The following is a 130,226-nucleotide window of genomic DNA, read 5'->3' as shown; positions in this document are numbered from 1 at the left end:
ATTCAGAAATCAGATCATTTGCATATACAGATCCATAGTTTACTTAGAAACAAGAAAGTGTCTAAGCAGTACAGCTTCCTTGACAGGAATAGGGACTTGAGGAAAGTACTCAAACATTCTCCTCCTCCCTAACCCACAAGTTTGAGCGGGAAGAAGTCTAGGAATCTCTGCTGGGGTTTATACACCAGCTAGACAAGACAGAAAGAGGCATAACAGAAAGGGTAACATTTCAGACACTACAAGGTCATTTCGGTGAGCTTCAAAGAAATACGCAGATTACACATCTGCATTCTCAGGCAGTTAGGAAGAGAAACGAAAGTGATGCACATAGCATTTGCAATATGAAATCAAACCACAGTATTGACCACTAGCATCCCCTAGAACAATGGCATGGATGGAGGGATACAGACATACATGACAGATTGATATAAGCTGTTGAGCTGGAGAAGGCAGAAGTGAGCAGGAAGATGGAAGATATACCATCCTTTACATAACTGTGGGGGGGAGGGTTAAGAACTCCCAATATGGTGTAGAAGATAGGAGATATGACTTCTTTGAGATCTAATCAGATCTTTTCACAAAAGAGTAATTTTCTAAAGAGGAATAGAAATGGCTACTGGATTTCAGAGAGAAATTCAGCAAAAAGGAATTAAGAGAATTCCACTTAACAACCCTAGTAGTAATGCCAGTTGCAGATTCTCCAGACTGTATCATCCCCAGGGCTCATTTTGAGGGGGAACATGCAGGAACGCAGTTCTGGTAGTTCTCCAAAAAGGTCACATGTCAGGTGGCCATGCCCACCTGACTCTTAGCCATTTTGGGCCCGTTTCGGCCTGGATTGGGGCCAAAACAGCCCAGATCAGGCCTCTGACGGGTGGTGGATCACTCTCCTGCTCAGCAGTGGCCCAATCCTGACCATTTTGGGCTCCTTTTCACCCCCTTTCAGCCCCTTTTTGCCATTTTGGGCCCAATTTCTGCCCTGAATGGCCAGGATTGGGTCCAAAATAGCCAAGATAGGTGATGTCAAATCAGTTATGCTAATGACACACCTCTGGTGATGTCAAGGGGTGAGGCATATGCAAATGAGTTGTGTTAATGAGTTATGCTAATGAGTTCCTGCAGCTCTTTTTCTACAAAATACATAAAAATTCCCTTTCTTATAATGTTGCTTTATATTTTCTGCATATGGTCAGACTCAATACAGGACGGAATTCAAATTCTCAGTCTCAACTTTTCGATTCTTTCCTACTTCAATGTGATGTTAGTGTTCTCTATTCTCTATGGCAATGAAAAAAGTTCTTCTTTCAAACTTGCATTTCATTGTAAGATCACATTTCTGCTTTTCTGCAACTTTGAGCATACATTTTTCTGTTGTGGATGTACATTTCATGTATCTGATTAAGTGAACTCTGACTCGTGGGAATAAATTTTCTTAGTTGTTAAAGTGCCAGCAGACTTCTGTTTAAGGTACCCTTTTGGAATGTATTGATGGAACTACATGATATTTTTGGAAAGCGCCATACCGATTTACATTTATTTCCATCAGGGATATCTATGGTGTAGCTCAACAGTCATTTTCCAGTACATCCCATCCCTCAGAGATTTTCCTTAGTTATACAAAAATAATTGGGCCCCAAAAGACAGAATGCCCATAAAGTGATATACAGATTTTATAACTTGGGAAGTTCCAGTTTTGAACTTTCTGACCTTAGTAGGTCTCTATTCAAACTTTTTTCTCCTAGTATAGAATTTTTTTTAAAAAAATTACATTCTCACTCTTGCTGTATCTGAATTATATGGGCATGGATGAAGAGAGATTTTAAAGGCTTGCCTCTCTGATGAAACCCTCCACGCCAAATATATTTAGTGATTTCCTTTATATCTAGCTCCCCCCCCCCCAAAAAAGTGGGGATCCATAGTGACTTATAACATTCTCTCCTTTTCCATTTTATCCTCACAAGAACCCTGTGAGGTAGATTAGATTTAGTGTGTGACTGGTCATCCAGCAAGCTTCCATGGCAGAGTGAGGATACAAACCTCATTCTCCCAGATCCTAGTACAGAACTCTAACCTCTACACCACACTTGCTTTGAGCTGCTTTTTACTCCATTCTGCTTTTACAGCCAATAGAACGAAAGAGGGTGGATTACGCATCCATCCTCTGAGAAATTAGAACAAAATTCAAAACTGACCAAAACATTTTTTTTAAAAATCCAGAAACATAGATATTTGTGGGTCGTGTGTACACTTTTCCCCTCATGCATGACAATTGTCAGAGGCCTAGCCAGCCATGTTATCTGGTCACAGTGAAAATGAACAGGAACCCCACGGGTTCTTTAGCATGAATGCACTTTTATTCCAGCATAAGCTTTAACTGACATCTTATGAAATGCAGAAAGAACACTTTGGGATCAATTCTAAGCAGGTCTGTTCACAACTAAGACACATGTTATTCAGTGAGGCTTATACTCAGGAATATATCTAGATCTCAGAAGCTAAGCAGGGTTGGCCTTAGTTAGTAATTGGATGGGAGACCTCCAACGAAGACCAGGGTTGCAGAGGCAGGCAATGGCAAACCACCTCTGGTAGTCTGTTGCCATGAAAACCCCACCAGGGGTGGCCACAAGTCAGCTATGACTTGAGGGCACTCTCCACCACCTCCATTGGATAGAGGTACATGAAGAAATGCAAAAGATATTAAAATTTAAGTTTCCGGTGGATCCAAAAAATAAGCTATTAAGTAACTTACAAAGCAATATTATTGGCAGCTAGAGTAATATTCGCAGCAAAATGGAAGGCAATGAAATGCCCAGACCTGAAAGAATGGAAGAATAAACTAAAGGAATATGCCACAATGGCAAAATCAACATCTTTTATACATAGCAGAGCGACTTCAGAATTACAAAACGGTGTTTTTTTTTCAATTATATAACTGAAAATCAAGAACAAAATTAAATTAACACAGAAAGAAAGAGTTAGATAATACATGCTTATAATAAAAATTTAATAAAAATGGCATTCGATATGAAGATAGATGGAAAAGATAAACAAATTTAAATAGAAGTGAAATATTAAAAGTAAATTAAATTCCATATAAATGTATGATATTGAAAACAAATGATTATAGTTTATATTTTAGGTTTGTATGCTTATAAATTGCCCTGACCTAGATAGCCCAGGTGAGCCTGATCTCATCAGATCTCAGAAGCTAAGCAGGGTCAGCCTTGGTCAGTAATTGGATGGGAGACCTCCAACAAAGACCAGGGTAGTCTGTTAGTCTCTTGCCATGAAAACCCCACCCTTGCTATAAGTCAACTCTGACTTGAGGGCACTACACACACACATATTTGTAAATTAATATAAAACATATATAAAAACTGGGAATGAAAAAGAAAAGATTAAAGATGACTATGACAGTTTATTAAATTATCAAACATTTCCTTCAGTACATCCAATAAGCACCTACCCTGAGGCTTTAGCAATATGCATGTTGAAATGCAATCTTTAAACATATTTTTGTAAAAGGACCAAGGACGAATCAATTAAACTTCTTTAATTGGTTGGCGGTCCTAATGGCAGCTCACAGTATTCCATTACCATCCAAATTGTAAGAATCTATGTAGTTTGATTAATGACCTGTTCTTCTCTGTGAAGGCAGTAGAGTCTCCACCTCACTGAAATTGGTCTGCTCTGACACTCACACCAGTGGGCTTAACATGCTGATATCAAATGTGTTCACACTTCTGTTCCCCTTTGCCTTCATTCTCGTGACATATGGGTGCATTGGTCTGGCTGTCCTGCGCATTCGCTCAGCCCAAGGCCGAGGAAAAGCTTTATCAACCTGTGGCTCTCATTTGACCGTGGTGGGCATTTTTTATGGCACTGCCTTGGCCGCATACCTGAAGCCTCAGGCCAAGACTTTCACAGATAGGGACAAAATAGTGGCTGTTTTTTATGCAGTCGTCACTCCCATGCTCAACCCCCTGATCTACAGCCTGAGAAACAGGGATGTGAAGGGAGCCTTATGGAGATTGATGGGAGTGTTGACATAATGAGCCAAGAAGCATGTGTGCATCTTGCTGTTTAGGTCTGTCTCTCATAACTGATGTAATAGATCTATTTGACAGGTCCTTGGATGATGCAAGAGCGAAGAAACAGCTTAGTCACCTCACTTGACGTGCTGGGATTGGACACGGGGGGGTGCTATAGATGTATATAAGCCAGCTGTGTCTGGTGTAAGTGTGGAGCTTGTTCTAGTAAGTGCTTGGCAAAGCACTTTGACACTGAGAACAAAGTCTTGTAAATAAGTCACTGTAAAATAAACTGTACATACACTTTTACTACTATAAGTGTGTGGAAGCCTTATTTATAGCTCAGCTACAGTTCGAACCACGCTGTGCCAACAGGGTTATGGGCCCAGAACCGCGTGGTGGGCATTGAAAGTTCGAGGAACTGTGAGCGGTGAAGTCCTGAAAGGCTTGGAGCTGAAGGCTGTGGACAGTGAAGTCCAGGAGTGACTGTCCTGCACTGGTGAGGAAAAACAGCAGCTGGCAAGCTGTCCTCACAGGGAAGCAGTGCAGAGGAGGAGGAGGAGGAGAAGGAAAACATTTTCCCGGGGCCAGTCCAGATACCAGAGATGGCTCAAATCCAAACAGCCCTGCCGGTGGAGAAACTCACGAATGAGAACTACCAGGTATGGTCCATCTGAATGAAGCATTACCTTAAGAGGGAAGGTCTGTGGGTCTGTGTTGATAACCCTCCAGACGACCCCACGCCGGCAGAGGAAGTGAGAGATGAAAGAGCACTGGCTGTAATTGTGTTAAGCATAGCCAACAGCCAGCTAAACTATGTAGCTAACGAAAACACAGCTCAGGCAGCTTGGAGGGCACTCAAGGCCGTGCACCTGCGTGAGTCAGCAGGAGTCTTGATAGCCTTAACGAAAGCCCTGTACCGAAGGGTTCAGAAGCCTGGAGAACCAGTGCAAGACCACATAGCCGCATTGACGCAGAGCTTCAGGGACCTGGAGCTGAGAGGAAAGACATTCTCAGAGCCGGTCCGCGTATATATCTTGCTCTCCAGTCTAGCACCTGAGTATGAAATTCTCCTGACAACATTGGAAATGGTGCAAGCAGACGAGTTAACATGGAGCTATGTCGTAGCTAAACTGCTGGTTTATGAAAGGAGGCAAAAAGACAAGCTGTTATCTGAGTCTGGGCATGCAGCCAAGTCTGGGCATGCAGCCAAGTCTGGGAACGCAGCCAAGTCTACAGCGTGTTCTGAAGGGACCGACAGCAAACTACAGAGAGACAACAGGCAAGCAGTTCCGATGTCTCCAGTTTTGCTGGCAACCAGAAAGTGCTGGACCTGCGGATGCACATCCCATGTTCGTAGAGAGTGCCCACATCGAAGGAAAGGAAGGAGGCCGGAGTCCAAAAACAGCTGAGGTGATTCCAGGAGCAGAGAAGCAAGGCTGGTGGTGTCTGCTGCCACTGGAAGCAGTTGGCTGGTCGATTCGGGAGCTTCGAGAATAATTTGCCGGGAGGAGTCCGTGCTGGAGGACGTCCACGAGTCAACACTGCCTCACGTCAGGCTAGCTGACAGGAGGTGTGCAAAGGTGACTTGCCAGGGCAAATTAACTTTTCCTTCCTTAGGACACACCTTCAGGGTGATTCCAGGAGCAGAGAAGCAAGGCTGGTGGTGTCTGCTGCCACTGGAAGCAGTTAGCTGGTCAATTCAGGTACCTTATGTGCACCCTCGGTAGAAAGCAACCTGTTAAGTGTGTGTGCTCTAACCAGAGTAGGGTTTAACGTATCTTTTTCCCAGAGTGGGTGCACGATCTCAAGAGGGAAAGCCTCTGATGCAAGGTGAATTGCGTAATGATGTCTATTCCATTGAGGATGTGAAAGTAAGGGCACAGGTTGTGTCCAACAGGTGTGACCATGAAGGGTGTGTTCATATTTTACACCGCAGGCTTGGTCATATTGGGTATGAAGCACTAAGGAAAACATTGGCTCTGCTACCAGGGGAAAGTGTAAAACCATGTAAGCATTTTCTAGACTGCCAGGTCTGCAAACAGGTAAAGAGTCATGCTTATCCTGTGGCTAAGTTCAGTAGCCGTGTGTCAAATAAGCCCTTGGAGCTGGTCCACATGGATCTGATAGGGCCATACCCTCAAAGCCATTCAGGGAAATGATATGCTTTAATTATCTGTGATGATAAGAGTAGTTATCTGTGGGCGTATGTGCTGACACACAAGTCAGAAACGTTTCAAGCAGTGAAGTACTGGCACAAAAGAGCTGAGTTGCAGCTGGGTGAAAAGCTTTGTGCCATTCAAACAGACATGGGTGGAGAGTTCCAGACAAATGAATTCTCCAAATGGTTGAATAAAAAGGGAATTGTTCATAGAATGGCAAACCCAGGGGTTCCAAGTGAAAATGGCGTGGCAGAATGCAGTGGTGGTAAAATCCAAACAATAATGAAAGCCATGCTGACAGATGCAGACTTGCCGGTATCTTATTGGGCTGAGGCATTGGGAGCAGCCTGTTATGTCAGCAACAGGGTTTGGAGTAGGGCAATAAATGATATTCCCTACAGAGTGTTGTATAAAAAGGACCCAAAGCTCGGGTATCTCAGAGTGTTTGGGGTTAAGGCATGGGTGAATGTGCCTCTGAAACAGAGAAGAAAGGGATCTGCCAGGGCAATTCAACGTGTGTTTGTAGGATATCAAACTGGCATGAAATCCTACAGGTTTGTCACAGTAGACAGAAAGGTTTGTTTTAGCAGATCTGCAAGCTTTAACGAGCACAATGGCTGGGAAAGACTCCATGGTAAGGAGGAGAAATCACAGGTGTTTCTGCTGTTAACAGAGCACAAAGAAGCTCAGAGTGGCAAAAGTCAGCCACAGAATGTGATTCATGAGCAGGAGATTAAAAGGGAAGAGAAATCTCCTACACAGTCTCAGAGTCCTGGTATGAAACTTCCAAGAGTGTCACAACGCTCCACAAAAGGAGTGCCTCCTGTGAGATATGGCTTTGAGCCAGATCTGCCGCAAATAAATTTTGTCTGGGTGCCAGAACCGGCTGACTATCAAAAAGATTTGCGGCTAGATGGGTCTGAGAGAGAGGCTTGGCTCGCTGCTATGCGACAGGAATATGAGTCCCTCGTAGGTTACCAAGTGTTCTCTCTGTCTGAAATGCCAGAAGGGAAAAGCCCAGTGGGCTCCAAGTGGTTGTATAAAGTGAAATATAACCCTGACGGAGGTTTTAAGCGCAAGGCTCGCCTTGTGGCAAAGGGATACTCTCAAATACAGGGGCAGGATTATGATTTAGTGTTTTCACCAACTATGAGGGGGGAAACCTTCAGAGCTGCTCTGTGCAAAGCGAGTGCAGAGGGCTTAGCTGTTTATCACTTTGATGAAGAAACTGCCTTTCTGAATGCAAACTTGGAAGAAGAAGTGTACATGGAACAAATTCCAGGTTTTGTATCTGAACAAACAGGTTGTGTATTAAAACTGCACAAGTCCATCTATGGGTTGAAACAGGCAGCACGGTGCTGGAATTTGTGCTTATCAAAGGCACTAGCTAGCCTTGGATTTAGACAAGCAGAAGCTGATCCATGTTTATACACAAAGAAGAGTGGTAAGAAGCAATGTTACCTAATTTGCTATGTGGATGACCTCTGTTTTCTATGTAAGTCAACCGAGGAATTGGATGAATTCCGACAAGCAATAACTGGTGTGTTTAAAACAAGGTTTTTGGGACCTATATCCAACTACTTAGGTATGCAAATCACCAGAAACAGCTCAGGGTGTTTTGAACTGAGTCAAAGCAATAAAATAAAACAGTTGCTGAAGCAGTATGGAATGTCAGAGGCAAAAGAAGTGCAAACTCCCATGACTGCTGGGTGTCTTAAGGAGCCAAGGAATACTCCTTTAGAAAAAACAAACAAACTACCAATCATTAGTTGGGTCACTGCTACATTTGTCCTGCTGGAGCCACCCTGATCTAGGTTATGTGGTGCAGTGGCTGTGTAGGCAGTGTGCAGATCCCTGTGACAGGGACTGGCAAGCAGCAAAAAGGGTGCTGCATTATTTGAAGGGAACTTCTGAACACAGGCTTGTATTAAACACTTCAAAAAGTACTGAAGTGGTAGCCTTTAGTGATGCATCAGGGGGTAATGATGGAGGAAGGTCTACTTCTGGGTATCTTATACAAGTTCTGGGAGCACTAGTATGTTGGAAATCACAAAGACAAACTAGCTCGTGTGAGGCGGAATTTGCCTCATTAAGTGATTGTATTCTGCAACCGGAATGGGTAATAAAGTTATTGGGGGATCTGAATATCCAATGTCCATTGCCAGTGAAAATAAAGTGTGACAGTTCTGCTGCAGAGCAATTGGCGCAACACCAAACAATACGTGCCAGAAGTAAACATATTATAATCCGTTACCAAAATGTATGTGATGCCATTCACAGAGGTATAGTATGTTTGAGTCATTGTAGGTCAAATGAAAATTGTGCAGATCTGTTGACAAAGGGACAAAACCAGGAAATGTTGGCTAAATGCAAAGAAATGCTGGGTATCATGCCTCTTGTCTCAAGGAGGAGTGTTGACATAATGAGCCAAGAAGCATGTGTGCATCTTGCTGTTTAGGTCTGTCTGTCATAACTGATGTAATAGATCTATTTGACAGGTCCTTGGATGATGCAAGAGCGAAGAAACAGCCTTAGTCACCTCACCTGATGTGCTGGGATTGGACACTGGGGGGTGCTATAGATGTATATAAGACAGCTGTGTCTGGTGTAAGTGTGGAGCTTGTTCCAGTAAGTGCTTGGCAAAGCACTTTGACACTGAGAACAAAGTCTTGTATATAAGTCACTGTAAAATAAACTGTACATACATTTTTACTACTATAAGTGTGTGGAAGCCTTACTTATAGCTCAGCTACAGTTCAAACCACGCTGTGCCAACAGGGAGGAAAGTAGAGAAATAAATTACTTCCTGACTCAGCGTCCATATTGATATCCTCTCAGCAAGACTGTGTATAGCTGTGTTTCCAGGGCTTTCTGGCACCTCTTGAAAATGGCCACATGGCCGATGGCCGATGGCCTCACCCCCTGATCTCCAGAGGAGAGTTTAGATTACCCTCCATGCCAGCATGTGGAGGGCAATCTAAACTCCCTCTGTCTGGAGATCAGGGGTCGGGGTCACTGGCCATGTGACCATTTTCACCAAGGGCACTTTAAACTTTAAAAAACTCCCCCCTTGTTCCTGATGACCCAAAGTGACGTCATTGTGCGGTCCTGGGAGCATGCGCACACTTTGCACATGCCAGGAGTTGCCCCCTCTGCTGGCAACCCACTGAGTTCCACCACCTCTTTTCCCAGAAAAAAAAGCCCTGTGTGTTTCTCTGATTCAGTTTGCAGTCTATATTTTTCTCCCTGTTGCACATGCAGAGCTTTTCCTGGCAATGAAGTTATATGTAGTATATAATGCATGCCCCCATGTAAATCAGAGCTCCTGCAATGGGATTGTGGACCATAAAGCTATAAAAAATGTAGTTGCATCTTGGCTTTCATTTCAGTTTTAAGTCGTGAAAAGTTATGCCTCGAGGCCGATGTGCAAGCCTCAGAAGACAAAGAGGTGCTCAAAAAAGACTGACAGAGGCTGGGGTGGGACTTCAGTGCCTATGCACCACATGACTACCTTATCATACTAGTTCTTTGCACATCTTTGCTGACAGCAACGTTTCAAACTCTGCAGTCAGTGAACAAAAATAAAGGGAGTGAACCTACTTGCATGGCATAAGGGAATGAAGATGATAACTTAAGGAGCAAATAGAAAAGAGCAAGTGTCCAGTAGCACCTATAAGACTAACAAAATTTGTGCTAGGGTATGAGCTTTCGCAAACCACAGCTCACTTCTTCAGATGGATATAAAAATAGAAAAGAGTGCAGTAGCACTTTGAAGACTAACCAACTTTACTGTAGCATAAGCTTTCGAGAACCACAGCTCTCTTCGTCAGATGCATGGAGGATAAGAAGAAACTGGCCATATATATATAGGTGGTAAGGGGAGAAGGGAGTAGATGCAAATCAGTTACTTCTTATAATGAGATCAGTTTGCTTCTGTTAATGAAATCAGTTAATTCTGATAATGAGATAACCATTCATAGTCTCTATTCAATCCAAGTGGATATGTCATCCACATACTCTGCTCATTTCAGTCAACAAACCTCTCCTTCTACAGGTGTGCCCTTTGAACAAACCTTTGAGTTTGGTCTACCATAGAGCTTACCTCACAGCCAGTTCCTTGCGTCAGCCTTGAGCTTACTTCTTGTGCTCCACTGGGATCTGCCATGATGTAACCAGACATTCATAAACCACTAGAGAATAGAGCTAATTTAGAAGTCAATTCTGGTTGTAGATAGCTGGAAGAGACATCGGGATATAGTGGAGTATACCACTTAGAGTCCTGCTGTGTTCATCTCTTGAAAGGATCCATTTTGATATTCCTGTTTAGGATTCTAGATGTGACTTTTTTATTTTATATTTTTCAAGGAACCAGGTTTTCTATCACCTGTTATATTTCCCTCCATGGGCAGATTTTGCTGAGAGATGATTTAATCTAATAATCTCTCAAACTGAGAGGAATAAAGTGCCCCCCCCCCAGTATTTACACTGTATATCTCCAAAAAAGACAGAAATCTAGATCTTCCACTGGGAGTATGATCTGGTTTTTGGCTTTAGAAACATCCACATTTGGTTCAGGAAAGTATTTTAACAGGTCTGTCAATTCAAAAATCCCCTGCCTTAAATCCCTGTGATTTCTGTCAGTAGATTACCACAGAGATGAAACAAAATCTTTGGATTAACTAGATGGCTTGTCTACAGCCTTAAAAAGAGACAATAATTCTGCTCAAAGGTGAGTTGACGTTTTTTAAATATGCATTTGATTACTGACCTTGGATTCCTTGTTGGCATTGTATCCATTCCCATGAAGTTAATTTTCCATTTGACATCCCCCCCCCCAATCACATACTTCACTGAATTGATTTACTCCCATTTGTGTTGGGGGGTGCAAAATTCTGTAGATCAAGGGCTGGAGTAGACATTGTGGCTGAAGAACCGTCAACAGATCCCCCATTTATTCTTTTAGATTTAAAAACAACCTGAGGAAAGAGAGGGTCATTCCCCCTTCCGTTGTCCAAATGCAAATCACACACACACACACTCCTCGCTTCCAGCAGCTATTTGTCACAGAGGGAACCACATGGACAGCTGTGTGTTTTTGCCAGTACACCCAATAACAGGTGAATTACAACAGCAATGTGGCACAGCGGAAAGGGTGCATTGTAGCCGTCCTGATCTCACACATACATGATTGCAGCTTTCGAAAACTGTGACTTGGACCCAGCAGTGTGCAAGTAGAAATGTGCAACTAGTACAGTTCTCCAGTTGAGACACCTGGTATGTTATACAATATATATTATACATATTATTACTTTATATATACTATAGTGCCCAGAACCTGGATGCATGTGACTTTTCAAAAAGGGAAATTAGGTGGAAGATGATTGTAATTTCCAGGGCCACACAAGTGTATTTTTCTCATCTGTGCGTTGCCACCAAATTTTGTATCTAGGTGCATGTGTTTTATAAGCCAAGGTTTTTATTAAAAGCCCAACCTGCACTGCAGCCCTCCTTATCTCACACATCACAGATATGAAGTGATTTGCTGTAACAGTTTAAATCCAAATACTTGAGATTAACTGGGCAGCGGATCAGATGGTCTTCTTCTCTCAGTTACACACCTTCTCATCCTTAAAAATAAAATAAAGATAATGGAATTATCATCTTCTTGGCATGACACACCTCACACCTGCCGTGAGGGAGAAATGGAGGAATATTCAAATCTTCAAGAAATACCAAGATATTGTTTAAAAATCCAACTTCCCCATCCTTTGAAAAGTGGGGAAATGTTTTCTTATCACCATTAGAAGGAAGGCATAACATGATTTCCTCAGACCAGTAGGCTCCTCACGGCCCTAACCAAATCTTTTGCCCACCAATGGACAGGAAAACATGTTTCTCTTTGACTTGTGGACACAAAGTAAGAAGTAGGGATGTATTCCTTTTGTGTCATGTGTGTCTGTTTATTTTATTACTCAGTTACAGAAAAATGCACATAACCATGTATGAATAAAACTGTGAGGAGAAGGGGAAAGGCAAACACAAATAAAGGGAAGGCTGTTTCCACACATCCTAAAAAGAGCAACCCACTCACTGGATGCTGGTGGCTTTTTCATGGGATTTCTGACATTTCTGTTTCCAAAGCAGATGCAGTCAGTTTTCACAGCACCGCAAAAATGGAAGTGAAACTGCTTGCATCTGCTTTGGAAATGGAGACGTCAGAAATCCTGTGAAAAAGCCACCAGCATTCGGTGAGTGGGGTGCTCTGTTTAGGAAGTGTGGGAACAGCGAACGAACGAATGAACGAAAGAAAGAAATATGGTTGTTGTGGGTTTTCCGGGCTGTATTGCCGTGGTCTTGGCATTGTAGTTCCTGACGTTTCGCCAGCAGCTGTGGCTGGCATCTTCAGAGGTGTAGCACCAAAAGACAGAGATCTCTCAGTGTCACAGTGTGGAAAAGATGTAGGTTATTTGTATCTACTCAGGAGGGGTGGGGTTGAGCTGAGTCATCCTGTAAGAGTTTCCCAGGGTGTGGAATGCTAATGGCGGGAGGCTTCACTGTATCCTGAGGGGGTTCTTTTGCATATGGATTGGTACTTGATGTGCTAATCTTCTCTGCAGGGCTATTGTCGGGTGTAGAGTGTTTTGTTAGCCTGGTGTTTTTCAGAACTGGCAACCATGCTTGGTTCATTCTTAAGGTTTCTTCTTTCCTGTTGAAGTTTTGCTTATGCTTGTGAATTTCAATGGCTTCCCTGTGCAGTCTGACAAAGTAGTTGGAAGTGTTGTCCAGTATTTTGGTGTCCTGGAATAAGATACTGTGCCCTGTTTGAGTTAGGCTATGTTCAGCCACTGCTGATTTTTCAGGTTGTCCAAGTCTGCAGTGTCTTTCATGTTCTTTTATTCTTGTCTGGATGCTACGCTTTGTGGTCCCGATGTAAACTTGTCCACAGCTGCAGGGTATACGGTATACTCCTGCAGAGGTTAGGGGGTCTCTACTGTCTTTTGCTGATCGTAGCATCTGTTGTATTTTTCGGGTGGGTCTGAATACTGCTTGAAGGTTATGCTTTTTCATAAGCTTTCCCATCTGATCAGTAATTCCTTTGATATATGGCAAAAACACTTTTCCTGTGGGAGACTGTTTTTCTTTGGTTGTTTGATTCATCCTGGGTTTGATTGCTCTTCGGATTTCATTTCTGGAGTAGCCATTTGCCTGAAGTGCGTGGTTTAGATGATTAATTTCCTCATTGAGAAAGTGCGGCTCACATATCCGTCTTGCACGATCCACTAAGGTTTTCATTATGCCTCTTTTCTGTCGGGGATGGTGATTGGAGTTTTTGTGTAGGTACCGATCAGTGTGAGTTGGTTTCCTGTAGACCTTGTGACCTAACTGAAAGTTTGCTTTGCGGATGACCCAGGTATCCAGGAATGGGAGTTTTCCCTCGATTTCTTTCTCCATGGTGAATTGTATGTTCAGGTGGATGTTGTTGAGATGATTCAAAAACCCCATCAATTCTTCCTCCCCATGGCTCCAAATGATAAATGTATCATCCACAAACCGGAACCATACACTAGGTTTGTGGGGTGCTGATTCTAGAGCTGTTTTTTCAAAATGTTCCATGTAGAAGTTTGCTATAACTGGGCTGAGTGGACTCCCCATGGCCACCCCATCCATCTGTTCATAGAATTCGTTGTCCCATTGGAAGTAACTGGTTGTCAGGCAATGGTGGAATAAGGCTGTTACATCCTCTGGGAAAATCTGATTAATAAGTGCAATAGTGTCTTTTACTGGAAAGAAAGAAAGAAAGTTTACAATTATTATTATATATTTTGTTGCACAGTTTTAACAAGGATTTTTTTTGCATTTTTACAGCATAACCATGAAGTATATATTAAATCATATCTTTAAGTTCCGTATCCCATCTAGATGTTAAAGCCAATAGGCTGTTTGACCAGAAAAAGATAGCAATATAACTAAAAAGTTATTGTTGTTCAGTATTCATTACAAACAAGCAACATTTAATTGCAGCAGCTCTATATCTGCACACATCTAATGTTACATTAAATTCCAGGTCTGCTAACAGAGTCATTAAATGATAGTTAAAAGATCCGTAAGTTGCTACTATTAAGTGGAAGACGAAAAGTTGTTGAGTGTTAGCTGGCAAAAGATATAAGTGGAATGTATTCTGCTTTGGTTGCAAATATTAAATGTAAAAATCAATCTTAGTTTCAAGATAGCCAACTTTTTAAGATCTGCTTGCCCCCTCATCTTTAAGAACAGTTTTTAGACGATAAAACTCTTCCTGCCACTGAGATGATTTGATACATGAGTTAGTTTCAGACAAGGCCCAGAGACACCCAGGTTCAAATCCTCAGTTTGGCTTCCCTGACAGAGTTGTTGCGAGAGGAAAATGTCCCACAAATCTACTTCCTTCGCCTTTTGGTTAAATTTCACTGATCTTATGTGCTCTTTGATGGCACTATCCCAATCAGATTTCAGAAGTACAGAGAACATCCCAAAGATATCCGAGAAGTAGAAAAGATTGTTCTCTATTTCTTTCACCAGGAAGAAAATGGCAAAAGTCGATAGGGGGGATAGCAATGCCACCATGGTGACCGAGTTCATCTTGCTTGGGATTTCCGATTACCCTCAGGCCCAGATGGTAATGTTTGTGGTTTTCCTCATCTTCTACCTTGCCACGATATTTGGTAACAGCCTTCTCATTGTCCTGATCATACGGAGCCCTCTTCTGCATACGCCTATGTATTTCTTTCTCTGCAATCTCTCCTTCTTGGACATCTTCTACACCACCAGCAGCATTCCGCAAACACTGGTCAACTGTTTCTTCCGCCGACCCACCATATCATATATCCGCTGCATAACTGAGATGTACGTCAGCCTCTTTCTTGGCATTGCAGAGTGTTTCTTGCTGGCTGTCATGGCGTACGACCGCTTTGCTGCTGTGTGCAACCCCTTGCATTACACCACCATCATGAGCTGGAAGCTTTGTACCCAGCTGGCAGTTACGTCTTGGGCCAGTGCCTTCGTGATGACTCTGATCCCCAGGCTGTTGCAACCCACTCAGTTTTGTGGACACAACGTCATCAACCACTTCACGTGTGAGCTACGGGTCTTCCTCAATCTGGCCTGCTCAGACATACGCATGGCGGAGACCGTTATCATGATCAACAGCGTTTTGGTCCTCGCTCTACCCTTTGGTTTCATCTTGGTGACCTACGGGCGCATTGGCCAGGCTGTGCTGCGCATTCGCTCAGCCGAGGGACGAGGCAAGGCCTTTTCAACCTGTGGGTCTCATCTGGTGGTAGTCAGCATCTTCTATGGCTCAGCCATCTCCATGTATTTGCGGCCACATGACAAAGCCTTCTCTAACCGTGACAAAATCGTCTCCCTGTTCTATGGAGCAGTGACACCCATGCTCAACCCCTTGATTTACAGCCTTAGAAATAAAGATGTGAAAGGAGCCTTTTGGAGGCTGCTTGGGAAGAAAATGTCTGAATGAATTGTTTGCCCTCCATCTGTCCATCCATCCCCTCCACACTAAAACCTTTTCCTTCCTTCCTTCCTTCCTTCCTTCCTTCCTTCCTTCCTTCCTTCCTTCCTTTTCCTCTTTCCTTCTGTCAATCCAGTTTTCAGCCTTGATTCTTCAAACCTTTCTTATTTTGTCCATTCTTATTCCTTCCAAATGACATGAAATGGGAACCATCCCAGAAATCTGTAACAGATTTGCAAAAACAGTTATAAACTTACCGTTATAAACTTTTTAGTTGTTTTTTCACTTTTGAAGAAGTGTTCCAAGAGCCTTAAATTTCTTGAGTAAGAACAAGAGCAGGGTCTCCTGCAGGTGCCACCCTGCACATGCACGAAATCAACAGCAGTGTGTACACAGGCTTTCTCTGTGGTTGCCCCCTACCCTGTGGAGCAGCCTACCTGAGGAGGTCAGGAGTGCCCCTACTCTCCTAGCTTTCCGTAATTGATGCAAAACCGAATTTTTCAAAAAAGCTTTTGTGTTGTAGGGAGGGGGTCTCAGATGCTTCACTAAGAGCCAAGCTACAAGTGACGAATTACACTTGCCTGGCAAGTGAACAGACTCATGCGTATTCCTCCCTGTATGTGTAATTCGTCAACTTGTAGCTTGGCTCTAAGTTATGGACCATACCACTATGTTGCCTTATGTACTATCTGTTGTGGGGATAAAAAAGGAAACAGTGTGGTGTAGTATTTCAGATGTCGAATTAGTTTGATTTCCATTTCTGCTAGAGAAGCTTCACTTCTGTCACACACTCTCAACCTGAACAACCTCACATGATTGCTGTAAAGATAAAATGGAAGAGAAGAGATTGTGTCAGGCTATGGATGACCAGGGCTCATTTCGAGGGGGAACGTGCCGGAACACAGTTCCGGCAGTTCCCCAAAGTGGTCACATGACAGGTGGCCTTGCCCACCTGACAGCCATTTTGGGCCTGTTTCAGGCCTGGATTTGGGCCGAAATGGCCCAGCTCGGACCTCTGTTGGGTGGTGGATCACTCTCCCACTCTGGAGCAGCCTGATCCTGAGCATTTTGGGCCCCTTTTTGGCCATTTCCAGCCCCTTTTTGCCATTTTGTGCCTAATTTTGCCATTTTGTGCCTAACAGAGCCAGTTTGGTGTAGTGGTTAAGAGCACGGGACTCTAATCTGGAGAGCCGGGTTTGATTCCCCACTCCTCCACAAAGCCAGCTGGGTGACCTTGGGCGAGTCACAGTTCTCTTGAGCTCTCTTAGCCCCACCCACCTCACAGGGTGATTGTTGTGGGGTAATAATAACACTTTGTAAACCGCTCTGAGTGGGCATTAAGTTGTCCTGAAGGGCGGTATATAAATCGAATGTTATTATTATTATTATTATTAATTTCAGCCCTAAATGGCCAGGATTGGGTCCAAAACGGCCAGGATAGGTGATGTCAGGGGGTATGGCATATGCAAATCAGTTATTCTAATGACACTGCCAGTGCTGTCAAGGGGTGTGGCATATGCTAATGAGTTATGCTAATGAATTCCTCCAGCTCTTTTTCTATGAAATGACCCCTGTGGATGACAGGATACAGCAGACAGATCTCTGGACAATTGCATCAAGACACAGGTTCCTGGTTAAATGGCTGTTTATTCAGAAATCAGATCATTTGCATATACAGATCCATAGTTTACTAAGAAACAAGAAAGTTTCTAAGCAGTAAAGCTTCCTTGACAGGAATAGGGACTTGAGGAAAGTACTCAAACATTCTCCTCCTCCCTAACCCACAAGTTTGAGCGGGAAGAAGTCTAGGAATCTCTGCTGGGGTTTATACACCAGCTAGACAAGACAGAAAGAGGCATAACAGAAAGGGTAACATTTCAGACACTACAAGGTCATTTCGGTGAGCTTCAAAGAAATACGCAGATTACACAGCTGCATTTTCAGGCAGTTAGGAAGAGAAACGAAAGTGATGCACATAGCATTTGCAATATGAAATCAAACCACAATATTGACCACTAGCATCCCCTGGAACAATGACATGGATGGAGGGATACAGACATACATGACAGATTGATATAAGCTGTTGAGCTGGAGAAGGCAGAAGTGAGCAGCAAGATGGAAGATATACCATCCTTTACATAACTGCGGGGGGGGGGGGTTAAGAACTCCCAATATGGTGTAGAAGATAGAAGATATGACTTCTTTGAGATCTAATGAGATCTTTCTCTTCACAAAAGAGTAATTTTCTAAAGAGGAATAGAAATGGCTACTGGATTTCAGAGAGAAATTCAGCAAAAAGGAATTAAGAGAATTCCAGTTAACAACCCTAGTGGTAATGCTAGTCGCAGATTCTCCAGATTGTATCATCCCCAGGGCTCATTTTGAGGGGGAACACGCAGGAACGCAGTTCTGGTAGTTCTCCAAAAAGGTCACATGTCAGGTGGCCACGCCCACCTGACTCTCAGCCATTTTGGGCCCGTTTCGGCCTAGATTGGGGCCAAAACAGCCCAGATCAGGCCTCTGACGGGTGGTGGATCACTTTCCTGCTCAGCAGTGGCCCAATCCTGACCATTTTGGGCTCCTTTTCACCCCTTTTCAGCCCCTTTTTGCCATTTTGGGCCCCATTTCTGCCCTGAATGGAGAGGATTGGGTCCAAAACAGCCAGGATAGGTGATGTCAAATCAGTTATGCTAATGACACACCTCTGGTGATGTCAAGGGGTATGGCATATGCAAATGAGTTGTGTTAATGAGTTATGCTAATGAGTTCCTGCAGCGCTTTTTCTACAAAATATATAAAAATTCTCTTTCTTATAATGTTGCTTTATATTTTCTGCATATGGTCAAACAGACTCAATACAGGACAGAATTCAAATTCTCAGTCTCAACTTTTCGATTCTTTCCTACTTCAATGTGATGTTAGTGTTCTCTATTCTCTATGGCAATGAAAAAAGTTCTTTCAAACTTGCATCTCATTGTAACATCACATTTCTACTTTTCTGCAACTTTGAGCATACATTTTTCTGTTGTGGATGTACATTTCAATTATCTGATGAAGTGAGCTCTGACTCGTGGGAATAAATTTTCTTAGTTGTTAAAGTGCCAGCAGACTTCTGTTTAATTTTTATAGAACAGACTACACAGGTGCCCTTTTGGAATGTATTGATGGAACTACATGATCTCTTTTGAAAATGCCATACCTCTTTACATTTATTTCCATCAGGGATATCTATGGTGTAGCTCAATAGTCATTTTCCAGTACATCCCATCCCTCAGAGATTTTCCTTAGTTATACAAAAATAATTGGGCCCCAAAAGACAGAATGCCCATAAAGTGATATACAGATTTTATAACTTGGGAAGTTCCAGTTTTGAACTTTCTGACCTTAGTAGGTCTCTATTCAAACTTTTTTCTCCTAGTATAGAATTTTTTTTAAAAAATTACATTCTCACTCTTGTTGTATCTGAATTATATGGGCATGGATGAAGAGAGATTTTAAAGGCTTGCCTCTCTGATGAAACCCTCCACACCAAATATATTTAGTGATTTCCTTTATATCTAGCTCCCCCCCCCCCAAAAGTGGGGATCCATAGTGACTTACAACATTATCTCCTTTTCAATTTTATCCTCACAAGAACCCTGTGAGGTAGGTTAGACAGAGGGCCAAGCTACACATGACGAATGACACTTGAACAGCAAGTGTATTTCTCCCTGTTCACTTGCCCTCCACTCAATCCACTTGCCGTTCAAGTGTCATTCGTCATGTGTAGCTTGGCCCTGAGTGTGTGACGGATCATCCAGCAAGCTTCCATGGCAGAGTGAGGATACAAACCTCACTCTCCCAGATCCTAGTCCAGAACTCTAACCACTATGCCACACTTGCTTTGAGCTGCTTTTTACTCCATTCTGCTTTTACAAGCAATAGAACGAAAGAGGGTGGATTACGCATCCATCTTCTGAGAAATTAGAACAAAATTCAAAACTGACCAAAACAATTTTTTTAAAAAATCCAGAAACATAGATATTTGAGAGTCGTGTGTACACTTTTTCCCTCATGAATGACAATTGTCAGAGGCCTAGCCAGCCATGTTATTTGAACACAATGAAAATGAACAGGAACCCCATGGGTTCTTTAGCATGAATGCACTTTTATTCCAGCATAAGCTTTAATTGACAGTTTATTATGAAATTCGGAAAGAACACTTTGGGATCGATTCTAAGCAGGTCTGCTCAGAACTAAAACCCATGGTATTCAGTGAGGCTTTGGGCCAAGCTACACATGACGAATGACACTTGAACAGCAAGTGTATTTCTCCCTGTTCACTTGCCCTCCACTAAATCCACTTGCCGTTCAAGTGTCATTCATCATGTGCAGCTTGGCCCTTATACTCAGGAATATATCTAGATCTCCGAAGCTAAGCAGGGTTGGCCTTAGTTAGTAATTGGATGGGAGACCTCCAAAGAAGACCAGGGTTGCAGAGGCAGGCAATGGCAAACCACCTCTGGTAGTCTGTTGCCATGAAAACCCCACCAGGGGTGGCCATAAGTCAGCTATGACTTGAGGGCACTCTCCACCACCTCCATTGGATAGAGGTACATGAAGAAATGCAAAAGATATTAAAATTTAAGTTTCTGGTGGATCCAAAAAATATGCTATTAAGTATCTTACAAAGCAATATTATTGGCAGCTAGAGTAATATTCGCAGCAAAATGGAAGGCAATGAAATGCCCAGACCTGAAAGAATGGAAGAATAAACTAAAGGAATATGCCACAATGGCAAAATCAACATCTTTTATACATAGCAGAGCGACTTCAGAATTACAAAATGGTGTTTTTTTTTCAATTATATAGCTGAAAATCAAGAACAAAATTAAATTAACACAGAAGGAAAGAGTTAGATAATACATGCTTATAATAAAAATGTTATTTAATAAAAATGGCATTCGATATGAAGATAGATGGAAAAGATAAAGATATTTAAATAGAAGTGAAATATTAAAAGTAAATTAAGTTTCATATAAATGTATGATATTGAAAACAAATGATTATAGTTTATTTTTTAGGTTCATATGTTTGTAAATTGCCCTGACCTAGATAGCCCAGGTGAGCCTGATCTCATCAGATCTCAGAAGCTAAGCAGGGTTGGCCTTGGTCAGTAATTGGATGGGAGACCTCCAGCAAAGACCAGGGTTGCAGAGGCAGGCAATGGCAAACCACCGCTCTTAGTCTCTTGCCATGAAAACTCCACCCTTGCTATAAGTCAGCTCTGACTTGAGGGCACTACACACACACACATTTGTAAATTAATATAAAATATATATATAAACTGGGAATGAAAAAGAAAAGATTAAACGTGACTGTGAGAGTTTATTAAATTATCAAACATTTCCTTCAGTACATCCAATAAGTGCCTACCCTGAGGCTTGAGCAATATGCATGTTGAAATGCAATCTTTAAACATGTTTTTTTTAAAGGACCAAGGACGAATCAATTAAATTTCTTTAATTGGTTGGCGGTCCTAATGGCAGCTCACAGTATTCCATTACCATCCAAATTGTAAGAATCTATATAGTTTGATTAATGAACTGTTCTTCTCTGTGAAGGCAGTAGAATCTCCATCTCACTTTCCAGTGGGACATGCCATGATAAACCTAATTGCTCATAAGCTCTGAAGGGATTTAGAAAGAAAGTTTATCAAAAGGCATTGATATAAACACAGTCCCTATGTATGTAAGGTTACGTCAAGCCTCAACCGACTTGCGGCAACCCCATAAGGTTTTCAAGGCAAGACAAACAGAGGTGGTTTACCATCGCCTGCCTCTACATAGCAACTCCAGACTTCTTTAGTGTTCTCCCATCCAAGTAGTAACCAGGGCTGACACTGCTTAACTTCCAAGATCTGATAGGATGGGGCTACTCTGGACCAACCAGGTCAGGGTAAAGAGAGAAATGGGAGTTTCTAATGGGAACTGCTGGAAGAAACTTCTTTGAAAATAGGCCTGACAAAAAGCATCAGTTCCCATTTGATTATTTCCAGCTTTCAAACGTTCATTTGCTTGAGCTTGTTGTGAGGAGCCTGATAGTATTTTTGACAGGATCAAAATAAGATTTGATGTATTTTACTCCTTTCTAAGTCAAATGTGCTCTGACATCAAAGACGGTGAATGCAGGGAGCTACTCACTCCCTACATGTTTTCCAGGTAAGTGTTTTCATAACAGTGCAAAGGTCTTGAGAATGGAAATACAATTTGAACTTGAAGGTTATAAAAGACATGGGCATAAATCAGTTTGATTTTTAATTATCGTACATCCAATCGTGATAGATAATCAACAAAATTAGCTTTGCTTCAGAGTAAACGGCAGGGAAATCTCAATCCAATAATCATTTTCTGAGGTAAATTTTGAACTTCTTATTGTTTCAGAGCCAGTTACTGGAATTTTACATTTTTGATTAAAAGAGTCAGTAAAGCCTAGACGTTTGTGGGGGATCTGTTCCCTGGATCCACACAAATGGCAAAATCTGTATATTTATGCAATAGAAAAGAACAAGAGTCCAGTAGCAGCTCTAAGACTAACAAAATTTGTGGTAGGGTAGGAGCTGCGTATCCAGGGAGGCATTGGTTTACTACCTCCTATTCCTGAAATAACTAGATTTCCCACAAAATATAACAAAGTAGGGATTGTGCAGTAGGAATAAAAATGGAGTACAGACCGCATCATGTGATCAGTCCTCACACTGCAAATAAATAAAACAGATGAGTCACAAATCCACAAATGGTGAGATTCTACTGAGGGCCAAGCTACAAGTGACGAATGACACTTGAAGGGCAAGTGGATTGAGTGGAGGGCAAGTGAACAGGGAGAAATACACTTGCCGTTCAAGTGTCATTCGTCACTTGTAGCTTGGCCCTCAGTCTCAAATTTTGAAAACCATCTTTTCACTTGAAGAATATTGAAAAATTCCAGGAAGTATTTCTCTGTGGTTTGCTACTTCTCTAGAGTGAGGGTGGATAGCATCTTCAGATTGTGGGAGCTAATGTATAGTTTGCTACTCAAGGTAACCTCTGTGCTGTGTGAATATTACAAGTCTGAATATGAAGGGATTCATAGTTACCTCACACATGTGTTGAGGCTGGACTGCCCAGTCATTAATTTGGAAGCAACAGAGGTGTAGGGTTTCCAATGTTACAGATGAGAGACTATGGGCCAAGCTACACATGATGAATGACACTTGAATGGCAAGTGGATTGAGTGGAGGGCAAGTGAACAGGGAGAAATACACTTGCTGTTCAAGTGTCATTTGTTATGTGTAGCTTGGCCCAGAGATGTCACAGGGCCAAGCTACAAGTGACAAATGACACTTGAATGGCAAGTGTATTTCTCCCTGTTCACCTGCTCTCCACTCAATCCACTTGCCAGGCAAGTGTCTTTCGTCATGTGTAGCTTGGCCCTCAGATTTCTTTACTTCAAGCGAAGTTTTGGACCAAAGGTTTATTACACATTGATAAAAGTCCATCAGGCCAGTACAAGCCAAATTTGGCCCAACTGGCCTGTTCTAAACTGTTCTTTAATATGTCACATACCTGTCAATGAGTAAAAAAATAATAATGGTGTAACCTTCTAGAAGGTCTAGCGTTCTAACCAGAACTAAATTAAATGGAAATGTGGAGTTCTCTGAAGTTATATTATTAAATTTCGTATTTGACTATGAAAATTAAATCAGCACATAAGAAATGTCTCGTTTTGAAAATGCATGAAATAATGCAGTGTTTCACTCTGGTGAGAACATTGGTTGACCTTTGATTCTTGAGAAGAACTCAGAGTCTTTCAAGGTTTTCTACGTTTTCAAAAGATGTCATTGAAATAATCTTGTCTGGCGTCCTGCCTCCCATGAGTAGAGGAAAGTTTAGCTTGTACTAGCCCTGTGGAATTTTATTCAAAGTGTGATAATACTGGTTCCATTCCAAAGGCTTTCCTGAAATAACATGTTTGAATTGTCCAGGAAACATGTAGGGACCATAGCTCAAAGGCAGAACCAATGATTTTACTTAAATGGCTCCAGTCCAGGTTCATGGCGTACCATTTGCCAAAGATATACCATCCTGGATGACCTGTTAGGGGTCTCAGCCAACAACCTCTCACTTAAGGAGTGGATGTACAAGTCAGGTGCAGTGATGGATCGGCTATCAATATTAAAATCTAAGGCAGCTCCTTGGTATAAACTAATCAAATTTGACCATTTAAGATCTCCCTACCTAGCCAGTATTTCTCATTACAACCTCAGAGTGTCTTTCACTGCTCTGCGCTGCCAGATGATGCGGACAGCTCTTTTGGCAGGGCGTTATTCTCACACCCCTATGGAACATCGCACCTGCATTTGTGGATTACCTACAGTGGAGAACCTTTCCCACTACCTACTTCATTGTCCATTATATAGTGCACCCAGAGCTAAATTCTTGGCCAGAATCTTATCAGTCACAAACACGTATTCTGAAATTGAGAAGATTGTGTTTTTGTTATCTGACACTGATGATCATGTGTCCTATAAAGTGTCTCAGTTTGCACTTGCAGCCAAAAAGATAAGATCTAAGGCGGTACTGAATGAGGCTGTTTCGTGATTCCTGGGATAGTTTGGCATACTGTACTGTTTGAATTAATTTTAAATGACCTTTACAAACTGTGATAATGGATTTAACTGTTTATTAGTCGATGTTTGGTAAATTGTGACGACCTATGGCTATAGACAACAAACTCTTTGGAGGTTCACGGCACATCCAGTTCTTTATTGGAGAGCAGCAGCCCTCTTCAGAAGTATAGTTTTGGTGTTCCAACTGTACACAACGGGAGCATGCATCACTTGAAACCTTCCTGATACACACAGTCACAATTGTGTGCAAATAGGGCAATGTATGTACTTTCCAGCTTCGATTTATATGACTGGAAAGATGGACTTTTGAGGGAACAGGTTCTACACATTCCAAAGCAATAGGCTCATGGAAAAATACACCGGTTGCCCTATTCATGAAAAATGGAGACCACACATATTGAGGGGGTGCACTCCCGCTGCATATGGTTAGAGCACCAAAACTGAATGTCTGAAAGAGCTAAGTTTTTAGGCTTAATTTCCAATTGAGCAAAATGGGACCTGCCTCTGAGCAGACCTGCTCGATTATCTTTATAATGAAGCAATCAAGGCCACACTTTGAGGTGGATGAGAGACCCAGCTCAAAGCTTTGCTTTTGAAGTATGCCTTAACATCCAGAGGGGACTCCCATAGGTCCATTAAATTGAGAAAATAAAACATCTTAACTGGACCACTGGTTCTTGATGCAGTAGAAAAGAGCAAGGGTCTAGTAGCACCTATAAGACTAATAAAATTTGTGGTAGGATATGAGCTTTTGTAAGTCACAGCTCCAGATGGGTAGCCACGTTAGTCTGTCTGAAGCAGCAGAAAAGAACGAGAGTCCAGTAGCACCTATAAGACTAACAAAATGTGTGGTAGGGTATGAGCTTTCAGTGAAGATGTGAGCAGTGAAGAAGTGAGCTGTGACTCACAAAAGCTCATACCCTACCACAAATTTTGTTAGTCTTACAGGTGCTCTTTTCTACTGCCACAGACAGACTAACACAGCTACTTGTCTTGGGGCCAAGCTACAAGTGACAAATGACACTTGAACGGAAAGTGTATTTCTCCCTGTTCACTTGCCCTCCACTCAATCCACTTGCCAGGCAAGTGTCTTTCGTCATGTGTAGCTTGGCCCTCGGTTCTTGACAGGAAGACAGAGTGATGCTTAGCCCATACAGAGACCCTTCCTTCTTAAGAATTGCATGCTGGTCCCTTGAGTTATAATGAAGGTGAACGTTAATCCATTTATTCCTGATCTACTCCCTGCCACTCCGTAAAAACATCTTAGACTATCTGCAGCCCCTCTTTCCTTTATTCCTCATAGAGAATCACTCAAGATGCCCGTGACCGATGAAAATCAGACCGTGGTAACACAATTCATTTTGGTTGGACTTTCAGATCATCCACAAGCTCAGCTCGTTCTCTTCTGGCTGCTTCTGGGCGTCTACTTCCTCACTCTGCTTGGCAACGGTCTTATGATCATGGTCATTATTGCTGATTCCCATCTCCACACGCCGATGTATTTCTTCCTCAGCAACCTCTCCTTGATAGATATTTTCTACACCACTAGCAGCATACCTCAAATCCTAGCCAACTCTTTCACTTACAGGGCTTCTATTCCTGTCCCGAACTGTCTAACTCAGATGTACAGTGGTCTCTTTTTTGGGATGACCGAGTGTCTCCTTCTAGCGGTCATGGCGTATGACCGATTCGCTGCCGTGTGCCACCCGCTTCATTATACCTTGATCATGAGCAATAGGCTGTGCACCTGCTTGGTGGCCGCGTCTTGGATTATTGCTTTTCTGTTGACAGTGATCCCGATCTATTTCATGCCAGTCAGCTTTTGTGGTCCGAACCTCATCAATCATTTTTCATGTGAAGCTCAGGCTGTCTATACCCTGGCCTGTTCCAACGTCCGCATCAATGAGATCTTCACAATCGCACGAGCAATTCCCATTTTAGTGGTTCCCTTCGTCTTCATCATGGCGACGTACATTCGCATTGGCCTGGCTGTGTTGAGGATCCGATCAGCCGAGGCTCAAAGCAAAGCATTCTCCACTTGTGGCTCTCATCTGATTGTGGTCGGCATATTCTATGGCTCAGCCATGTCTGCGTACCTTCGGCCCCACGGCAAATCCTCCTCTGATCAGGACAAGTTGATTTCTCTGTTGTATGGGACACTGACTCCAATGCTCAACCCTATAATCTACAGCCTGAGAAACAAGGACGTAAAGGGAGCTATATACAGAGTAATCAAGAAGAAACTGCCAGAATGAGATTATTATTCTATGGGGAGGGGTGTGTATGTAGAACTTACACACTATGAAAATCTTTGCTCATATTGTCTTTGTTCAATTGTGGTTTTTCTTTACCTACTGTCTAAATAAACTTTCACTGTTTCTTTGAAACAACATTCACATATTATCTTGTTTCTTTAATTTTTTTTTAAAAGTTTATGTATTTGTGCAAAGCAAAAAAGAAGAAAGAAAGAGAAACACAAAACAAAATGGTGGTAAAATGTATACATACTATTCTAGCACTGAGTTTCAGTGCCCGTGGCTACCCATCTTGATCTTACACTATGGAACACATGACTTACATGACTTTACAACATGACCTAGAATTGTGCTGTTGGTCTGGCAATTAGGACAGACCAACTGGTACAAAGCTTTCTCCCTCTACCATACCCTCTTGCTTGCGGTCAGCATTCCATATGGCTTGTTGATGATCCTGAAGTGTTGGGCACAAAACAAATGTCCCTTTAGCTCTGAGGCAAGATTGTGTTTGTTGGACATCGTGACTCATGGCAGCCACAGGCATAGATGGTTTGAAAGGGGGATTAGACTAATGGAGGATAGGTCTATTGCTGGCTACTAGCCATGGTGACTAAAGGGTTCTTCCACATTGAGTATACCAGTGCCAGAAGGCAACATCAGGGGAAGGCCTCAGACTCTATTCCCTGTTGTTGGCCCTCTCTAGCAACCGGTTGGCCACTGTGTGAGCAAGAAGCTGAACTAGATGGACTGATCCAACAGGGCTCTTCTTATGTACTTATGATAAGCTAGCAGCAAAACAAAGTGAAGAAAGCCTTGTGCAGACTTGCTGGGAAGAAAAAGATGCTTGGTGGCCTTGAATCAGGCACAGTGTTAAATGTTATGTGGTTTACACCCAGGGTTCTGTCAAACCAGATGAGCACTGGGAGTTCAAGTTGAAACATAATGCCCAGGCACATACATCCAATACTAATGACTAGAGATGGGCACAAACTGGGAAAAAACGAACCATGTGGTTCATGGTTGATCAAATTTCATGAACCAGGAACTTTCACAAACCTGCCCCTGGTTCGCGAACTGGTTCATTTGGTTCATGAAAATGTCACATCCAGGTCAGAAAATCATCACTTCTGGGCCAGCAGAAGGTCCCTTCCGGGTCAGCAGAAGGTCCGAAGGAAGTCCATCCCCTGTTGTCTAAGAAACTGATTGATTGGCACCAGGCTGTCTGCAGTGATGAACCAAAAAATGAACCAAATGAATGAGCCTAAAGTTCGTGGCAGTTCATCAGAAATGGGATCTGACAAACCACTGGTTCGCAAACCATGAACCGGCCTGGTTCATGCTTAATTTTGGTTCGTATTTCGGTTCGTGCCCATCTCTACTAATGACCCTGGAGTGCTGCTGTTTACCCCGAAAGGGCAACTAATGTATTAGCCCATCACTACACAGCTAGCCCATCAATACATGCATGTTTCCCCAACAGGACAGATAGCAGCTTCCCGGGGCCATTTCCGATCAGGAAATCAGCACAAGGGAAAGGCTTAAATGCTCCTCTCCTTGCATGGTAAAGCCCCAATCCAAGTTGGGTTCCTGCAAAATCAGAAGCTACCTTAGGGCCAAGCTACACATGACGAATGACACTTGAACGGCAAGTGGATTGAGTGGAGGGCAAGTGAACAGGGAGAAATACACTTGCCGTTCAAGTGTCATTCGTCATGTGTAGCTTGGCCCTTAGACTCTTTACTGAGCTTTATATTTTTCTGTGCTTTCACAGCATTGCCAAATATGCTGCTTATGTAATACTTGGTGCAGCCATCAGAAACAGGTGGTAAAGCTTTTCCGAGATTGCAGTACTTTAGGTTGCTGGCACGGGGTTTGCCTTTGAATGCTCCTCCATGAAAAAAAAATAGTCCTGTACAAAGTAAAATTTCCGTTAAGGTAGATTAGGTTTTTTTCTTTTATGGGAGTGTTCAGACAACCAAACACATACCACACAGGTGCACGGCGCATGCAGGCCAAAGCAATAACAGCCCAAGAAATGTGTTTTTGTTTTTCTTATTTTTTTCTTATTTTATTTTATTTAATTCTCCCACTTGCCCCCTGCTGCTCATACTACCCTTCTAGTATGTCATTTCCTCACCAGCTACACTCCCCATGCTCCAGTGAAACAAACAAGGTGAAAGTGCTTGAGAATAAACAAGTGTATGGGAGGGAGGGAGGAATCATAGAATCATGGAAGGAAGGAAGGAAGGAAGGAAGGAAGGAAGGAAGGAAGGAAGGAAGGAAGGAAGGAAGGAAGGAAGGAAGGAAGGAAGGAAGGAAGGAAGGAAGGCAACTGGCATTTGGTGAAACAGACATTTTTCCTGATCTCTTTAGTTTCAAAATAAAGCAAAGAAAGGAGAAACAGACAGAAACAGACACACAACCACTTGTAAACGGTATGTGTAAAAGTAGTGTTACAAACTAGCTTGGAGAAAAATGGCCTGCCTGTTTAATAGAGGCTTGCTGGGGTCTTTTTTACCAGGTGATGCTATTTACTTCCATGTAGTAAAAAGCATCAACGGCCCATTTCCACATGTTAAACTTCTATGGATCCAGGGTCTCTTTGGGAGGGAGTAATTCTGAACACTTTGAAAGAGGCTGTTGTGACACCCCTCCTGGAGAAGGCATCCGTGGAACCCAGTGACCTCAACAACTACCACCCCATGGCCAATGTTCCATTCTTGGGAAGCTGCTCAAGCGGGAGGTGGCTAAACAGCTTCAGGTGGTCTTGGAGGAGATGGACTATATAGATTCATTTCAACATGGATTCAGGAATGGCTTTGGGATGGAAATGGCTTTCGTCTCCCTGGCCTTCACTCTTAGAGTGATGCAGGAGTGCATCCATGTTGATTCTGGGCCCCTCATTGGCTTCCAATATCATTAACCATGGCACGGATGACCAGAGGGTGGTTGAGTTGAGAATAGGGTACCGTGCTTTGGTGGCTCTGCTCTTACTTGACCAATCAATTCCAGAAGGTGGTGCTGGGAGGACAGCTCCTTCGCCCCATAGCATTTACGCTATGGCTGCTATAGGCTTCCATCTTATCCTCTATGGTATTTAACATCTATATGGAACCATTGGGAAGGGACATCCGGTGATTTGGAGTGAGGTGTCACCAGTATGTGGATGGCACCCAACTCTAATGCTCCTTATCAGCTAAGCCTGGTGGGTCTATAGAAGTCCTGAATAGGTGCCTGGAAAGGTCATGGGATTGATGCAGGCCAACAAACTGAAGTTCAGTCCAAACAAGGAAATGAGGAAAATCTTTCTCATTGACATCCATGGCACGGATGACCAGAGGGTGGTTGAGTTGAGAATAGGGCACCATGCTTTGCTGGCTCTGCTCTTACTTGACCAACCAATTCCAGAAGGTGGTGCTGGGAGGACAGCTCCTGGGCCCCATAGCAAATTACACTATGGCTGCTACAGGCTTCCATCTTATTCTCTATGGTATTTAACATCGATATGGAACCATTGGGAAAGGACATCCAGGGATTTGGAGTGAGGTGTCACCAGTATGTGGATGGCACCCAACTCTAATTCTCCTTATCAGCTGAGCCCAGTGGGTCTATAGAAGTCCTGAATAGGTGCCTAGAAAGGTCATGGGATGGATGCAGGCCAACAAACGGAAGTTCAGTCCAAACCAGGAAATGAGGAACATCTTTCTGGTGGCAAGGTAGTATCAGTGGAGGTCCATCCAGGCTAACTTTTCCCTCTTCTTCCTGCAGCTATTTAGCCTGGGGATGGGGCCAGAGGTGCAGGCTAAAGGCCTTTCAGCTCTTAGCTTGTGAGAGTCCAGCTCAGATTTTGTTTGTTTGTCTGTTTATGTAACTTGGATCCCCCCCTTTTTTATGCCACTTTGTACGCCTCCAGACAGAAAAGTGGCTTTAAAATGCTTCAATAAATCAATAATGTTGTATTGTGCTCTGTGTGTTGTCTCTCTGTTGCCACCATTTTCCTATCAGGTTCATCTATTCCCTGGAGCTCTAAAGAGATCTGATGGGACATTGCCAAACAGTCACAATTCCCCAAACTACAGCATTTCTTTAAACAGACCTGAATCACTCAGAAGCAACTAATTGGTTTTGGTTACCAGGAATTGAGATGGCTTATTCCAAAATCGCTTCAAGATGAGTTCTTCTCTTGACAACTTCTCCTCAAACTCAATCCTGTGGAGGGGCTGTTATTCACCCCTCCCTCATTTTTTGTAATACCTTGAGTACGCTCTTCTTTTTAGAAGCTGTTTTAAAGTACGTAGCTGAAAAAACTTAACATTCAAGATTCTCAACCTGAAGTGAGAATTTCCCAATGGTTGAAATCCTTCTACTTCCTCCAACCCAGGTGAGTGTTTACTCCTAACACATGGAAAGTGAAGGAGATTTTTAAGGAATCTATTTTCAAAAGTTCATGCCCTGTTTGCTTCTCATGGTGCTGTCTTATACTGAATCAGATCGTTGATCTATCAAGTTCAGTACTTTCTGCTTCGACTGGTAGCAATAGTTCTCAAGGCCTTGAGTACTCCAAGACCGACTACTTGGTCCTTTTAACAGGAGATGCCAGGAACTGAACCTGGGATCTTGTGTGTGCTAAGGAGAGGTTATACCACTAAGAGACAAGCTACAAGTGACACCTGACACAGGTTGGACACTTGTCAGCTTCCCTCAAGTTTTGATGGGAAATGTAGGCATCCTGGTCTTGCAGCTTGGCTCTCCAACTTCTGTCCGATGGACTTTTCAACTGTCACTTGTCCAACATTCCGCCAAGCTGCCTACATTTCCCATCAAAACTTGAGGGAAGCTGACAAGTGTCCAATCTGTGCCTTTTGCCACTTGTAGTTCCGCTCTTACTCAGTAATCTTGGGTGAGTCACTGTCATGCAGCTTAAGCTACCTCACGAGGTTGTTGTGAGGAAAAATAAGGAAGGGAACATCATACACACAGCTCTGAACTCTGAAGGCTGAAATAAAAATGTACCTGACGGATAGTTTTGGAGTGCAATCCATGCTAATTTGATGGCTTTGTAGAGTGTAACTCTGCCTAGGATGGCACTGAGAGAGTGCCATCCTAAACAGTTACTCTTCTAAGCTCATTGACTTCGATGAACTTAGAGAAATGTAAGCCTTTACAATTCAATGCAATGTCAGTCCAGTATAATCCCAGTAGAATCACGCTGGAGTGTGGTAATTCTGTTTAGTTTTGTGCACAGTAAGTGTTGTAAATGGTGCTGCTGAGCAATATAAAATTAAAATTGAGAGCAATCAATAAGCCAAGTTCTGGAACTCTTTCAAAATCAAGACTTTAGCTAAAGGGAATGCGTTAGATTTCCTAGCAGATGTGAGGAGATAGCTGTGTCTGCAGTATGTCATTTGTCTTTTTTTTCCCCATTCCCATTTGGTGTTTGTGTGTGTGTGTGTGCTTTCGTTCCAAGAAATTGCAGAAAGGAGATGAATTAACTCTTCTTCCCCAGAGCCTTGACCTAAATTTGGGCCTTCTGCATTGGGGGGCGGGGGGGGGGGTCCTGCTAAAAAGGAGGTCTGATCAAGGATTTCCCACTTCACATATAATTCGGTCCTGTTGCATTTGTGACAACTGACCCATTCCATCACACCAGCTCTTTTGCATAGACACAGAATGACTCTGACAAAGCCCTGCTCACGTCTGCAATGATTTTGTTTAACTAGTGGCCCTAGGGTTCCCAGTTCCAGGTTGGGAAATTCCTGGAGATTTGGGGGCATGGAGCCTGGAGAGGATGGGATTTGGGGAGGGAAGGTACTTCAGAGAGCGATAATGCCTTACTGTCTACTGTCCAGAGTAGCCATTTTCTCCAGGGGAACTGATCTCTGTTGCCTGGAGGTCAGTTGTAATTCCAGGAGAATGCCAGCTACCACCTGGAGTTTGGCAACCATAAATGGCTCCTAGTGATCCTAATGATTCTCGCGTTTCTAGCTAGAGTCACTCGGATACAGATACAATGCATCAGAACTAAGATAACAGAATGCAGTGTGAGAATGATATACTGTCTTTATTTCTGAAGAATGCTGAAAATAATATTGTGTTGATAGAATCATAGTGTTGATAGACTCACATAAGAAGGATGGAGACAAAAATTATTTCAATGAGGTATACAGGTCCTTCATACAATGTCTGACACTCCAGTGTACATAAAAGTTTCTGATGTATATGTGAGCTTCCCGTATACACTCATGCAATGCTATCAGGCGTGTGAGTGCCATCAGGTTGCAACCAACTTAGGGTGACCCTATCAAGAAGTCTTCAAGGCAAGTCAGGAGGTTTGCCGTTGCCCTCCCCTGCAGACCAACCCCAATCTTTCTTGGCAGTCTCCCATTCGCATACTTCCCAGAGCTTGCTTAGCTTTCAAGATGTGATGAGATCAGGCTATCCCACAGTGCCTCCCCACCCCAGGCAATAGTATTTCAAGACTTAGCAACATCACCTATAGTAGCATCTTGGGCTTGTGCACTTGCTCATTTTTCAATACATGCTATTCTACTCTTCTGCTCTCTCCAACCAGGACAATTGCTACACAAAATAATATATAAACACAGATCAGACATTTAAAATCACAATATGCAGAAGCCGGGTGGGGACGGGACTTTTTAATTTTCCAGGACATGCTGATTTACAGCTTTCCTAGGGAGAATCTGATGCAAAAGTGCTGAATTAAGATTCATCAAGACGATCGATGCTCTCTCCCCAGGCTTGAACAAGAATTTGGGCTTTGTCACTCCAGGAAGAAGGTGCTAATAGCTCAGCCAGTTTGAAACAAGAGAGAAGAAAAATCAATTCATTCAGGGCAGCGGAGAACCGTTGGAGATGGGGAGAGTAGAATTAACATGAAGTCAGAGGAAATCAAGGCAGGTATAGGATAAAACATGACCAGTAGACCCAATTAACATCTGTAAATAGCACCCATCCTGTACAGATGTGAGTTTGTCCCACTCGTCTTCTTTCACCCTGTACTCTCTTTGACCTATTCTGATTTGATGTTAATCCTACTGTGCCCGTATTCAATAATTAGGAGTGGTCCACACCCACTCTGAATGGATTGATGTCTTATTTGTTCACACTGGCCTTCCAGTTTGGTGTCGTGGTTAAGAGCAGCAGGACTCTAATCTGGAGAACCAGGTTTGTTTCCCCACTTTTCCACTTGAAGCCAGCTGGGTGACATTGGGTCAGTCACAGCTCTCTCAGAGCTCTCTCAGCCCCACCCACCTCACAGAATGATTATTGTGGGGATAATAATAACATACTTTGTAAACCGTTCTGAGAGTGGGTGCTACGTTGTCCTTAAGGGCCATACATAAATCAAATGTTGTTGCTGTTGTTATCTTCCTACTTCCAGGAAGGATAACTGTCTTCTTTTCGAATTTGCACAAGATGCATTATAACTATTAATTAAAATAGCATAAGGAAAGGCTTCATGAATCTTTGATAATCAATTGCGTAAATACTCTGCTGTTTTTCAATGATAGACTCATATAGAAAGGATGGAATCAAACAGAATTTGTATTAGTTTCTTGTCCGTCAGATCCAGAGGAGTTAGCTGTGTTTGTCTGAAGAAGCAAAACAGAAAAGAGTCCAGTAGCACCTTTAAGACTAGCCAGCTTTACTGTAGCATAAGCTTTCGAGAACCACAGTTCTCTTCATCAGATGCATGACAAAGAGAACTTTGATGCATCTGACGAAGAGAACTGTGATTCTCAAAAGCTTAATAAAGTTGATTAGTCTTAAAGGTTCAACTAGACTCTTTTTTATTTTGTCAATCAGAATTTCGATTTAATTTTCTTTTTCACCTTCCATATCATATATTCCAGGTATTTGTGCAACTAAGAAAAACTTGACTATTTCTTTAATAACATTTGCAAACCTAAACAAGGAAGAGAATCTAGCATGTTCAGGCCTTTTCTTTTACAGCTTTATTCTTCTTGTAACTTCCAGGGTAATCCTAAACAGAATTACTCCATTTTAAGCCCATTGAAATCATTGGGCTTCGAATGTTTAGGATTGCACTGAGTCATACAATGCGGATTTGGACTTTTTGGGTAATAAAGTTAAGATATTGAAAGACGTCCCATTTCTAGTTCGGAAAAGACGTTTTAAGTATAAAAAGTTCGCAGCTCTTCTGAGAGAACGTGGAATAAAGTACAAATGGTTATTTCCGGAAGGAATCTGGTTCAGTCACAAAGATCAAGCTTTCAAGTTATTATCAGAAGATCAACTAAGGGATTTTGAGGATAAAAATCCGGAATTTCAGTGCACCAAGCAAGACGAAAAGGAGAAGTCTGAGGTGGGGGGGAGGAAATGAGCACTGCGGCTGCAGCTGCCCAGAGAGAATTGCGTCCGGGACCCAGGAGGGGAAGAAAAATTTAATTTGAATTTAAATTGTAATTTGCATTTAGTAAGGTCAACCACTCCATCAATATAACATAAAGCTTTAACTTTTGAATAATGGCAGTATGAAGGGAAAACATTTTGTGTAGCATAGCTGTTGCATGTTGTAGTTGTTGTGGTTTTTTTCCTTCCTTCCCTTGTTCCCTTTCTTCCCTTTGTATTGTTAGTTAATGTAGTAAAAAAAAAAAGGATTGCACTGAGTCACGGCACAAGCTAAGCTTATTATTGTTAAGCAGTGAGATCTCCTTTGGTTTTCAACAATCCTTTTTTTCTCCCTTCCAGTCATTCAAACAGTCTCCTCGCACAACTCCTTGCCCTACAGAGAAGATGTCAAGCAGATGATGAATAACAACAGCGAGACGGTGGTGACGGAGTTCATTTTGCTTGGTCTCGCAGACCATCCTGTGGCTCAGGCCGTCTTCTTCTGGATCCTTCTGGTAATCTACCTCATCAACCTGCTGGGGAACGGTCTGATGGTTGTGTTGATCATTACTGACTCCCACCTGCATACCCCCATGTACTTTTTCCTGAGCAACCTCTCCTTCCTAGATATTTGCTACACCAGCAGCAGCGTCCCCCAGGCCTTGGTTACCTGCACCACGGACAGAACTACCATTTCCTTCATGGGCTGCATGGCCCAGATACACATTACATTGTATCTAGGCACCACAGAGTGTCTCCTCCTGGCCGTCATGGCCTATGACCGCTTTGTGGCCATATGCAGCCCTTTACACTACACGTTGATCATGAGCTGGCGAATTTGTGTCCAACTAGCCATTGGAACATGGGGTACTGGCCTTATCCTGACCCTCATCCCCACTGTAACCGGTCCTAAACGGTTCTGCGGCTCTAATGTGGTCAACCACTTCACTTGTGAGGCCCAGACAGTTGCCAAGCTGATCTGTGGTGACACACACTTAAACGATATTGTTTCTTTTATCTGCACCGTACCGTCCCTCATTGTGCCTTTTGTTTTTATCTTGGTGACGTATTTGCGAATCGGCCTGGCAGTTTGGAGGATCCGTTCTAAACAGGGATGGAGGAAGGCTCTCTCTACCTGTGGCTCTCACCTAGCTGTCGTTGGCATCTTCTATGGTTCGGCCATGGCCATGTACCTGCAACCCAAATCCAAATATGCCTCCGACAGGGACAAGATGGTCTCCATTTTCTACGGAGCTGTGACTCCCATGCTCAACCCTCTGATATATAGCCTGAGGAACAAAGATGTGAAAGGGGCATTGCAGAAACTCATTGGGGGAAAGATATCCAGATATTAAATGGACTTCTTCATCTTCTGTCTCCATCTCTCTACCCCTCTTCATTTGTTTCTCATTGTTCTTAATAGTGAACACTACTAAAGTGCTGACTGGTGCAATCTCTCTTTTATTTTGTTTTTGCCTGAGTTCTGGGGCAGCAGGATATTTTTTTTCCACAATTTTTATTGAGTGGGTCAACATACAAATACATGAATACGTTCCAATCTCTTCATTCCCCCAAATGATTAGTATATTTCCCTACACCCTCTCCCTCCCCTTTCTTATATCGACTTCCAACAGCGCTAGAACCAATCTATTTCTTATCATTTATTCTATCTTTACATCTATTCCCTATCATCCAGGTAAAGTTTCTACATACCTATCTTTTTTAGCAATTATCAAAAATCAATAAATATCTTCTTACATCACATTTATTTTCTATATATTCTTTAAGTTTTTGCCAATCTTCTGAAAATTCTTTTAAATCCTGCTCTCTCAGTTTTCTTGTTATTTTGTCCATCTCTGCCATATATAACAATTTTTGTATCCATTCTTCCGTTTCTGGTATCTTCTCTTGCTTCCAGTATTGTGCATACAGCATTCTTGCAGCCACTGCCATATAAAATAGCAATGTCCTATCTCTTGCATTAATCTTTTCTATATTTAATCCTAACAACAACAGGTCCGGACTTTTAATCAAATTAACTTTCAAAATTAGCAACTTTTTTTCATATATCTTAGCCCCAAAAAGTTTAGCTTTCTCACATGTCCACCACATATGATAAAAGGAACCTTCATGTTGTTTACATTTCCAACATTTGTTTGACATATCTTTACTCAAAATAGCTAATTTTTTCGGGATCAAGTACCATCTATATAACTTTATAACAATTTTCCTTTAGATTGACACATGTTGATATTTTCAGTGTTTTTTTCCACATATACTCCCAAGCCTCTATGGTAATTTCTCTGTTCATATTTATTGCCCATTTCACCATCTGAGTCTTAACTATTTCATCTTCTGTATACCATTTCAATAACAGTTTATACAGTTTAGATATCATTTTCTCTCCATCTCCAAGTCCTCTAATTCTGAATTTTTATTCCTAAACCCCACCTTTCTTTTATCAACTTCAAATAAGTCATTAATTTGTCTATATTGTAGCCAACTGTATTTAAACGGCAAGTCTTCTTTTGGGGCAGCGGGATGTTTGTTGTTGTTGCTATTTCTTGTTGTCGTTCTCAGTATAGTCTGGAGGCTAACATGTTAGACTAGGTCTTGGGGAAACCCACATTCAAGTAAACAATCTGTGGGAAGTCAGACCCCCTCCCCACACTGAAAGGGCAGTTTATGGATATGGAATATCATGAACTCCCTGCCATAAGTCCAAGCTACTGCCTGGCCCAAGGGAGAGCAGGCCTGGAGACCGGAAAGTTGTCAGGACATGAGTCATAGGGGAAACAACTGCTCATTGGATATTCCCTTTAAAAATAATAATAATAATAACATTCGATTTATATACCGCCCTTCAGGATAACTTAACACCCACTCAGAGTGGTTTATCCCCACAATAATAATCACCCTGTGAGGTGAGTGGGGCTGAGACACCTCTGAGAGAGCTGTGACTGACCCAAGGTCACCTAGCTGGCTTCAAGTGGAAGAGTGAGGAATCAAACCCGGTTTGTCTTGTCATTTGTCTTGTCTTGTCATTCCCGGTTTGTCTTGTCATTCTCCAGATTAGAGTCTTGCGCTCTTAACCACTACACCAAACAGTCAACGCCATGTGTAGTTTGAGCTTAAAAACAAAGAATAACTTTATTAGGAAAGCTTAAGACAATTACAAAGTGAGAGAAATACTGACTAAGCTAACAGACTACATGTTCACAGGGCCAAGCTACACATGACGAATGACACTTGAACGGCAAGTGCATTTCTCCCTGTTCACTTGCCCTCCTCTCAATCCACTTGCCGTTCAAGTGTCATTCGTCATGTGTAGCTTGGCCCTCAGTTGATAGGCAGAGAGAGAACTGCTGTTTTCAAATAGAAAAGAATATTCAGGAATATGCAAAAGACTAACATTTAAAACAGCCAATGAGCAGGTCAAATGCTCCCTCATTATATTAATTCAACTGGCTTAACTCCACAAGAACTGGACTGTTGTCAACTTGCAACCTCCAGCACTGACTGACAATCCTCCACGCCCCGGAGAGCAGCAGAGATAATGAGGCTTCCTGCGAAAACTCCCTGCCTAATCCCGTCAATGCCTTCCTTCACCTCCTGTCCCCCACTCACCTAATCAAGGCTATTCAGCACACTTCAGAGCTTCCCCATCCAGTACCTACCAGATCATCAAGCAATATTTTCACCTATAGACCATTCCAGATAATCATATCAAACCTCTTCCAATGTATTGTTCTATCTCCAGACAAGCCATTAAGCTATTGTTTGGGGGTGCAAGGTGCCAGTTTTGCCCCAGGGTACATTCTGCCCTATAACTGAGCCTCCCAGCCATGTGCTCAGGGTATGTGTCCCAGGATCCATCCTGCACCCCCAAACTTGTTTGGGCTTCTTCTCTCGATGAAATGCTGGTCATTTTGCTGCTTCCTCTGCGGACCTCCTCCTCTTCAAGACTGGTAATTATTACCCTTTCCCTAAAACGACTTTCCCATATCCTCACTCTGTGTATACTCTGTGTATACTCTATTTGTGGTTTTCTGTATACTTGCCTTTTATTTCTCTGTTAATAAAAAACCCTTTCCTGTTGAATATCTGCCTGTTTATTTGGGAGTTCTCTTAAGGAATAATCCTGGTATGCGAGATTCCTAGTTACCCCTTGCTTGTCTCCTTTAATGCTAATTCCCCCAACTAATTCAGGAGACCTCTTATTTGGGTAACAAATTGACCATAACAATTACTGGCTTACTTTGGGCCAGTCAGCCTCTCTCAGCCTCACCTACCTCACAAGGCTGTTGTGAGGATAAAATGGAAGCACAGAGGATTATGTCTGCCACTGTGAGTTCCTTAGAGAAAGACCAGGATTTTTTTAAAAAATGTGATGTGACAGATTATTAGACTGGCTGTGTTTATCGGCATCAGTTTTTCTATCTTTATCTGCAAATCTTTGATAAATATGAAATGCTTTAAACCTCTGCGGAACATACAAGGAGCTGCCATGTGGAACTGCTTGTTCCTCCAGGCTGTGGATCTCCAAGATTTTGGACACAGCTTGCACTGGCCCCAGTCCTGTGGTCTTTTAACTGGTGATGGCAGGGACTAAATTTAGGACTTTCTATTAGGAAAACATGTCTTCCTCAACTGAGATAGAGGTAAATGCTCCTGAGCGCTCCGGAGGTTGGATGTGTGGCCTGGTTATGCTTGCCAACTCCAGGCTGGAAAATTCCTGAAGATTTGGGGGCAGGGCCTGGGTAGGGCAGAGTTTGGGAAAGGCATGTGACACCAAAGAGTCCACCCATCCTTGAGGGAAACAGATCTCTGTATTCTATAGATCAGTTATAATTCCATGAGAACTCAAGGCCCCCATTGTAGGCTGGGCTGACAGGCAGAAGGCAGCAGCAACCAGTGGCAAGCAATCTCCTGTTCTGTTTGTTCTGCTGCATGCTGACTATTGCCGATTGGCAGGAAGTCATATATTTAAGGTGCTAAAAGTGCTCAGTGGGAATAATTCCATCATATAAATTGTTCCATCATACAAATTGTCATATAACAAATATCAGTGATGGTATGAAATCACAGATTTCCTTTAGACATCAACGGTGGTATACGTCACAAAATTTCTACAAGCAGTACATGTATACAATACGTAAGGTGCTTGGAAGCCCTAATAGTCCAATATAAAGCCAGAATTTCCACAAGAATGTAGTGTCCATGTTATAGAAGTCTTCTCTTCAGTAATGTACGCTGCCCGGGGTTCGCCGGCATGCAAAAATTCCAGTCCCGTTTCGCCCCAAAGGCTTCTACATAGGCAAGATATAGGCCAAGTAACAGACAATCTCATTCCACCATTGCAATTCCTTCCAGTCAATCTAGTTTATTTATTTGTGCAAAGCAAAAAAGAAAAAAGAAAGAGAAACACAAAACAAAACGTTGGTAAAATGTATACATACTATTCTAGCACTGAGTTTCAGTGCCCGTAGGCTACCCATCTTGATCTTACATTAAGGAACGCATGACTTACATGACTTTACAACATGACCTAGAATTGTGCTGTTAGTCTGGCAATTAGGATGGACCAACTGGCACGAAGATTTCTCCCTCTACCATACCCTCTTGCTTGTGGTCAGCATTCCCATATGGCTTGTTGATGATCCTGAAGTTTTGGACACAAAACAAATGTCCCTTTAGCTCTGAGGCAAGATCGTGTTTATTGGACATCATGACTCATGGCAGCCACAGGCATAGATGGTTTTAAAGGGGGATTAGACTAATGGAGGATAGGTCTATTACTGGCTAACTTTTCCCCTCTTCTTCCTGCAGCTATTTAGCCTGGGGATGGGGGCAGAGGTGCAGACTAAAGGTCTTTCAGCTCTTAACTTGTGAGAGCCCAGTTCAGATTTTGTTTGTTTGTCTGTTTATGTAAACTTGGAAAAGTGGCTTTAAAATGCTTCAATAAATCAATACCGTTGTATTGTGCTCTGTGCGTTGTCTCTCTGTTGCCACCATTTTCCTATCAGGTTCATCTACTCCCTGGAGCTCTAAAGAGATCTGATGGGACATTGCCAAACAGTCACAATTCCCCAAACTACAGCATTTCTTTAAACAGACCTGAATCACTCGGAAGCAATGAATTGGTTTTGGTTACCAGGAATTGAGATCGCTTATTCCAAAATCGCTTCGAGATGAGTTCTTCTCTTGACAGCTTCTCCTCAAACTCAATCTTGTGGACGGGCTGTTATTCACCCCTCCCTCGTTTTTTTTAATACCTTGAGTAAGCTCTTCTTTTCAGAAGCTGTTCTAAAGTACGTAGCTGAAAAAACTTGACATTCAAGATTCTCAGCCTGAAGTGAGAATTTCCCAGTGGTTGAAATCCTTCAACTTCCTCCAACCCAGGTGAGTGTTTACTCCTAACACATGGAAAGTGAAGGAGATTTTTGAGGAATCTATTTTCAAAAGTTCACACCCTGTTTGCTTCCCATGGTGCTGTCTTATATTGAATCAGACCGTTGATCTATCAAGGTCAGTACTTTCTACTTAGACTAGTAGCAATGGTTCTCAAAGGCCCTGAGTACTCCAAGACCAACTACTTGGTTCTTTTAACAGGAGATGCCAGGAATTGAACCTGGGATCTTGTGTGTGCTAAGCAGAGGTTCTGTCACTGAGAGCCAAGCTACACGTGACGCCTGACACAGGTTGGACACTTGTCAGCTTCCCTCAAGTTTTGATGGGAAATGTAGGCGTCTTGGCCTTGGCTCTCTGGCGGCTGTCCAATGGACTTTTCAACTGTCACTTGTCCAACATTCCGCCAAGCTGCCTACATCTCATATAATTTGGTCCTGTTACATTTGCAACAAATGAGCCATTCCGTTATAGCAGCTCTTTTTTGTAGACATAGAATTACTCTGGCAAAGACCTGCTCAGGTATGCAATGATTTTGTTTAACTAATGGCTCCTAGAGAAATCTTTGCACTTCTAGCTAGAATCCGTTATTCATGGTTTCACTCAGGGCCAAGCTAGACTGACAGGTTTTTAAAGTGTTTCCCAGACCCAACTAGAGTTCCCTGTAGCTACACAGCAGCTTTGGGGAGTAGCTGTTAAAAATAAAGGAGACCCAAAATGGCCTCAGAATGCCTCTGTGGGGGGAGGGGCTCCTCCTTCCCCCCTCAAGCTGTCCCCCCTGTCTAAATAGCAGAAGAGGGAGTCCCCTCCCTGTTTTTTCTGCTCCACATATAGTATTCTGTGCTATTGTAACACAATGAAATAGCATGAGAGGGGAGGGAGGCATACTAAGACCATTTGGGCTCTCTTTTATTTTTTAACAGCCATTTCCTTTTTAACTGCTGTATGGCTGCAGAAACCTGAGTTGGGTCTGGTGAACCCAAACCCAACTCTTAAAAAACCTGCATGTCTAGCTTGGCCCTCAGAGCCAAGCTACAAGGGACAAATGACACTTGCCTGGCAAGTGAACAGACTCACGTGTATTCCTCCCTGTTCACTTGCGCTCCACTTGTGCTCCACTTGATCACGTAGTGATCATGTAGTGGTCAAGTGGAGCGCAAGTAGAGCACAAGTGAACAAGGAGGAAAGGCCAAGCTACAAGTGACAAATGACACTTGAACGGCAAGTGGATTGAGTGGAGCGCAAGTGAACAGGGAGAAATACACTTGCCGTTCAAGTGTCCTTCGTCACTTGTAGCTTCACCCGAAGACACGTGAGTCTGTTCACCTGCCAGGCAAGTGTAATTTGTCACTTGTAGCTTGGCTCTCAGATACAGGAACAATGCACAGGAACTAAGGGCCAAGCTGCACATGACAAATGACACTTGAACGGCAAGTGTATTTCTCCCTGTTCACTTGCCCTCCACTCAATCCACTTGCTGTTCAAGTGTCATTTGTCATGTGTAGCCTGGCCCTCAGTTAACAGAATGTAGTGTGTGAATCATATGCTGTCTTTATGCTGAAAATAATATTGGTTAGTGTTGATTGATATAGGAAGGATGGACTCAGAAATTATTTCAGCGGTGTATGCAGACCCTTCATATAATGTCCAACACTGTGACCTGGATAGCTCAGGTGAGCCTGATCTTGTCAGATCTCAAAAGCTAAGCAGGGTTGGCCTTGGTTAGTCATTGGATGGGAGACCTCCAATGAAACCAGTGTTGCATAGGCAGGCAATGGCAAACCACCTCTGTTAGTCTCTTGCCATGAAAATTCCACCCTGGTTGCCACAAGTCAGCTATGATTTGATAGCACTCTCCACCACCACCATCCCAGTGTACATAAAAGTTTCTGAAATGTTATGTCCTGAGCTTTGCACACACACTCAAGCAATACTATGGGCCAAGCTACAAGTGATGAATGACACTTGAACGGCAAGTGAACAGACTCACGTGTATTCCTCCCTGTTCACTTGTGCTCCACTTGCACTCCACTTGATCATGTAGTGATCACGTAGGGCCAAGCTACACATGACGAATGACACTTGAACAGCAAGTGTATTTCTCCCTGCTCACTTGCCCTCCACTCAATCCACTTGCCGTTCAAGTGTCATTTGTCATGTGTAGCTTGGCCCGTAGTGGTCAAGTGGAGCGAAAGTAGAGCACAAGTGAACAGGGAGGGAGACACGTGAGTCTGTTCAGTTACCATTCAAGTGTCATTCGTCACTTGTAGCTTGGCCCTATTAGGCATGTGAGTGTCAAGTTGCAACCGACTTATGGCAACTCTATCAAGAAGTCTTCAAGGCAAGTGAGGAACAGCATTGGTTTGCCATTGCTTTCCTCTGCAGACCAACCCCAGTCTTGGCAGTCTCCCATCCACATACTTTCCAGAGCTGACCTTGCTTAGCTTTCAAGATGTGATGAGATCAGTGTCAGGCTATGGATGACAGGATACAGCAGACAGATCTCTGGACCATTGCTTCAAGACACAGGTTCCTGGTTAAATGGCTTTTTATTCAGAAATCAGATCATTTCCATACACAGGTCCATAGCTTGCTTAGAAACAAGAAAGTTTCTAAGCAGTACAGCTTCCTTGACAGGAATAGGGACTTGAGGAAAGTACAGGGCTAAATACTCAAACATTCTCCTCCTCCCTAACCCACAAGTTTGAGCAGGAAGAAGTCTGGGAATCTCTGCTGGGGTTTATACACCAGCTAAACAAGACAGAAAGAGGCATAACAGAATGGGTAACACTTCAGACACTACAAGGTCATTTCAGTGAGCTTCAAAGAAATACACAGATTACACAGCTGCATTCTCAGGTAGTTAGGAAGAGAAACGAAAGTGATGCATATAGCATTTGCAATATGAAATCAAACCACAGTATTGAAAATTAGCATCCCCTAGAATAATGACATGGATGGAGGGGTACAGACATACATGACAATCAGGCTATACCGCAGTGCCTCCCCACCCCAGGCAATATTATTTCAAGACTTAGCAACATCACCTCAACTTCCTCATTTTTCAATACATGCTATCCTACTCTTCTGCTCTCTACAACCAGAACAATTGCTACACAAAATAATATATGAACACAGATCTCTGACATTAAAAGTCACAATATGCAGAAACTGGGCACGGATGGGACTTTAATTTTCCAGGACATACTGTTGCTGATTTACAGTTTTCCTATAAAAAGAAATTCCAAGAGAGAATCTGATGCAAAAGTGCTGAATTAAGATTCATCAAGACAATTGATGCTGTCTCTCCCTAGGCTTGAACAAGAACTTGGATTGGTCACTCCAGGAAGAAGGTGCCAATAGCTCAGCCAGTTTGAAACTATAACCAAAGAAAAATCAATTCATTTAGGGCAGCAGAGAAATGTTGGAAATAGACAGGGTAGGGTTAACATAAAATCAGAGGAAATCAAGGAAGGTATAGGATAAAACATGACAGGCAGATCTAATTAACATCTGTAAATAGCACCTACCCTGTACAGATGTGAGTTTGTCCCACTCGTCATCTTTCACGCTGTACTCTCTATGATCTATTCTGATTTGATGTTAGTCCTACTGTGCCCATCTTCAATAATTAGGAGTGGTCCATACCCACTCTGAATGGATTGATGTTTTATTTGTTCACACTGGCCTTCCAGTTTGGAGTACTGGTTAAGAGCGGCAGGACTCTAATCTGGAGAGCCAGGTTTGATTCCCCACTCCACCACCAGCTCGACGACCTTGGGTCAGTCACAGCTCTTCCAGAGCTCTCTCAGCCCCAACCATCTCACAGAGTGATTGTTGTAGGGATAATAACAACATACTTTGTAAACCGCTCTGAATGGATGTTAAATTGTCCTGAAGGGATGTATATAAATCAAATGTTGTTGTTATCTCCCTACTCCTAGGAAGGAAGAATACTGTCTTATTTTCAAATTCGCACATGATGTAGTATAACTGTTAATTAAAATAGCATAGGGAAAAGCTTCATGAATCTTTTATAATCAATAAATACTCTGCTGTTTTTTAATAATAGACTCATATAGAAAGGATGGAGTCAAAAAGAATATGTGTTGGTTTCTTGTCCATCAGAATTTCAGTTTAATTTTCTTTTTCACCTTCCATATCATATATGTCAGATATTTGTGCAACTAAGAAAAACTTGACTATTACTTTAATAACATTTGCAAACCTAAACAAGAAAAAGAAACTAGCATGTTCAGGACTTTTCTTTTACAGCTTTATTCTTCTTGTAACTTCCAGTGTAATCCTAAACAGAATTACTCCATTTTAAGCCCATTGAAATCATTGGGCTTCGAATGTTTAGGATTGCACTGAGTCACGGCACAAGCTAAGCTTATTATTGTTAAGCAGTGAGATCTCCTTTGGTTTTCAACAATCCTTTTTTTCTCCCTTCCAGTCATTCAAACAGTCTCCTCGCACAACTCCTTGCCCTACAGAGAAGATGTCAAGCAGATGATGAATAACAACAGCGAGACGGTGGTGACGGAGTTCATTTTGCTTGGTCTCGCGGACCATCCTGTGGCTCAGGCCGTCTTCTTCTGGATCCTTCTGGTAATCTACCTCATCAACCTGCTGGGGAACGGTCTGATGGTTGTGTTGATCATTACTGACTCCCACCTGCATACCCCCATGTACTTTTTCCTGAGCAACCTCTCCTTCCTAGATATTTGCTACACCAGCAGCAGCGTCCCCCAGGCCTTGGTTACCTGCACCACGGACAGAACTACCATTTCCTTCATGGGCTGCATGGCCCAGATACACATTACATTGTATCTAGGCACCACAGAGTGTCTCCTCCTGGCCGTCATGGCCTATGACCGCTTTGTGGCCATATGCAGCCCTTTACACTACACGTTGATCATGAGCTGGCGAATTTGTGTCCAACTGGCCATCGGAACATGGGGTACTGGCCTTATCCTGACCCTCATCCTCACTGTAACAGGTTCTAAACGGTTCTGTGGCTCTAATGTGGTCAACCACTTCACTTGTGAGGCCCAGACAGTTGGCAAGCTGATCTGTGGTGACACACACTTCAATGATATTGTTTCCTTTATCTGCACCGTACCGGTCCTCATTGTGCCTTTTGTTTTTATCTTGGTGACGTATTTGCGAATTGGCCTGGCAGTTTGGAGGATCCATTCTAACCAGGGCTGGAGCAAAGCTCTCTCTACCTGTGGCTCTCACCTAGCTGTTGTTGGCATCTTCTATGGTTCAGCCATGGCCATGTACCTGCAACCCAAATCCAAATATACCTCCGATAAGGATAAGATGGTCTCCATTTTCTATGGAGCTGTGACTCCCATGCTCAACCCTCTGATATATAGCCTGAGGAACAAAGATGTGAAAGGGGCATTGCAGAAACTCTTTGGGGAAAAGATATTCAGATATTAAATGGACTTCTTTATCTTCTGCCACCACCTCTCCATCCCTCATCATTTGTTTATAATTTTACTTTGTTCTTAATAGTGAACACTACTAAAGTGCTGACTGGTGCAATCTCTCTTTTATTTTGTTTTTGCATGACTTGTGGGGCAGCGGGATGTTTGTTGTTATTGCTATTTCTTCTTGTTGTTCTCAGTATAGTCTGGAGGCTAACATGTTAGACTAGGTCTTGGGGAGACCCACGTTCAGGTCAACAATCTGTTGGTAGTCAGACCCCCGCCCCACACTGAAAGGACTATCATGAACCCATTGCCATAAGTCTAAGAGCGAAACTACAAGTGACAAAAGGCACAGATTGGACACTTGTCAGCTTCCCTCAAGTTTTGATGGGAAATGTAGGCAGCTTGGTGGAATGTTGGACAAGTGACAGTTGAAAAGTCCATTAGACAGCAGTCAGAGAGCCAAGCTGCAAGACCAGGATGCCTACATTTCCCATCAAAACTTGAGGGAAGCTGACAAGTGTCCAACCTGTGCCTTTTGTCACTTGTAGTTCGGCTCTAAGGCACTGCCTAGTGCAAGACAGAGCAGATGCCAGCTGGCCTGGACGCTGGAAAGTTATTGGGACATGAGTCATAGGGGGAATTACTGACTATTGGTTATTCCCTTTAAAAAAAAAACAGCCAACACCATGTGTAAAACAAAGAATTAACTTTATTAGGAAAGCATAAAAAGGAATTACGAAGTGAGGGAAATACAGAGTTAGCTAACAGACTACATGTTCTCAGTTGATGGGCAGCGAGACAACTGCTGTTTTCAAACAGAAAAGAATGTTCAGGAATATGCAAATGACCAACCTTTAAAACAGCCAATGAGCAGGTCAAATGCTCCCTCATTATATTAACTCAACTGGCTTAACTCCACACCAACTGGATTGATGTCAACTTGTAGCCTCCAGCACTGACTGACAGCCCTCCATGCCCTGGAGAGCAGCAGAGATAACAAGGCTTCGTGAGAAAACTCTCTGCCTAATCCCATCAACACCTTCCTTCACCTCTCCTCTCCCACTTATCAAAGCTATTCAGCACACCTGATAGACTCCATATTCAGTACCTACCAGATCATCAAGCAATATTTTCACTTATAGACCATTCCAGATAGTCATATCAAACCTCTTCCAATGAATTGTCCTATCTCCAGACAAGCCATTAAGTTATTGTTTTGGGGTGCAAGATGTCAGTTTTGCCCCAGGGTACATTTTGCCCTATAACTGAGCCTCCCAGCCATGTGCTCAGTGTGTGTGTTCCAGGATCCATCCATGCACTCCCAAACTTGTTTGGGCTTCTTCTCTCCATGAATTGCTGACCATTTTGTGGCTTCCTCTGTGGACCTCCTCCTCTTCAAGGCTGTTAATTATTACCCTTTCCCTAAAACGGCTTTCCCATTTCCTCACTGTTTCCTTAATTAGCTCTGTGTATACTCTGTATGTGGTTTTCTGTATACGTGCCTTTTATTTTTCTGTTAATAAAAAAACCCTTTCCCGTTGAATATCTGCCTGTCTATTTGAGAGCAGTAGTCGTCGTCGTCGTCGTCGTCGTCGTCGTCGTCGTAGTAGTAGTAGTAGTTTATTTTTCACAGTCAATGGCCAGCAATTAACAAAGACACCAATAAAGGCACCACAGAGTAAAAGAAAACATCAATAAAATCATGCACAATATGTGGGTAAAATTATTCATAGTACAATAGTATAAGATTTAAAATTCTCAGTGGTACAATAAAACCATTTACTTAGCCACTAAGGATTTCCTGATCCTTGAAGGAATCCAACCAAATCTGGCTACCTGAAGCGTAATCTTAGGGTGTCTATCTGAAAAGAGACCCCTCAAAATGCAGGATGTTTGGCGGGTAAAGGACAAAGTTGAAGAGAGAGGGAGAGATTTGCGAAGATTACTGTACACCTTGCAATCAAATATAATGTGTTCTAATGATTCTATCCCTTCCTCGCAGCAGGGACAAATCCTTTCCTCATAAGGGATTTTTTTAAACTTCCCTTCGAGGACAGCCGAGGGAAAAACATCCAGTTGCATTAGTGTAAAAATTCGCCTATACTCCTGATTTGATAGATAATTTGAGAGTTCTCTAAAGGAATAATCCTGGTATGCGAGATTCCTAGTTACCCCTTGCTTGTCTCCTTTAATGCTAACTCCCCCAACTAATTAAGGAGACCTCTTATTTGGGTAACAAATTGACCATAACAATTACTGGCTTACTTTGGGCCAGTCAGCCTCTCTCAGCCTCACCTACCTCACAAGACTGTTGTGAGGATAAAATGGAAGCACAGAGAATTATGTCTGCCACTGTGAGTTCCTTAGAGAAAGAGGAAGATTTTTTTTTAAATGTGATGTGACAGATTATTAGACTGGCTGTGCCTGTTAGCATCAGTTTTTCTATCCTTATCTGCAAATATCTGATAGATATGGTTCTGTCAAACCAGATGAGCATTGGGAATTCAAGTTGAAACATAATCCCCAGGCACATAAATCCAATACTAATGACTAGAGATGGGCACAAACTGGAAAAAAACTGAACCATGTGGTTCATGGTTCGTCAAATTTCACGAACCATGAACTTTCACAACCCCGCCCCTGGTTTCATTTGATTCATGAAAACATGGTTCACATCCATGTCAGAAAATCATCACTTCTGGGCCAGCAGAAGGTCTTCAGGAAGTCCATACCCTGTTGCCTAGGAAACTGATTGATTGGCACCAGGCTGTCTGCAGGCTGACAAACCAAAAAACCAGCATAAAGTTCATGGCGGTTAGTCAGAAGTGGGATCTGACGAACTGCTGGTTTGCGAACCACGAACCAGCCTGGTTCATGCTTAAGTTTGGTTCATATTTCGGTTCGTGGCCATCTCTACATGCACGTTTCCCCAACAGGACAGATAGCAGCTTCCCAGGGCCATTTCCAATCAGGAAGTTAGCACAAGGGAAAGGCTTAAATGCTACTCTCCTTGCATGGTAAAGCCCCAATCCAAGATGAGTTTCTGCAAAATCAGAAGCTACCTTAGACCCTTTACTGAGCTTTATATTTTTTCTGTGCTTTCACGGCATTGCCAAATATGCTGCTTATGTAACACTTGGTGCAGCCATCAGAAACAAGTGGTAAGGCTTTTCCTAGATTGCAGTACTTTAGGTTGCTGGCACGGGGTTTGCCTTTGAACGCTCCTCCATGAACAAAATACTCTTGTACAAAGCAAAATTTCAGTTAAGGTAGGTTAGGTTTTTTTCTTGTATGGGAGTGTTCAGACAATCAAACACATACTACACAGGTGCATGGCACATGCAGACTAAAGCAATAACAGCCCAAGAAATGCTTTTTTGCTTTTCTTATTTTTTCTTATTTTATTTTATTTAATTCTCCCACTTGTCCACTGCTGCTCATACTGCCCTTCTAGTATGTCGCATTATCATTTCCTCACCACCTACACTCCTGCTCCAGTGAAACAAACAAGGTGAAAGTGTTTGAGAATAAACAAGTGTATGGGAGGGAGGGAGGGAGGAATCATAGAATCATGGAAGGGAGGGAGGAAGGAAAGTAACTGGCATTTGGTGAAACAGACATTTTTCCTGATCTCTTTAGTTTCAAAATAAAGTAAAGAAAGGAGAAACAGACAGAAACAGACACACAACCACTTTCAAACAGTATGTGTAAAAGTAGTGTTGCAAACAAGCTTGGAGAAAAATGGCCTGCCTGTTTAATCGAGGCTTGCTGGGGTCTTTTTTACCAGGTGATGCTATTTACTTCCATGTAGTAAAAAGCATCAACGGCCCGTTTCCACATGTTAAACTTCTATGGATCCAGGGTCTCTTTGGGAGTAATTCTGAACACTTTGAAAGAGGCTGCTGTGACACCCCTCCTGGAGAAGGCATCCGTGGAACCCAGTGACTTCAACAACTACCACCCAATGGCCAATGTTCCATTCTTAGGAAGCTGCTCAAGCGGGAGGTGGCTAAACAGCTTCAGGTGGTCTTGGAAGAGACGGACTCTCTAGATTCATTTCAACATGGATTCAGGAATGGCTTTGGGATGGAAATGGCTTTCGTCTCCCTGGCCTTCACAATTAGAGCGATGGGGGAGTGCATCCATGTTGATTCTGGGCCCCTCATTGGCATCCATGGCACGGATGACCAGAGGGTGGTTGAGTTGAGAATAGGGTACCGTGCTTTGGTGGCTCTGCTCTTACTTGACCAACCGATTCCAGAAGGGGGTGCTGGAAGGACAGCTCCTTGGCCCCATAGCATTTACGCTATGGCTGCTATAGGCTTCCATCTTATTCTCTATGGTATTTAAAATCGATATGAAATCATTGGGAAAGGACATCCGGAGATTTGGAGTGAGGTGTCACCGGTATGTGGATGGAACCCAACTCTAATTCTCCTTATCAGCTAAGCCCGGTGGGTCTATAGAAGTCCTGAATAGGTGCCTGGAAAGGTCATGGGATTGATGCAGGCCAACAAACGGAAGTTCAGTCCAAACAAGGAAATGAGGAACATCTTTCTGGTGGCAAGCTAGTATCAGTGGAGGTCCATCCAGCCTAACATTTCCCTCTTCTTCCTGCAGCTATTTAGCCTGGGGCTGGGGGCAGAGGTGCAGGCTAAAGGCCTTTCAGCTCTTAGCTTGTGAGAGCCCAGTTCAGATTTTGTTTTTGTCTGTTTATGTAAACTTGGAAAAGTGGCTTTAAAATGCTTCAATAAATCAATACCGTTGTATTGTGCTCTGTGAGTTGTCTCTCTATTGCCACCATTTTCCTGTCAGGTTCATCTATTCCCTGGAGCTCTAAAGAGATCTGATGGGACATTGCCAAACAGTCACAATTCCCCGAACTACAGCATTTCTTTAAACAGACCTGAATCACTCGGAAGCAACTAATTGGTTTTGGTTACCAGGAATTGAGATCGCTTATTCCAAAATCGCTTCGAGATGAGTTCTTCTCTTGACAGCTTCCCCTCAAACTCAATCCTGTGGAGGGGCTGTTATTCACCCCTCCCTCGTTTTTTTTTAATAGCTTGAGTACGTTCTTCTTTTCAGAAGCTGTTCTAAAGTATGTCGCTGAAAAAACTTGACATTCAAGATTCTCAGCCCGAAGTGAGAATTTCCCAGTGGTTGAAATTCTTCGACTTCCTCCAACCCAGGTGAGTGTTTTACTTCTAACACATGGAAAGTGAAGGAGATTTTTAAGGAATCTATTTTTAAAGGTTCACACCCTGTTTGCTTCCCATGGTGCTGTCTTATACTGAATCAGACCTTTGATCTATCAAGGTCAGTACTTTCTACTTAGACTAGTAGCAATGGTTCTCCAAGGCCTTGAGTACTCCAAGACCGATGACTTGGTCCTTTTAACAGGAGATAACAGAAATTGAATCTGGGATCTTGTGTGTGCTAAGCAGAGGTTCTATCACTGAGAGCCAAACTACAAGTAACACCTGACACTAGTTGGACGCTTGTCAGCTTCCCTCAAGTTTTGATGGGAAATGTAGGCATCCTGGTCTTGCAGCTTGGCTCTCTGACTGCTGTCCAATGGACTTTTCAACTTTCACTTGTCCAACATTCCATCAAACGGCCTACATTTCCCATCAAAACTTGAGGGAAGCTGACAAGTGTCCAACTAGTGTCAGGCATCACTTGTAGTTTGGCTCTGAGCCACAGTCCCTCCCCAAAAGTGTCATATTAGGATCTAGAAGACCTAGGTTCCAATCTCTGCTCTGTCAGGAAGCTTACTGAATAATATTGGGCCAGCCACTCTCTCAAGGCTTAAACTACCTCACAAGTTTGTTGTGAGGAAAAAATGAGTAAGGGAACATCATACACGCAACTCTGAACTCTGAAGGCTGAGATAAAAACGTACCTGACTAATAGTTTCAGAGTGAGAGAGTACCATGCTAAACAGTTACTCTTCTAAGCTCATTGACTTTGATGAACTTAGAGAAATGTAAGCCTTTACAATTCAATGCAATGTCAGTCCAGTATAATCCCAGTAGAATCACACTGGAGTGTGGTAATTCTGTTTAGTTTTGTGCACAGTAAGTGTTGTAAATGGTGCTGCTGAGCAATATAAAATTAAAATTGAGAGCAATCAATAAGCCAAGTTCTGGAACTCTTTCCAAATCAAGACTTTAGCTAAAGGGAATGTGTTAGATTTCCTAGCAGATGTAGCTGTCTGCAGTATGTCATTTGTCTTTTTTTTCCCCCATTCCCATTTGGGGTGTGTGTGATTTCGTTCTGAGAAATTGAAGAAGGGAGATGCATTAACCCTTCTTCCCCAGAGCCTTGAACAAAATTTGGGCCTTCTTCATTGGGGGGGGGGGTCTTGCTAAAAAAGGAGGTCTGATCAAGGATTTCCCACTTCACATATAATTCGGTCCTGTTGCATTTGTGACAACTGAGCCACTCCATCACACCAGCTCTTTTGCATAGACACAGAATTACTCTGACAAAGCCCTGCTCACGTCTGCAATGATTTTGTTTAACTAATGATCCTAGGGTTCCCAGTTCCAGATTGGGAAATTCCTGGAGATTTGAGGGCATGGAGCCTGGAGAGGGTGGGATTTGGGGAGGGAAGTTACTTCAGAGAGCTATAATGCCTTACAGTCTACTGTCCAGAGTAGCCATTTTCTCCAGGGGAACTGATCTCTGTTGCCTGGAGGTCAGTTGTAATTCCAGGAGAACGCCAGCTACCACCTGGAGTTTGGCAACCATAAATGGCTCCAAGTGATCCTAATGATTCTCGCGTTTCTAGCTAGAGTCACTCGGATACAGATACAATGCATCAGAACTAAGATAACAGAATGCAGTGTGAGAGTGATATACTGTCTTTATTTCTGAAGAATGCTGAAAATAATATTGTGTTGATAGAATCATAGTGTTGATAGACTCACATAAGAAGGATGGAGACAAAAATTATTTCAATGAGGTATGCAGGTCCTTCATACAATGTCTGACACTCCAGTGTACATAAAAGTTTCTGATGTATATGTCCTGAGCTTCCCATATACGCTCATGCAATGCTATCAGGCGTGTGAGTGCCATCAAGTTGCAACCAACTTAGGGCCAAGCTACACATGACGAATGACACTTGAACGGCAAGTGTATTTTTCCCTGTTCACTTGCCCTCAACTCAATCCACTTGCCGTTCAAGTGTCATTCGTCATGTGTAGCTTGGCCCTAGGTTAATTTAAGTTAGGGTAGTTATGGAGAGGCAGCATGCTGTAGCTCTTAGAGTATGAGAGTAGGATCTGGGAAACCCGGCTTTGAATCTGGTCTCTAGCATGGAAGCTTTCTGGGTGACCTTGGGTCAGTCCAACCCGCCCAGAGGATAAAATGGAGGGGAAGAGAATGATGTAAGACCCCCGGAATCCCCATTGAGAAATAAAGGTGGAGCATGAACAAAGTAAATCAATATGTAGGTGATGTGGCCAGTTTATTATACTGCATTTGTCCTTTAAAATGTTTGACACATGCGACACCAAAGATTGCAAATTTCATCTTCGCTCCTAAATCTGGAGACACAGGGCCAAGCTACACATGACGAATGACACTTGAACAGCAAGTGTATTTCTCCCTGTTCACTTGCCCTCCACTCAATCCACTTGCCGTTCAAGTGTCATTCGTCATGTGTAGCTTGGCCCTGAGAGTGACCCTATCAAGAAGTCTTCAAGGCAAGTCAGGAGGTTTGCCGTTGCCCTCCCCTGCAGACCAACCCCAATCTTTCTTGGCAGTCTCCCATTCGCATACTTCCCAGAGCTGACCTTGCTTAACTTTCAAGATGTGATGAGATCAGGCTATCCCACAGTGCCTCCCCACCCCAGGCAATAGTATTTCAAGACTTAGCAACATCACCTATAGTAGCATCTTGGGCTTGTGCACTTGCTCATTTTTCAATACATGCTATTCTACTCTTCTGCTCTCTCCAACCAGGACAATTGCTACACAAAATAATATATAAACACAGATCGGACATTTTAAATCACAATATGTAGAAACCGGGCGGGGACGGGACTTTTTAATTTTCCAGGACATGCTGATTTACAGCTTTCCTAGGGAGAATCCGATGCAAAAGTGCTGAATTAAGATTCATCAAGACGATTGATGCTCTCTCTCCCCAGTCTTGGACAAGAATTTGGGCTTTGTCACTCCAAGAGGAAGGTGCCAATAGCTCAGCCAGTTTGAAACAAGAGAGAAGAAAAATCAATTCATTCAGGGCACGGAGAACCGTTGGAGATGGGCAGAGTAGAATTAACATGAAGTCAGAGGAAATCAAGGCAGGTATAGGATAAAACATGACAAGCAGTCCCAATTAACATCTGTAAATAGCACCCACCCTGTACAGATGTGAGTTTGTCCCACTCGTCTTCTTTCACCCTGTACTCTCTTTGACCTATTCTGATTTGATGTTAATCCTACTGTGCCCGTATTCAATAATTAGGAGTGGTCCACACTCACTCTGAATGGATTGATGTTTTATTTGTTCACATTGGCCTTCCAGTTTGGTGTCGTGGTTAAGAGCAGCAGGACTCTAATCTGGAGAACCAGGTTTGTTTTCCCACTTCTCCGCTTGAAGCCAGCTGGGTGATGTTGGGTCAGTCACAGCTCTTGGGAGCTCTCTCAGCCCCACCCACCTCACAGAATGATTATTGTGGGGATAATAATAACATACTTTATAAACCATTCTGAGAGTGGGTGTTAAGTTGTCCTTAAGGGCCATACATAAATCAAATGTTGTCGCTGTTGTTATCTTCCTACTTCCAGGAAGGATAACTGTCTTCTTTTCGAATTTGCACATGATGCACTATAACTATTAATTAAAATAGCATAGGGAAAGGCTTCATGAATCTCTGACAATCAATTGTGTAAATACTCCGCTGTTTTTCAATGATAGACTCATGTAGAAAGGATGGAATCAAACAGAAAGTGTATTCGTTTCTTGTCCATCAGATCCAGAGGAGTTAGCTGTGTTTGTCTGAAGAAGCAAAACAGAAAAGAGTCCAGTAGCACCTTTAAGACTAACCAATTTTACCGTAGTTTTTTTCAAAAGCTTATGCTACTACTGGACTCTTTTATTATCTCCATCAGAGATTCAATTTAATTTTCTTTTTCACCTTCCGTATCATATATTCCAGATATTTGTGCAACAAAGAAAAACTTGACTATTACTTTAATAACATTTGCAAACCTAAACAAGAAAAAGAAATGAGCATGTTCAGGCCTTTTCTTTTACAGCTTTATTCTTCTTGTAACTTCCAGTGTAATCCTAAACAGAATTACTCCATTTTAAGCCCATTGAAATCATTGGGCTTCAAATGTTTAGGATTGCACTAAGTCACGGCGCAAGCTAAGCTTATTATTATTAACCAGTGAGATCTCCTTTGGTTTTCAACAATCCTTTTTTTCTCCCCTCCGGTCATTCAAACAGTCTCTTCACATAACTCCTTGCCCTACAGAGAAGATGTCAAGCAGATGATGAATAACAACAGCGAGACGGTGGTGACGGAGTTCATTTTGCTTGGTCTCGCGGACCATCCTGTGGCTCAGGCCATCTTCTTCTGGGTCATTCTGGTAATCTACCTCATCAACCTGCTGGGGAACGGCCTGATGGTTGTGTTGATCATTACTGACTCCCGCCTGCATACCCCCATGTACTTTTTCCTGAGCAACCTTTCCTTCCTAGATATTTGCTACACCAGCAGCAGCGTCCCCCAGGCCTTGGTTACCAGCAGCACGGACAGAACTACCATTTCTTTCATGGGCTGCATGGCCCAGATACACATCAGCCTGTATCTAGGCACCACAGAGTGTGTCCTCCTGGCTGTCATGGCCTATGACCGTTTTGTGGCCATATGCAGCCCTTTACACTACACGTTGATCATGAGCTGGCGAATTTGTGTCCAACTGGCCATCGGAACATGGGGTACTGGTCTTATCCTGACCCTCATCCCCACTGTAACAGGTCCTAAACGGTTCTGCGGCTCTAATGTGGTCAACCACTTCTCTTGTGAGGCCCAGACAGTGGGCAAGCTGATCTGTGGTGACACATACTTCAATGATATTGTTTCTTTTATGAACACCGTACTGGTCCTTGTTGTGCCTTTTGTTTTTATCTTGGTGACGTATTTGCGAATCGGCCTGGCAGTTTGGAGGATCCGTTCTAAACAGGGATGGAGGAAGGCTCTCTCTACCTGTGGCTCTCACCTAGCTGTTGTTGGCATCTTCTATGGTTCAGCCATGGCCATGTACCTGCAACCCAAATCCAAATATGCCTCCGACAGGGACAAGATGTTCTCCGTTTTCTATGGAGCTGTGACTCCCATGCTCAACCCTCTGATATATAGCCTGAGGAACAAAGATGTGAAAGGGGCATTGCAGAAACTCTTTGGGGGGAAGATATCCAGATATTAAATGGACTTCTTCATCTTTTGCCACCATCTCTCGGCCCCTCTTCATTTGTTTCTCATTGTTCTTAATAGTGAACACTACTAAAGTGCTGACTGGTGCAATCTCTCTTTTATTTTTTTTTGCCTGAGTTGTGGGGCAGTGGGATATTTGTTGTTGTTGCTATTTCTTGTTGTCATTCTCAGTATAGTCTGGAGGCTAACATGTTAGACTAGGTCTTGGGGAAACCCACATTCAAGTCAACCATCTGTGGGAAGTCAGACCCCCCCCCTCCCCACACTGAAAGGGCAGTTTAAGGATATGAAATATCATGAACCCCTTGCCATAAGTCTAAGCTACTGCCTGGCCCAAAGCAGAGCTGGCCTGGAGACTGGAAAGTTGTCAGGACATGAGTCATAGGAGAAATGACTGCCTATTGGATATTCCCTTTAAAATAATAATAATAACAACAACATTCGATTTATATACCACCCTTCAGAATAACTTAACACCCACTCAGAGCGGTTTACAAAGTATGCCATTATTATCCCCACAACAATAATCACCCTGTGAGGTGGGTGGGGCTGAGAGAGCTGTGACTGACCCAAGGTCACCCAGCTTTCACCTATAAACCATTCCAGATAATCATATCAAACCTCTTCCAATGTATTGTCCTATCTCCAGCGTCCAGACAAGCCGTTAAGCTATTATTTTTGGGTGCAAGATGTCAGTTTTGCCCCATGGTACATTTTGCCCTACAACTGAGCCTCCCAGCCATGTGCTCCGTGTGTGTGTTCCAGGATCCATCCATGCACCCCCAAACTTGTTTGGGCTTCTTCTCTTCTTCTCTCCATGAAATGCTGATCATTTTGCTGCTTCCTCTGTGGACCTCCTCCTCTTCAAGACTGGTAACTATTACCCTTTCTCTAAAACGGCTTTCCCATTTCCTCACTGTTTCCTTAGTTAGATCTGTGTATACTCTGTATGTGTTTTTCTGTATATTTGCCTTTTATTTCTCTGTTAATAAAAAACCCTTTCCTGTTGAATATCTGCCTGTTTATTTGAGAGTTCTCTAAAGGAATAATCCTGGTATGCGAGATTCCTAGTTACTCCTTGCTTGTCTCCTTTAATGCTAATCCCCCCAACTAATTAAGGAGACCTCTTATTTGGGTAACAAATTGACCATAGCAATTACTGGCTTACTTTGGGCCAGTCAGCCTCTTTCCGCCTCACCTACCTCACAAGGCTGTTGTGAGGATAAAATGGAAGCACAGAGAATTATGTCTGCCACTGTGAGTTCCTTAGAGAAACAGCAGGGTTTTTTTAAAAATGTGATGTGACAGATTATTAGACTGGCTGTGTTTGTCGGCATCAGTTTTTCTATCTTTATCTGCAAATCTTTGATAAATATGAAACGTTTTAAACCTCTGTGGAACATACAAGGAGCTGCCATGTTGAGCTGCTTGTTCTCCCAGGCTGTGGATCTCCAAGATTTTGGACACAGCCTGTACTAGCCCCAGTCCTGTGGTCTTTTAACTGGTGGTGGCAGGGACTAAATCTAGTACTTTCTATTAGGAAAGCATGTCTTCCTCAACTGAGATAGAGGTAAGTGCTCCTGAGCGCTCAGAAGGTGGAAGGTGTGGCCTGGTGATGGTTGCCAACTCCAGACTGGAAAATTCCTGAAGATTTGGGGACAGAGCCTAGGGAGGGCAGAGTTTGGAAAAGGGAGGGAGCTCAGCAGGATTGTTGTAACGCCAAAGAGTCCACCCATCAACGTTGCCATTTCCTTAAGGGAAACAGATCTCTGTATTCTATAGATCAGTTGTGATTCCATGAGAACTCCAGGCCCCAATTATAGGCCGGGCTGACAGGCAGAAGGCAGAGGCAAGCAGTGGCAAGCAATCTCCTGTTCTGTTTGTTCTCTTGCATGCTGATTATTGCCAATTGGCAGGAAGTGGCAAACCACCTGGTGATTGCCCACTCCTGGCAGGAAAACCAAGTAAGCTCACAGCGGGCATGCTTCCGGCGGGGAATGGTGACATCATTGCGCAATGTCATTGCGCCAGCGGTGGGCAAGCTCCCACAGCTTAAGAGGGGCCAATTGGGGTACCAATCAAGCTGAATTGGCCCTGTGTAAAGTGCGGAAGCAGGCCAGCTGCTGGCGCGATGACATCACTTCAGGAAGTGACATAATCACATCACCGCCAGGAGCGCATGCGCGCAGAGCACGCACGCGAAGATTCTCTTCCCAGTGAGTACTGGGTCCCCCTCCCCCCCACAGGCAGGGTAGAGGGACCTGGCAACCCCATTCTTGACTGATTAACAAACCTCAAGAAATTACCAAATTCCCTACTTTGTCTAAGAAGAATTTGCAGGGTCAATGCAAGGAATTCCACTGGGTAGATGTGAATGATGAAACCTCTTTAAGTTTTTTCCCCACCTCCCCCAAAATTGTTTATATTTATTTATATTAAAATAGGTATGTTATTTTTTTTCCTTGTAGCTCAAGGTACCTTACAATCACAAAACATTAAAAACGTACAAAATACAGTAAACTGAATTATTCAGGATGGTTTTCTACCCAGATTATGGGGCTGTGTCATAAGAAATAGGTCAAAGAGATGCGTTGGTAAGGGACAGGGGCTATAGACTATGTCATTGAGTACTGTCTGTTGATGTAGATATGCTCCTACTGGGTAGTTTCCATATTGCTACACATGCCATGTTAATTAGTTACACTTTGTTTCATAAAAGTTTAATCTCTCTTTTTCCACTTTATGCTCGTTTTAAAATTTCCTGCTACTATAGCCTATTGTATCTGTTCATTGAATGTCCCAACTGTGGATCATATTGTATTTCACTCAGTGAAGGCCTTGAACATAAAGGTAGTCCTCTGTGCAAGCACCGAGTCATTACTGACCCATGAGGGGACATTGAATCATGACGTTTTCTTAGCAGACTTTTTTACAGGGTGGTTTGCCATTGCCTTCCCTATTCATCTACACTTTACTCCCAGGAAACTGGATACTCATTTTACCAACCTCGGAAGGATGGAAGACTGAGGGCCAAGCTACACATGACGAATGACACTTGAACGGCAAGTGTATTTCTCACTGTTCACTTGCCCTCCACTCAATCCACTTGCCGTTCAAGTGTCATTCGTCATGTGTAGCTTGGCCCTCAGTCAACCTTGAGCTGGCTACCTGAACCCAGCTTCCGCCAGGATCAAACTCAGGTCGTGAGCAGAGCTCGGGCTGCAGTACTGCAGCTTACCACCCTGAGCCATGAGCTGTTGATTATATTGTCTTTCACTGTGTAATCTACCTTGGGTCTGAGATCAGATAGATAGATAGATAGATAGATAGATAGATAGATAGATAGATAGATAGATAGATAGATAGATAGATAGATAGATAGATAGATAGATAGATAGATAGATAGATAGATAGATAGATAGATAGATAGATAGATAGATAGATAGATAGATAGATAGATAGATAGATAGATAGATAGATAGATAGATAGATAGATGGATGGATGGATGGATGGATGGATGGATGGATGGATGGATGGATGGATGGATGGATGGATGGATGGATGGATGGATGGATGGATGGATGGATGGATGGATACCTCTCTTCCCCAAAATGCCTGCAGCTTGAAGCCCATTAAAAGTCCTAGCAAATAAAACTGCCTTACAACACCTCCTAAAAATGATGACATCCCCTGCACCTCTTAAGGAAATTTATTCCACAAGGTAGGACCAACTATGAATCTAAGGATGGGTAAGGCATGTGCCATCCTCATGAAAAGGTTTTCATTGCTTGTTGCAGAAAGGCTGGACTTCAGAACACTGGCAGCTTTCTGGTCCAAGACTGACAGTACTACCTACCTCTTCAAATAGAGTCATTTTGGAAATTCAGGAAGAGGACCCAAATTTTAATGTTTGGCTCCAGCTTTCAAACTGAAGGGACATGGCACACATTCTCCATGGAAGAGGACAAGATACTCTTCCATCCAGATCCACAGAAAGGGTCTACCCTTTGGTCAAAAGCTCAATATTTTTCGGAAAGGAGACCTTTCTCCCTATCACCTTCCTCAAAGCTCCCTTGACTTCCTTGTTCCTGAGGCTGTAGATCATGGGGTACAGCATGGGTGTGACGTTGGTGTAGATCAGAGAGACCACTTTGTCTTGCTCCAAGGAGTAACTGGCCTTGGGGCGGATGTAGATGAAAATGGCACAGCCGTAGTGGAGGACCGCCACCACGAGGTGAGCAGCGCAAGTGGAGAAGGCCTTTTTCCTGCCTTGGGAGCATTTGATCCTCAAGATGGAGTTGGCAATGAACACGTAAGAAATTAGGATCAATAGGAAGGGAATTAGAAGAGCCATCAGGCATGCAACAAAGACCAAAATCTCATCCATGTGGGTGTCACTACATGCCAGGAACAGCACTGGTGGGATGTCACAGAAGAAGTGGTTGATTTCATGAGAACCACAGAAGGGCAGCCGGAAAATCAGCGCCGTGAGTCCCAAGGAGAGGATGAAGCCGGTAGTGCAGATCACCACCAGTAGCTGAAGACAGAGCGCCTGGCTCATAATAAGGGCATAGCGCAAAGGATTGCATATGGCCACGTATCTGTCATAGGCCATCACCGCCAGCAGGAAACACTCTGACGTGCCCAAAGCAATGAAGAAATACATCTGGGTGGCACATGCAGGCAACGAGACCTTCCGGCTGCTGGCTAAAAAATTCACCAACATCTTAGGCACAATGACCAGGGTGTAGAAGATCTCGATAGAGGAGAGGTTGCGCAGGAAGAAATACATGGGGGTGTGAAGGGTGGGGTCAGCCAAAGTCACAACCACGATAGACAAGTGCCCTGAGAGAGTGACCAAGCGCATGGCCAGAAATACCCAAAAGAGAAGAACTTCGTATTCTGGCAGGTTCGAAAAGCCAAGCATGAGAAAATCCTCGGAAGCATTCTTGTGATTCCAACCATTGGGCTCCATTAAGAAACTGAGTCCTGCATGGGAGAGATGGCAGCAGTAAGAGATAAGGGCAGCTCTACGCGGGGCTGCTCTTGAGCCTGACCCGGAGATTAAAGCTGGTACAAAATGCAGCAGCACGTGTTATTACGAGAGCGCCAAATAAGGCGCATATAACACTGTTCTTATGCAAGCTGCATTGGTTGCCAGTGGAGTACCGGATCAGATTCAAGGTTCTGGTATTGACCTATAAGGACCTGTGCGGACTGGGACCAGCATATCTACGGGACTGTCTCTCCCCATATATTCCCCAGAGGACACTCCGATTAGGGGACAAACAGCTGTTGGGGGCCCCTGGCCCCGAGGAGGCCCACCTAGCCTTGACTAGAGCCAGGGCCTTTTCGGTCCTGGCTCCCACCTGGTGGAATGCTCTGTCTGCTGAAATCAGGGCTCGGCAGGACCTACTATCTTTTCGCTGGACCTGCAAGACAGAGTTGTTCCGCCAGGCATATGGCTGAGGCTGGGCCTCCGCCGGCCTGGAAAAAAGGGGTGTATAAAAACCTCCCTGTGAAGGCTGTCCACCATCCTGTTTTAAATGTGTTGTTTTTAATGAATAATGAATTTTTAATTGTATTTTAATTGTATTTTTAATATGTTGTTATCCGCCCTGAGCCTGCTCGCGGGGAGGGCGGAATTCAAATTTGAAATAAATAAATATCGGACACCCAAACTCTGGCTTGGATGCTGCAGAAATTCTCTGCTGTTGGAAGGGATTCCTAACTGCAGAGCAAGATATTTTTGCCTCCCCCCTTCCCCCAGCAGCTCGAAACAACCCCAGGGGGGTCAGGAAAAATGAGTGGGGGAGCTCGAGGAGAAGAAAAAAAGATTAAAATAGTTCACCCCTCCCATCTGTAGTATTCACCACTAGATCCTATCCTCTTTTTACATAAATAAATAACATCAATTAAAAAAAATTCTCCATTTTTCCACAATTTGGTGTCAGACCTAGAATTTAGGCTGGCAATGCTATGGACACAATCTCCAAAGAAGGTCCAAATTGACTTTACAGCACATATAACTGAGGATTTAGAGAATATCACCACCCTTTGCCCATTTCCCTGCCTATCAAAAGTGGTGGTGGGAAGTGCTGTCAAGTCATAGCTAACTTATGGCAACCCCTGCTGGGGTTTTCAAGGCAAGAGACTAACAGAGGTGGTTTGCCATTGCCTGCCTCTGCAGCCCTAGTCTTCGTTGGAAGTCTCCCATCCAATTATTAACCAAGGCCGACCCTGCTGAGCCTCTGAGATCTGACGAGGGCTGATTCCGCACACGTTGGATAATGCACTTTCAATGCACTTTATCAATCATTTGAGGTGGATTTTTTTGTTCCGCACACAAAAAAATCCATTCCAAATGATCGATAAAGAGGATTGGAAGTGCATTATCCAACATGTGCGGAATCAGCCGAGATCAGGCTATCCAGGTCTATCAGAAGTCGAATAAATTAAAACCAATGACCAAAATTTAACCATGACATCTACCATTAAAGGAATGTCAGACTTCAGGGATTCAAGTACACCCTCACTCTGAGCCCCTGAAGAGCTGCTTCCAGTCCCACATGAAGCTACCTTAGATACCGAATCAGACCATTGGTTCATCTACTCTGACAAACAGTGGCTCTCCAAGATCTCAGGCAGAAGACATCACCTACAACTTGGTCCTTGTAGCTGGAGATGCCGGGAATTGAACCTGGGACCTTCCACATGCAAAGCAAAGGCTGTTCCACTGAGCCACAGCCTCTCTGCATGTCAGCATAGATTGCCTTGGACTAGATGGGCTGCTGGCAGTACAGAGATATTAATATCTACATCTTATTTCCATGCATGAACGAGTGAGTTCACCATCACACAGGAATTTCTTAAGACCCAGTACATTTTGCATAGAGTATCAGAACTGATCTTGGATGACTTGGGTTCATATATATACTGCTCTGAGAAGGAGCTACACAAATCAAATACATTCGCATCATGTTCTCATTTATTCTCGGCACAGGACTAGGATTATATTCTGTCCAGTGCCCAGAGAATGCTGTCCATTTGTCCATATGATGATGTCCCATTGCATCTAATTTTATTCCCTCTTGCAGGTGAATAAAGATGCAAGGTTGCTAAATGTGGCATAACTTCTAGTTCTGCGTCTGCACATGTCAAAATCTGACAGAGAAAAGGGTAGCATTGAAACGCTTTCAGTGAATAAATAATATTGCTCTCTTGCCCCCAAACTGAAAATCTGCTCATGCTAAAATGCAATTTGAGCATCAACAGTTTAAATCTGTAAGTTAACAAGGCTATTTACACGCAACAACATTCAAAAGATGTGACTTTCAGTGCTAAGTTTCCCCCTCTCCAAACTTACTTTTAGTTCAGGTCATAGTAGTAATGGGCTTTCATCGATGAAGAACATGCAAACCTAGGAAGGAATTAGGGGAATCTATTGCTGGATTTTTCACCTTTTCTAAAGGGTTCCATACAGATCCAGATTTCTGGGGTAGGCGGGCAGAGAAAGCCCAGGGCCCCCCTCTACCTACTACCAAGCCTGCCTGTACATCCTTCCCCCCCCCTTGCAAGCCTTCCCATCACCCGCACTCACAGCTGCTCAACTATCTGCAGGGCAGCCCTTAGTGTGACAGCACTGGGTGCTGCATGCAGCTAGAGGTGCTGCCGCCATGGCTGCCAGGAGCACCGCTGTCATACACCGCCTGCATGCTCCTCTCCAGCAATGCTAGGCAGCATATTTAACTGGGATTGCGGGTAGTCAAGCAATTGTGAGCAAGTTGAGGAAGTGTGGGCAGCAGGAGAGGCCCATGGATAACAGGAGGGAGGCAGTGGACCCCTCCAGAAGCCCTGGGCTCCAGCAGCAAGCCCACCTTAGGATATTCTGATGCCAGCCTTGCTTCCATGCTTTGTCTATTTTCCCTATTGTGATAAACAGCAACTTTGGGAGTGGAACTGATTTGTTAAGGGGAAATGTCATGTCTGTACCCTCTACATCCATGCCATTGTTCTATGTGTATGACCATTGCTAATGCTGTGCCTTGATTTCTTTTTGCAAATGCTCTATCACTTTTGTTTCTCTAGCAGCTGAGAACCCAGCTGTCTTATCTTTTCTTTGAAGCTCACAGAAGTGACCTTGTACTGTCTGACATGTTACAGTTTACTCTCATGCAATCCCAGACCCTTTCCCGTGCTAATCCGTGGTCTAGGTGGGAGGGGAAGGGAAATAAGTGGGTATTTAGAGTTGTACTTTCTTCAAGTTTCTATTCCTGTCAAGGAAACATGTACTGCTTAGATGCTTTCTTGCCTCTGAGTAATTCTACGGACATATATATGGAAATGATTGGATTTCTGAATAAAACCATTTAACCAAGAGCTCGGATTTCTTGTTGCAATGGTCCAGAGACCTGTCTACCATATCCTGTCATCCATAGCCTGACAGGAAATGGTGTATGTATGGGGGAGGGGGTTATATACCCTGGGCCCCCTTTCAATCGCCCTGTGGCTGTTTCAAAGTCTCGGGAAGAAAAGCCAGACGATCTAACCATAGATTGCTCATGTAATGTGTGATTTGGCCTTTGAAATGAATGAAATCCTGCCCTCAAGTCATAGTTGAGTTATGGCAACCCCTGGCAGGTTTTTCGTGGCAAGAGACTAATAGAGGTCGTTTGCCATTTCCTGCCTCTGCATAGCATCCCTGGTCTTTGTTGGGGGTCTCCCATCCGATTATTAACGAAAGTCGACCCTGTTTAGTTTACAAGATCTAACGTCAGGCTTGCCTGGGCTATCCAGGTCAGGGGCCAAAATACCATTAAAATATCGCAAACTGTCAACTTTGCATTACTTATTTAATTTTTGCAGGTGTTTAACACAAACCACATCACCTAATACTATGGGTTTTTTTTTTCATTTTAAAAGGGACAGGTAAAGAATAACTTGCTTGAGCCAGTGTGGTGTAGTACTTAGTCTGCAGGGCTAGGATCTGGGAAATATGGGTCAAAATCCCTACTATGCAATGAATCTCAGAGGATGAACCTGCAAACGCCTTCCTTGCCGCTGCAATAACTTGCTTCTCTAGCAGCAATGACCTTGGGCAAGTTATTCTGTCTCCCAGCCTAACATACTACACAGGATTATTGTAAAGGTTACATGGATTACAGAGGACCAGGTGTTCTGTCCTACCTTTCTTTGAGGAATTCCCAGTGATTCTGGTGGTCTCAACATTTTTTAACCAGGTAAAAGCTGTTTTTTAATAATTTTCTATACAGCTTCATGACTGCTAGAATGCCTTCCTAAACAGATGAAACCAAGTATATCTTACCTTTGAGCTGCTTGTACGGAGACTCGATCTTAACTCCTGTACAATATTCAGATGGGAAACGACACCATGGTGAAATAAATGTCACACGCATAACACTGCAGACACCCATGGACACGCAGTCGATACCCTGAGATCAAGACATCTTCCCCCCCAGGCAAGCAAAGACGGTTGAGCAGAATAGTTTACAATACGCTTTTTTCCTTGCTAATATAAGCTACTTTGCAATCCCCGCATTTTAATCTTTCTCCTTTGCCTCCCGTATGGTTCCATCAGAAGTCACCTCCCATGCTAGGGCAACGCAGTTCCCATCTGATATTAGGTAGTGAGAGCATCTCACGGGCCTCGAGGGGGCAGAGATGGTGGAAACTTCAGTAGATATCACAGACGGGGGGGGGGGGAGTTTCTTGAAGAACTTTACCAAACAGCAGATTCTAAAAAAGAGAGAAACTGGATTCTTTGGACTGTATGGCATTATGTCCTGCTTCAGTCCCTTCCCAAACCCCACCCTCTCCAGGCTCCACCCCTAAGTCTCCAGGAATTTCCCAAACTGGAGCTGGCAACCCTAGCCACACCTTTCTTTTAAATCTCTGGCCGAGGTGCATTTTTAAATTGACCAGACCATTGTTTCACTAGGCTAAAGGAAAAAAACTCAACTTCAGTTGTACTGCTATTATGTTTCCATGGAAACAAATTTCTTTTCCCATATTCTCTTGAGTGCTCCCTTGACTTCCTTGTTCCTGAGACTGTAGATCATGGGGTACAGCATGGGTGTGACATTGGTGTAGATCAGAGAGACCACCTTGTCCTGATACAGGGAGTAGCTGGACTTAGGACGTATATAAATGTAGATGGCGCAGCCATAATGGAGTATGGCGACTGTCAGGTGAGCAGCACAGGTGGAGAAGGCCTTCTTCCGGTCTTCGGGGCACTTGATCCTGAAGATGGAATTGGCAATGAACACATAGGAAACCAGAATGAGGAGGAACGGAATGAGCAAGATCATCATGCAGACAAGGAACACGGCCACCTCGTTGGCATGTGTGTCACTACAGGCCAAGAACAGCATGGGTGGGATGTCACAGAAGAAGTGGTTGATCTTATGTGAGCCACAGAAGGGCATTCTGAAAATCAATGTGGTGAGGCCCAGGGAGATTGTGAATCCACTGACGCAAGCCGCCACCAGGAGCAGCACGCAGAAATTCCGGCTCATGACAAGAGCATAGCGCAGTGGATTGCATATGGCCACATACCTATCATAGGCCATCACAGCCAAGAGGAAGCACTCAGCGCCCCCAAGGGCAATGAAAAAATACATCTGTGTGGCACAGTCAGTCAAGGAGATTCTTCCGCTCTTGGCCAAGAAGTTGGCCAACATCTTGGGCACAATAACCAGGGTATAGCAGACTTCGATGGAAGACAGGTTGCGCAGGAAGAAATACATGGGGGTCTGGAGGGCAGAGTCGATGAAAGTGACAGCCACAATGGTCAAGTGTCCTGATAGGGTGACGAGGTGCATGAGAAGGAACAGAGCAAAGAGCGTGACTTGCAGCTGTTCACTGGTGTTGAATCCCAGGATCACAAAATCTGCCTCCTGGCTGCTGTTCTGGACGCGCACCTCCATGCTACATTCCGTCGTCATCTGGCATTTCTAGCGCATATATGCTTAGCTGCATAAGAAGAAAGTAAATATCATATAAGTAAATCATCCTACCTTTTAGTAATCCAGTCTAAAATGAAAAAAACTTTTGTGATTGGAGTGAGATTCTTTTATGATTATTATTGGTAGTAGTAGTAGTAGTAGTAGTAGTAGTAGTAGTAGTAGTAGTAGTAGTACTAGTAGTAGCAGCAGCAGCAGCAGCAGCAGCATTTTGGTTTTTGTTTGCTAATGTAGGATCAGGCTCAAGGCTATGGCCAAAAGAGCTGTACCGGGAAAGGAAATGATATAAGTAAATAATACTAATATTAATAATAATAGTAAAATGCCACCAAAGATGATAGAATCACACCAGTTATTCACAGATACCATTTGTTGGCCATGTTTAAATGGGAAGAGATAAGATGGTGCTTGGATCTCATGCTCCATGCCAAATAAAGAGAGGTGCTCCTTTAAAATGCTGTCTCCTAATTCCTTTGAAAAACTCTTTCTTTAACTAATACCACACCTGCTAAGACGATATGTAGATACACATATCACATTGTAGCTAAGATCTAGGAGATTCAGGGCCAAGCTACACATGACGAATGACACTTGAATGGCAAGTGTATTTCTCCCTGTTCACTTGCCCTCCACTCAATCCACTTGCTGTTCAAGTGTCATTCGTCATGTGTAGCTTGGCCCTCAGTAGGACTAAGATCTGAGCGGTCCAGGTTTGACTTGGGAGTTCGCTGGGTGATACTGGGCCAGTCACACACACAGCCTAACCAACCTCACAGGGTTGTTGTGAGGATAAAATGGAGGGTAAGAGAAGGATGTAATGGGTCCCCATTGGAGAGAAAGGTAGGGTATAAATGATGTGGATGGATGCATGCATGCATGCATGCATGCATGGAGCTAGTGAACCCAAATACTACTTGCATGAAACTGGGAGACACAATAAAGCAGAGGGGTTTTGAAATGTTAACTTCAAAGTATGCTTCTGTATCTATTCTTCTCAAAGCACATATTTTTCCATCTATCATTGTTCCATCTGTCACTGGCATTAATGAATATATGGTTATTTTTGCACAGCTCCAGGTTTCCAAATACTTGCAAACTCATACAGCAAAATCATGATGACAATTTCTATAAAAGCAGGTTCCTATAGTGGGAGGGGGGGGGGGGACCGTAGCCTCTGCCTCTATACTTCAGAGAATGTGCAGCCTTGCCTATCAGTAACTCCAGCCTACAGCTTTTCCTTTCTGATTTTCTGCTGAAAAGCCACTCCTAGCTGCCCATTTCCCTTCATAATGTTTACACTCCCATAAGCTTGTCCGGAATCCTGCAAGTGGAAAAGCAGTTCGGGCATGGAATTGCAGCAGAAAACCAACACAGGATTGGGCACCCTCTGCCACTGAACTCGTATCCTGCTGTTCTACTGCAGACTAACAAGGCTACCTGCCTGAAACTGTAGACAGGAAAGGGGCTCATATCATGTACAGAACACTGAATTAATTAAATCCTGCCCTCCTGTCATAGGGCCAAGCTACACATGACGAATGACACTTGAACGGCAAGTGGATTGAGTGGAGGGCAAGTGAAGAGGGAGAAATACACTTGCTGTTCAAGTGTCATTCGTCATGTGTAGCTTGGCCCATAGTTGACTTACAGTGACCCCTAGTAGGGTCTTCATGGCAAGAGACTAACAGAAGTGGCTTCCCATTGCCAGCTGCTGCAACCCTGGTCTTTGTTGGAGGTCTCCCATCCAATTACTAACCAAGGCCGACCCTGCTTAACTTCTGAGATTTGATGAGACCAGGCTCACCTGGGCTATCCAGGTCAAGGCACACAGAACATAGCTCCCTACCAATAAATTTATGTTTAGAAATATTACAGCCCCACCAGTGCCAGAACCCATACAGTCTGATGCACTGGAAGCAGAAATTCAAATAGTCAGAAAACAAGGGTTTAAAATGGGGGTCCAGTTTGGGGGCTTTTGTTTGTTTTTGTTTTGTTTTGGGGTTTTTTTGATGGGACACAAACAATGACCTTGCATCCCACAGGCACAGATGGCCCCACAATATTGCCTCCCAATCTGTGGGAAACTTTTGGCGTATATCTGGAGGTTCTTCCTGTCATGTTTGACTGTACCCATTCATCCATGCCAATATTAAGTTGATGGTTCTCAGTATCGTAACTGATCTCATGTTGTAACTGATGAGTACATGCCTTAGCTTTTGGAAAACCACTTTCGTTTTCTCCGTTTCACAGCATAGCCCTGCAGCTGGCAAAGCTGCAGACTGACCTTGGGCGTCTGAAACGTTCCATTGCTCATTATCTTGTCTGCCTAGTGTGTGAACTCCAAAAATGTTTCCCAGACTGCCTCTGAACTTGTGGTTTAGGAGGGAAGGGGCTGTTTTGGGTATATTGCCTTGTAACGGCCTTAAACCTTATTCCTTTCAAAGAGAAGTTGCTATGCTCATATGCGTTTTACTTCATGTAATCCTATGGACCTGTATATATGAAAAAGACTGATTTCCTGAATAAAAGTCATTTAACTAAGGACCTGTGTCTTGCTGAAATGATCAAAGGATCTGCCTGCCATATCCTGTCATCCATTGTGACACTTCCTTTAACAGAAGCACTGCTCTGGAAAAAAAATCTTGGGGGAAAAAATCCTTGAAAAAAATCTTTTTTAACTCTTCTGTAACAACTAACAAATGCACTTCTTTGAGGAACACCTGAGTAAGGGCCATTTGTACCAGAAATGATTGCCTAATTATTCCAAATAATGGCAAACTTACAACTGCTAGCAATGGTGGAGTTCTAACTTCTTTGAATTCTTCCTCCTTGAGCAGTAAAGAATTACAGGTGCTACCCCCTCCCAGTCCCTCTGTTTCTTGACCATATACATCTTGCTGTCAAACTTGTATGCCACCTTCACTCTAATTTCTCTGGGTAGCGCACCTGGCATTCCTCTCTCTCTTTGAACCTCACAACAGCCTAGTGAGGTAAGCTGGGGGATGTAACTAACCCATAGGTCACTCAGTGAGATTCAGGACTGTGGGAGAACTTGAAACCATGCCTCTCTAGCCCGAAACTCTTAACTATTGCACTCCAGTAGCTTTTGTATAGGTACACAAGCTCTTCGACAACTTTCACAGCCTTCTGACATACGATGCTAGAAATGGCACATACTTTCATCAGCTGTACAATGTGAATTTCAAGCCTACATGCACCAGAATGCCCATCCTCTGTTTTACCTTCCATATGATCAGAAATAAATAGTGGCTCTACAGCTACAAAAGATATGACATGATAAAGGACCTACATGACAACCATAGAGTAGTGGTTAGACTGTTAAACTAGGATCTGGGAGACCCAGGTTCGAATCTCCGCTCTGCCGTGGAGGCTAGCAGGGTGACCGTCAGCCAATCTCACACTCTCAGTTTAACCTACACCACAGGGCTGTTACAAGGAGAAAAAAACTGAGAAGGGGAAAATGTTGTAAGCTACTTTGGAGTTCGCATAGAAGAAAAATTGGGTCACAAATGAAGTACATAAATAAATAAATGACTCTATTTGTGTTAATGCATCTCAGTCAATGATAGAGGTAGAGGTAGAGGTAGAGGTAGAGGTAGAGGTAGAGGTAGAGGTAGAGGTAGAGGTAGAGGTAGAGATAGAAGCTGTTCAAGTTGGAAAGAATTATTTCCCTTTCTGTCCTGCAAATTAATATGGAAACTAAAATCACTGTCACTTCTTACCTGCCAGAAGTCTGATATTTTTCGTCACTTTTTCCCCTCAGAAAAGCTGAGTCGATCCAAATCAGCAGTTACAAAATGTCCTTCCACTACAACATAGTTGTATAAGAAGTTGTGGTGTAAGGCTTTAAACAGATGCTCTTTCTCCCCTTCCTGTAGTCTCGAAATCTCTCAATACAACGAGGTGCCGCTGATCCCAGTATGGTGGGAATAGTCTGATCAGCGAACTATTTTGGTCCTCGAGGAGAGAATCTCCAAGCGTGTTATTGGAAGAGAAACTGGAACTTGACACAAGCTGAGCACAAGAAGAGATTAGACTGAGAGAAAACAAGTGACACTGTAAAGGGTCACCATCGCATGCATCATAACTCTGATCATCGTCTCCCAGAAAGAAATAATTAATAGAGCGGCAGAATATATTGGGCTGGCTTCTGGGTTCCCCTGTGTACTGTGGAAAGAAAGAGATTAAACTTTTCTTCCTGGCATAACAAAATATTCTCAGGTTTTCTAATGAAGTGTAACAAATAAGATGGATATTGGTCCTATCTCTGAGACACAAAGAAAACAAGGGGGAATTCTTTGCAGATGCATATGGCTGCTTCTTGAACCTGGTGGCTGATGGGAAATTCGCCTTACCCAAGAGAACAGCTGCCCATGCCAGCCTATTCACACAAACAGAACTTTCCAACCTAAAATTAATTTACTGTCATGGAAGACAACTCCCTTTTGTCTTTCCATCAGTGTCATATCAGTGGGACAGGGAGGAAGGAGTCTTTCCTAACTGGATGAAAGTTGACCACTGGACAGAATTTTACAGGCTCGGCCAAAATTTGTATTTCCTCGGAGGCACTCAGCCAGCAGTGTCTGAATGTTCAAACAGTTCTAGACTCAGATCTGAGTAGGTTCCTATAACAGCTACTGCAGGACAAGGAGACCTAGAAGGCATATCCCCCTCCCACTTTGCATTATTTGCAAGAAAGACTAGTCTGTTCTGTTAGTCCCCACTTACAACTGAAGTGATACGATCCAAAATTCTGCCATCTCAGCCGACTTCCTTGTTCCCACATGCAGCCATCTTCTTGTGCACAGAGCAGCAGGGGCTGGATTCAGGATTTCAGGGACATGAAGAGGGAGGGGCTAGGCAGTAGGGTTACCAACCTTCAGGTGGGGCACAAAGATCACCTGGAATCATAACTGATCTTCAGTCTACAGAGATCAGTTGTCCTGGAGGAAATGGCAGCTTTGGAAGGTGAACTCTGTGTCATTATACCCTGCTGAGGTCTGTCCCTTCACTAATCCCTGCCCTCCCCATGCTCCATCCCCAAATCTCCAGGGGTTTCCCAACCAGGAGCTGGCAACTAAGAGGACAAACTAGGAGGCATGTGTAAACAGAAGGGGGAGCACCCTCCACCTCCCCAACATCTAGGGTTGTCAGGGCCAGGTAGGGAAATTCCTAGAGATTTTGGGGGTGGAGCCTGGAGAGGGTGGAGTTTGGAGAGGGGAGGGGCCTCAGAATGGTATAATGTCATAGAGTCCACCCTCCAAAGTAGCCATTTTCTCCAGGGGAACTGATCTCTGTCACCTGGAGATCAGTTGGAATTCCGGGAGATCTCCAGCCACCACCTGGAGGCTGGCAACCCTATCAGTTGGGGGTCTGGCAATCCTACCTTGACAGCCACTGCTATGTCGCAGGAAGCTTGGATGCAGCTGCAAACTCCTAGTAGGAGAAGCGAGCCGAGCACCAATAGGAGACTTGCTCCTTTTAGACACACCAGTGATGCTCTCGCACTTTGCTCCCCCCGCTACCATCCAACATTAGACTGTCGTAACATCTCCGAGCACTAGTGAGCTGGTTGCTGAGCCATAGGCCTGGCCAGGTACCCAACCCTGCCAATCCCTGAGTCATAGAAACCGATTCCCTGCACATGATGGGGGCCGACTCCATACCCTGGCAAAAGAATGAATGTCTGTGAACTTCACGGCCACCTGGAGCCCTTTCCACTCGTGTAGGGAAACAGCTCATCTTTATCTCTATGTGTATCAGAGTTACATAGTTGATTCTTTACTTTAAAATATTTTCTAACCACTTCATAGATTTATTTAGGTTTTTGAAGGCTATTCCGGGACTGGAGAACATATTTTTACAAGTGTCATTTCATTTCTTTATTGACAGTCATTTGACCAGTCATATAACACAGTTACACATGAGCATATTAACCCATCGCTGGGCCCCTAGGCTTTCAGGAATTTTGGGCCCCTTCCAGAACTTCAATCTTTCACCCCACTACAGCTGACAGCCTGACGCTGGTACGGTAGGTACTAGACCACAGTATATAGCCCTATATCCATTTTGAGGGTCTCCTGAAGAATTCTATTCACAATTTTTAAAATATTTTTATTGTGTGAGTAGAACTCTTTAGGAAAGCACATTTTGGAGGTATAATTGTTCAATGCTTTAATATTTTGTAGAGAATAAAATTTTATTTATTTATTTATTAAAATATATAATTTCTGGATAATTGTTTTAATATAAGAGACAATTTGTTTTACTTCAATAAGGAAGCAGTTAATTATCTTATTAATAAAGGTTATATAATAAAGGTTAAGAGCCCCGTGGCGCAGAGTGGTAAGCGGCAGTACTGCAGCCCAAGCTCTGCTCACAACCTGAGTTCGACCCTGGTGGAAGCCAGGTTCAGGTAGCCGGCTCAAGGTTGACTCGGCCTTCCATCCTTCCAAGGCTGGTAAAAATGAGTACCCAGTTTCCTGGGGGTAAAGTGTAGATGACTGGGGAAGGCAATGGCAAACCACCCCGTAACAAAAAGTCTGCCAAGAAAATGTCATGATGCGATGTCCCCCTATGAGTCAGTAATGACTCGGTGCTTGCACCGAGGTAAAGGTGCCTTTACCTTTACTTAAAGGTTATATAAGAGAATCAATTATTTGTAATTTACGTGGGGGGGTGCCTCAGCAAAATAAATTGACGGGCCCCTAGTCCTTGTGGGGCCCTGAGGCTTCGGCCTAGTCAGCCTTATGAATAATATGGCCCTGCAATTACACTAAAAAAAAATTCAAGACATACCGTAGAACAAATAAAACAATTTGAAAATAAGATCTAGTTACAGTACAATATAATTTTCCAAGATCTGAATATCACCAAACAATATCTGGCTACCTGATAGGTAATCTTGGCATTCTTATCGGACAGAAAATAATCAAGCCTAGCTTTTACATGTGGTTTGGATCCAAACTACTGAAATTACGATAACCTCTGTCCACAGCATTCCCAAAAAGGAGATAAGGTTAGTTTGACATGACTTGTTCTTGAGGAACCCACCATGCTGGCTCTTAATAATCACAATCCCAGTAGATTTTAGAAGACTCAGGCCATTTCCACACACATTGAATAATGTACTTTCAATGCACTTTAGCAATCCTTGGGACGTGGATTTTTAGTTCCACACATGGAAAAGCAGTTCCAAATGTTCACTAGAGAGTATTGAAAGTGGATTATCCAATGTGTATGGAAGCAGCCCTTAACCACTACCAAGCAGTCACAGCGAATGTCCAAACTGTTCTGGAACCTTCCCTCCTCTGGTTTTTTTGTTTCATCACAAATTCAGAACGGTTGAGACATCGATCCCTGTTTCCACGTTACTCTCCGCAATCGTTCTGACAAGTCCTGCGCCAGGGAAGTCCATGATCACCACACCCCACTGCATTCCTTTCCCAGCCTGGCTGCTCAGATGTTTATAACAACGTTGGTTGATGTCTTTGGCCAGCTCTTCAGGGTTGGTGAAGAGCCCGTTGCCAGAACAAAAGGTAAGGTGCAGAGTCGCATGGCTAGCCGTGTTTGCCGCATTCAGGTGCTCCAAAACTCGATCCCATTTGCTGTCTGTAGAGAGAACATGCCAAGCATCGCCGACGCTCAGCGCCTCATAGGGCACCCCCAAGACCTCATCCTCCAGTTCCTCTAAGATGATAATCTTCCCCCGCACCTCACCCAAGGTAGGAATCGCTTCTTTTGCCCAAATTTGGCCTTGGCCTTCTTCATCCAGGTAGCGTCGCAAACGGGGACCAAAATCTTCATCGGGAAGAACTGGGAGTTCCTCTTTGACCCTCATAAGTACTGTCTCCCGTGGGTGCTTCTTCAGGAAGCGCAAGGTGCCTTTAAGGACCCTGGAAAAGTCAGTCTCCTGGTAAGTATTGACATGATAAATAAGGAAATGCCCATCTTCTAGTTTACAGCGGATATCCAAGAAGCGTACTCCGGCCGCAAGCTGAGCTTCAAGTGGCCAGCTCTGGCAGCGGATACTGGAGTCACCGAAGAGGCTCATGGTATCATGGGTACCAGGGATTGAGATTCTGGAAATAGGAAGGTGGTCAGGCAAGTCTGACATCCAGTCAGGGAGGGAAGCGGCGGGCTTATGGGTGTTGTCGAATGCCTCGGTCTGATCCATGGTTGGTAGGTTCCCCTGAAAAGCAGAGAAAGCAACATAAGCAGGGAAAGCAGATTCGGAGAAATATGGCTACCAGTTTTAACATCTGAGCTGTGCTTCAGTTTTACCTCCCTGTCTCTGCCTATGAAGTTTGGATTTGGCAAGTCAAAGGGCAAGAATCAAAGACGACAGCGGCGAGAGTAGTATAGGCAACAAAATGGAAGGCAGAATCCTGTCCAGATATGACAGATTGGATGAACAAATATTCATCAATGGCAAAATTAACTTCTTATATACATAACAGACCAACTCAAGAATTTAAGAAAAAAATGGAAAGCTTTTTTTTGATTATGTAGCTGTAAACTAAGGAAAACTAAGAGTAATTAATAGTAAAATAGACCAATTACTAAGTTAAATAGTTAAGTTAGTAATTTAATATACTGAACATAGTAACGTTGTATATAATGCTGAACATAAAATGTTAAATGTGAAATATTTTAAGTACGGGGATGGAGAGGAGAAATATTATGTACTTTAAATATTCTGAGATGTTTCGTTTTTATTTCTTTATGTATTGTTTAATGTTTACTGTTTATTCTTTTTTCAAATAAAATATATTTAAAAGAGGGGTCTGTGACTGATGCCCCACAGACTTGAATGAGCTGTCCCATTGGATTCCAGACTGACCCAAGATATAGTTGGCTATTTTTTGTTTCTTTTCTTTACATTGCAATGTTATTGTATTTTTCTACAGTTCCAAGCTGCCTTGTATCTCTACGGGAAGAAAATAAAATGGAATAAATATTCTAAAAAACTCTCTACATGAGAAGCCTGGGTGCTTGTTCATCAAGTGTCAGGAGATGCAATGTTAGCTGAGAAGTGTAGTTTTGAAAGACAGAGCCAGCGGAGATCACTCCAGAGGGGATGGATTCTCTCACAGCCCTCTGCAGCCTCTGGCGTCTCCCCTTCCAGAGCCTGTGCCCTGCTGAGGCTTGGTTAATTCAAAATTTTAAGCAGCAAGGGCAGCAGGGCAAACATTCTGGAAGGGGAGATGCCAGAGGTGGCAGAGGGCCGTGAGACAGAATCCGTCCCCTCTGGAGTGATCTCCATTGGTCTGTCTTTTAAAACTACACTTCCCGGTTAACATTGCATCTCCCGACACTTGACAAACACGTACCCAGGTGTCTTGTGTAGAGAGACTCTAAGCAGGGCTTTTTTCTGGGAAAAGAGGTGGTGGAACTCAGTGGGTTACCCTCAAAGAAAATGGTCACATGGGCACATGGCCCCACCCACTGATCTCCAGACAGAGGGGAGTTTAGATTGCCCTCCATGCCACATGGCGCGGAGGGCAATCTCAACTCCCCTTGGTCTGGAGATCAGGGGTCGGGGCCACCCACCCATGTGACCATTTTCAAGAGGTTCCAAAACTCCATTCCACCGCATTCCAGCTGAAAAAAAGCCCTGACTCTAAGGGCCAAGCTACACATGACAAATGACACTTGAACAGCAAGTGTATTTCTCTCTGTTCACTTGCCCTCCACTCAATCCACTTGCCGTTCAAGTGTCATTCGTCATGTGTAGCTTGGCCCTATGTAAAGAAGTATAATACTCCTTCAGAGCAGAAGATATATTTCTTACATTAAGGACATCACAGCAGCAGCTGAGAACTTAACTCACAAACACGTCACATACCTTCCTGTCCCTATTCACTACATTTCCCAGGCTGCAACCTGAAGAACAGTCATCTACGGGCCAAGCTACACATGACGAATGACACTTGAACAGCAAGTGGATTGAGTGGAGGGCAAGTGAACAGGGAGAAATACACTTGCTGTTCAAGTGTCATTCATCATGTGTAGCTTGGCCCTCAGTTTCTCTGGAGAAAATGGCTGCTTTGAAGAGTGAGCTCTACGGCATTATACCCCACTGAGGGTCCTTCCCTAGGCTCAGTCCTCAGCTCTCTGACTTCCCCACCCAGAGTCTGCAACCCTAATTCCTTCCCAGGTCTAGTTGATCACCAGCTCTTCCCATCAGCTATGCATCACCAGTCCTGTTTGGTACAGCAGGGCTGTTAGGTATGGTTGCCAGCTTCCAGGTGGTGATTGGCGATCTCCTGGAATTACAAGCCAACAGAGATCAGTTCCCCTGGAGAAAAGAACTGCTTTGGAAGGTGGACTCTATGGCATTATACCCTGCTGAGGCCCCTCCCCTCCAAACCCCACCCTCTCCAAGCTCCACCCCCCAAATCTCCAGAAATTTCTCAACATGGAGCTGGCAACCCTAGTGGGAGGGCAGTGGCCAAGAGGAGCAAGGCAGGGATAGGCAGAAGAAATTGCAGCTGTCCCTTTCTATCTTCCTATATCAGGGTCTTTAAGGTATGTGTTTTCTAGGGAGAAGCCTAAGGACCTATTCATAGATCTAGCCTTTCCTTACACACAAGCCTCCACAACCTGGACTCCCAGTCAAAAACACAGGGCCAAGCTACACATGAAGAATGACACTTGAAAGGCAAATGGATTGAGCGGAGAGCAAGTGAACAGGGAGAAATACACTTGCTGTTCAAGTGTCATTCGTCATGTGTAGCTTGGCCCTCAGCCCCACCCACCTCACAGGGTGATTGTTGTGAGGATAATAATAACATACTTTGGGCCAAGCTACACATGACGAATGACACTTGAACGGCAAGTGTATTTCTCCCTGTTCACTTGCCCTCCACTCAATCCACTTGCCGTTCAAGTGTCATTCGTCATGTGTAGCTTGGCCCTTTGTAAACTGCTCTGTGGGGGTGTTAAGTCATCCTGAAAGGTGGTGTATAAATCGAATGTTGTTGTTGTTGTTGTTGTTGTTGTTGTTGTTGTTAGGAAGGAAAGCTCTGAAAATATTCAGGACTGCACTCTGTCTGTAATAACTTTAATAACATTCAAGGTACCACCCTTCAGGACAATTTAACGCCCACTCAGAGCAGTTTACAAAGTATGTTATAATTATCCCCGCAACAATCACCCTGTGAGGTGGGTGAGGCAGAGAGAACTCTGTGACTGACCCAAGGATGCTCAGAGGCAGGCCACGTCATCCCAAACCTTCCTCAACTCCTGCTAGAGCACCCAATGACATGGAATATCACACACACACTCACAAAATGTAAGTGCTAAAGTGACAAAGGTGGTGTAAGTGACATAGTGGTGTAAAAGAGAAAGCAAAGAGAAATGAAAAAGAAACTCTTCCTTTGGAAAACAAAGGCAATAAGAGGAATATATATATGAGGCTACATCTTTAAAAAGTGGATTTCAGAAAAAGAAATTCTCTCTCCCCATAACAACACTAATGTTCATACATATGTTTACTGCAAGTATGCATTGACATTTAACCAACTCATACGAGACAGACACAGAGAGAGAAAGAGAGACAGAGGGCCAAGCTACACATGACGAATGACACTTGAATGGCAAGTGTATTTCTCCCTGTTCACTTGCCCTCCACTCAATCCACTTGCCCTTCAAGTGTCATTCGTCATGTGTAGCTTGGCCCAGAGAAAGAGAAATCAGAGGGCCAAGCTACACATGACGAATGACACTTGAATGGCAAGTGTATTTCTCCCTGTTCACTTGCCCTCCACTCAATCCACTTGCCCTTCAAGTGTCATTCGTCATGTGTAGCTTGGCCCTGATAAACAGATTGCTATAACCTTATCAATAAATTTCTTTATTCGGCCGTCAACCAGTACAAATCAGAAACAATAACTATACAGTGAAGTCATAGGAAAAACCTTATAATATGTTCGTTGCTGGGGGGGGGGGTTAAAAAAAAGATGGAAATGTGCCTCGTATGGTGTGAGTATAACAGGGAAAATGTGAGGAAATCTGCCATGAGGAAGCCACAACACTGTATGGGCAGCCATAGCAGCAAGCCTATCCCATTTGGGGAATGTAGGAACCTATGAGAAACCTATGATGACAAAAATGAAGCCCTTTCTGAAACTCAGGGCCAAGCTACAAGTGACAAATGACACTTGAACAGCAAGTGTATTCCTCCCTGTTCACTTGCCCTCCACTCAATCCACTTGCTGTTCAAGTGTCATTCGTCACTTGTAGCTTGGCCCTCAGATACTCAGTTTCAGAACATTTAAACACAAACTCCTTTAGGAGAAGTTCCTGGCTTCTGTTTGTAAACAACTTCAAGATATGTTTAACACCCAGTCCACCTATCTACGCCCATCTATTTATATTCATGTTACAATCCTTATATATTTAAATACTCACGGGAACAATGTGGCATAATAACTAGAGCATGAGCCAAGACAAATGTCACCGGGTGACCTTGGATCTCTCTCTCTCTCTCTCTCTCTCTCTCTCTCTCTCTCTCTCTCTCTCTAAGCTGAGGTACCTCACAGGGATGTTGTGCAGGAAAAAATAGAGAAGTAGATAGCCTGATACGATGTTCTAGGAAAAGGGTAGGATTAAAAAAATAGACCAACCACCATCTCAGCTGTACATGGTTCATTACTTCTCTTCCTATCGCCCAGATTCATCTCAAGGAATAAAATTTCTTGATCTGAAACCTTCCTTTGGGCCTTCACACAGTTCTTAATAGTTTCAGCTGGTGTGGAAAATGCACAATGTACAAGTCACCCTTCCCATATTCCAACAACATTTAGCCTTCTTCCCCGATCTCAGTTACTGACCTCGAAACTTCGTTGCTTCCTTGCTTGCTTGCTTGCCAGCCTGATTTCAGAGTTTGTTCTTAATTGCCAGAGTTTCAGAGATTAATTACTAGCTCATCACCAGCAGGTAGGTGTTAATTTTGTGCAACAGACTGGAATAACTGGTTCTGCTGCCTGGTTGTGCCAAAGGATGCCCCCGCTGTGCTATATTTGCTGAATGTGTGTGCATGTATCACCTTTGAACCTCATGCCAAGCTCTTCTCGCCTTCAGCCCAGCACCAACCCAGCCCAGACCGCAACAACCCAGTTGGCACTGCATTTACGTAAATTCCATCACGGGTGATGCGTTAGGCTGCCAATTCAAATATTTTGGAAGCTCCATTCCAATCCCTGTTAGTTTCCACGTGTGAAAGCCCATATAGAAAAAAACCCACACAGAAAAAAGCCCACATGGAAAGAAGCCCACTTGGACATTTTTTTATTAATAACAACAACATTCGATTTATATACCACCCTTCAGGACAACTTAATGCCCACTCAGAGCGGTTTACAAAGTATGTTATTATTATCCCCACAGCAAACACCCTGTGAGGTGGGTAGGACTGAGACAGCTCCAGAGAGCTGTGACTAGCCCAAGGTCACCCAGCTGGCTTCAAGCGGAGGAGTGGGGAATCAAACCTGGCTCTCCAGATTAGAGTCCCGCACTCTTAACCACCAAAGTGGCTTTGTAATTACAATTACAAATACCATTTTTATTCATTACAGCCAGGGCTTTTTTTCTGGGAAAAGAGATGGTGGGTTGCCCTCAGAGAAAATGGTCACATGGCTGGTGGCCCCGCCCCGATCTCCAGACAGAGGGGAGTTTAGATTGCCCTCCGTGCCATGGCACGGAGGGCAATCTAAACTCCCCCCTGTCTAGAGATCAGGGGGCGGGGCCACCAGCCATGTGACCATTTTCAAGAGGTTCCGGAACTCCGTTCCGCCGTGTTCCGGTGGGGGGAAAGCCCTGATTACAGCTATGTTTATTGATTTCTCCCTTTCAAATACTTGCCTGGGTCAGCCCTGCTTAGCTTCATAGATCTATGAGGCCTTAACTACTACTACTGTTCCAGAAAGACAGGGAGAAGGACTCAGCGGTAGCAGCTGAGGGGCTTGGGTAACGTGATTAACGTAAGCAGAACCCTGCTGGATCACACCAGTCGCCGCAGTTGGAAGGGGCTTATCTTTTAGTTGAACACTGGCACCTCAAAAGGTTTTGATGAGCTTGCTGCCACATTTCCAGAGGAAGACAGCTACAATGAGATGCTCACATACTTCTTTTCGACATATATTGAGGGCGCAGCAGGTAGAGAAGATCTTCAGTTTCCTATAAGCATGTGGAATCATCAACAGTCGCCAAAAACTACAAACTGTTGTGAGGGATTTCACAACGCTCTTAATTCCACTGCAGTCATCCCAGTGTGTGGTCTCTATTTGATGAACTGCAGAGGGACCTGGCTTGCCACAAACTAACACTGGTTAATGCACAGGCAGGTCTCTTAGAGGTGAAAAAGAGGAAATATGAAGCACATGGTTGCAATATGAGCAGGTGGAAGATAAACAAAAGGATGTTACAAAAGGATATTACAAAAGAAGATATTACAAAAGGAGATTGGCTAATTTGCAATGGAAAATTATGAGTTGTTGTTATTGCTGTTATTGTTGTTGTTAAATAATTGTTGCTTTTATTATTAGGGTTAGGTAGTTTTTTATCGTGGGCACTGGGTGCACCACAATGCAAGTGAAGGGAAATCGAGATAGGAAATCGACTTATTTTAATGTTGCTGCACTCAACAGCATATATCCCCAAAGTTCTGCAATTCAATTTTAAAAGGTGTAAGTAATAAAAAATATTATTTCCATGTGGGTTTCTTTCCGTGTGGGCATTTTTCCATGTGGGCATTTATGAGCATGGGTTTTCCTGTGGGCTTTTCCTGGAACTCTGGGCCAAGCTACACATGACGAATGACACTTGAATGGCAAGTGTATTTTTCCCTGTTCACTTGCCCTCCACTCAATCCACTTGCCGTTCAAGTGTCATTCGTCATGTGTAGCTTGGCCCTATGAAAGCTCATACCCTACCACAAACTTTGTTAGTCTTATAGGCGCTACTGGACTCTTGCTCTTTTCTACATGCACATACAATGCCCATTGTCTGGAGTGCTGTTCTGATGTGCTACTTTTTAATGTGGCTGAGAAGCATTGCGTTGTACGATAATTTTCCAAGTTTGGTAGTAGCAGTACATTAAAAGTTAAGACCCCCTCCAGGTGAATATTTTGTTTCCTACTGTGGGGAGGATAGATGGACGGACAGATGGATAGATGGACATTCTGTAACAATTGCCACATTCTGTTCACGTAGATATGCCAGTAGCATTCCTGCCCATTCCTGCCTAACTTGTTTGCTCATGCCAGGCAACCTAAATGAATTGGTAATAGCACCTGGAGTGTTTTCTTTGGAAGAAGGAGAGGGGAGAGCAAGATTTGGTTATAAACAGCTGACGTTTTCCTTGGAAGGAGAAGAAGGGAAGAAAGCACTGGTAACATTCGCTGGCACATTTTCTTTGGAACAAGGGGGCAAGATTTGGTAACAGCAGCTGGCATGTTTTCTTTGGAAGGAGTAAAAGAGAGAACATTTGCTGGTCGTAGTGGTGTTATGGGGAAGGGAATTTCTTTTTCTGAAATTTACTGTTTTAGATACAGCCGTTGATTCCTCTTATTCTTTTTTCCCTTTTAAAAGAATAATTTCTCTTTCTTTTCTCTATGATTTCTCTTTGAAGAACTTTTTCTCTTCAAATCTCTCTTCGATCAAAACAGAGTTGATTAGAAACCGACTCCAAATTCATAAAAAGAAGGGGAGAGGGAATGGATGGTTGGATTTCAGGGGAGAAATTGGGTAAAGAGGAATTAAGAGAAATCCTCTTAAGAGCCCTAGTTTGATGGGCAGTCTCCCAGTTCTTATTCCAGATTTTCCCATGTTTTGGGGGCTGCTTCCACACACACTGGATAATACACTTTCGATGCTCTTTAGTAATCATTTGCCACTGGGTTTTCCTGTATAAACCAGGAAAATCGACTTCCAACATGTGCAGAAGCAGCCAATGTCTGAAAATACATGGGGAAAACTTTTTTTAAAAAAACGCGACAGCAACAGCAAATGATACTGCGTGTAAGAGAGCGGAAACCCAATAAGCTGCACCAAAAACCCCATATGAAAACCCCCTTACTTTACTGAAATGCTTTAGGAAAGACTGAATCCCGTGGGGACTGAAAAGCCTAGATTTTCCCAGTTCCTTGCACATTGACGCCATTTTTCCTGCCCTGATCCCCCACAGTAGCCATTTCCCTTACCACCACTGAACATTAACTTTGTCCCACTTAGTAGGTTCGTTAAGTTTGATTTTTGTTGCTGTTTAAATGGTAGTCTAGCAGCTTTCTAAAACAATATGGAAACAATTCATCCTACTCTACCATACTTCTGGCATTTCCTGTTTCCCTCCCCACTCTTTCTCTTCAGGTTGTGAGTTTAGTCATAATATAAGCCCTATTTTCATTGTCAGTGCTCAACCGGGCACGTTGGCTTTTTTTGTGGCATTCTGGAGACGGTGGGCAGAAAATGTTACATTTTTAAGGTTCCCTATCAAGAATCTCCTCAAATATTTTTTTAGAAAAAGCTCACTAGGGAGAAAAGTTCTACTTCAGTCTTTCAAATTCTGTACAAATATTCCACATAGAGGGAATTATTAGTAATAATAATGGCATTTGATTTATATGCCGCCCTTCAGGACAACTCAACACCCACTCAGAGCGGTTTACAAAGTAAGTTATTATTATCCCCACAACAAAACATGCTGTGAGGTGAATGGGGTTGAGAGAGCTCCTAGAAGCTGTGACTGACCCAAAGTCACCCAGCTGGTTTCAAGTGGGGGAGTGGGGAATCAAACCTGGTTTTCCAGATTGTCTCTCTTAACCACTGCACCAAATTGGCTCAGGGCCAAGCTACACATGACGAAAGACACTTGCCTGGCAAGTGGATTGAGTGGAGGGCAAGTGAACAGGGAGAAATACACTTGCCGTTCAAGTGTCATTTGTCACTTGTAGCTTGGCCCTCAGTGGAGGGGAACACTGATAAATATTAAACTGTTCCATCCCAAAGTGGTCTGGTCTATTCTGCCACTTCAAGGCTTCACTATCTTTTTCCTACCTTATTTTGAAACATGTCTAGACCAAGCCTCAGTCACTCACCTGGCACTGGCGGGCACCTGCAAAAAATATATTTGCTTCCTCAGGCTTTTCATTCACTGTTTGTTTGATGCTTTGTTGTTAGCTGAGCAGTGGCTTGTTTTGTGGTTTAATATGTAATAACTCTTTCCCCTTCTCTCCTTTTGAAGTTCTGCAACTATCTACAATTAGTGTTTTTTAACAGTTGGAAAGGCCTTGATTTTTTTATTGCTGCTTTTCTGGAATTTATTTTGCCTTTGTCCTCTTCTGATTGTAAGGTTGTTTGAAACGCCACTCTGTTCCATGACACACATTTTGATTTATTCTTTTCGTTTTTGAGTTGCGTAGTGCTGTTTTTCACTGATTTCTGTTTAATATGTCCAACAAGCCTTACGAACAGAATAGTGATACCCAGTATGGTGCTTATTGATCTCAAGGTGCCTCATCACCAGGGCTCATTTTGAGAGGGAACGCACAGAAATGCAGTTCTGGCAGTTCCCCAAAGAGGTCACATGTCAGGTGGCCCCGCCCACCAGACTCTCAGCCATTTTGGGCCTGTTTCAGCTCGGATTGGGGTCGAAACAGCCCGGATCGGGCCTCTGACGGGTGGTGGTGGATCACTCTCCCACTCAGCAGTGGCCCAATCCTGACCATTTTGGGCCCCTTTTCGGCCATTTTCAGCCCCCTTTTGCTATTTTGGCCCCAATTTCAGCCCTGAATGGCCAGGATTGGGTCCAAAACAGCCAGGATAGGTGATATCAAGGGGTGTGGCATATGCTAATGGGTTATGCTAATGAGCTATGTTAATTAGTTCCTCCAGCTCTTTTTCTACGAAATGACCCCTGCTCATCACTGAATTTCCTAGCACCCCATCTGCTTCTAGATCAAAGCAATAGCCCATCCTGACATCTGAGGAAGTAGTTGCCTTTGTATCTTAGGTAGCACCCATTTGGAAATGGCTATCTCCATCACAGGAGGATGCTCGACATAGAACTTATTTAATTATTTTTAACCTCCCAATGTTTTGTGATTGGACTGAGCTGTCACAGCTGTTTGTGATTGGCCTGGTCCTCCATGGCTGCCACCACTTGTTCTCAAAATTCCAAGTGTCCACAGATTCAACAGGGTTGGAGGCCCCTGTTTAGAAGATTGCTGAATGACCAACTAATTGTGGTGGTAACAAATGAAAGAGGGACTGTGAATGTGTACAGATGCATTTTCCACAACAATTAATAACCATGGCTAGCCTGCATGAACCTGGAATTCAACAGGCAGGGCATCCATTTCAGAGAAAAGGACAACAGTTATAAATGATTTCTGGCATCTTTCTTCAAAAATTAACCATGGCCTTATCCCAAATATTGCGGACACCCATAGATCTTCATGTGAAGCTTTCAGAAAGTGGTTTTCTTACCTAACAAATACCTCCCATCTTTTCACCCCCCACAAACCCTACACAGAATGGCTGCCCTCAATCCAGAAGAACTTAAGAAGCTCCGGGAAACTTTCCGGGCCAAGAAGCAAACATGTTTCATCTTGGGAGCCTCAGGTGAAACTGGAAAGGAAGTGCTTACTAAAATCCTGAGGCAGCAACTGTTCTCCAAGGTGACACTGATTGGCCGGAGAAAGCTGGATTTGGAAGGGTCATTCTACAGCAATGTGGTAAGAGAGCACTGACCAATTTCTAGGAGCTTGGGCAACCGTGCAGCTGGAGATTTTACCAACTGTGCCTCTGGTTCAGATTCACATAGCAAAGTCAGTTGTGCCCAGTTCAAAGGCATATTTGCACTTCCACCAGTCCACAGATCTGGATGGGAATTGGTTTGGTGAAAATGTGTGCCAAAATGCAATCTGTGCCCTGTTGCGGATTGGTTGCTCATTAGAGTAGACTGATATGAAAGATCCTGCACAAGCCGGTGTGATTGATGATAACCAAGAGATCTATTCTTTACTGGCTATTTTTGTGAGCAATATAGGAATAGGAAGCTGTTGGCGATGTCATTTTCTTATTATAGGCCTGCTTTACATTATGGAAATGTGTGCAATATCTGTTTGTAGAAAGGGATGTTTTTCTGGGTGTTAGGCTAGTGTTGAACTAGAGAGACGTCTATTTCCAGAAACAGAAATGTCGGAAGGTATTGAACCTGGAATCCCATGATAGGCTTGTGTTTTCATCTGTCCTGCCGTGCCACTTTTTCCCTGGTCTCATTTAATTGATCTCTTTTTGCTTTTTCTATGCATCATAGCTAGGTATTAAATGGTGAAAGAATGTCAGTGGCAGGGAAGTGTTTAGCTTTAGGGGTGCAGCGGTATTTGTGTACTTCTTCCTACATACCCTGAAGAACTCCAAGGGGAATTGAAGGCACTGCTGTCTGGGACCTCCAGGAAACCACAGCCTGCTTGAGCAAGGTCTGAGCAAAGCTTACTTCATGCAGCTGAAGTCATTGGATTGGCTCCTGCCAATCAGCTCACTTAGTGATGGAGCCTTCCTCTGGACAAATGGAACCTTCTGCTAGGCTGAGGCCATTTCCACACAGCCCGTCGTTCCTGCCTTTTTTTCCCACTTCAAGTGTGTGTTTTGCTGAGTCGCTCCAACAACTCATCCTCCACACACACTCCCCACAAGTGCTTACCGTGCACCGTGAGGTCGCAGGACAGCCTTCAAACAGACCCTAACAAAAGTGGTTTTTTGAGGGGAGGTCAGGAGTAGAGATGGGCATGAACCGAAATACAAACCAAAATTAAGCACGAACCAGATCCCATTTCTGATGAACCGCCATGAACTTTTAGGTTGGTTCATTTGGTTCATTTTTTGGTTTGTCACTGCAGACAGCCTGGTGCCAATCAATCAGTTTCCTGGGCAACAGGGGATGGACTTCCTGTAGACCTTCTGTTGACCCGGAAGTGATGATTTGCTGACCTAGATGTGACGTTTTCACAAACCAAACGAACCGGTTCGCGAACCAGGGGCAGGTTTGTGAAAGTTCGTGGTTCATGGTTCGTGAAATTTGACAAACCACGAACCACATGGTTCGATTTTTTTCCAGTTCATGCCCATCTCTAGTCAGGAGCTTTTAGGTCTGTGAAAGACCTAAAACAAGATGGCTGGACTCAATAAAAGAAGCCACACCCTCCAGTTTGTAGGATCTGAACAGGTCTCTTAGGGATAGAACGTTTTGGAGGTTTTTTGTTCATAGGGTCGCCATAGGTCGGAGACAACTTGAAGGCACATAACACACAGAGAGAGGAGCTTTTATCATCATAGCCTGAAATTGCCCTCCTTTCAGTTTTTTTTTTTTAACTTGGCACATGTGCAGTTGCATTCAGCTCATTTTGCAAGGAGGCTTCTCCAGCTGAACTGAAAAGGAAAGAGCGTCAGGGGAGGAACTGAGCAGAAATAGGAGAATTCTTCAGTATACTTTAAGCATTCATATGCCAAAGAATGGGGGGAAAGCCACTCTGTCATTCCACAGCAGAAGTAAACACTAGAGAAACTGTTTCCAATAAACATGTGTTAAAGGCGGTAACGAAAGAGTATTTAGATGTGAGGAAGTCTGAGGAAAAGCTGCCAGAATTGCATGGGAGCGCTGTGCCAATAAGGACGTGTGAAAACAACCCAAGATTCATGCCCAAAAAAGGCTCCTAGCTGCTGAACAGAGTAGGATACAATCCTGAGTCCTGATACTTCTGGAGGAGGGAAAGTGAAAGCTTGCTCATGTTTGTCTGGGAATCAGCAGAACTGCCTATAATTGGGGGTACCAAAGGGATGAATACCTCATATAAATAACAGTGCTTTTTCTCAGTGCATTTCCTTTACCACTTGGATCCCAGTCAATTGGAACTAAATGAAGACTTCTGGATTGGTCTGAGTCAGGTCTCTCAGGCAGGGTAGGCAGGCATGTGCCCGGTCTCCTCTTTGTTATCTAAGGTTTTTGATGGTTTCTTTCCTGTTCTGGCTTACCTTGTGCCCCACCTCCCAGAAACAAGAAGTTGTTGACTTTGAGAAACTGGATGAATTTGCTGCTGCCTTCCAAGGCCATGATGTTGGATTCTGCTGCCTGGGCACGACCATACGGAAAGCTGGAGTGGTGAGGAACTTAGCCTAATTGTTGAGTAGGACAGTCCTTGATATGTGGGGAAAGTAAGGGAAGGTGGAGAGATGGGGAGCTGGAAATGCAGAGAATATGGCCATCGTAGAATTTGGGGGGGATGAACCTGGGTGAGTGTAAGAACTGCTTTCCTTCCTACTGAGTTTGAGGATGAAATGGGAGCAGACTCTGGGAAGATTGCATGGCTCTCTTTCCGATACAAGATATATGCTGAATTTTGGAAGTGGGTGTGAGAAACTCTTACATGCCCCAGTCTTTTTACAATTTAACCCTAAATCTTTTTGTACCTTGGCTGAGTTTATAAATAATCTTAGCCTGTGCCAAGCTGGCCCCTTTCCTTAAAGTTTACCTTCCATCGTAAAGTTAAAGGTAGTCCCCTGTGCAAGCACCTTCCATCAGCAGCTGTTTAAAGAAGGGGCATGAAGGGGGAAATGTTGCTAGGTCGTCCTTGGCAACCAGCGGAGGATGGCCAGCCAGGGGAATTCTTACCAAAAATGTGATGATATCATTTCCAATAACAATATCATCACATCAGAACCACTCTGGTATTTGGGCAGAAACTCTGTGGGTTTGCCCTAGATACCAGCACTTCACTCTGTGACAGGATGACGTCACTTCCAGGCATTCAGGAAATGACATTGCAAAGTCACTGGAGATATCATGGAATCACCTGGAAAATTGTGCTGTTAGCCAGTAACTCCCCTTGCTTCTTCTCCCACAAGCCAGCTGAGTGGCGGATGCAGGCCAGAGGGGTTGGCAACTGTTGGTATAAGTTGCAGCAGCAACGAGAGATGATGATGATGATGATGATGATGATGATGATGATGATGATGATGATGATGATAAGTTTGCAGAGTAGCAGAGTTTGATAATAGCACAGCGGAAATAAGACAGACTTCTGTGATTCTAGCTCTATAAAAATACTTTACTACATAATAGGGTAAAAAGGGTACATTTGGTAGGAAAAACAACAAACAGTTTCTGACTACATCTTGATAGTCTCAACTAGGTACTAGAGAGAGAAAAGCTTAGACTGCATGGTCTAGTGAAGTAGTAGAGGTGTTGTAGCAGACTGAACAAAGAGCAATAAAACCTTAGTATATGTTGCTAGCTAATTGCCCCCCAATAAACTGGCTCATCCAATAGACAATCCTGGATTCCCTCATTAAGATTAAAGACTCCCACTTTCTCTGGCGGGAACTTCTCTCGAGGCCTAAGTGGTCCTATGCTAACTAGCTATCTGAGGGCCAAGCTACACATGACGAATGACACTTGAACAGCAAGTGTATTTCTCCCTGTTCACTTGCCCTCCACTCAATCCACTTGCCATTCAAGTGTCATTCGTCATGTGTAGCTTGGCCCTGACTAAACAAACAGAACAACAATTTAACTCTTTCATGACTGAGCGTAAGACACTTGCACAGATTCCAACAGCAACCTTAGGGAGATTGACCCTCAGGTCTTCATTAGGGCTAAAAGCTCTACCTAAAAGGTGGTTCCAGCAGAACAATCTCAGGGCCAAGCTACACATGACGAATGACACTTGAACGGCAAGTGGATTGAGTGGAGGGCAAGTGAACAGGGAGAAATACACTTGCCGTTCAAGTGTCATTCGTCATGTGTAGCTTGGCCCTCAGTTGATGGGCAGCGAGACAACTGCTGTTTTCAAACAGAAAAGAATGTTCAGGAATATGCAAATGACCAACATTTAAAACAGCCAATGAGCAGGTCAAATGCTCCCTCATTGGGCCAAGCTACACATGATGAATGACACTTGAACGGCAAGTGGATTGAGTGGAGGGCAAGTGAACAGGGAGAAATACACTTGCTGTTTAAGTGTCATTCGTCATGTGTAGCTTGGCCCTCAATGAATTGTAGCATAACAAGAATTCTTTGTCCTTTGAAAGGAACAAAGCCTCTGTTATACTACGGGTCCCAGAAATCTTTGCAGTGATGAGTGTAAAATTTTTATGTCTAATAAAAACCTGAGGAATGGCCTTCTACTTCCTTCCTCTCCTTATCCTCATCATCATTAAAAACAGCAAAATAACCTTGATATTATCATTAGCAATATTGATATTTTAATAATTTAAATCCAGATGAATTAATCACTTTCTCCATTTCCTCAGGCTGGATTGGTACGCGTTGACCGTGATTATGTTCACCACTCAGCAGAATTAGCCAAAGCTGGCGGGTGCCGCCACTTTGTCTTAGAATCAGCTCTTTGTGCAGATCCAAACAGTTCTTTACTTCACTTGCGAGTTAAGGTATGTCTCAGGAATGAAACTCTAGTCAGAGGGTTTCTCGTTCAAGTTGATGATTAAAAACAAAAAAGGTATGATGTCAAGATCATTGCTAAGTTGTGGAGAGACACTCAGAGCCAAGCTACAAGTGACGCCTGACACAGATTGGACACTTGTCAGCTTCCCTCAAGTTTTGATGGGAAATGTAGGCGTCCTGGTCTTGCAGCTTGGCTCTCCGACTGCTGCCCAACGGACTTCTCAACGATCACTTGTCCAACATTCCGCAAAGCTGCCTACATTTCCCATCAAAACTTGAGGGAAGCTGACAAGTGTCCAACCTGTGTCAGGCATCACTTGTAGCTTGGCTTTCAGAGTTCTGAGGACTCACCCAGAATGGGTAACTGGTGTTCTTATTGCACTTTCTAAACATTCACCAATCACATAATTGGTACATTATTCCCTTCTATGCTACAATTATTACCTCAGTATCTTCCTCAATGTCTTCTTGTGTACTCCATCAGCCTTCTGTGCTCTGACTCATTGTCTGCAGTACCATGCATTCTCATATGGGTGAGCACTAGAGATGGGCATGAACTGGGAAAATGGTGGTTCATGGCAGTTCATAGTTCTTAAAAAGTGACAAACCACAGACCATGAACCACCATGAATATGCCCAGTTTGCGAACTGGTTCATTCAGTTTGTGGTTCGTCACTTCTGGGGAGGCAAAGCAGCAGACGCAGCACTTTTCTAACTGTTTGCATTTCCAAACAGCAAGAAAAGTTTCAAAATTCCCACCCAGCCACTTTTTTCACCCAATGGGAGGGGAAGGAGGGAACCCCCTCCGCCCCCTCCCATCAAGTGACAAAAGCAGGGCAGGAAGTTTGAAAGCAATACTTTTCTTTGTGCTTGCAAGCCACAAGAAAAGTGTTGCTTTCAAACGCCAGCTGCTTTTCAGCTGATAAGTGGGGGATCTCCCATCAGCTGAAAAAAACTGCTGGCATTTGAAAGCAGCTCCCATCAAAAAATGAACCAAACAAACCAGCCTAAAGTTCGTCACTGTTAGTCCAAAATGGGCTCTGACAAACCATCAGTTCCCAAACCATGAACTGGCTGGGTTCGTGATGAACTTTGGTTCGTATTTCGGTTTGTGCCCGTCTCTAGTAAGCACTCTAGGCTGAGGAGTCTTTGCTTTTGGAGGACTTCTCCCCCTGATGAATTCGTAGGTCAGCTCATTATCTATGGCTTGTAATTAGGGCTGCCAGTCCCATGGGGATTCCCCACTCCCATCCTCAGCCCCCTACCACCATGCACCTGCCCAGCTGGGGGAAAAGGCATGGGGAATGGGTCCAGGAGGCCTGGAGTGCATGGCATGACAAAGGAAGTGAAGGTCTCCATGCTTAAAATAACCTCATTCCTAGCGTGACAAGAAAAACTCCAGAGCATGCTCCCACGTGGTCCAGAGCTCCTGGGCCCATTCCCTATGCCTCTCCCACCCCCACTGGCCAGGTGAGTAGTGGTCAGGGGTGGAAGCTGGGAGCGGGGCATCCTCCGCTCCCACCAGGGCACTGGCAGCCCTATGTGAGTGTATTTGAAAGCTGACACCTTATATTTTGTTTGATCCCGCAGGGTGAAGCAGAATCCAGGGTCAAAGCTGTTGGGTTTGACCGCCTCTCCATATTTAGACCAGCGTAAGTATCAAATCAAGAGCATGTGAAATGGAGATGGATGGGTGTACCAGAAGGATAAACACTGAACAACTGGTCATCATGCCACTGAAGCTGGGTCTGCAGTGACTAGCCCAAAGCACCCAGTGACCTTCATGGCAGAGCGGGGATTTGAACGTGGGTCTTCCCGGTCCAACACTCTAACCAGTACACCACAGTGGCTTACCTTTTCAACATGCAGTTATGTCTGAGTTGGCAAGACAACGATAAATGCAGATCCAGAGGGTTTACTTAATCTAGGATAATATGTCATCTTGTCTGTATGTCCCTGAAAGGGTTCAATAATCCCTCTGCCCACCCCTTTGCCAATCTTACACCTTGTTCATAGGGTGGCATATGTGAATAGCATGAAAAGGCTGTGAGGCAGGTTTGAATGAAAATTACTTTCCTAGCTGAGTCTTATGGCTATGTAGGGAACTGAACCCTGATTTTAGTTCAATGCTTCATCCATGTCATTGTTGGGTTTTGCAAGTGTTATCCCAAATGTCATGAAAGAATTAAGATGATGTGTGTGTAAGCTAATGATAGCAAGTTTAATATAGAGCTAATTAGGTGAAAATTAGACTCTTCCCACCAGAGGAGGGGAGGTTTTATTCTCAATAAAATGACCCTAAGATTGACTATTGGCTAACCGATATATTGGAGGGTAATCAAGCTATCCTGCACTCAAGGGATCAGTTACAGAGATGAAAGAGTAGAGAAAAAAAAGACAAAAGAAAGAGAACAAAGACGTAAGATGGAGTTTAGTTCGGCTGTTATTTTCTTTTCATCTAACCCTTTCCCTTTATTTGAGAAGTAAACTGTTTCTTAGAAGCTAAACACACACGTGTCTGTCCTGCAATATTCTGCTGTTTTATTCACCCTCCAGAGCTCCTGGGCCCATTCCCCATGCTTTGCCCCCACCAGCCAGGAGTGGGGGTGAGGGGAGGAGACTCGGAGTGGCAAGAGGTCACACAGGTCCACTTGACATGGCACCTGAGCAACACGGCTGCCATTACCTCTAGAATCATGCGGGAATAGCCACGATGGTCATTACTTCCCACAATGCTCTGGTGCTATATAAAGTAGACCTGAATCCTAATCCGGGCAGGTGAGATAGAGTCTAGTTGAGCAGGTTGCTCTTTCCACAGATGAACTCTTCTGAAGTGATAATGGTGCCATGATATAGGTTCCATTTTGTGACTTAGGGCCAAGCTACACATGACGAATGACACTTGAATGGCAAGTGTATTTCTCCCTGTTCACTTGCCCTCTACTCAATCCACTTGCCGTTCAAGTGTCATTCGTCATGTGTAGCTTGGCCCTTAGAGGTGGATATTTAGATCGCATCTGAAAATCAATCTCTTATCCATCGTACTTCTGAGTCAGCTGCTCCTCACAACTCACTGCTCTGAGTGTTGCCAGAAAATGGTAGCAATGGCTATGATGTCTCATCCACCTGACACACCTACACCCTCCCCTCTTGCCTTGTGCTTCTCAATACTAGTTCATCTCCCTAAGAGCTAGTCACTCCATAAAACTGGGCGGAACCTGTTTTTTGACCCACATCTCCTCTTCCCTCCTACAGATTGCTGCTGTGCGATCGTCAGGAATCTCGTCCTGCCGAGTGGATGGCCAGGCAAGTCCTTGGAGCGGTAGCCTACATATTCCCCACATTTTACTCCATCTCCACAGTGACTGTGGCCCGGGCAATGGCAAACATTGTAGTGATGCCAGCAAAGGATAACCAGAAGGTGGAGGTGCTGGAGAACGCCGACATACATGCCCTAGGAAACACTAAGTAGTTGGGGGGCTTGTTCCTGGGTGACATAGCTGGTGAAAGACAGCCTATCAATTCCAATACTCTAGTCTTGTTTATCTTTCCTTTCCCTGGAGGCCACCCCTCAAATAGTGAGGCCTTCCATATTTCCTTGAAACTATTCTTCTGTGTTTCCATGGTAACCCAGCAACCCACCATATTTCCCATGGACGCCATTTTGAATAATATTGGGAATTACCAAAAAGGACAAATGCTCAACTTTGATTGGTTCATAGGGATCATTAAAAAAATTTCCCAGCACATCAAGGCAGTCCATGGGACTGTGGCTTTTTGTGCCGTGTGACCCATTGCGGATCTATAGTTTTGTATGAATCTTTTCTTGCCATCATACGTAGGGTAAAACGAGATGCCTCAGTGCCTGTTGTTGCTTGAAGATCAGCTCTGAGTTTTCCAGCTGTTCAGTTCTAAACCAAACCCTAAGCGTGTCTAAAACTTAAGGAGGGTAAAATTTAAAAGGATCCACGGGTAGGCAGTGATAAACCTTTCCAGAAGCAGACTTAAATATGAGAAATGAGCCTATCTGACAGGAAAATTCCTGTGAGAGGGCCTAGGGAAGGAAAGATGAGAACATGTGGCGTTCAGGATGTCCTACCCATGTGCTTTACAGCATGCCATTCTCACATCCTCTTTAAAAGAGACTGGACAAGAAAACAGTGGCTGATTCCACACACGTTAGATAATCCACTTTCAATACGCTTTAGTGAACATTTGTAACTGATTTTCCATGTGTGGAATAAAAAATCCACTTCTAAAAGATAACTAAAGTGCATTGAAAGTGCATTATTCAACGTGTGGAAACAGCCAGTATTCTGCTGTAGTCTGAGAGTTTGGCTCTAAGGACTCCAGTAAAGCTGACTTTAGGAGTTCCATGAATCTTTCTCCTTCACTAGCATTTCTCCTTCACTTACACACTGAAATACATAGGGCCTACAAGTTCCCAATAAATGTACCCAGGGCAAAAATAGATACTTGCATAAGCTACACATGTGACAGTGTAAACCTTTGCAGGGAAAACATTGTGTATGATGTGGTTGTACAAATCAGGGAATCCTGCGGGCACTGGGTATTTTGGCAGTATGAAAACATTCCCTAGTAGATTAGCACTACCTTAGTTGTGATACTCAGGCAAAACGTTTGCAGGGAACTTTGTCAAAAGAAGAACGTCTAGAAATGGATCAAGAGTAAATTGTAATAAACGAAGAGATGTTATTCAGAAACTTCAATTAAAAATGAAATAAATTAAACTTGTCTAGTAATTTTCATATTTTTTAAAAATTACATCTAACCATGGGATATGAAATCTGTGTGCATTTGGAGATATTAACATATACTCCGATAGTTCTCGGATTTGATATTTTCCTTTAAAATCAATGTCCATTTCCATGAACCTATCTATTTAATAAAGAGTTGTTTATTTTAAACGGCACCTTGTTTCTACTGCATTGATATTATATTATACCACAACTTTATTTATTTTGTGTATTGTGTTTGCCACTGACTTTAATGGTAACAGACAACTAAAATATAATTTTAGCAAAGTTTCCATCCAAGCATGATGAAAGGGTGCCTGGCTGCTGCCTCTTCCTCCTTTTGCCTCATTGATAGCATTTTATAAACTTGGATTCCTGCTTTTCTTTCATAAAGTGCCACAGTGGTATCATAGTATCAATAATTAAAAACATCATTTAAAAACCAGCAGGAACAGACACCTGAAAAATCCCAAGTTTTGAAGATTTGCCTTGAAGAAGGAGTTTTAATAAAAATGCATGTAAAATAAAAATGTGAATTGGTATGTGTGATTTTTTTTCCTGTTTACATTTACCTTACACTTCCTGATGGGACTTGTCCAAATGCAGAGAACCTGCCAAACAATGATTGCACTTATTTTGGGGGTGTTAACAAAGTTTATTCACTTTTGGAATCCTTGTTTACAAAATACACATTTGTGCTAGAGAGAATGCCTACTGAATTGTGTGAATACAGCCAGCAGCATGGTGTGGGTTACGAGTGCCCTGGGCAACTCCCGGCAAGAGGTGGTCCCTGTGGCACCACACACGTGCTCCTGGGCCCCCCATGCAATAACATCACTTCCAGGAAGTGACAGCATCGCACAGGGCACAGTCACCCCCCCGTGAGCGCTCCCCTGATTCGGGGCTGTTTGCCTCCCTGCCCCGTACCCCTCTGCTGCAGCCACTCATCGCAGCCGCCTGTATTGCTGCCACTCATTCACCACGCTCCTTGGCCAGCAGCCACAGAGACCCAACTCGGCACCCAGCGAGCCGGCCGCCCCGTTGGCATGGCAGGTGGCCAGGGTGGCACGGGTGGTCTTCCAGCTTCTGTGGACATGGTGCAGGCTCTCCTTGGCAACTGGTGCCCCTTAATAATTTTGTGCCCAGGGCAGCTGCCCTTCTGGCCCACCCCACACTACCCCACTGAATACAGCTGCAGTTTTAGCTTGTAAATAACCCTTAGATACTTTCAACTCCCAGTTCATTGACCTATGTCCTGCCTGTTTATATCCATGTCACAATGATTATACACATATAAGACATAGTGATAAGAGTGTTAAATGTTCAGCTACGAAGGCCAGTGGGTGGCTTGGATCTCTCTCTCTCTCTTTCTCTCTCTCTCTCTCTCTCTCTCTCTCTCTAAGCCTAGGTACCTGGCTGAGATGGCTGTCATGCAGGGGGGGGGGAATGGAGGAATGGAGAACCTATGACACTGTCCTAAAGGAAAGGTAGGATTTTAAAAAATAGATGTATTATCATCTCAGCTGTATAAGGCTCATTACTTCCATTCCCAAGGCCCAGTTTCACTTCAGGGAATAAAATATTTTGACCGGAATCAGTATGGCAGTGCTTCATCGGTCTCAATTAACAATTTTACCATTCTATCTTCCTTTCTTGGACTGTGCAGGTGGTTCCCATAACTATTTCTGTAATCACCACTCTCTGGTTCCAAGGGAACTGACAAGGATGACAAAAGACCGGTCCATTTCACCAGCATGAGAGGTTTTCCCCCCTTCCAAAGGTCATGCGTGTGCACATAAGCACGTTTCAATAGAATTAAAGTGGCTGGAGAGCAAGTGGTGAAACTGGCAAGACTTTCACTTGAGCACGTCAATTTCATGAGCATTCAGGGGAAAGGGAGTTGGATATCTGCAATTGTGAAATTGACAATGCTTTCTCTAACCCTAACCGTATTCCAGCAAAACAGAGAGTAATTGTGGTGAAGGAGATGGTGGCAGGGAGGCCAAAAGAAATAATTGGGGGGAAATCATTCATAACCATTGATGCATGGGGACAAGAACAGGGGAGGGTTGCTGGGACAACTGCAGAGACAACAATTTCCACCATGTGCAATATTTTGTTGTAGTACCCCGTTTATATGGATCTATACAAATATGACACTGGTGGTCCCTGGCATATCGGGGGTGGGGGGAATTGTCCTTCTGCCGCATCAGAGAGTTTCAGGACTGGCAACTGGATAGGTTGGCCTAGGCTAGAAAATCCACTTGCGGACCGCTCTAGAACCCAACCTACTTATGCCAGCAGGCGTGTCTCCCTTGGAAAAAGGCAAGAAGAGAGCAAGAAACCTGCAGCTTTTGCACATGCGCCCGGCAGCTCGACTGGCTGCGCCGAGCAACAGGAAGGGCGACGGTTTGTTGATGTATTGCCTCGGGTTTGCATGAGCTAGGGGGGCGAGGGTGGGAACGCGGGGCGTGGGGTGGGGACGAAAGGAGAAATCATAACCCTTTGCAAAAAAAAAATATCTATCTTTTGCAAAGGGTAGCTCCGGGTGCGTCGCGTCGCTTTGCCTTCCCCGCTTGCTATTAGCAACGCCTCCCCCGGGGCTGTGGAGCAAAGACCGAGTTTGCACAAATAGGAAGGGGAGAGCTTGGTGCCTCCCAGCCGGGACTGCAGGATCTGCATTGCATTGTACAGGGTGGGCTGTTTCTGCAGTGGGCCGTTTCGATCTTGTGGTTTGTTAAAGGCGAATTATATCCTTAATAAACTAGAAGGCCAAAGGCACTCCCCGCATTTATTTCAGCGTACCCTTTCCCGAGGCAGAAGGGGGAGATTACAGAAAGTGCGGTTGCCAGCTCTATATGGGGAAATTTCTGAGATTTGGGGGTGGAGCCTGGAGAGGTTTAGGGAGGGGCCTTATTAAGATGCAATGCCATAGAGTCCACCCTCCAAAGCATCCATTTCCCCCAGGGGAACTGATCTCTATGGCCTGCAGATCAGCTGTAATTCTGGGAGCTCTCCAGCCACCACCTGGAGTCTGGCAACCCTTTCTCTATAAGAATTTCTCAAATCAACTAGCAACCCGCTTCTTCAAAGGCACTGTGTGGATCCTTACTATGCCGTCATCTTATGTAGGGGGTATTTTTTAAAAGTCGGGGAAAGGGGGAAGCGTGAGAGGCAAGCTTGCAACTCATGTATTATTTCTTTCCATGAAAAATGAAATCTTGCCCTCAAGTCAAAGCTGGACTTGGAAGGGCCGTTCTACAGCAATGTTAGTCTTAGAGGTGCTACTGGACTCTTTTCTATTTTGCTACAGCAATGTTGCAAGAGAGCAGAGCGAATTAAAAAGAACGGGGGATTAAAAACAATAGAGGCTCACTATCTCAACAGATACATCAAGGTTGGAAGACAAGGTGTGCTGAATTAAATTATCTCAGTTAACTGGAAATGCAAAACTAGATGTATGAATTCAAGAGCTTTTAAAAAAAACAGGAGGCAATGGATCAGAATATCTGGGATAAATGAGTTAGTAATAAAGGTGAAATGTGCTATGAGCATATGCAGAGTGCATTTTCCTCAGTAATCACAGCTAACCTGCACAGAGCTGGAATTTAAGAGGCAAGGCTTCTGTTTCAGAGACTGGGACATTAGTTGTAGTTAACTTCCGGCACCTCTCTTTAAAAGTTGATCGTGGATTTATCCCAGACATTTCAGACACCTGTGAATCTTCATGCCTGGGCGCAGATAGAGTTTTATTACCTTAACAAATATCTTCCGTCTCTGCCCCCAGCCCCAGCCTCCACATAGAATGGTTGTCCCCAAGCCAGAAGAACTGAAGAAGCTCCGGGAATCTTTCCAGGCCAAGAAGCAAGCATGTTTCATCTTGGGCGCCTCGGGTGAGACGGGGAAGGAACTGCTGGCTGAAGTATTGAGGCAGCAACTTTTCTCCAAGGTGACGCTCATCGGCCGGAGAAAGCTGGACTTGGAAGGGCCATTCTACAGCGATGTTGTAAGAGACCAGAGCCAACAATTGTTGCGTGTGCTGAGCATTAGACAGGGTTTGCTTTAAAAAAAAAAATTTTAGTAGACTGATGTGCCCTTAATCCATAGGCAAGATCCTGCACATAAAGTAGTGACTGACGTTAGGCAGGAAATTTATCCTTTACTGGCCATTTTTGCTCTTAAGAATAGTTTTTAACAGTGCCATTTTCTTATTTTAGGCCTGCTTTATTTTATGGAAAAGTGTACAGGAACTGTTTGTAGGATACTCGAACTTAAATTAACCTACAGCGCAGCCCGTTTCAAGTCAGGAAGATGGTGCGGCAGGAAATCTTAATGTGTAAGGAACGGTGGAATACAAACTTGATTGCTAGATTGTTGTTGTTACAGTTCATAAACAGCACATATCAATCAAGTGAATTATACTGAAGAAAAACAATAATGAAATTTACAGACATGCGCACAAAACTGTATGAGTTAAAAAACAAGACTCAGGAATAGAAAATAAAACATGGGCTGCAGTGAACTCCCATTTCATATATCTGATACCTTCTGTAAGCATTTCTTGTGACATCTGTAAGCAACAGCAAAAAAAAAACCGGATGCAAGCCAATGTAAGCTGAGGCATTCCATCAGATAAAAATTTTAGTGATATCCAAAGGGTTTTTCTCCCAAAAATCTAAGCAAGGGTTGTAGGATCTTCACACAAGCATCCTGTTAAAAATTGCAACGAAGCATGATGTGCTCAACTGGTCTCAACCTTGCCTACACTGCAAGGGCAGACCCTCTCTGCCCCTGAGACCTTTTTATAACATACCTCAACAACTGCAGAGGGGAAGATGTTCTATCTGGCCGTGGAGAAAACCCTGCGATGGGACGGAATCTCTAATAATGACAAATAAGCTGCTGGAGTTACATCATACGATTGCTAGGTATGATTCTCGTTGCTACAAAATTGTGATTGCAAAGGAAATCATCCCAGCACACACTGATTAATTTAATGCATCTCTAAAGATGAAGATATTGGGAGGGAAGGTGGCATGGTATAGCCCGATCTTGTCAGATCTCGGAAGCTAAGCGGGGTCAGCACTTGGATGGGCGACCATCAAGGAGAACTCTGCAGAGGAGCGCCTTCTGCTTCTGACTTGCCTTAAAATCCCCTGGTCACCATAAGTTTACAATTTGACAGCACATACACAAAGAGTTGTTTCTTCCAACAGCATCTCCAATTTTCCTTTGGTGCTAATTGACAGAATTTTACTGGTCTGGGCAATGTTCTTCCAATTAACCATACAATCATTTAACAGGTTTTGGAACAGGAGCTATGAAAATGTGCCGCCATGCATTTTCAACAGCAGAAAAATAGATCAAACATCTATCCACACTTATAAACAATGCCGCTTTTCATTTATCTCCAAAGATCAGATTAAACCTCTAAAACTACCTTTAAAACATGCTTCCATAAAATAAAAGGAATTAGAAAGGTTTTAACACCCCTACAACGTTAGTATTGGCTAATGAACCTCCTGAAATTTGCCCTCTGTTTAACCCTTGCTGCAGTGCAAAAATAAAAAGCATAAAAAAGCATGTATTTTAGCATGAGAATAATGTGATGTATTAAGACACATTTTCAGATACACAATGCATCATCTCTGCCTTATGCCTGAAGCAACTGTTTCATTACTTCTCTTTGTTACAACATAGGCAGGTATGCGAGTACCCTGTCCCCACTTTCTGTTGTTTGTTGTTGATGTTGTTGTTGTTGTTGTTGTTGTCGTCGTCATCGAAGGCTTTTAATGGTTTGTTTCCTATTCTGGTTTCCCTTGTGCCCCACCTCCCAGAAACAAGAAGTTGTTGACTTTGAGAAACTGGATGAATTTGCTGCTGCCTTCCAAGGCCATGATGTTGGATTCTGCTGCCTGGGCACGACCAAAGGGAAAGCTGGAGCGGTGAGGAACTTGGCCTAACCAGAAAATAGGACTGTGCTTGATATGTGGGGAAAGCTAAGGAAGGTGGAGAGACTGGGGCAGCTGGTAAATGCAAAGAATATGGGGGAACGGGCCAGGGCAGATATAAAAACTGTTTTCCCCCCCACCAGGTTGAGAACGAAATGGGAGTGCTTGGAACGCTGGGAGGATTGTAATGCAAGATATTAGGGCAGAGTTTACATACAGGGACAGACATTTTTCTCCATTGTTGCTGGAGCTGCCAATACAGCACAGCACCAGTGGGGCTTCCACAAGCAGGTTTCCCTGTCCTGGTCCCCCAGTAGTGGCCATTCCTTTTCCCTTCTCCTACTAGTACCAGCAGGGATTTTTCAATTTTTTTAAAAAATTGGCAAATGAATATCATTTTATCAATATAACAGTAAGTGCAACAGGTCCTCTGAATTCCCATCTTGTGTTTTCCTTTAAGTTAGTCTCTAACCCCTTTTGTTGCAGCAGTATGCCTTTCTCCTTATATCTCCTCAACAAAAGGGGCTAGAGACTTACTTTTTTTAAAAAAAAGAGAGAGAAAGCTGTTGTTTGATAAACACATTGTTTTTTACCTGCCTTGTTCAGCTGGTGTATAAAAGATAAATTTGGCTTTATAGTTATCATTATTTGGGAGGCCTTCCCTTTACTTGTAGGGTTTTTTCCGTCTAATGATAACCTGTGGGATAGCTCTCCACGTCCTTCCATTCCCTGTCTGCTGCTATGGAAACAGGGAAGAGAACTGATCATTAGGTTGGGGGCGACACAGGGCTGAAAGAGAACATTTAGACTAGACCAGGTCTTGAAATGTTAAGGAACTCTCCAAAATAATGAACCCAATTCTAAATCAAATCGGAGAGTGGAGTGTGTCAGCCAGTTGGTTTATGGGGTTCTCCCAGTTTTGGCTCACAATCACACTGCGAGGTAGGTTAGGGTGAGAGATTCTGACTGGTTCAAAGACATCAAGTGTGGATTTGAACTCAGGTCTCACCAGTACAGTGAGTTGGGATCAGCGATCCAAGGCTCACAAATCCTCCGCGCTTTTACTGCGTGCCGCAATCCTTTCTGACCCTGGGAAACTCAATTTCCAGAGTTGTAGGACCTGTGTGTGGAGTAACAGCCTTCTGGGTTGGTGGGCTGCGATGACAACGGGGCAAATCACTCCTTCTTCCTTCTGTCGGTGAAGTTGTGCAGAGCTTGGCAGATGGAAGAAAAAGAGGGAACGATTTTGCCTCTTCTTCCTCCTGATTTGGCTTTTACTCCACATGGGTGACTTGACTCTAAAAACCAACTTTCCCGAGGTTGGAGGGGACTGCTGCAGGAAAAGGAAAGCAGAGAAGATCTGTGACTGTCAGCACATTGCTGGATCTAACCACGGTTTGTCATCAGCTAATATGGTTTATTAGCCAGTGTATTGTCTTCAACACGTTGTGACCTACAGTGAACATTTGAGGAATTCTCTTTTGAAATCTAAATAATGTCACTCTCCATCACTCCAGGCTGGATTTGTGCGGGTCGACCGGGATTATATTCAGCACTCTGCAGAGTTAGCCAAAGCTGGCGGATGCCACCACTTCATCTTACAGTCAACTAAGGGAGCAGACCCCTCCAGCTCTTTCTTTTACCTTCAGGTTAAGGTATGTCTGAGGGTTGAGACTCAAGTCAGTGGCTTTCAAGGTCAAATAGTGGATAGGAGGAAGAAACATCTGGTTTCTATCTTTGGTCTCCATTCTACTGTACCCAAGTTGTAGGCCTTGGAGTCATCTACAGATGTTGGCAGTTGTACCCATTCATATAACTGTCGCATGGAATACGGGCAGAAAGTTTCGAAAACAGGCCAACACCTGTTCATGTTTAAGTAACAAAAAAGAGTGAGGTCAGTGTCATAGATAAAATATGGAGGGACTAGCAACAAAGCCCGTTGTGTGAAAATATAAAACGGGCTCTAGAATACCATTGTTCGTCATTTTTTTATTTTTCGTGAAACATAACAATCTGTCATCAACGTTGAAAGATTTTGTAAAGATTTTATCAGCATTGGGAAGTAACTTGCTGTGCTCTGCTCCCCAGACAATTTGAACTTCCACATCGTCAAAGCAGCCTAGAGGCCAGAGTAGGAGGGTGCTGAGGGGAGGCACGGGGAGGAGTGCTTAGGCCATCCATTTAGCAGTCCCCTTCCCAGTGGCAAGCGGGCGCTTCACAGCAGCTTCAAGACCAGAGTCATCGGCAATGCGCCTGTGCGAGGATAAAAAGAGAGTCGTCACCTATACGACTTGCCTTTTATATAATAGGATGCTCACGGTTTTGAGTACCCCAGCAGAAAGGTCCTAACTGATGGGGGGAATCTCACTTCTTCTAAACTTTCAGCAGTCACATATTTCGTACCTTATGCTGTCGTATGGCACCTGAATGCACCATCTGTGCACTGACTCATTGTCTGCAGTCCGGGCAGGGTGTGTGTGTGTGTGTGTGTGAGTGAGTGCTTCAGGCCGAGGCGTCTCCTTTTGGAGAACTTTTGCCCCTGATTAATGTGTAGGCCAGCTCACCATCGATGGCATGTAATTTTGAGTGTGGAGCCATATGGTATTTGCAGGGCGTGTGTTTGAGAACTCACCCCCTTATGTGTTTGGTTTGCTTTCTCTCCCCAGGGTGAAGCGGAGTCCAGGGTGAAAGCAGTGGGGTTCGACCGCTGCTCCATATTTAGACCAGCGTAAGTATCAAGAAATGTGGGTGTGACAGTGGGTGGGTGGAGACCTTTTATGAGCCAAATGCGAGGGCCAATTGTTGAACATTCATGCTTCTGGGATGCTTAAGAATTGGCTATTAAGCAGGGCCAGGTGGAAAAGAACAAGTGAGCTGTGACTCATGAAAGCTCATACCCAACCACAAATTTTGTTAGTTTTACAGATGCAACTGGACTCTTGCTCTTTTCTACTGCTACAGACAGACTCACCTTGATCTAGGGACAGGTGGAGCAATGCTTCGATGCTCCACCAGGGTTAAGAGCGGCAGGACTCTAATCAGTAGAGTCAGGTTTTGATTCTCCACTCCTCTGCTTGAAGCCAGCTAGGTGATCTTGGGTCAGTCACAGTTGTTTCAGAGCTCCCTCAGCCCCACCCACCTCTCAGGGTGATTGTTGTGGGGATAATAATAATAATATACTTTGTAAACCGTTCTGAGAGGCTGTTAAGTTGTCCTGAAGGGCGGTATATAAATTGAATGTTATTATACTTGAAGGAACAGGTAGTACATAGATAGCACGCACGGCAACATAGTGGTGAAGTCTATGGTCTCTAACTTGTTAGCGAAGTGTCTCTTTGAGATCATTTCCCTACGATACAGCCATTTGCGAAGGCCAGAAGAGTTGGGGCTCTCCTGACTTCCTCAGGCAGGCCTTTCCATAGGGCAGAGGCCACCACAGAGAATGCATGCGTACGGATATAAAAACTAGGAGAGCTGATTCTTGACCCTCATCTCCTCTCTTCCTGTAGGGTGCTGCTGTGTGATCGTCAGGAGTCTCGTCCTGCTGAGTGGGTAACCAGGAAATTCCTCGGAGCAATAGCCTACATCAGCCCCACGTTTTACTCCGTGCCCACCGTGACGGTGGCCCGGGCAATGGCGAACAACGTAGTGATGCCAGCAAATGATAACCAGAAGGTGGAGGTGCTGGAGAATGCAGACATACATGCACTGGGGAAACACTAAGTAGTTGGGGGGCTTGTTCCTGGATAACAGAGCTGGTGGAGGGCGCTGTATCAATCCCAGTATCCCAGTCTTGTCTGATCTTCCTCATCCCCAGTGGCCACCTCTTAAATAGTGAGGTCTTCCGTATTTCCTTTTTTTTTGAAAAAAAAATAAGATTTTATTAATACAATAATACAGTCATAACATGATAAGAATAAGAACAACTAAGGTGATGCGCAAAAGCCATTAATTTTAGCTACAGGGTGAGCATATATTGTGCTAATAACACAAAGGAAATTTTCTTCGAAGTTCATTTTCTGAAGCAAGGCATGCAAATATTCAATTTCTAAGGAGTCAAATGCCTTCTGTTTATCTAAGGCAAGGATTGCTGATTGTACTTGTTTTTGTTTACAATGGGATATTATATTAAGAGCTTTAAATACATTATCCATTATGTCCCTTTTTGGTAAAAATCCAGACTGATCCATATTTATATATTCACCAATATTATTGCGGTGAATATTTTATATTCTACATTATTGAGGTGAATATTTTATATTCTACATTTAATAGAGAAATTGATGTATAGGAAGCTGGATTCATTCCATGTTGATAATAAGTTTGCATATTTTTTAAAGAACTCAGCTGAAAAACCATCAGGTCCTGAGGCTTTGTGCGTTTTAAGATTTGTAATAGAGTCTAAAATTTCTTGCAAGGAAATGGGATTTTCCAGTTTCCTTGAAGCCATTCTTTTGTGATTCCATATTAACCCAACAAACCACTTTATTTCCAGTGGCTGCCATTTTGAATTAAATTGGAGAGTTACCAAAAGGACAAATATTGCTTTCATGGATATTTAGGGATCATAAACACGATCGTGGATCATGGAGGATGAGGGGTATGCTATTGGTGGGGCTAGGGCACTTTGGCCCAACCCACCACAGATCTTTAGTTTTGTGTATGAATGTTCTCTTCCCATCGTGCACTGAGTAAAACTAGACGCCAAAGTGCCTGTGGCTGGAAGATCAGGTCTGTTCAGAACTCAGCCCAATCCTAATCACAGCAAAAATGTGCCTGTTGGGGAAAGGTAAGCAGACACATAGGCAGGTGTTGAAGATTCCTTGAACAGACTTAAATACTGGAAACGAGTCTGTCTGCAGAAAAATGCCTGGGAGAAGGGATGGAGAAGGAAAGATAAGAAGGGTGGGAAATGCAGAGCTTTAAAGCATGCCATCCATACCTTCTCTTTAAATGTTACTGGGGAAGAACCACGTTTACAAATGCTCCCTTGCTGCCATCATATATCGTTGGGTCTCCGGTAGGTGTAGCTCTGAGAATTCCATGAACAGAGCTTCCAGCATTTCTCGTTCACTAAATTCAGGGGCTTGATTTTAGATCAAGACCTCAAGGCGAGGAGAAGATCGCCCCAGAATTTTTCTCAATAGGAAATGCCCATTGAGGACCCCGGTGGGACAAATTGTGAGATTTGTGACTCCCTGGAGCGATTTAGATCAGGAAAATGGATCAGTGGGAAGGATTAACACACATACATGCACTTCACTCCATGGTCCTGATCCAAATTGTCGCCTTGTGCTCCTGATGTTTAGAGAAGGAGAAACTGGGAATTCTGTTCAAGGACCTCTAAACATCCATGGCTGTTTCCGCACTACTCACCTTCATCCGGAACGCTGTGGAATGTCACGAAAAAAACGCAGAAGATTGCATCTTCTCATGCGAGTTTTGCACGACATCATGCAAGACTCGCGCAAGAAGACGCTATCTTCTGCGTTTTTTCCGCAGCGTTCCGGATGAAGGTGAGTAGTGTGGAAACGGCCCATGTCTGAGATTTTGCCCATCTAGATTTTTTTCTAGGATGTGGGAAATGTTTGTATTCATTGCGAATTGTACAGGTCTGATTTGACATTTTATATCTGAGCTTGTGGATCCTCACCTGTCTCCCCTTATACCGAAGTGACAACTTTAAGACTAAATGGAGCTGCCAAAAAGCAAACAGTAACACATACCAAGACGTAATCTTAGAAGGGAGGAGTTTATGAATTACACTTTTTCCCAAAGCTTTCTTTTTTAAAAATTTTATCATAACACAAAAAACCTATGAAACATAAAACAGAAACTAAACATGCACATTTAAACAAAAACTAAAATCATTCAGATCATATAGTTCACATATCTGTAATAGAACTTGCTTTATGTATTCTTGATTTTTTCACTTCTATTGAGATACTCTTCTCTATCTTTACCATCTATCCTCACATCTAATGGTGATTTTTGTTACAAACATATATTGTTGATCACTTTACTTTATATTCTAATTTGAGCTTAAATTTATTCTTTCTTATTCCTGATTTCTAACTAAATAGTCAAAAAATATTTCCCATTTTTCTTGACATTCTGAGACTGGTCTATTATGTATATAAGGTTAGTTTCGCCATCGTCGCATATTCATATAATTTGTTCTTCCATTCTTGCGAGAGTGGACGTCTTTCTGCTTTCTGCTTTGCTGCAGATACTACTCTTGTCGCCGTCACCATATACTTAAATAATTCACTGTGCATTTTTATAATATTGTTTGGCTTTTTTCCAAAGCTTTCCTATTTTTTTGAAGATGTAAAATTTCAGTATGTTTCTAAATGACTGTAGCTTCATTCCCCGATGTAGCACTATTGTGCGTTCAAAGGAGGACTCCGCTTATGGATAGATGGATGAGAGAAGAAATTGTTAGAGAGCTGAACTTAAATATTATCACCACTCCAAAATATTACACTGTGCACTGCGACTGCGTGAGAAGCTTCACAGAAGTCCACTTCATACATGATGTTGTCCCTGCACATGAACACTAAGGTCAGATGGGGGAAAAACTCATACCGTAGTATATGCTGCAGGGCTAACATTAGAAATGAGAATTACTGGGCGTCTACTGAGGCTCATGTTACTAAGATGGAGGGGTGGACCTGTCACCACCACCCCAGCCCTGCTGGTTCTTCCTGTTGTGTCAATGCTGACTTTGAGGGAGGGAGCAACGAGCAATATAAGGAGCAACTACCACTGGCCACTATCCTCTAGGCCATATTGCAGACTGAGGGCCAAGCTACAAGTGACGAATGACACTTGAACGGCAAGTGGATCGAGTGGAAGGCAAGTGAACAGGGAGAAATAGACTTGCTGTTCAAGTGTCATTCGTCACTTGTAGCTTGGCCCTGAGGCCAGAGGAACATGAGTGGACAGCAGGAGGCACTCAAGGAGGGGGGCATTTATGGCATCTTGCCGATGGCCCTGCAACCTGGACTATTTTGCGTCGGGCACGCAGCTGCCTTTTGTGATCTGCTTGGAGAGTCCACAGTGGGCTGCAGTTTCTCAATGAATGTACCTGGGGCAAAAACAGACACTTGCATAAGCTACACACTTGACACTATACACCTGTGCAAGGGAAAACATGGTACGAGAAGTGGCTGCAGAAATCAGGGAATCATGCGGACACGGTATTCTTGCACTATGTGGAGATCCCCTAGTTTACTAGCACTTGCTTAGTTTTTATACTTAAGCAGAAGGGCTTTCAAGGGAATTCCAAATGAAAGACTTCTATGAATGGTTCAACGGTAAATAGCATGGCTGAAAATGAAATAAATGATGCTTGCCTAGTATTTTTCATGTTTTTTTTAAATTAGGGCCAAGCTACACATGACAAATGACACTTGAACGGCAAGTGGATTGAGTGGAGGGCAAGTGAACAGGGAGAAATACACTTGCCGTTCAAGTGTCATTCGTCATGTGTAGCTTGGCCCTTAGATGTTAATTTCTGTGTATGTTTGTGAATATCTTGGAACAGTCAGCCCAGTTCTCTGAATTATCATTTCCCTTTAAAATCAATATTCATACTGTCTTGAGAGTGGCTGGATTCCTGGGTTCAGGTAAATTTATTTAACTGGGGGCCAAGCTACACATGACGAATGACACTTGAACAGCAAGTGGATTGAGTGGAGGGCAAGTGAACAGGGAGAAATACACTTGCCGTTCAAGTGTCATTCGTCATGTGTAGCTTGGCCCTCAGTGTTACAAATATTAATAACCAAAGTGAAAATGGCATCAAATCACCAACAAACTGATAGTTTGTGTGAACATCTGGACTTTGCTGATTAGCACTTTGGACTTTGCTGATTAGCGTTTATTAGACCGATTAATTGTTAGCATTTTTCACATATCAGAAACTTCTGCTTTTTTGTGAAATGTTATTTTTAATGCCTAATACATTGAAAGTCTCTGAAATATCTTAAATAGCTGTCATTCCTCTGAATCCATCTATTAAATAAAGAATGGTTTATTTTAAATGGTGCCTTGTTTCTCCTGTATTGATAATACATTACTCTTCAATTTGTAGCTAGGTGATTGGATGAGAGACCTCCAATGAAGACCAGGGCTGTGGGGGCAGGCAATGGCAAACTACCTCTGTTAGTCTCTTGCCATGAAAACTATGCCAGGGGTTTGCGTAAGTCAGCTATGACTTGAGGGCACTCTCCACATACAAAAGGCTCCTTCACTTTAAACACCCTTGTTCGCAAGGTACACAGTAGGACTAGAGAAAAAAATCCCAGTTTCGGCTATTAGATAACAGAAGGAAGGATTGATGAGAGGCAAATGTAGTAAAAACATGTCTGCTTTTAATGACATAGTTTTTCAGCTAAAACTAAAACTAACATCTATTTGTAAACATGCAGTTTGAGTATACGTGAAATATGGCATTTAAACAGGCTGTAGCCCTACTTCACTGGGATTCTGTGATCTATATGCTCCCATACTCTGACCTGGATAGCCCAGGTGGGCCTGATCTCATCAGATCTCAGAAGCTAAGCAGGGTTGGCCTTGGTTAGTAATTGGATGGGAGACCTCCAACGAAGACCAGGGCTGTAGAGGCAGGCGATGACAAGCCACTTCTGTTAGTCTCTTGCCATGAAAACCCCACCAGGGATGGCTATAAGTCAGCTATGACTTGAAGGCAGGACACACACACATATGATCAGGGATCATTTCGTAGAAAAAGAGCTGGAGGAACTCATTAGCATAATTTATTAACAATTATTAGCATATGCCCCTTGACATCACCAGACATGTGTCATTGGCATAACTGATTTGCATATGCCACACCCCCTGACATCACATATCCTGGCTGTTTTGGACCCAATTCTGGCCATTCAGGGCCAAAATTGGGCCCAAAATGGCAAAAAGGGGCTGAAAATGGCCGAAAAGGGGCCCAAAATGGTCAGATCGGGCTGTTGCTGAGCAGGAGAGTGATCCACCACCCATCAGAGGCCTGATCCGGGCCATTTCGGCCCCAATTCAGGACAAAATGGGCCCAAAATAGCCGAGAGTCAGGTGGGTGAGGCCAACTGACGTGACCTGTTTGGGGAACTGCCGGAATTGTGTTCCGGCATGTTCCCCCTCGAAGTGAGCCCTGCATATGATCCCATAACATCAGGATTAGTGACAACTTCATTTTTTTGCTCAATCTTTGTACCGAAAGGGAAGCCTTTCCGCATAAATATTACTTAGCAGACAGGCCTCCTATCTTCCTGCTCATCAGGTGCTTCATGGCTTCCTTCACATCTTTGTTCCTCAGGCTGTAGATTAGCGGATTGAGCATCGGAATCACCAGTGTGTAGAACATGGAAACCACTTTGTCTTGGTCTTGTGAGCCTTTGGTCCTCGGCTGGGCATACATGAAAATGGCAGTGCCGTAGAAGAGACTGAGCGTAGTGAGGTGGGAAGTGCAGGTCGAGAGGGCTTTCCGCCGCCCTTGACTGGCGTGACCTCTGAGGACACTCCACAGAACTCGCATATAGGAGGCGAAAATAATTGCTGTGGTCACCACGGCAATGACGCTCGTGGAGGCGAACAGAATAGCCTCGGAGAGATGAGTGTCTGAGCAGGAGAGCTTCAAGACTGCAGGGATGTCGCAGAAGAAGTGGTTGATCCGGTTGGGGCCGCAGTAGGACAAGCGGAAAGCGCCGCTCGTCTGAATGATGGAGCCGAGAAGTCCACAGCTGTAAGCGCCAAGCACGAGCTGGAGGCAGCGCCCTTGAGTCATGAGCAAGGTATAGGTCAATGGGTGGCAGATGGCCAAGAAGCGATCGTACGCCATGGCTGCCAGGAGGAAGCACTCGGCAGTCACCAGGGTAGTGAAGCAGAACATCTGGGTGGCACAAGCTGGCAGGGAAATGGTCGCCCTGCCCCACTGAAGCTGGACCTCCAGGGCCTTGGGTGCGATGACGGAGGAGTAGCAGAGGTCCAAAAGGGAGAGGTTGCTGAGGAAGAAATACATGGGGGTGTGTAGACGCTGTTCAGCTCGGATCAGAGTGACCATCCAGCCGTTGCCCAGTACTGTGAATGTGTAGAGAAAAAGGAAGATGCCGGAGAAGAGAGGACCCAATTCAGGCTTCTCCGTAAAGCCCAAGAGGATGAACGTTGTCACTGTGGTTGAATTCTTCTGACCCTGTGTGGCATTAAGGCTAGGCCTGAAGTTTCTGTGAGTGAAACAATGACATAGTGATGATGAAATGCAAGGTTAGATAGATGCCAGGAGAGGAAAAACAGAAAGGATTTTAGCAGGTGTCCTACATTCAGTCATGAAAGAGTTAAATTGTTATTCTGTTGGTTTAGTCAGATAGCTAGTTAGCATTGGACCATGTAGGCCTCAAGTAAAAGTTCCCGAGATAGAAAGGGGAGTCTTTAGTCTTAATGAAGGAATCCAGGATTGTCTATTGGATGAACCAGCTTATTGGGGGGCAATTAACTAGCAACCTATACTAAGGTTTTATTGCTCTTTGTTCACTTTAAGTCTCTGAGAGCCAAGCTACACGTGACGCCTGACACAGGTTGGACACTTGTCAGCTTCCCTCAAGTTTTGATGGGAAATGTAGGCATCATGGTCTTACAGCTTGGCTCTCCATTTAATCAAAATTTACAGAACCACCCCCCCACACACATACCCAACGGAGGGGAAGGGGGGCGCCTGGCGAGAGCCCGACGCCTGCACTCCCCTCCCGACCGCATATTCTCCCTCCCATAGACTGCTGCTCTGTAAACTTCAATTAAATGGAGAGCCAAGCTGCAAGACCAGGATGCCTACATTCCCATCAGAACTTGAGGGAAGCTGACAAGTGTCCAACCTGTGTCAGGCATCACTTGTAGCTTGGCTCTAAGTCTGTGTGTCAAAGTCTTAGCCTTTTTCTCTTTAACCACCAAGATGTAGCCAGATAGTTAGATATTCTTTATTTTAAACCAAACGTACCCTTTTCCCTGATGTGCAGTAAAAGTATTTTTCTAGAGCTAAAACCATAGAAGTCTGTCTACTTATTTCCAATGTGCTAACTCTGCAACTCTTTTTAATTCCACCCCAACAGAAGGCTCCTGTATTGCTATGCAAAATAAGACCCATATGGCAAGACAGAATAGGTGATTTGGCTTCCAGGGTGAATAGATACCCCGCTGCACCTTATTCTCTTCTCGAAAGGATAGCCATGACTCGGTTGCTGACAACACACCGTGCGACATTCTCTAGCTCCACAGGCATGCATGTTTGTGGTTTGAGCTTTACACATGTTCACAGCACCTCTTGGGTTCTGCAGATTTGCAGAGATAAGGACAGAGTAACAGAATGTGCCAATGAAGGGGCATTTATTATATACTGGGTGTGTGACACAGCGCTCAGAAGACAGCTTTGCTGTACGTAAATTAGATTATGTTTACCGAAACACGTAAACATGGATTAAATGTTCTGCAACTACTCTTAAGGTGCCTCTTCCTTAGGGCCAAGCTACAAGTGATGAATGACACTTGAACAGCAAGTGTATTTCTCCCTGTTCACTTGCCCTCCACTCAATCCACTTGCCGTTCAAGTGTCATTCGTCACTTGTAGCTTGGCCCTGAGTGTTTGATTTCTAATATGAGATGTGGAAAGGTTATCTGTAAACAGAGTTGCAGGGCCAAGCTACACATGACGAATGACACTTGAACGGCAAGTGGATTGAGTGGAGGGCAAGTGAACAGGGAGAAATACACTTGCTGTTCAAGTGTCATTCGTCACTTGTAGCTTGGCCCCCAGTCTCCCCGGGCAATGTCTAACCCAGTGGTTCTCTTAACTTCTCACGGGTGAGTTTCAAAGTCAGGATGGAGGCAGGAAGTGGAACGGATTGAACCAGGAGGGAAAGCTCCTGGAACCTCGATGGCAAATTTGGATTTTCCAAATGTGCATAATGCATGAATTTGCTATGAAATACTGCTTGTTGCTCAATAATGTAATACATTTATAAATGATGAAAGTGAAAAAATAAAATAACTTGTTGAGTATTATGAGAGATGCTTGTATTTTATATAGCTAAGGTGATGTCTGTGTGATGGGGATGAACTGAGTGACATGGAGTTACTTTGCAAGTAGGTCCTGAAAAGAAAAATAAGTTCAGACGTGGGTCCCAATTTTAACAGTTTGAGAACGAAGGCTCTACCAACTACACCATGCTAGCTTTCATTTTGTTGGTTTAAAATACTTTTTCATACGTGGTTTTTTTTTTAAGTTTCAACATCGGATTTCGAAAGCAAAAAAATTAAAATATGTTCAAAAGAGATTTTAAAACTTTGCAAAATTATAAGATTGCATAGGAAAACTCTACTCTAGAGGAGCCTCCGCTGTTCCAAACAGTCCCTAATAGCCCCTGGCCAGATTATAACTCACCTCTCCATGGTTTCAAAGACCGTTACTGCAAAATCTGAGAAGAGGAGGCACTTCAGAATCTGACAACAGAGAATCATCATAAGATTATTTCTAATGTCATTTTTTTAAAAAAAGACTATCATTCAATTGCCTTTTCAAATGAAAGAATAAAACCTGACCGAATCCAGACTTCCCCTTCTGCAAGCAGAAGGTCATGCCCGTTAGCACAAGACACTGGGGGAGCCGTTTCCACCAATCCCTCCTTCTCCACTGCAGACTCCCCACACTGTGTCATGTCATACCCAAGAGTGAAAAGAGTCCAGTAGCACCTTTAAGACTAACCAACTTTACTGTAGCGTAAGCTTTTGAGAACCACATGCATCTGATGAAGAGAGCTGTGGTTCTCGAAAGCTTATGCTACAGTAGAGTTGGTTAGTCTTAAAGGTGCTACTGGACTCTTTTTGATTTTGCTACTACAGACTAACACAGCTAACGCCTCTGGATCTATACCCAAGTGTCTCCCCAACTCTCAGGAACAACTCCTTGGCTGGAACAGGGCTCCAGCAGGGAGGAGGAGGCGTGGGAAAAATCCACTTGTAGTTTTTTTTAAATCCAACCGACTGTTTGGGTAGTGTGTAGATGCATTTTCCACTATATTTATTTATTTATGTATGTCATTTATATTCTGCCTTTCTCACTGAGACTCAAGACGGATTGCACAGTGTGAAATTAGTACAATCAGTAGCAAGGACAAGGGCAGGCATTTCCATACAGTGTCAAGAACATTTCCATAAACAATGCCATAGGGTAAATGAATACAAGTTTACAAAGACCATTAAAGATCCAATATGGGGTTGAAGAATTGCTGAAACAGAACATAGTTCTAGGACTTACATTAAACAACATGAAGCACAGGTAGTATATAGGAGTACATATTTAAAGCAACAGATAATATATAAGGCAACATAATGGTGAAGTCTATGGTTCCTAACTCATTAGCGAAACATCTGGGACCCCTTTCCTACAGTACCACCCTCAAAGCTGAGAAAAAAGCCTTTTTGAATAATTTGGTTTTGCATTGTTTGCGGAAAGCCAGGAGGGTGGGGGCTCTCCTGACCTCCTCTGGCAGGCCATTCCATAGGGTAGGGGCCACCACAGAGAAAGCCCATGTACGGGCTGGCGTTATTTCACCCATGTGCAAGAGACCCTGTTCAGATGAGCGAAGCTGCTGTGCAGGTACATAGGGAGGGAGGCAGTCCTGTAGGTATGCTGGACCAAGGCCATGAAGAGCTTTGTATGTAATAATAACCAAATGATATATAGTTTTTTCAGAAATGATTCCTATAGAATTTCTGCGTTGATAAACATGCAAGCCTGCCACTGAAATCAGCATTCCGGTTGGGCAGAACTTTTTTTTAGGGCCAAGCTACACATGACGAATGACACTTGAATGGCAAGTGTATTTCTCCCTGTTCACTTGCCCTCCACTCAATCCACTTGCCATTCAAGTGTCATTCGTCATGTGTAGCTTGGCCCTTAATCATCGTTATTAAAGGACATGAATATGCCAATGAAGTGTTTTTGAGATGCTAAAGTGTGAATGGCACTTTTTTTTAAAAAGGGAGAGTGCAGGGCAAGTTCAAAATAGAGGTGGCTTTCATACCTTGCCGCTTTGTCACTTGCAAGTTATCCCCGTTTCTATCATTTTGCAAAATGTGCAAAAGAGAATTGTTCAGCAGGGCTTTCTTGCAGAGGGAGCAAAGCTGTGGTGTAAAAGATCAGCTCAGGTGGTGATTTTTATTAGGGATTTTTTAATATACTGATTGACTTGTTGCCTCTGGGCCAAGCTACACATGACGAATGACACTTGAACAGCAAGTGTATTTCTCCCTGTTCACTTGCCCTCCACTCAATCCACTTGCTGTTCAAGTGTCATTCGTCATGTGTAGCTTGGCCCTTAGAGAGGTATGCATATGTTTATTTTCCCCCTCTTCTATGGTCCCAGCCCAAATACATTATTTTGTCTTACTAGGAATTTCTGCTGTTAGATCCAAACGTTGTTTTCATATCTGGTAATCAACTTACTGACGGACTGAAAGTGTGTGTGTGATTGAAATTCTGCACATGTGTATTGAAATGTCTTTGAAATTGACTACAGACCAACACTCTGTAATCCGCTTTGGGTCTCAGTGAGAAAGGTGGACTATAAATAATATAAATAAATGAATTACACACACATACATATAAACATATGTAATCTGTTTTGAGGCCCGGTGAGAAAGGCAGACTATAGATAATTAATAATGATAATTAATAATAATCTTTTAAAGGTTCTTCCCTTTTCTCTCAGTTCATCACCCTACAGCTTGAATTATAAGCCTTCTTCTTGCTGAGCTGATGTGAAGCCAAGGAATGTTCACTAACATTCTAACTGCTCAAAGGTAAACTGTTGGCAAAAACGGACAGATGGAATTCAAAGAGATGAGGCAGTCTGAGATTAGAACAAAACATTTTGTGATTTTTTTTTGCAAATGTCCAATTGTACACGCTGATCTTTTAGCCATTTGAAGGGTAGCATCTCTCCTAACCAAATCAGGATCGCTGTTCTCTCTGTTGTGATCCTAACATACTCAGCCCCCTTGCCACATTACTAGCATATATTTAAAAGACTTAATGCCTGTTGCAAAGCATTTTTTACTGAGAAGCAAGTCCTACTTTGAGTTCAGTGGGATGTATTTCCAAATAAACACATTTAGGAGTGCTGCTGAATGCCCATCTTTAATATTCAGCTGTTAAAGCATTTTTGCAAGGGACTCTTTGCGTTTCAAGCATCTGAATTTCAAATGCCAATCTTACTTTGGCTAGACTGTATCTCTGCTACTTTAACAGCATTCAGACATATACACCAAATAGTGTAAGAGAATTTCAAAGGCACTTTTAGTGTTTTGTGTGAAAATACAGCAATCCTAAATGAAGCTTTTGAGCTTCTATACAGAGTTTCTATAGATATCATGATGTACTTACCCCTGATGTGAAGACAGGTGGTCTAACAGGGAAGGTGTGTCCAGCCTATGTCCTACCTTATCCCATAGTGTGAAAAAAATGGAAATAAAGAGTGATTCCGCACACATTGGATAATGCACTTCCAATCTTCTTTATAGATCATTTGGAACAGATATTTTGTGTGCAGAACAAAAAATCCACCTCAAACGATTGATAAAGTACATTGAAAGTGCATTATCCAAGGTGTGCGGAATCAGCCAGAAACTGAATTATCTATCCATCCGTGTTCTTGTTTGTATAGATAGGAACCAGTACTCCATATGGCCTGGCAAACAGATTAAGCAAAAACACCCTGTATTTTTAGAGAGAAGAAGCAAAAAGGGGGAGGAGAGATTTGTTGGATTACTGAGCTTTGTTCAGTGTTCCAAAATTGTATTTCGTTATCTCCACTAGCTGGCTCTCCCAAATAATGCCCTTGATGTAAGACTTACCTTTTCATCTATGGTGTGTCTGGAAGTGACAGATGACATCAGGAGATGATAAACAATGTTTGGAGCTTACTAGGAGAATTCAGCTCTGATTTTTTCATGTCAGAATCCCAGCGGTTCCTCTGTGAGATCTGTCAAAATGTACAAACCTTCCACAACCTCCCCTGGTTAGTGGCACAGCTAATTAAGGTGTACACTTGTGCTTTTATGTCTCCTCCCAAAAACTAGGGAGGGGTAATTCCTGGAAAGCAGCAACTCTGACCAACCCTGAAGGAGAAGAAATGTTAGTTTGAAACAAACGGAGGCCAAGTGTCTTGGTACAAGGCTTGGTCTGGCGGGGGGGGGGGGGCGTCAACTGGTTGTCTGAAGGCCAGATACAGCCTTGGGGGAATTTGATTTAGCCTTTTGCACTCCTACCCAATTGTAATCAAGCTGTATTTTTTAAAAAAAATGCCCACCATTTCAAACATATATAAAAAATCTATAGGCAGAACTGGAAGGGCCATTGAGGGAGGTATTGCATGGAATGTCAACGACTAAACAAAACAACGAGAGTATCACAACTAGAGTAAACTATCCAAAGCAATAGTGTTGTGAAAACTTACTAAGCAAGATATTTAGCAAAATATTTAAGCCAACAATAAAAGTTATATCAAAATCCTTTTATATAAATTGTGTGAATTATTTAGAATGATATATATCAAGTCAAATTTGAAGGCAAAAACTCTATACAAGGGAGTAATTCTTGTAATACTGACTTGATAAATATCACTCTAAATAATTCACACAATTTATATAAAAATGATTTTGATATAACTTTTATTGTTGGCTTAAATATTTTGCTAAATATCTGGCTTATTAAGTTTTCATGACACTATTGCTTTCGAATATCAGACAGCATAGAGTCAAATAAGCTAGAAAACATTAGGAGAATTAACTCCCTAACAGAAGTGATATAGGTGAAGATACTGAGACCCAAACTACAAGTGATGCCTGACACAGGTTGGACACTTGTCAGCTTCCCTCAAGTTTTGATGGGAAATGTAGGCGTCTTGGTCTGGCAGCTTGGCTCTCCGACTGCTGTCCAATGGACTTTTCAACTGTCACTTGTCCAACATTCCGCCAGGCTGCCTACATTTCCCATCAAAACTTGAGGGAAGCTGACAAGTGTCCAACTAGTGTCAGGCGTCACTTGTAGTTTGGCCCTGAGTCCTAAGGGTTACTTGAAAGTGGGAGTGTACTATCACTTACCTGAGCAAACTCTTGAGGCTGATTGGGAGATGGAGAATGAAATATGGGAGGTAACTAAAATAGATAATGTGATACTGAGTGACTTCAACAACCCTCACATTGACTGGGTAACGATGTACTTGAGTCATGTTGTAGAAATAAGATTCCTAGGCATCACAAACGACTGTGCGCTGGAACAATTGGTCACGCAGCCAACCAGAGGGATTGTGATCTTGAACTTAGATGTCGATGTTGTTACATCAGCTGGAAGCAGTGATCGCAGTGCTATTAGTGGTTAAGAGCAGGGGGATTCTGATCTGGAGAACCGGGTTTGATTCCCCACTCCTCCACTTGAAGCCAGTTGGGTGACTCTGGGCCAAGCTACAAGTGACAAATGACACTTGAATGGCAAGTGTATTTCTCCCTGTTCACTTGCCCTCCACTCAATCCACTTGCCAGGCAAGTGTCTTTCGTCATGTGTAGCTTGGCCCCTTGAGTCAATGACAGCTCTCTCAGGGCTGTCTCAGCCACACCCACCTCACAGGGTGACTGTTGTGAGGACAATAACAGCATACTTTGTAAACAACTCTGAATGGGCATTAAGTTATCCTGAAGGGCGGTATATAAATCGAATGCTGTTGCTGTTGTTATTAAGTTCAGCATTCATGTCTATGAAAAATTACCCCTAAAATCCAAAACACCAATATTTGATTTCAAAAGAGGGAACTTTTCAAAAATGGGGGGACTAGTCAGAAGAGTTCTTTGAGAAAGTGAACAAGCATGTAGATAAGTACAACTCCATAGACATTATTTACTTAAACTTTTAAAAGACTTTTGACAAGGTTCCTCACCAAAGACTCCTAGGTAAGCTTAAAAGTCATGAGATAAGAGGACGGATCCTCTTACAGATTAAAAATTGCAGGAAGCGAAGAGTAGGAATAAAGGGACAGTTCTCGCCATGGAAAGAAGTAAGCAGTGGGGTCCGATAAGGATCAGTAATGGGCCACTGCTATTTAATTTGTTCACAAATGATCTGGAACTGGGGGTGAGCAATGTAGTGGCCAAATTTGTAGATAACACAAAACTATTTGGAATGATGAAAACTAAAGACTGGGACGAGCTCCAAGAGGATCTCTGCAAATTGGACAGGTGGACAACAACATGGTAGATTAAGTTCAATGTAAGTAAGGTGATGCATATTGGAACAACACAGCCCCCACTTCAAGTATATGCTAATTGGAGCTGAACTTGCAGAGACCTAGGGCCAAACTACAAGTGATGCCTGACACTAGTTGGACACTTGTCAGCTTCTCTCAAGTTTTGATGGGAAAGGTAGGCCGCTTGGCGGAATGTTGGACATGTGACAGTCGAAAAGTCCGTTGGACAGCCGTCGGAGAGCCAAGCTGCAAGACCAGGATGCCTACGTTTCCCATCAAAACTTCAGGGAAGCTGACAAGTGCCCAACCTGTGTCATTCGTCACTTGTAGCTTGGCCCCTAGAAGGAAAGAGACTTAGGGGTCATGGTGGATAGGTCAATTAAAATGGCAACTCAGTGTGCCACAACAGTGAAAAAAGAAAAATTCTATGCTGGGGATTATTAGGAAAGAGATTGAAAATAAGACAGCCAATATTATAGTGTTCCTGTATATATCTATGGTGCGGCCTTTTTAGGAATACTGTATGCAGTTCTGGCCACTCACCGTATCTCAAAAAAGACATTGCAGGGCTGGCAAAAGTACGGAAGAGGGCAACCAGGATGATTAAGAGGTTGGATCACCTTTCCTATGAGAAAAGGCTGAAGAGTCTGGGACTTTGTTTGCATTGTCAGTGGCATTTTTGGCATTTGCATTTGCATCAAATGTGAAATGACAATGAAACAAAGGCTGCTGTTCAGCAAGGCAATATATTTATAAATACTAAATAAAAATATAGATATGCTCAGCAGCACTGAATGACTTTGGAGTCCTGCATTTTCATGGGGGGGGGGGAGATTAGTGCCAGACCTGCACTGGCAAATTCCAGGTTGGATCTAGAGCAGCACAGAGAGAACTTCTGGGGGGGGGGTAGGTTTAGAGGTTGTGATGTCACTTCCAGGTGACAGTCTAGAGATCCCTCCAATCGCTATGGTTTTTATCATAGAGATTGAGGAGATTCCTAGAGTGTCACCATAAACACTCTTTTCCTCTCCCCTGTTTTTGATGCCACTCCTTAAGTCATCCAGAGCAGGGGCAGAGGGGTGTTGGACAAATGGCAAGCCCAGGAGGGGAAAGCAGCATGGAGTTACTTTACAAATAGGTCTTGAACAGTATAGTATGTTGATACCATTTCAAATGAAATTCCCATGTTTGTGGCTTCAGAAGAGGGACAGGCATATTGCCTGGGCAGGAATGGAATATGTGCATACTTATTGGAACAAAAGTCACTGGGGGTGTGGCGGGGAGGTAGTTGTGAATTTCCTGCGTTGTGCAGGAGGTGGGCTAGATGACCCTAGAGGTTCCTTCCAATTGTATTATTCTATGATTCGGGTTAGAGTATTGTCCTAACAAGATCAGTGGCTGTGTTCAGTTGTGGCTAGTTATGCAGTAACTTTTTTGCCCAGTTTCTCACCCATCATTCTACAAGTCTGGCTGAACTGACTCTTAGTAAAAAGTATTTGGGAGCCTTGACTTTAGGTAGCTACTAAGCTGTAGCTATCCACCCCCCCCCCTCCCCAGCTGTAACACAAAAGAGAAAACAGAGTGTGCAAGTTTTGTCGTCTTGTTGCTAAAAGATAATGATCTATCTGGGGCATTGCTCTGAACCAAAAAGTTTGTTAATTACAATTGCATTAAAAGTACCACTCCTACAACAGCTCTGAGGGCCTTATTAAAAGTGCAAAAGTTTCTAATATTGGGGGGGAACTTGTTTGCAGACTCACAGCAAGGGCTCACAGGAGAGATTGTGTTTTGGAAACAGAAAAGCGAGCCCCACAGGATAATAAAAAGAAGACTGGTTTAATTTAATGAGCAGGGATAAAATTCATAATCCAGGAAACTTTTGCTTTTAATAACAAAGAGCTGTCTATTTGCATGGCTGATTATGAAAATACTAATAAATAAAGCAGTCACCAAATTATCAGCTCTGCAGGGAGCACAAGTAGGACTTCGTTGCTTTTCATTAATTAGCTGTGAATAGATTTTCACCGCAGTCCCAAACAGAATTACCCTTGGTCAATAAACTTAGAAGGGTGTCATTCTGCTTTAAGACGGGGGGCCAAGCTACACATGACGAATGACACTTGAACGGCAAGTGTATTTCTCCCTGTTCACTTGCCCTCCACTCAATCCACTTGCCGTTCAAGTGTCACTCGTCATGTGTAGCTTGGCCCTGGACTGCGTTAGAAAGATGGCTGTAGCGTGCCCAGAAATTCTTTCCAGTTATTACTGTCCCTAAATCATTAAACTGCATTTCGCAAAAGTCATCCTTTCAATAGAAATCAAGTGCTAAAAGACTTTGAAAATAGTTAAAATTCCATGGGAAGCCAGTGGTTACTCTCCTTCACAGGTAAACATGGAGATCATTTCCAACGGGAATTGATTCAGTTTCTGAGATTTCGGTGTGAGATGAGATCTTCTACCTCTGCTAGATTAATTAACCCCTACAGTGCTCAGAATTTGGTCCAGATACCGGCAACATCGCTGTGATGGGTCTAGTAGCCAAACTCGTAGAATTAAATGTATATGTAAGGAATACTCAGAGCCAAACTACAAGTGACGCCTGACACAGGTTGGACACTTGTAAGCTTCCCTCAAGTTTTGATGGGAAATGTAGGTGCCCTGGTTTTACAGCTTGGCTCTCCATTACAGCTGCAAGACCAGGATGCCTACATTTCCCACCAAAACTTGAGGGAAGCTGACAAGTGTCCAACCTGTGTAAGGCGTCACTTGTAGTTTGGCTCTCAGTATGTTTTTGAGTCACAAATGGCCATTCAGTAACTGTCTCTAGTAACTACCTACCTCACCTCTGCAAGTGGGGGCACTGAGAATGGAGCTTGAGAGACAGCTCTTAACTGGTGTGCTGGACCGTACAGGAGGCGATGGTTTCAGTGTTTCCCAATAAATGGCATAACTCACACCGCTATATCAAATTCTATATGGCCAAATCTGTGGATACTTAAATCCGGAGACTTGAGCCATGACTAGACAAGGCAGATCTTTCTACAAACATGAAAAAGCCCCAGGACTGCAGAAAAATCTGAAATCTAAATAAATATATATTATCCTGTTGGGGAGTTAACCCCTCACTATAACAGAAACAGTGCCTGTAGCTTTAAGAAGTAAATGCCTTATGAGTGGCCATTTGGGGGGTTGCTATGCAACCAAAACAATATTTCCAGCCTTCAAGCCTTGGTTTCTGTCAGTAAAAGGTGGGGCTTGGGGCCCTTTCCAGGGTTGTTTTAGCCTTTGAGGAAGGACTCATCAGGGCCAGGGCCAGCAGCAATCACTGGGCTCATCTTATGTTCTTATTTATAGCAGTATAATAATTTATAGTATGTCTAACTGATTTCAGCTTTTAAATTTTGCAGTGAGCCAAGTCAGTTTCTCTGCCAGTCTACCAAGGTACTGGATATTCCCACCTCCTCTTGAAAAAGGAATCCAGTTCTAGCAAAGCAGGCGACACAATAACTAGACTACAGTTAGAAGCTTGAAAGACATCACCCTGCAATAAATATATGCCAATAATAAAACCAGTTATATTAACTTTAATTCCCACCAATTCACTTTTCAGATAATGTAATTTCCCATCATCTTATTCAAGATGATAAAATCCCAGAGAATTTTATCCATTTCCCAAGCAAAACAAGTCGACTCTCCCTCCCTCTTAGGGCCAAGCTACACATGAGGAATGACACTTGAACGGCAAGTGGATTGAGTGGAGGGCAAGTGAACAGGGAGAAATACACTTGCTGTTCAAGTGTCATTCGTCATGTGTAGCTTGGCCCTCATTCTCCCTACAATTGCTCTACGCCTGGTTCGCTAAACCAGCCAGGTCCTGGGATTTGTACATAGATATACTCCAAGACTTGAAGCCTTATCAAGCCTTTCTGTAAACTTTTTGACTTGTAATGCTTGATGCTGGTGGCAAAACCATAAATTGCTGTCAGTTCTAAATAGATTGGTCTTGGAAGAGTTACCCCACTAATCGTCTGAGGGCCAAGCTACACATGACGAATGACACTTGAACGGCAAGTGTATTTCTCCCTGTTCACTTGCCCTCCACTCAATCCACTTGCCGTTCAAGTGTCATTCGTCATGTGTAGCTTGGCCCTGAGAAGAAACAGAAGTTTCTGTCCTTCTGTTCTGCTACAGACCAACGCAGCTACTCAACTAAAACTAATTTCTTATGAACTGTCTTAGAAGTTTCAACACTTGTAACGTATGATAAAAGTGGATCTACGTTCTGTAAAATGACTCCAAAGCAAAACTGTTGATTGTCCAGCATGAACAATCAGGTTGCAAAGGAGCACTGTATAGGGAGGCCCTTTTATCCATTCTGATTTTCATCTTGCCCGTGCCGCCTTCTGAAAATTGTACGCTGACAAGATACAAGCTTTACACGTATTGAGGAATATCTGTGTTTAGCAACTCAAGCAGCTGCAGGGCGCTCATGTCCTCCACTCCCTCAGACAGCGCAAATTCTTTCAGCCGTTGGTTGCCCTATGACTACAGGAATAAGAGGAAGGCCGTTTGGGCTTCTCTCTTTTGAAAAGACCATTTACCAAGGGTTATTTGGTAGAAAAAGAGCTGGAGGAACTCATTAGCATAACTCATTAGCATATGCCACACCCCTTGACATCACCAGAAGTGTGTCATTAGCATAACTGATTTGCATGTGCCACACTCCTGACATCACCTATCCTGGCTGTTTTGGACCCAATCCTGGCCATTCAGGGCCGAAATTGGGCCCAAAATGGTCAGGATCGGGCCGCTGCTGAGTGGGAGAGGATTCACCACCCATCAGAGGCCTGATCTGGCCCGTTTTGACCCCAATCCAGGCTGAAACGGGCCCAAAGTGGCCGAGAGTCAGGTGGGCGGGGCCATCTACCATGTGAGACCTCTTTGGGGAACTGCCGGAACTACGTTCCTGCGTGTTCCCCCTCGAAATGAGCCCTGCCATTTACCACATCCATACCAGCAAAGAAAGATTGCATCTACCCCGTGGATGCAGTGGAGTCTTAACAACTATCTTATTAGATTTTTATCCTGCCTTTCCTCTAAACAGCTTAATTTTTAGAATATTTGAAATTTTAAACCTCTGTTTATATGGGAAGGTATTCTGTTTTTAACATCGTTTTCCTCATTATTTACTTGCTGCCTTTCAAAGTGTTTACTGGTCGATGGCCGTAATAAATTTTTTAATTTGTTTACATGCTTCCACACATGCTCCCTCACAGCTACTCTGTCAGGTAATTTTGGCTGAGAGTAACTAACCTGAAGATACTGAGGGCCAAGCTACAAGTGACGAATGACACTTGAACAGCAAGTGGATTGAGTGGAGAGCAAGTGGAGGGCAAGTGAACAGGGAGGAATACACTTGCCGTTCAAGTGTCATTCGTCACTTGTAGTTTGGCCCTCAGTAAGCTTCATGGCTGAGGCGAGTTTTGAACTTCGGTTTCTCCATCACTAGAACCATGATTAGCTTATCACAGCTCTGCAAGTTTATCTCCAATAGGAACCTACCCTCCTGAATCATTTCTTCCTACTCCAGCAGCGGTATTCAATGGCTGATATTTGGAAGAAAGCGTTCAACCTCCTTTACCTTCGTGGTCAGGCCTCCAAGACCTTCAGCCTCTAAGACCTTCAGTCTTTCTCAATTAAGTGGAGTCGGCCTCCTAATCCAGGAGTTATTTCATTGTTTCAGGCCATTATTTGCAACACCTGACAAAGCTGTGCAACCAACAGGAAAGAAATTGACTGCCTTTCATGAGGGACCTCGTCTGAGGCCCAGTCAACACTCCGTCCAAGGAAGCTGATGACAAGATGACTTACAATGAGTTAGAAGTACAATATAGAGTATTACGGTAATTAAGTAAGAGCAACACAGTTATCATGAAAACTAAGCAACAAAATAAACTGTTGATTTTTCTGCTTAGTTTTCACATTGTGTTGCTGTTGCAGCGAGTTAGAAGCTGATAAGGTGACAGAGTCAAACCACACGATACGAATTACATGAGACCGAGTGAGTGTCAGGAGTCCTGTCTTACCCCAAATGCCCGTGTCCAGCATTCTGTCGATGAGCACGTGTCCTGGTCCAGGCACGCATTCAAAATTTTCTGCTCCACAGTAGCCGCGACGGAGCGTGTACGCAGTCACGATCAGTAAGTTGGCAATGCAGAGCATTCTTATTTCCTATATCTTCCGCTTCCTATCTGTGCAAAGTGGAGATGCATGATGGGATATCTTGGAGGTACGTGGAGAAAACCCATGCCAACGCGAACACAGATTCGGAGGTCCTGCAGTCCTGGCGCATGTAGTTCAAAACAATGTCGGGACATGTGTAAACAAGTTTTCGTGTCATTCGTGTGTAATTTGTATCACGTGGTCCGGCTCTGTGGCTCCAGATCTAGCAAATTGTCCCCTTTCTGTTTGCCACATCCCATGCTCTGCTGGCAGGCACCCTGGGCTGTGCCACAGCTACGTACATGGGTTTTTAGATATTTATTATAGCCTGAGTTGATCATGGCGCCAGTTGTTTTGTATTGTTCTTATGGGTTTTAGCTATGTATGTGGTTTTAATTGTATAATATAAATTGTTAGCTGCCCTAATCCCATTTACAGGGAGGGCAGGGTATAAATTTGATTTAAAAAATTAAATAAATAAATACAAAACTTCCTGAACAGTCACAAAAGGGGGGTTTAATACAGGGACTGAAAGCTTGTTTTGGGGGAAAAGACATTAAAGGAGAAAAGAATATGGTTATTTTACTATTCATCCTTTGAGGTAAGCAGAATGTGTTGGGCAGCCATCTTAGATACTGAAATAGAATCAAGGCACAAAGCAGGAAAATACCGGCACCATCCGCCGTTTTAATACAAGCTATTTTTCTATACATTTTTGCATTGCCCTTCCTTCCAGGAGCTCAGAGGAATGTTTTTAGTTCTTTCTACCTTACAGAAATCCTGTGAGGTAGGTAAAGCTAAATGAAAATGGAGTAACTCTGAGGAATATGTTGCAAAAACCATAAAAACACAGATTTGCAGTTGTTTCTACAAAGCACTAAATTATTATTGAATAAAACAGGCAAGCTGAAGAAAAGTTGTGGCATTACACACACGTACACATCTAAAACGGTTTTTTGCAAAGTCCCACACTGAATTGGGCTGAGGAACCTCTGAGCATGTCATAGCACCATAGCATACTGCAAAACAAAACAAAAAAATTGGGGCATGTTTTTGGCACATAATTTGTTCATGTGGATCATTGTTCAGGCATTTAGGCACTCACTTCTGCCACATATGAACTAAGAAGGTAGCCTAGAACACATCCAACAAGCTATCCGATGGCTGGACATTGCAGGTGGGAAGTGGAACACATGCTGTTATTAAATGAAGGGTGTCCGCCTTTAATCTCATTTTTAAACCTCTTTTGATGTTTCCTTAAGGCAGGGGTGGGCAATTGTTTTGGCTCGGGGGCCACTTTGTGGGAGCGGAGGTTAGCGGAGGGCTGCGCCTTTTAAAATGATTGCATTCATTAGTTAACTTTGCATTTCAGAAAAGGTATAAATTGTATCATAAAAATCAATAAATATAAATTAAATAAAATAGTGGTAGTTTTATTCAATTTATTTATTGTGCTAATTTCATATCATCTATAGCTGCAAGCACATTTAATTTTAGAATCAGTTTAATGAGACAAATGTACCCCTATCACACTTTTATACACATTTTTCTGACTGTCTTGGCGGGCCACAAAAAACTCTGTAGCGGGCCGCATGTGGCCCGCAGGCCGCAATTTGCCCACCCCTGCCTTAAGGCATACCAGAGTTCCCCAACAACACAGTATGAAAACCAGAGATCAGATGGAATTATAGGGGGGGGGGGGTGCACAATGAAAAAAATCCTGCAGACTAAAGTCAAATGACATTGGTGTACATACCTAAAAGGAACCACAATGTTAAAGTTCTACACTGGATTACCTGGTACTCTTTAAACATGCAATTGAACCACATTTTCCCAGGTGATCAAAGCACCGCTACAATGACCAGGAAAATTAGAATTGCCCATCACAGACTCATTGTAAGAAAAAAGGCAGACTATATGTGACAGCCAAATAATTTTAATACATTGATTGCTAAAAAAAAAAAAAGAAAGTAAAAGTGTAATTTCATGGACACAGAAAAAGCAACAAACATTCTTATGTTACTATCTTCTTCAAAGGTATGAGTTTCTTGAAAATTTCAGCATGTAAAAATAATTATTTAAGAGGAATAAAAGTAAAAATTGGGGCACCTCTTTCCTTACCTCCCTGTTTCCAGGCTTATAGCAAGTTTTTAACCATCCAATTTGCAAAACCCATCTTAGCCATCATGGGGACTAGAATCTTAACCTTCCACCCATTATCAGTAATTTTTATAAGGCAATTAATGACCTGCAACACAATATACACAAGGAATCGCATGGATGTGGTACAGATATTGCTGAATCTATTGTTCATCTTTAGGAACTGGATTTTCTGCTCACTCTCGGGCCCACATAATCTTTCATCATCATTTCTCCCTTTGCAAAATAGGCATAATAACCACCTATGTATCCCTTTAGGTTTTCTGATTAAAATGAACAGGTACCATCTACTCCTCTGCAGATTTTCTTGATTAACCCTTATTGAAATGAACAAGACCAACACAAGAACTTGTGCTGGACTTTCTGGTAGATAGTGCCCTTAAAATTATAAAAGAAGAGTTGTGGTGAGTAGTAGTTTCTCACTCTCCTTGAGCATGTCTTCCAGCCCATGGACTATCTGCACAACACGAAGAAAAATGAACTCCACACTAGAGATGGGCACAAACTGAAATATAAACCAAAATTCGTGACGAACCAGGCCGGTTTGTGGTTCATGAACCAGCAGTTCATGAGATCCCATTTCTGACGAACCGCCACGAACTTTAGGCTGGTTCATTTGGTTCGTTTTTTGGTTCATCATTGCAGACAGCATGGTGCCAATCAATCAGTTTCCTAGGCAACAGGGGACGGACTTCCTGCAGATCTTCTGCTGACCCGGAAGTGGTGATTTTTCTGACCCAGAAGTGACTTTTCACAAACCAAAACAAACCAATGCATGAACCAGGGCAGGTTCGAGAAAGTTTGTGGTTCATGAAATGTGACAAACCACGAACCGCATGGTTTGGTTTTTTTCTGGTTCATGTCCATCTCTACTCCACACCAAAAATGATCCAAGATGCAACACTGGTATCAGGTCCTTCTATATTCCATATATTTTCCATAATGGAAAAGGGCATGTGTGAGTGGAAACAAAGCATAGGATCCAAGCCATGCACTGCAGGGCTGTTCCAAGCATGTGCACACACCCCTGCACCCTCAAGGCTGTTCCAAACATATGCGAACCCTCAAGGCTGTTCCAAAT

At 43.4% G+C, this 130,226-nt stretch overlaps 10 protein-coding genes across 12 annotated transcripts; 6 read left to right on the top strand and 4 right to left on the bottom strand.

The window, feature by feature from the left end:
* Positions 1 to 25,661: 25,661 nt before the first annotated feature.
* On the top strand, positions 25,662 to 26,600 carry LOC129346448 (olfactory receptor 13H1-like). Its single transcript, XM_055003800.1, has one exon. The coding sequence runs from the start codon at positions 25,662 to 25,664 to the stop codon at positions 26,598 to 26,600; it is 939 nt and encodes a 312-aa protein (XP_054859775.1).
* An 8,789-nt stretch (positions 26,601 to 35,389) lies between these two features.
* LOC129346326 (olfactory receptor 13H1-like) lies at positions 35,390 to 36,328 on the top strand. The gene has a single exon (XM_055003675.1). The coding sequence runs from the start codon at positions 35,390 to 35,392 to the stop codon at positions 36,326 to 36,328; it is 939 nt and encodes a 312-aa protein (XP_054859650.1).
* A 9,565-nt stretch (positions 36,329 to 45,893) lies between these two features.
* On the top strand, positions 45,894 to 46,832 carry LOC129346358 (olfactory receptor 13H1-like). Its single transcript, XM_055003706.1, has one exon. It carries the CDS (start codon positions 45,894 to 45,896, stop codon positions 46,830 to 46,832), a length of 939 nt encoding a protein of 312 aa, XP_054859681.1.
* Positions 46,833 to 56,338: 9,506 nt separating this feature from the next.
* LOC129346447 (olfactory receptor 13H1-like) lies at positions 56,339 to 57,277 on the top strand. Its single transcript, XM_055003799.1, has one exon. The coding sequence runs from the start codon at positions 56,339 to 56,341 to the stop codon at positions 57,275 to 57,277; it is 939 nt and encodes a 312-aa protein (XP_054859774.1).
* A 4,009-nt stretch (positions 57,278 to 61,286) lies between these two features.
* Positions 61,287 to 62,261, bottom strand: LOC129346446 (olfactory receptor 10Q1-like). The gene has a single exon (XM_055003798.1). It carries the CDS (start codon positions 62,259 to 62,261, stop codon positions 61,287 to 61,289), a length of 975 nt encoding a protein of 324 aa, XP_054859773.1.
* Positions 62,262 to 67,281: 5,020 nt separating this feature from the next.
* On the bottom strand, positions 67,282 to 68,232 carry LOC129346628 (olfactory receptor 10Q1-like). Its single transcript, XM_055003979.1, has one exon. The coding sequence runs from the start codon at positions 68,230 to 68,232 to the stop codon at positions 67,282 to 67,284; it is 951 nt and encodes a 316-aa protein (XP_054859954.1).
* A 6,887-nt stretch (positions 68,233 to 75,119) lies between these two features.
* On the bottom strand, positions 75,120 to 81,142 carry LOC129346557 (1-phosphatidylinositol phosphodiesterase-like). The gene is made up of 2 exons (XM_055003897.1): positions 81,126 to 81,142; positions 75,120 to 76,480 (listed from the first exon to the last, which is right to left on the bottom strand). The coding sequence occupies exon 2, from the start codon at positions 76,463 to 76,465 to the stop codon at positions 75,617 to 75,619; it is 849 nt and encodes a 282-aa protein (XP_054859872.1). The 5' UTR covers positions 76,466 to 76,480; positions 81,126 to 81,142; the 3' UTR covers positions 75,120 to 75,616.
* A 2,455-nt stretch (positions 81,143 to 83,597) lies between these two features.
* LOC129346226 (oxidoreductase HTATIP2-like) lies at positions 83,598 to 97,016 on the top strand. Its single transcript, XM_055003559.1, has 6 exons — positions 83,598 to 83,683; positions 86,825 to 87,026; positions 89,345 to 89,452; positions 91,603 to 91,740; positions 93,344 to 93,405; positions 95,009 to 97,016. The coding sequence occupies exons 2-6, from the start codon at positions 86,826 to 86,828 to the stop codon at positions 95,223 to 95,225; spliced, it is 726 nt and encodes a 241-aa protein (XP_054859534.1). The 5' UTR covers positions 83,598 to 83,683; position 86,825; the 3' UTR covers positions 95,226 to 97,016.
* A 1,866-nt stretch (positions 97,017 to 98,882) lies between these two features.
* On the top strand, positions 98,883 to 110,509 carry LOC129346089 (oxidoreductase HTATIP2-like). 3 transcript variants are annotated; one of them, XM_055003360.1, is made up of 6 exons: positions 98,883 to 98,919; positions 100,298 to 100,516; positions 102,348 to 102,455; positions 103,979 to 104,116; positions 105,128 to 105,189; positions 105,971 to 110,509. In XM_055003360.1, the coding sequence occupies exons 2-6, from the start codon at positions 100,316 to 100,318 to the stop codon at positions 106,182 to 106,184; spliced, it is 723 nt and encodes a 240-aa protein (XP_054859335.1). In that variant the 5' UTR covers positions 98,883 to 98,919; positions 100,298 to 100,315; the 3' UTR covers positions 106,185 to 110,509. The 3 variants fall into 3 exon arrangements, with proteins under 3 accessions (XP_054859335.1, XP_054859336.1, XP_054859334.1); XM_055003361.1 differs by having other exon boundaries at positions 98,885 to 98,929; XM_055003359.1 differs by lacking the exon at positions 98,883 to 98,919 and adding an exon at positions 99,043 to 99,920.
* Positions 110,510 to 111,561: 1,052 nt separating this feature from the next.
* LOC129346445 (olfactory receptor 5B21-like) lies at positions 111,562 to 114,914 on the bottom strand. Its single transcript, XM_055003797.1, has 2 exons — positions 114,907 to 114,914; positions 111,562 to 112,699 (listed from the first exon to the last, which is right to left on the bottom strand). The coding sequence occupies exons 1-2, from the start codon at positions 114,912 to 114,914 to the stop codon at positions 111,721 to 111,723; spliced, it is 987 nt and encodes a 328-aa protein (XP_054859772.1). The 3' UTR covers positions 111,562 to 111,720.
* Positions 114,915 to 130,226: the final 15,312 nt, after the last annotated feature.

This window comes from Eublepharis macularius, chromosome 19 (genome assembly GCF_028583425.1).
Source record: "Eublepharis macularius isolate TG4126 chromosome 19, MPM_Emac_v1.0, whole genome shotgun sequence".
Taxonomy (NCBI): Eukaryota; Metazoa; Chordata; class Lepidosauria; order Squamata; family Eublepharidae; genus Eublepharis; species Eublepharis macularius.
Note: the sequence above shows the minus strand (reverse complement) of the source record. Positions and strands in the feature narration are given on the sequence as shown.

Excerpts from the sequence above, each read along its gene's own strand:
- LOC129346448 (XM_055003800.1), top strand. The coding sequence starts at position 25,662 with ATGCCCGTGACCGATGAAAATCAGACCGTGGTAACACAATTCATTTTG.
- LOC129346326 (XM_055003675.1), top strand. The coding sequence starts at position 35,390 with ATGATGAATAACAACAGCGAGACGGTGGTGACGGAGTTCATTTTGCTT.
- LOC129346358 (XM_055003706.1), top strand. The coding sequence starts at position 45,894 with ATGATGAATAACAACAGCGAGACGGTGGTGACGGAGTTCATTTTGCTT.
- LOC129346447 (XM_055003799.1), top strand. The coding sequence starts at position 56,339 with ATGATGAATAACAACAGCGAGACGGTGGTGACGGAGTTCATTTTGCTT.
- LOC129346446 (XM_055003798.1), bottom strand. The coding sequence starts at position 62,261 with ATGGAGCCCAATGGTTGGAATCACAAGAATGCTTCCGAGGATTTTCTC.
- LOC129346628 (XM_055003979.1), bottom strand. The coding sequence starts at position 68,232 with ATGGAGGTGCGCGTCCAGAACAGCAGCCAGGAGGCAGATTTTGTGATC.
- LOC129346557 (XM_055003897.1), bottom strand. The coding sequence starts at position 76,465 with ATGGATCAGACCGAGGCATTCGACAACACCCATAAGCCCGCCGCTTCC.
- LOC129346226 (XM_055003559.1), top strand. The coding sequence starts at position 86,826 with ATGGCTGCCCTCAATCCAGAAGAACTTAAGAAGCTCCGGGAAACTTTC. Across the intron at positions 91,741-93,343 it reads TACTTCACTTGCGAGTTAAG|GGTGAAGCAGAATCCAGGGT; the intron begins GTATGTCTCAGG and ends TTGATCCCGCAG. Across the intron at positions 93,406-95,008 it reads CTCTCCATATTTAGACCAGC|ATTGCTGCTGTGCGATCGTC; the intron begins GTAAGTATCAAA and ends TCCCTCCTACAG.
- LOC129346089 (XM_055003360.1), top strand. The coding sequence starts at position 100,316 with ATGGTTGTCCCCAAGCCAGAAGAACTGAAGAAGCTCCGGGAATCTTTC. Across the intron at positions 100,517-102,347 it reads GGCCATTCTACAGCGATGTT|AAACAAGAAGTTGTTGACTT; the intron begins GTAAGAGACCAG and ends CCCACCTCCCAG. Across the intron at positions 105,190-105,970 it reads TGCTCCATATTTAGACCAGC|GGTGCTGCTGTGTGATCGTC; the intron begins GTAAGTATCAAG and ends CTCTTCCTGTAG.